A 109,061-nucleotide genomic window follows, 5' to 3' on the forward strand; every position below is an offset into this window, starting at 1 on the left:
AACAAATTCTTTCGATGATGTTAATAATAGTTTGTTTTTCTTTTTATTATTTGACTACTCTAGATTTCTTACAAATTAAACTTAAATTTAATTTTAAATTTAGACTTCAAGTTGAGTTTATTTGATTTATTTTGATTATTATTTATTTGATTTTATTTAAGAATAAATGAAAATATATAATATGTACAAGATTTTATGTATAAGTAATTTTGGTTTGTCCAAAATTGTACATTCGTTGCTTTTATAGTTGTACCAAGGCGGCACGAGCCAAGGTGAGATACAAATTTAAAAATGATTGCTATATATATGTACATTTCGTAATAAATATGCACGTTTTCATGCATAAAAGTAAACAAATAGACTACCTATAATTTTGTGCTTGGGTTTAAGAACTTCTTAACGAGTGTCGAGGTGTGAGTATATAATATTCGCAAAAGCGTTATGTAAAATGTATAAGTATACAAAATAAATTTTCTATGTGAATATAATAGATTTATGAAATTAAAAAAAAAATTACTCATATTAATTTATATAAACATGCTAGGATGTATCTAACAGAGTTTTATTATCAATTTTAAATCACCAGTTTGATTTTTTGTATTATATGAATTTATATACATAAATACATAGGTACCTACTTACTTCGATTTCTTGTCTGATTTTTTAATTCCATTTGTTTATGGTGCAAAGCAAAATTAAAAAGCAATCTATTTGGTGCTTTTCTTTTGCCTGAACTGATTTTAATCAGTTCCTTGGAAGGGTTTTTCTTTGGTACGAATATTCTTATTTTCTGAGTATATTTTAACTGAGAACACTTGGTTTTTTTTTTAATTAAAGTAATTCTTTCTGAAATCTCATTTGTTGAAATAATGTGGTGTAAAATTTGAAAAGGTGTCATTTACTTAGGAATTTATATTATGTACACATGGTGATTTCGCAATTAAGTTCGAGTTGTGAATCAACTATTACTGAATAAGTGTGCCCCATTGATATTCTTGTTTTTAACACTATAAGTTGTTTGATTTTAATTTAGTATTTATGTGTACATCCTTAAAATATATATCTTCACTTTTAGTAATATTTAAGTTTTTTTTTTATTTTTTGTTTGAGCGAGGTGAAAATTATTCCATATAAATTTTTATTTGATAAAATTTACTTTTTAGAAAACATTTATTTTCATTCCATTGTTATTGGAGTCCAGAAAGTGATATTCTGGAGCTCCCTAAATCCTAGGACGATTTCAACAATAATATCGGCCAATACAATAAAACGAAAACAAAAAATAGAATTGGAAATACTGCCCGCGAAACTTTGTCTATTTCCCGCCACATTATCTTTTCCACGCCAGTGTCTATGTCCGTCCATGCCACTGACAATAAGCTTTGCCGTCGCGCAGTTTTCGGTGGTCCACCGTTCCCTTGCAATGAAGTCTGTTTAAGAAAAAATTATAATTGTTTTAGGAAAAAAAAAATCAATAGGGATAAAGAGTTTACCTGTCCCGGGGTTGTTGGAGTTTGTGTAGCCTTTCGGGATCGAACTGCTCCGCTCTCCCAGTTGGCGACCGTTGCACATTGACCTTTTTCCATTGCGCTTATTCGCTGAAATCGATACATATATGATTCATCTATATAAAACATTTATTTATAAAATAAATTTTAATTTAAATATGCAACCGTATATAATTTATATATGCAACCGTTGCAGAACCTACATCTTACACCCCAAATATCAATCAATCAATCAATATATGCAACCGTGTTGCGATTGCCAACTATCAATTTATAGTTGATAAATACTGAAATTTTGTGTTTTCAAACCTATTTTATGGGAAAATTGGTCAATTTTTTAATGGAATTTTTCAAATACATTTCAATTCAATTTCAACGGAAGTCAACATTATCTGTTTTTAAAACATTTTTGAATTAAGTATGAGTACAGGAAAGATAGATTTTTTCGTGGAACGAAATACAGGACGGCTGAATTTTTCAAATCTGAAAGAGGGGTAATAGAAAAGCTTAAGTCCTGGTTTTCGGGACGCTACCCCTCTGGCGAAATCCGCCATTTTGAAAAACGCGAATCGCTTTATATCTCCAAAACTATGGGTCCTATAGAAATGGTTGTCAGACCAAAGTTCTTGAAAATTTAATTATCTTTTCCTTTGTAATACATTATTTTTCTCAGCGGGCAAAAGTTTTGAGGTTATGTTGTTTTAATTTTTTTTTTCCGTTTTTTTTTTAAAGATTATATCATTCCCAGTATTAGTTACATAGTTTTTTAAACATTTAAAGTTATAAACCATCAAATTTCCAATAATTTGGTTATTGATCCGAAAACTATAGTCTAAGTACAGGAAAATTAGTAAAAAAAAAACAGGCATTTTGTGGAACGAAATATTGGGAGACTGATTTTTTTCAAATCTGAAAGAAGGGTATTAGAAAAGCTTAAGTCCTGGTTTTCGGGACGCCAACCACATGGCGAAATCCACCATTTTGAAAAATGTGAATTGGTGTATATGTACCTGTACCTACTAAACTATTTTCTTGGCCGAATAGGTAACTGAACCAAAGTTGTAGGTAATATAAATAGCTTTTCTTGTGCATTCACTGTTTTTCAGCGAGGACAACACTTTTGAGGTTATGTTATTTTATTTTTATTTTTTCGGTATTTTTAATTTTTCTCAGTCTCTATGATAGAAACATAATTTTGTAGCATACATATTTAAAGAGTTATAGACATTCGAAAAAAATAGAATAGGAAAAGTAACATAATGGCTTTTAAGGAATCAATTGAAGCAGTTCATATTCGGCCCTAGCGAAGCATCCGTCCGTCGCACAGTGTGAGAATTCGCTCATCTAGCGGAATTTAATTAAAAAAATGAGTAGCACAAATTGATGCGAAAACAGGTTTTACTTGCAGCCTAAACCTTCTAATAAGCGAATAAGAAAAAATTTTTATGTGGGAAGCATGTAAAATAAAAATAATTAGTCTTGAAGTTGCAGTTGGTGATAATTTCACTATTAATTGGCTTGCAAAAGTAGTTTTGGTATTTTTTTTCTTGTGAGTCCTGTGTATGTTTTTTATAAAAACTTTTGATTTGTGTTATTAAATACGATATCAGTGAACTGAAAAGTAAGTAAAATTTTTGGTTTATAGGGTGTTTACATTTTTATTTGGTGATTGGGATAAAAAAAATAGGCATTTTTAGTAAATTTTTGTATTCATGAGAGAAAAACTTTATGTATTTCGGGTTATTCGGTTTAGTTACTATATGTATTTGAAAGCCTGATATATTATCTATCATTTAAAGCTCTAAAGTGCTGCAGAAGAGGTGCGAAAATATTTTTTTTTCACATTTGAAGTGGTGTCAAAAAAAAAAAAAAAATTGGCTAAGTTGTGTTCTGACTTTAATATTAGTTTTGTTGTGTCCAATGTCGTCTTTTGTGGTACGTACAAGTCAATGTTTCACTTTTATGGTGCGTTTAGGCTTTTCACATATGGTTTTGTTTTTTGAAATTTTCAGAATGTCTATCGAAATCACAAAAACACAAATTTTTGGGGTTTGGATTTCCAAAACCAAAATAAAGCGTGTTGAAGCGGTGTTTTCATTTATTATGAGCTATTTTGATGGAATTCAATTTTCAGAGGATGCAATCAAAGCACTTAAGGCGACTGTTAGTCAGATGCATGTGCGACCAGGACTAGGACCTTATATCTTGAGAAGTATGGATGGTATTACATGCCAGTAAGCGTCCATAAAGTATTATTTCATGGCAGACAAGTGATTGCTTCTTGCATTCTTCCAATTGGCCAACTTTCGGAGGAAGCGCAAGAGGCAAGAAACAAAGAGAATAGGAAATATCGGGAATTATTCACCAGAAAAACATCGCGGTTGCACACGATGACAGATCTTTTCAATCGACTGTTGATAACTTCTGATCCTTTCATCGCAAGTCTCAGGTGCATTCCAAAAAGAAAGAAAAATGTGATCGAGCATGAAGTCCTAGATCTTCTAAATGTCACAACTTAAGCTATCTTAAACTCTTTTAAAATATTTTTTTTCTTCTAAAGTGTGAATGATTGTGGTTTTAATTTATATTTTGTTTAAAGTCCCCTTAATAAAAAGTTAGTTGCTGTATAAATTATTTAGTCTAATTTCATTTTTGTGTATATTCATTACAAATTGGAATTAACAAATTGCTTTTTTGCGAAACTTAGAAAAGTCTACCAAAGTGCAAAAAACGTGCACCTTCACAACTCCGTAAATCACAAAATTTTCTTAATATGTAAGAAATAGTAGTTTTATTCTTTGTTGTATATATTCATCATGATTCTCGAACGAAAATATAACAAAAGACTTTTTTTTGTAACCGTAATTAATTTTTTTGAAATGGGTCTGCAAAAGACAAGAAACTTGTACTTTTGGAGCTCTGTACATCAAAAATTTTATGAAATATAGTAATGATTGTAGTTAAATTTAGTTTTTCACATGCTTAAGATCAATTTTGCAAAAAAAAAATAACAAAAAACATAAACTTGTAAGCGCTATTAATTTAATTCCGCTAGATTAGCGAATTCCCACACTGTGCGTCGGAGCGGAAAATTCTCCGATTTCATACGAAACTTGCTTCGAGGTGTGCTTCCGACAGGTAAAAACTGTCCAATTCGGATGAAATCGGACAAAATTCCGAAGATTTTCGAACAAGTTGTTTGTGAGAGTGTAGCATTTTTCAGCAAGAATCTAGTATGTGAGCAACAGCATGGTTTTATGAGGAAAAAATCAACTATTACTAATCTCCTTACCTTTTTACATAAATGTTCAAATGCTTTAGAAAAAGGAAGTGAAGTTGATTGCATATACACTGATTTTTCTAAAGCATTTGATCAATTAAATCATAAAATTATTTCTTTCAAGCTAAAAGCTTTTGGTTTTCCGCCTTTTTTTATAGCCTGGATAGAATCATACCTTGAGAAAAGATCCTATCAAGTTAAATTCAGGAACTGTCTTTCTGACCCCTTTATTGCTCGCTCAGGTGTACCCCAGGGAAGCCATCTGGGTCTATTTCTTTTTATACTTGCTATAAATGATGTAACTTCATGCATTAATTCAAGTGAAATTCTTATATTCGCCGATGATATGAAGATTTTTAAGACAATAAAAAACAACCATGACCGGATCCTTCTACAAGCTGACATTGACAGTTTTAGTGTTTGGTGTGGGAAAAACGGTCTCTATCTCAACCCAGTCAAATGCCAAACAATTACTTTCTCTCGAAAACGAGTCCCGAATGCCTTCGATTATTGTATATCGCAACACAAGCTCTGTCGAGTATTTAGTTTTAAAGACTTGTAGTGGAGTCAAATTAGCTTTATACCTCGGAATCCAGGGAAAGTCGATGCATCTGAAAAACGAGTATAGGGCTGCATTATAAAAGGGTCAAATAAGAAAGTTAAAAAAAAAATTCCACCGCTCTCGATTACAACAGTTTTTATGGACCGTTAACTGTCATTCCGTATGCAAGCGTCAATCGGAATTGTTGTCTTATTTTAGATTTTGATCAAACTTTGTAGGGATGTTCTCTAGGACTGTAAGGAAGCAAATCCATGATGATTTAATTTTAAGTTGCGTGGTTTCCCCGCTACCCGCATTCGAACTTTTTCAGAAGGTCATTTTTATGTTATTATAGCTTTGCGTCTACTAAAGATATCTTTTTGTTTGAAACGCCATTTTAAAGCTTAAGAGTAGTAATTTTTGAATATATATTAAAAAATTACGTAATAATTATCCCTGAATTAAAAATAATTTTTGAAAAACTGGTAATTTTGCTGATTTTTCATGGTTTTGACTGGCTCCAGAACCTTGGCTATTATATGTATGTAGGAAGCTTATACTTACCAAATATTAAATATAGATATTTTTCAACAAAATAAATCTAAAATGAACTCGATGGCTGTACTCCTTATGCAAAAATTTTAAGTTCAAAGTTTTGAGTTTTTTGAAAAAATATTTTTTTATACTATGATTTTTTACGATTTGACTAAAGACAGAAACATGAAACTAACAGTGTGTTGAGTTGAAACTTTTAACTTTAAGTCCTCTAAATAAAATTGTGTTATTTTCATATCTTCTTAGTGTACCGCTTGTTTGAAAATTCGCAAAAATGCTAAAAAGCCAAAAAAACCCCTACTTAAGGCTATGATTGCACTATGTTTGACATAAGATAGAAGCATGAAATCAATAGTATATTTAGTTCGTACTCTTAGCTTAACACACTGTAAGTTTCACATTTCTTCGTTTAGTCAAATCGGAGAAAATGACAGTATAAAAATTAGCTTTTTTAAAATACTCAATACTTTGAACTTAAAATTTTTACGTAAGGAGTACAGCCATCGAGTTCATTTTAGATTTATTTTGTTGAAAAATATCTATATTTAATATTTGGTAAGTATAAGCTTCCTACATATAATAGCCAAGATTCTGGAGCCAGTCAAAAACCATGAAAAAACAGCAAAATTACCAGTTTTTCAAAAATTATTTTTAATTCAGGGATAATTATTACGTAATTTTTTTAATATATATTCAAAAATTACTATTCTTAAGCTTTAAAATGGCGTTTCAAACAAAAAGATATCTTTAGTAGACGCAAAGCTATAACAACATATAAATGACTTTCTGAAAAAGTTCGAATGCGGGTAGCGGGGAAACCACGCAACTTAAAATTAAATCATCATGGATTTGCTTCCTTACAGTCCTAGAGAACATCCCTACAAAGTTTGATCAAAATCTAAAATGAGACAGCAATTCCGATTGACGCTTGCATACGGAATGACAGTTAACGGTCCATAAAAACTTTTGTAATCGAGAGCGGTGAAATTTTTTTTTTAACTTTCTTATTTGACCCTTCTATAATGCAGCCCTATACTCGTTTTTCAGATGCATCGACTTTCCCTGGATTCCGAGATTTTACAAATTTTATGTCTAATTTGACTCGACTATTGGGTGTCCAATTCAGTTCAAACTTAGAATTCACCGAACACATTAATTTCATAGTAAACAAAGCGAGCTCAATGCTTGGATTTGTAAAACACTGGGCAAAGGAGTTTGACGATCCATTTGTCACACTTTCTTTATACAACTGCTACGTTCGACCCCACCTTGAGTACACTTCCCAAGTATGGAGTCCTTTTTATGAGGTTCATAAGAATCGTATAGAATCAATCCAACATAATTTCATACGCTTTGCTCTGAAGGGTCTACCTTGGACAGATCCTTACAACTTACCACCTTACGATCAGCGGATTCAACTTTTAAACATGCAAACTTTGCAACAAAGGCGTGTCAATAACGATATTATATTCTTTCATCAACTAATTAATGGCCAACTTGACGCTCCTGACTTATTAGGTTGCCTTGTCCTTAACTATCCGGGAGGATCTCACCACCTACGAAGATTTGAACTCTTACATATTAACTTTCATAGAACAAACTATGGTATAAACGAGCCTCTTAACCGAATGAGCAAACTTTATAATTTAAACGATATTGACTTTAATATGAGCAAGATGAAATTAAAAACTTTATTTCGAACCAGTGCTCCACAGACGTGATTGTCAGTTAATGTTTTAATTAGATTTTTAAATTGTAAATATGTTAGTATATCATTTTTAGCTAATATTAATTGTATATTGTGCATGTGCAGTGGATAGTATTTAATTGTTTTTGTCCTACTAACTACTAACATATGCACTAATGATGAACCCTCTGATAGTAGTATACAGCTTGCTCTAAGCTGACTACATCAAAGAATCTGAAGTGAAAAAAAAAAAAAAAAATCCGCTCCGTTTAGTCAGAGGTCATAGCTGTCCCTCCCAGCTCAACGGAAGGTTCTATCTCCCTCCCTTCCGTAGTACAAAATTATTGTATGAAACCCCTGTACAAAAAACCATTACCAATTCTGGGCGCCAAAGTTATCGTACTCTCTGTCCTTTAATATACAAAATATACGTTACATTTGTATGTAGGGGAAAGGGGGCGGTTTAGGAAAGGCGTGACTTTGGACAAAGCCAAAAAAAGTATCAAAACGAATATACATATGTAGTTTTTAAAACTTCAGTTCAATGATAGTGAAAAATCTCTCTTTAACTCTCATGTTATGTGGCATTTGGGACGATAACAACAAATATATATAAAAATAGAAGACGGTTTTAGGGTACCCTTTTTATTAATTTTTTATCTCAGACATGCGTTTACATATATACAGGGTGTCCCACAGTCACCGCCCCAAATGAAAACCATGGATTCCTGAGGTCATTTTAAGTCGAAAAACTTAAGAGGTAATTTTCTCGTTTTCGTCCCGTTTTCGCGTTACCACGGATTTTATGATTTTTGTTCTCTTTTCCCTTAAATGGCTTTATCTTTGCACAACTACGTTTTATTCGAAAGATTTTTTTTACAACCAATCAAGAATTTATTACAGTTTTAGTTTGTCTTAAAACTTTTTTTTCTGCGGACAACCGTTTCTCCACAATTTTGCATCAAACACAATTTTCTTCGTTTTTAAAGTTATTTTTTACACTTTCATATCATTTAAGTCAAAAAAACACGTTAATGAGTATTAATTTTTTGTGCTTTTTATTAAAGCCCAGTTTATTTTCATAAAAAAAATAAGTTTTATTTCATAAAAAAGGCTACTGAAAGTAATTAAAAAAAATAAACAAACTGAGTGATTAAAAAAAATGGTTTTTAAATACAAAATTAATTTAAATGAATTTAAACTTTTCCTGAGCTTTATCTATTGTTTTTTTTCTTAACCACAATAGCTCAGAAAAAGTTTTTAATTAATTTCAATTAATTTTTTATTTAAAAATTATTTTTTTTTTAATTCACTCAGTTTGTTTATTTTTTTTAATTACTTTCAGTAGCCTTTTTTATGAAATAAAACTTATTTTTTTTATGAAAATAAACTGGGCTTTAATAAAAAGCTCATTAACGTGTTTTTTTGACTTAAATGATATGAAAGTGTAAAAAACAACTTAAAAAACGAAGAAAATTGTGTTTGATGCAAAATTGTGGAGAAACGGTTGTCCGCAGAAAAAAAAGTTTTAAGACAAACTAAAACTGTAATAAATTCTTGATTGGTTGTAAAAAAAATCTTTCGAATAAAACGTAGTTTGGCAAAGATAAAGCCATTTAAGCGAAAAGAGAACAAAAATCATAAAAACCGTGGTAACTCGAAAACGGGACGAAAACGAGAAAATTACCTCTTAAGTTTTTCGACGTAAAATGACCTCAGGAATCCATGGTGTTCGTTTGGGGCGGTGACTGTGGGACACCCTGTATATTTACATAATAAAGGAGGAAAAAAGTATTTTGTTGTTGAATTTAGTTTAAATGCGATTTGATTGTACAATATAATCTAAATGTACATTATTCAATGTTATTTTTTTTTTAATTTATAGGTCCTCTTGGGGCACTTTTGGCAGAAAGCAAATGGCACATTTGGATGTGTTAAATCTACGTTCTTAAATTTAATTTAAAATTCTGCCGCCATCTTGGATTTTAGTTTTTATTAAATGTCTCAATTTCTATTTATGCTACCTAAAAATTGTGCATACAAAAAACGTAGTGCCAATGCTCTATCGAATGAGCAAAACAAAATTGGGGGTGGTACAAACTGCTGGGTCGCCCATATATGAACATCATAAACGCACTGGACTATTAAACAATTTATTTGTACACGTCAAACTTAAATTTAAGAAATTTTCTTACAAATAGATGCGCCACTTAACTTGAAGTATTTGCCTATTCAAACAGAGTGAAAATCAGAAAATTAACTTAAAAAGCTTGTTAAAATAGTTTAGTAAGAAATTAAATACGCTGTGCGAATTTTAATGCAGTCTAAAACTGTCCCAGGAATGTGTTAAGCCAAATGTGCAAAGCAGATTTGGACAGTTTTGGAACCATTTTAAGATTTGGACAGTTGACACCATTTACTATAAAAAAAATACAATTTAGTAACCAAGATCACACAAGAAAAAAAACCAAGGAACAGAGAGCTTTATGTATCAAAAAAGTTATAACGAATAAAACTATTTAATATTTTAATCAAGTTAGAGTAAAGTACTTACCATTGGAAGAACTTTAGGCACTTTATTGATTTGATATTGATACTGAACCTCTAAAACTTTAACAACAACAAATTCTGCTAGTGCAGCAAAAACAGACACCATACAACCAGCCATCCATAAGTCAAGTGCCTGAAAGAAAGATTATATCAACAAATATAATATACATAATGTACTTATTTTCTCAATATTGTTTTTGAAATTGATTTTTTCATATTTGTTTGTGTGTGTGTAAATTCGATTTTCATTCCACCTAATTAGATCAGTCAATTGGGAGTCATAAATTTAGCTAACTGAAAAATTTAAATTTTTCAGATTGTCGCGGCTTTTATTTTTAATAGAACGAATCGATTAAAATTTTCTAAAAGTAATCTATTTATCTAATAACTTTAAACGAGCTAAAATTGTTTATTTTATACCCAAAGTCCCCATTAAAAATTAGAAATCTGTCAAATCGACCTTAAATTTATGGAGTGTGAATAAATTGGGCCTTCAAGCTATAACATTTATGTCGTTTTCGATTGGACGTCCAGAAGCGTCCGGAAGAAGTCTTCTGAAACTGTTTTATTGACATGAAAATGCAAGCCAAAACGCTTCTCCGAAAAGAAATTCTCTTCTCGAGTCGATTTTTGCCGTGCGGTGAAGCTTTTCGACTCGTGTGAACGTAAGTCGCAGGCGACTAAAGTGACATTCCCCATAGAAAAATCATAGTCGACCGACATATCGCGCGGCTAAAATCGACTCGTGAAAAGTCGGCATTAGGCAGCCCTTAGGATTATAAAAACTGAAAAGACATATCGACGGCTATGTGGAGTTGGCATCCCCAAATGCTATTTTTTGTTTCATACCTGCCTGGTTCGATTGGCCACCATAGTTTTCACCTCAAAAATCACAAAAAATAATTTTTTTTATTCAGTGTAATAATTGTTGGTTTTGCAGTGTGGATCGTTTGGCCACCGTTTGCCTAGGATTGTCCAACTTTTGTTTTCTTTAATCCATTTATCTTTTCAAAAGAAACAACAAAAAAATTTTTTTTCATATCAGACACTGAAAAAATTGTGATATTTTTTTCCTGTGAAAAAATCGCGTCACTCATGAAATGTGACGTGCGTCAGTTTTTTGAAATTTGAAAAGTGAAAAAATTATTTTTACGCTTGAACAAATATTTGTATTTTGTGGTTTTTAGGGTGAAATGAAATAAATTAACTTCACACGAATGTTATATGGACTACATTCAATCAAGTAAGAATTCTAAGTGAAATAAATAACACACGTGGCTACACACGTGGATTTACTTTTTCTTAATTATAAATTAAAAAGGTCATTGTGGTGTATGCGTACCTACTATTTTTTTTTCTGTGAGGAATAAAAAATAATGGATCTATCTATATTTTTTAAACTAAGCATAGGATAGGGAAAATAAAAGTTGGGTTATTCTGGGCTAACCTTGGACAAATAAAGCACAGTGCAAAACCAACAATTTTTACACTAAATAACAAAAATTTTTTTTTGTGATTTTTGAGGTGAAAAAAATAATTCTGTTATAATTTTAGAACTAAGGGTGGAGCTAACGAAAAACAAAAATCTTGGACTATCCCGGGCTAACCTTGAACAATCGAAACAGGCAGGTTTGAAAAAAAAGCATTTTAGGGCTGCCAATTTCACATAGCCCATATCGACCCTTTTCCGACAGATTTTTTATCGTAAGCGACCAAAACTGCATCTAAATTTTGCTGATGTCACAATTTTTTTTTAGATTTCACCCTACGTTACCCTTTTTTGTTGTTTGTCCTACAAAAAAAAGTTACTTACCTTAACATAGGCAACTGGTGGTATATCCGCCCTCAGTCCCGTAAACATTGTTACCAATGTCAACATACATGTTACCAGCAATGTTACTCTTCCCGGTATTGCATCCAATCCAAGCCAAAAACTGAACCATGAAAGCATTACAACCAATGATGAAGGAGCAAATGTTTGTATTAAATGATGTCCTATTTGTCGCTCAAATCGAAAATACACAGTTAGCCGGGAAAAATTTCCCACCTTTTCAGGCATATAACCATCGCTCTCTTCCGTTTCCAATGGTTGTCCTAAGTTGTATTGCAGAAGCTTTAATTCAGGATTTAAAGTAACACCAGAATCTGACCATCGGAGTTTAACTTTTTGATTGCTGTAAGAAACTAAAACAATAACAAGTTGTATGAAATTTTGAATTTGTACTTTAGGATCGTAAAAGTAAAAATATGATTGGAAGCCTTAGTTTTTTAATTATGTAAATGTAACAATATTTCAGTTCTTGGCGTTCGATTTTGTTTTTTTTGTATATGCCGTGTTTTTTTGAGAATTGTGCAAAGTAAAGGAAAATATTTTCAAGCCAACGACGCACGCTCAAAAGCAAATATAGTTTTTGATGGATGTGTCCCATAGTTTTTAACTGTTCAAAAGCATTTAAGCCAACTTACTTTTGTTTTTTGTTAAACCCTGTGTTAAATTTTTACTGACGGATATAGTCTTGGAAAATACGAATATAATCTGATTTGACATGTACCTGGACCTATCACGCAAGACTTTATTCGAAGTTTTCTTCGAAACTAAGTAGGTTTAATTTATAAATTTAATATTTATTCTTTAAAATCAAGGCAGGCAAATAGACGGAGAGATGGTTGCAAGTTTTCAACCTCACTCCGGAAATAAAAATTTTTTTCGGGAAATTGTTGGATGGGGCAAGTGCCACATTGGCAGAAAACAGACTGGACAGAATAAGCGTGGGTGGGGGTCAAACTTGCATTTTTTTTAAACTCTCTCGGAAATGGGTGCAAAATGGTAGAGGTTGTTTAAGAAGGTGTAAAAGAGACAAAATGGCAGAAAGCTAAGTGGATTGAACAGGGGTCCAAATTGGTATTTTTTTTTTTAATTAACCTGACTCGGAAGTTTCTGCCTTTTTGCAAGTGTTTCCCTATTGGTATGTGGTGACAAAATTCGAAATGGCAGAAAGCAGACTGGATGGGTTCTATTTTTATTTTATTTTTAAAATGCAACGACAACACCTACAATCTCAATTATTTTCAATTATTTTTTCAAACAACATTGTATGAAAAAATATTTTTTAAATTCAAAATTTTAATTTTTTTTTACTTTATTTTTTTATTTTTAATTTTTCACTATTCATCTTTTTTTATCAATTTTAAACCTGATGCTAAAATTTCGTACAGTTTTAAAAAAAAATTAATTTTTAAACTCAAAATTGTTTTTAAGTTTCGTATGTTTCCATACTTGCAGTTTGGCTGCTATTTTATACCGTCAATTTCATTATAATTTTTGAACAACAACAACATCTTGAAGGTGCTACCACCAAGTGTTTATGGCTAGAGTTACAGTACTGTTTCACGGATGTCAATCCGATCATCAGACTCCTTTTATTCCATTTTGTTTAACTTTTTTCAATTTTTTTTACTTTACTTTTTTTTAAATTTTACTATATCAAGCACTACTTTTGGTTATTAAATTCAATTTCCTAATCAATTTTAAATCAAATACTGAAAAGCATATGCTAAAATGTCGTACATTTAAAAAAAATGAATTTTTAAACTCAAAATTGTTAACCTTTTTTTATTTTTTTTTTGAATTTTACGATATCAAGCACTCCTTTTGGTAACTAAATTCTAACTTTCAATCAAGTGTTTAAAACCAGATGTTAAAATGTTTTACAGTTTTTGAAAAAAAACAAGTACAGTTTTTGAAAAAATAATTTTTAGACTAAAATAAAAGACTAAACAAAAATTTAACTTTTTTTATTTTTTTTTTTATTTTGGTGATTTATTTGAATTTCCTAATCATTTTAAAATCAAATACTGAAAACCAGAAAAGATAATTAAATTAAATGGATTTCAGGCTGGCTTAGAAAATGTTAAAAAAAATAGTGGTGTTGAAAACATATTTTTTTTCTTCTTTAAGTAATTTGTACACATCTTTATCTTTTAGGTATGTACTTGTACATTAGAGTGACCGCAACTGCCATAGAAAAAATTTTTTGTCGAATTTTTTTCGGGGGAACCCCATAAAATGTTCCGCCTTTGCAGATTTTTAGATAGCCAAAATTTCAGCTCGATTGGATAACTCTAAATGGTGCCGACACTCGCTCAAAGTATCAAAAATCTCTGTTTTTTCACTGTTTTTCGAAGAAAATTAGCTCTAGCTCCCAAACAGATCGGGTTATTTTCACTTTTTATATATTTAATTAAAGGTAGTGTTGTTACACATAATTCAGATGCTTAATTTGTTTAGTTTTACTAAAAAAGAAAAATATTGTCATCAATTTAAATTTTCAGTACTTACCACAAAAAGAGCTGAAGTGCAAACTCGATTTAAAATTAAACTTTTTTTTAACTGTTTTATTCTGCGGATAGGGATAGAATGGATGTTTCTCTATCTCTGGGCCCTCGGGTAGCAAAAGTATGAGGTATAGTCGTGGGGTGAAAGAGCTATTAACAATGAAACTTTCTTTGTTATTGGATCGATGTAAGGCATCTGATAGAAATGCTTCTCGCATAATTATAGCTACAATAGAAGCACTAGGGCAAAATCCAATTGACTTTGTAGTTTCAAAATCAAACTTACATTCAACAAGAAAAAACTTTTGCTTGGTTTAATGCCCCAAGAGCTTATCTGGCTCCTAAACAAGATCTTGATCTTTTGCGTAATTGCATTGAATACCGCAAGATAGACAAAGATATTTCAGAGAAGGCTCTTGCTAAATTCTCAAACCATTTATGGTATTTGAGTTCAGAGCAGGCAGGTCTGGCGTTCTTTGACCTAACTTTACCAGATGGCGAACAAAATTAGAAACGGCCAACATAATTTTGAAAACCAGTGAAACTTAAACCAACAGAATAGTAAATCCAAAGCTACAGACACATGAAGATGAACAATTTGTCACAGCAGGGTTAAAAAATATTGTGAACAAAGAAACATTGAACTTTTTCAGCCGATTGAAAATAGACACAAGTTTTCTCAAAGAACCTCCAAATCTTTGGCCCGAAAACCCGCATTTTAAAGAAGGCTTTAAAAAAGTGCAATCACTTAAAGTCGTAAATGACATGACAGAAAGAGGAGTCAAATTAATAACGGATTTTAATAACATTTTAACTAAAGATGAGGAACAAAAACAATATGTACTTCAAGTAGTCAGTGAGTGCCGAAAATTGTATCCTGATGCTTCCAAAACTACTTTGTAAATCTGTTGATTAAATTTTTTTAGTATTTACTTCATTAATTATGTATAAGAAATGTAACACGATGTTATTTTTTTTGTTTTTCAGGCCGTGTGTGAATTGCGTAAAATAGTTCACATAGTGTAAAATACTTGACACTGTTGAGGTGAATAAAAAATTTTCAGTTGTTAAAAATTTATTGGGCTCTGGGACCTGGTTAAATTTGAGTTAAATTTTTTTTGCAGATGGTTTTGTTTTGTTTTTTTTTTATTAAAAAGGAGTTTCATAGCAGAAAAGAGGCAGAGAAAAATATTAAACAATAAGCCATACAGCTGAAATTTTTTTGTTCACCTCAATTGTGTCAAAATTTTACACAGTGTTAACTATTTAACGCAATTCACACACAGCCTTAGAATTCTGTTAAATGTTTCGTTTTTTTTAAATAAAACAGTTTAAAAAAAAAGTTTCATTTTTAATCGAGTTTGCACTTCAGCTCTTTTTGAGGTAAGTACTGAAAATTTAAATTGATGACAAAATTTTTCTTTTTTGGTAAAACTAAACAAATTTAGCATCTGAATTATGTGTAGCAACACTACCTTTAATTAAATATATAAAAATTGAAAATAACCCGATCTGTTTGGGAGCTAGAGCTAATTTTCTTCGAAAAACAGTGAAAAAACAGAGATTTTTGATACTTTGAGCGAGTGTCGGCACCATTTAGAGTTATCCAATCGAGCTGAAATTTTGGCTATCTAAAAATCTGCAAAGGCGGAACATTTTATGGGGTTCCCCCGACCAAATTTCGAAAATCGATTTCTTGCGGTCACTCTATTGTACATGTACAATGTCCATATTACAGGCTTGTAAAAGAATGCAATCTTTTGTGAATGCAGTCATTGCCATTCAGTAACACAATTCCAACAAAAGATTGCATTCATTGACTTACACTTGAGACTTAGACTTCAAATTTTGCAATCACCAATCATTTTCCATGAAATGATTGCAATCTTTTTTTTTTCCCAATCAATTGACTGCATTCAAATGATTGCAGTCTTTTGGGACTGCATGCAGTCTTTGCATTCTTTTTGCAATCTTTCCATTCCTTGGCAGTCTTTGCATTCCTTGGCAGTCTTTTGCATTCATTTGCATTTAATAATAATAATAATAATAATAATTTAACTATATGCCTGTAAGACCTAAGGTCTTGGCAGTCTTTTGCATTCATTTGCAGTCTTTTGCATTCATTTGCATTCTTTTGAATTCTTTTGCATTCTTTTGCATTCTTTTTGCATTCTTTTGAATTCTTTTGCATTCTTTTGCATTCTTTTGCATTCTTTTGAATTCTTTTGCATTCTTTTGCATTCTTTTGAATTCTTTTGCATTCTTTTGCATTCTTTTGAATTCTTTTGCATTCTTTTGCATTCTTTTTGCATTCTTTTGCCACACCCACACCAAACGTATGGATTTCACAAAAATTTTAACATTTTTTTAGTTCAAGGATGAATTTGATAGTTTTAAGAATTAAGTTCAACTATAGTATCATTGTCTGTGCAGGAGTAATAGTACAGTCAAATACAGTGAAAAAGGGGTATGCCTCGGAATGAATTCTAATAATAATATTTTTTTTGCTTAATATCTTCGTTTTGGCATTCTATAACTTACCTCAAAAATCTCATGTTCGGAGGTCGTGATTTTTAAGGCCAAACCACAAAATTAAGATTTTGGAAATAAGCAATAATAGACAATGGTATTATTCAATGATGAAAACAAAACTAAAATCCAGGAAATCTGACGTCTCTAAAAAAAAGTTTTAACTCTTTTTCATCTTTCAACCTATATTATCAAAACACTTGCAAACTTACTACCAAAAAACCTTTAAAAATTATGGTAGAGTAACCAAATTTTGCATGAAGGCTTTTATATCCATTAATCATTAACAATCATAACAAAAACATATCTCTGAAATCATGTATCATATGTTTATATAATACCATTGTGGTTTGGCCTTAAAAATCACGACCTCCGAACATGAGATTTTTGAGGTAAGTTATAGAATGCCAAAACGAAGATATTAAGCAAAAAAAATATTATTATTAGAATTCATTCCGAGGCATACCCCTTTTTCACTGTATTTGACTGTACTATTACTCCTGCACAGACAATGATACTATAGTTGAACTTAATTCTTAAAACTATCAAATTCATCCTTGAACTAAAAAAATGTTAAAATTTTTGTGAAATCCATACGTTTGGTGTGGGTGTGGCAAAAGAATGCAAAAAGAATGCAAAAGAATGCAAAAGAATTCAAAAGAATGCAAAAGAATGCAAAAGAATGCAAAAGAATGCAAAAGAATTCAAAAGAATGCAAAAGAATGCAAAAGAATGCAAAAGAATTCAAAAGAATGCAAAAGAATGCAAAAGAATTCAAAAGAATGCAAAAAGAATGCAAAAGAATGCAAAAGAATTCAAAAGAATTCAAAAGAATGCAAATGAATACAAAAGACTGCAAATGAATGCAAAAGACTGCCAAGGAATGCAAATGAATGCAAAAGACTGCCAAGGAATGCAAAGACTGCCAAGGAATGGAAAGATTGCAAAAAGAATGCAAAGACTGCATGCAGTCCCAAAAGACTGCAATCATTTGAATGCAGTCAATTGATTGGGAAAAAAAAAAGATTGCAATCATTTCATGGAAAATGATTGGTGATTGCAAAATTTGAAGTCTAAGTCTTAAATGTAAGTCAATGAATGCAATCTTTTGATTGAAGTCATTAAAGATTGCATTCAAAAAAGATTGCAATCTTTTACAACTCTGCCATATTACTTTGTATAAAACTTGTCAACTGTTAATAAAGGTATGTACATTGTTCAGGTACATGTAACATAATAATGTCATTCTATAACGTTAGAGAGTAACAGAGTCAGCCAATGATGAACTTTAAACATATACATTTATTTTTTAAATTAAATAGGGCTCAAGGTTTAAGAAAATAAAATATACTTACAGCTCTCAATGTAAATGGGACAAACTTGTATATCCATTGGATAAAGCTGAAATTCCATTTGACACGCGATAATTGCATGCATACGAGCTGCATATCGAATTGTTTTATTTTTGTAGAGAGTAACAGATGTAAATTTATGTGTTAGGGTCGCGATTTCTGAAAAAAAAAAAAAATCAAATAATATTTTTCAGTTTATAAGCGTCATCGTACTTTGAATAATTTTATGTTGAAATTTTACAAAGTTAAACTTAAAATGTTGTGCTACAAGATGCAATCAAGCAAAAAGTTGTGAATAATTTTTGTGATTTAATTTTTATCAATGTTGTGCTGTTATTGGCATTTCCGCTTCCTGTTGTAGTACAAAATTATATTCATAGAAAAGTGCAACATTATATTAATATTATTGAGTATTCAGCAAAAAAAAATATACAAATAAAATTAGAATACTTTACCTTTGTTTATTCTTTTTTTGTGAAGAAATATCCTTGGAATACTTACATATGTGAATTCTGTTTCATACAAAAGTCAGGTTCGATTTGTACGTTACGTAGTTTTACATTGCATTGAATTATGCAATCAAAGAATTTTTTTCTTGGGAACGCTTCAAAACCAATCTGATTGAAAGGCTCTTTTTGTATGGGTGTTCCAAAGTTTCAAATTGTTCCAAAGCACTTATCCCAACTCATTTTAACTGGAAAATTCTGATTCTGTGTTAAACTTTTACTGACTGTTCCTACTTTGAAGTTTCACGAAAACACCGCTACCTTTGTGTCTACAGTGTTTTTCAAATATTTTCAAGGCACAATAGAGATATCTTTGATGATCCTTGAGTACATAAGGCTACTATTATCCTTGATAAATATATGTATACTTTAGGCATCTCTTTAAACTTCACAGCACAAAACGCGTTTCAAGGCCGCGTTCCACCACTGCTTTGCATTGCTTTCCCGGGATTATAACTCTTCAATCCCGGGATTTCCGGGATTAGTAACTAAAAAATTCGCATGATTTTAATCATGGACCGAGATTAAATTACCCACTTTTGGTAAAAACTATACATTTTTTTTTGAATTAATAGTTAAGTGCCCATTCCAGATCTGAAAAAGTATCGCGATAAACGAAATTATAAAGAAGGTACTTAAAACCATTTTGTAATTTTAAAGGTCGCCTCTACAAACGATACCAGGGGCCCAAAGAATTGCAGAAGCAAGAGCGAGTATTTACGTGTACACCACCTATCCCATAATTTTAAATGCAGTTTTATTGGTTTTTAATTCAAATATTGCAATAAAAAATGTGTGTATAAATCAAAAATGTTAATTTTTTTTAATTTTTATTTGAAATTTTTCCGTTTTAAAACGTTTAAATTTATTTTTCTCGAACTACAAAAGATTTATTTACAATATTTTTATTGAATTTTGTCTAACAACTATCCACCTAAAAAATGACACAAAAAAAATTGCAAATTTTTTAATGACCTCTAAAATTTGTTTTGCTAAATGTCCCTTATTAAGATCCTTAACTTTCGATCTGGGGGGTGTTTTTTATAAATTTCATTCAAATACATGCTTTCTTTAAACGTTACAAAATTACCATAACGAAGAAAAAAATAACATAAATAATAAAAAAATATTAAAATTATTTTTATTTTAAGTGGAGTGAACTTATATTGGGTTACAAAATTACCTTTTATATCCACTCGAAAATCAACAATATGTCTTCTAAAAACCACCAAAGCATACTGAATCGATTTTCTAACGTCACACCCGTTACATCTAATCTTAAGAGTTTGTGACGTTGAATAGTACAAAAACTGAGAACAAAAAATAAAGTAACTGTGTCACACCCGTTACTATGGAAATACCCTTAATTGACTGAGCTATATTGATAGTAAACAAAAATTATCGAAGTACTCTTCTTATTTTTTTTTTCGAATCTTTTCTTTAGAGCTGAAGTGAACCAAGTCACAAAAAGTGAATTCGGAGATATAACGAGTTAAAGTAAATACGCTCCCATTGAATCTTATGGGGAATATATTTCTTGAACAAATAACAATTTTAAACGAAGCACTTTTTTACCAAACTAATTACAGATCTCAATAGAATTAAACCATGCGCAAGTTTTGGTACCAGATTTGATTTTTTTTTTTACTTGGTCCGTTACAGCTGTGAGACCTTCATTTGAATCATTTGCCGCATGCTAATAAAAAGAGTTTTAGTAGTTTTTCTTTATTTTTGTTAACCTCACAGTTAAAACTTGAAAAGGGCAACTCGCGTTGTTGTTGAATTTTACTGTGGCTTAAGATAGGTAGAAGTTAATACAGTTAATTTTAAAAGGAGCATACTTTTTTTGTATAAATATTTTATTTTTGGTGATGATTAGTAGTAAAGCTGAATACAAATATAAAGTTACCTACTAATCCTAGCTTATTATTTTACTTATAGAATTCCATACACTTCCAAAAATGTCCCTCTGGCAAAATAAAAGGTTAGGCACTAGGCGTCACCATACAGAAAATTAAAACTTTTTTTTTTTAAATACCCTTATCCATAGAATTGTTGTGGCATGATTTGCATACATTTCTTGTCACGGCCAAACATAAGCTGTAAAATAATCGAACGAATATAGGTCACGGTTAGGCGATTAAACTTGAAATTTATAAAACTTCCAAGCAATCAAGGTTAAATGTATTGGTAAGGCGATTTAAATTGGAAAACCCCTTGAATCTTTAACCCTGCATATTAAAAATCGTCCATTCGCCAAGGCGGCAGCCATTGGTACTATATAAACGTATCGAAGTATTATACATATACTAAGTTAAAAGAATATAAATCAGTTTGGTGTCGTGACTAAAAACAATTTATAACCGAAGCATTGATTTTACTTCAACTTAACTGAAAAGCTCAGGTGCGGATCCTCATATAATAGGAACAGGATCTAATGAAACCAATTGTCTCTTCTTAGCAAGATTAACTTCAAAAAAACTCACACAACAAAGCCAATGTTTAAAAATGTGTTGAAAATCTTGATTATGGTTTCATTGTGTTGATACGATATCTCTTAAACCAGGCATTCGATTTTATTTGACATTCATGAAATGGCGTTTTTAAGCGAATAAAATATTAAATGTCCAAAACAAAATTTTGTTCAGTTCAAATCGTGTTGGCGGTCGTGACAGAGAAAACAATTTTACCTCCTGAAAAGTCGCTATTATATTGTCATTATTGATACTGATTAGGCAAATGAGGCGTTCAGAATAATAAATGGGTCAAGTCCATTAGAAATTTCTGCATTGAACTTTGAGACGATCTTTCTCAGGAACTAACGGAACTAAATGTAAATGTTTCACCGATCAATAGATCTATACCTCACAAATTTCTTTCTTTCATATTTATTTTTTATACTAAATGTTGCCGCATCTGGCAATGCCCCACGTTAAATTCGAACTTTAAAAGAAAGAGTCAAACATATATTATACTTCTCATGCTATCGCTATGTATAAAGTAAATTCATTGCTCATTGATTAAACCTAACCATAAAATATTTCTTTTCAAAATTTGCGCTCTAAGCAAAAGGACTTAAACGTAACTTAAATATAAAAAAATTTAATTTCATTGATTATACCTAATTAAGATATTTTTTCAGAAATTTAAAGCCTACCACTTTTGTAAATTCTTTTAATAAAGAAAAGTCAAGCTAAAAAATTTGGAATTTTATTGCTTAGCCGCAACATTTCTTTAAATTTGTTTAAAGATAACCTTGATTTTGAGTACGCACGAGGTCTGGAAGATTCTGGAATCTGTATTGTAGCTGCACTTCTGAAATCAGCGTAGCAAACATCGTTACACCTCTAGAAGCATTTAAGCAGCATATTTTCAACATATTACTGCACTCGATAAATTAAAACGCACCGCACCACCTGTTGATTGCTGCAACTGCTGAGGACGACACGCATACTTCGCTGTTCTTCGTGTTAAGTATTACAAATCCTACATCATCAATTCACGACTACTCAAGGTAAGGTTTTCTGAAGACTATTTTATTCATATACGATTTATTGTATACATATACATCACTATATACCCACTGCTACGTAAAATCCCTTACTGCTACTAATTTAAATCCTAAATATATAATATTGATTCGCGCCAAATGCCTGGGTCACATTCATCTAAGACTGATGATCCAAAAAAACGAAAAGGTCGCCCTGCAACTCCATCTCCAAATAAAAATACAGGTCTCCAACTCCACATACCCTCATCGTCATCTCAGCACAATAATGCACCTCTCGGCGGCGGTATAGGTGAGTTCAGCTGCAAATCATGCAACAAGGTCGATGACTCGTACATGGTTATGTGCGACAAATGCGACGACTGGCATCACTTTAGCTGTGTTAAAGTTACCTCATCTATCGCTGAAAAAGATTGGTTATGTCCAAAGTGTTCCAAGGTCGCGATCGATTTATCGAAAGAGCCATCTGTGTCAGGTGTGACCTTTGCGCAAAAGGGTGACAAGACACTTACCTACGAAAAGAAAAATAAAAAAGCTTTGTCAAGTAGTCACGTGCAGGTTAGGTTACATCAGGTACAACAAAAATCTTTTTCTCACGATGGAAAAATTTCTGTGGGGAATAAGTCAAGATCGGTGGATTCAACGAACTCGGTTAAGTTGAGTTTAAAGAGACTAGAAGAGGAAAGACTTTTAAAGAAGCAGCGTGACCAGGAGTACCTCGATGCTAAATATGCACTTCTCGAGCAACTATCAGATGATGGAAATGACGACATCGACCAAGGCAATTCACGTATTCACGATTGGGTAAGCGAGCAATCGGTACACAAAGCAGTTGTTACAGAGCAGGTTATTTTATCTGCTCCGACACACATCCCTCAGAGTACAACTATTTTTCAGAACGATAATATTCCTCCAAATGACAACTGGATTGGAACTAATCAGCACGCATTGCCAGAAAATCGAGGTCAATGGGCTGAAAGACAGAATATGCAGTTTCCACCTTCTAATACGTTACCTCCAGCAAACATCACAAATTCAACTGGAAATGCTCTAGGTCCTGACCATTACTTTGATCGATTTCTTCCCACCAATGCTCCAAATCTCAACAGTCAACAAATTGCATCAAGGCATATAATGCATAAAGAACTTCCAAGCTTCTCTGGTCGACCTGAGGAATGGCCGTTGTTCATAAGCTGTTTTGAAAACTCAACTCGCGTATGCGGACTTTCCAATGACGAAAATCTTATTCGTTTGCAGAAGAGTTTGAAGGGTAAGGCATTAGAATCTGTTCGAGCTCAGTTACTGTATCCTCACCAGCTATCTAACATCATTTCGACTTTGCGCATGCTATTTGGCCGCCCAGAAGCAATTATAAATTCATTGATATCAAAGATAAGATCTGAACCTTCACCAAAAAATGAACAACTGGATTCTCTAATTAACTTTGCATTGTCCGTCCGTAATATTGTGGCTACTATGGAAACCAGTGGTCTACACTCACATCTTAATAGCCCATACTTACTTCAAGAGCTAATTCAGAAGTTGCCTTATCAAACAAAGTTAAGCTGGGGAATGTACAAAGTAGGAACAGACTCGCCGGTAAATCTTTCCACTTTTAGTAACTGGTTGTACAGGGTTGCTGAAGGTGCATGTCAGGTGACAGAGATAAGCCTTTCAAAAACATTTGAGCCCAGAAACGAAAGAAAGAAAGCACATAACATCCCGATACTAAATGTGCATCAACACCCAGTTACTTCAGATATAAATAAACCAGATAAAAGGTGCGTCGTCTGTAATGGAACCTGCCAGCTTGTTGAACAATGCAGCAAATTCAAGGCACTCGTATTGAAAGAAAAGTGGAACGTAGTTAATCGAAACTTCCTTTGTCGCACATGTCTGGTAAACCATAATAGACGCAGATGCACATCTGAAAAAACTTGTGGGGTAAATGGTTGTACATACAAGCACCACCACATGTTGCATAAGTACACTGATTCAGCTGCTCCACATGTTGAAGACAAAAAATGCAACGCTCATGCTGCGAAAGAGAACCCAATACTTTTCAAGATTTTACCTGTTACCTTGTACAACAATGAGAACCAAGTACATACTTACGCGTTTTTAGATGATGGTTCATCAGTCTCTCTTATTGAATCGAAAATAGCAGAAGAGCTGGGATTAGATGGTGAAAGAAATCCATTATGTCTTAATTGGACATCAGGTATTCAGCGATCAGAAGAAGATTCTAAAGTCGTTAATCTACAGATATCTGGATATAAATCTACAAAAATCTTCCCGCTTCTTCAAGTTAGAACTATAGAATCACTTGAATTACCAGTTCAAACCATGGACTTTGATGACATCCAGAAACGCTTCAAGTACTTGCAAGGTATTCCTGCTAGGTCGTATCATGATATTCAACCGCGAATACTAATCGGACTTGATCATTGCAATTTAGTTAACTACCAAAAAATCCGAGAATCAAATGTCGATGAGCCTGTAGCTGTCAAAACACGTTTAGGGTGGGCAGTTTTCGGACCACACAGAAGTAATAAAAACGGAAAAGTTATGCACATTGAGCATATAAGTTGTTTTATATGTGATTGTCAGACTAAAATTGATGAACGACTCAACGAGCTTGTTAAGGAATACTTCCAAATCGAAAATATTGGTTCAGTACAAAATAAATTTCAAATGAATGCAGATGATAAAAAGGCCCAAGCTATTTTGGATGGAAGTACAATCAACAATGGGAAAAGATACGCCGTTGGTTTACTTTGGAAGGATGAGAATACTATTCTACCCAACAACAGGTCACTAGCTGAACGTAGGCTCATATGTCTTGAAAAGCAACTTAAAAGAAACCCTTCACTCGAAGACAAACTGAATAAACAAATCGCCTATTATGTAGAGAAGGGATATTCCCGAAAGCTTACAAAGAACGAACTGCTTGACACAAGCTTATCTAGAATTTGGTACCTGCCAATATTTCCGGTAGTCAATCCTAATAAACCAGCTAAAGTTCGTCTAGTGTGGGATGCAGCCGCAACTTATTCTGGAATATCTCTCAACTCAAAGCTCCTTACCGGTCCCGATACGTTACCCACCCTTTCCGATGTTCTCTTCCGTTTTCGCCAACGCAAGTTTGCCATTTGTGGCGATATTAAAGAGATGTTTCACCAAATTGAAATTCTGGAATCCGATCAAAACGCTCAACGCTTTCTCTGGAGAAACAAAGACACCGGTCAAATCGAAGATTATCTGATGCGAGTAATGACTTTTGGTTCTACGTGCTCGCCATACTGCGCTCAGTACATTAAAAATAAGAATGCTTCGATATACCTTTCACAACATCCTAGAGCAGTGGAAGCGATTATGAAAAATCATTATGTGGATGATTATCTAGATAGTTTAGACACGGAAGAAGAGGCAGTGTTGTTGGCTAAAGAGGTGATTCGCATACACGAAAGCGGCGGATTTCAAATCCGGAACTTTATAAGCAATTCAAATAACATCGTTGAGAAGCTTGGTGATAGGTCCGCAAAATTCGATAAAATTTTCGAAAACCGAAAAGGACTTAACGAGTCTGAGAAAATTTTAGGAATGTGGTGGTCCCCATCCGAAGATTTGTTCTCATTTAGCTGCACCCTACATAAATTAAGTGATGAAATCTGGAAAGCTGAACAAGCACCCACGAAGAGACAAGTTTTAAGGACGCTCATGAGTATCTTCGATCCCCTGGGGCTGATTTCAAATTTCCTGGTACTTCTGAAAATCTTGCTTCAAGAAATATGGCGTAGTAATGTAGAATGGGACGAACAAATAAAATCTGAGCATTTCCAAAGCTGGTGTCAGTGGCTTCAACTCTTACCGAAAATAGGCATGCTACAAATCAGGAGGCCCTATCTATTCGAAATAAGTACCTACGACAACTGCCAAGTCGAGCTTCACACCTTTGTAGATGCAAGCATGTCTGCGTATGCTGCAGTCGCCTATTTGCGTGTCGTAAACGGGGAACAAATCGAATGTAGCTTAGTAGCCTCCAGAACAAAAGTCTCTCCCTTGAAACTTATATCAGTTCCACGTCTAGAACTAGAAGCTGCCGTGCTTGGAGTGAGGTTGGCCAAATCGATCAAAAGAGGACACACCGTGGAAATACATAAAAGTTATTTTTGGTCGGATTCGAAAACAGCACTTTGCTGGATTAAGAACGACTGTAGGCGATTCAAACAATTCGTAGCTTTTAGAGTTGGTGAGATCCTAGAAGAATCTAATCCAAAAGAATGGCAATGGATCCCAACCGGTGAAAATGTTGCCGACGAGGCCACAAAGTGGAATACCAAACTTGACCTTCAGTCCGATAGTCGTTGGTACAAGGGACCTCTATTTCTATACCTACCAGAAGATAATTGGCCAAGAGCAATTGATAAATTCTAAACAAACGAAGAGGTAAGGGTACTTATTCATCAAATCGCCGATCCATCACCCATCATTGACTGTGAGAGATTTTCCAAATGGAAGCGACTTAAGAGATCAATGGCTTATGCGCTCCGTTTTATCAACCTCGCAAGATGGGGCAAAGAACTATTGGAGGATGTCTCTTTAACCCCAACGGAAATCGTTGCTGCGGAAAACTTCCTATACGGACTCTGTCAATCTCAATCGTTTTCAAAAGAGTGGTCTGTGCTCAAGAAAAACAAATATGGTAACGCAAAAAACATAACGCTGGAAAAATCAAGTTCGCTATTTAAGACCAGTCCATACATGGACTCAAACAATGTAATTAGAATTAAAGGTCGTATAGACGCAGCAGAACACGTCAACAATGCTTGCAAAAGACCTATCATTCTGCCTAATAATCACCGGATTACTCTTCTCATAATTCAAGACTACCACGAAAGATTTCAGCATAGATTTTCTGAAACTGTTGTTAACGAAATCCGTCAAATCTTCTTCATACCATCATTAAGAGCAACTGTGAAAAAAGTCGAACTCGCCTGTCAAATATGCCAAATTCGTAAAGCAAAACCTGAACCTCCATTGATGGCCGACCTACCTCCTGCAAGACTCAAGTCATTTACGAATCCATTTTCCTATGTTGGCGTCGATTACTTCGGTCCTATGTTTGTCTCCGTGGGGAGACGTCTGGAGAAACGTTGGGGGGTTCTATTTACCTGTTTGACTATCAGAGCCATCCATATAGAAGTCGCACACAGCCTGTCTAGCGATTCCTGTATCCTCGCCCTCAAACGCTTTTGTTCCAGAAGAGGCAAACCTGTTGAGCTATGGAGTGACAACGGCACTAATTTTAAAGGGGCAAACCAAGAACTTAAGAATGCAGTTGCTAGCCTATCGAATGGTAACGATTTATCGGAGAAAGTCATGAATCAGGGCATTAATTGGAAATTCATTCCACCAGCTTCCCCTCATATGGGAGGGAGCTGGGAGCGCCTGGTTCGCTCAGTTAAAGAAGCCTTGGGGCAAATAACAACTACTCGAAACCCAAAAGATGAGCTACTCCTAAGTATGATGGCCGAAGTCGAACACATTATCAATTCTAGGCCCTTGACCTATGTCCCAGTAGATACCGAAACTGAAGAGGCTTTAACACCAAATCATTTCCTTCTTGGCTCGTCTAATGGAATTAAACATTTTTGTGAAATGGACGACAGCGCTGGAGCTTTGAGGAAAAACTGGATTGCATGTGAAAACTTCGGAAACCACTTCTGGAAACGATGGGTAAAGGAGTACCTTCCTACGTTGACTTTGAGGTCCAAGTGGTTCGTTGAGACAAAACCTTTAGCAGTGGGGGATATAGTGATTATTGTAGATGAAAATAGTCCCAGAAATACCTGGCCGAAAGGAAAAGTAATAAAAACTTTACCAAGCGTAGATGGCCAAGTACGGTCGGCTGTTATTAAGACAAAAGATGGTGTCTACACCCGCCCGGCCACCAAGTTAGCAGTTCTCGAAGTGGGTCAGATAGAAATTGGTAATCCGAACGAGACGTCCGTCTTACCAGGGGGGAGTGTTGCCGCATCTGGCAATGCCCCACGTTAAATTCGAACTTTAAAAGAAAGAGTCAAACATATATTATACTTCTCATGCTATCGCTATGTATAAAGTAAATTCATTGCTCATTGATTAAACCTAACCATAAAATATTTCTTTTCAAAATTTGCGCTCTAAGCAAAAGGACTTAAACGTAACTTAAATATAAAAAAATTTAATTTCATTGATTATACCTAATTAAGATATTTTTTCAGAAATTTAAAGCCTACCACTTTTGTAAATTCTTTTAATAAAGAAAAGTCAAGCTAAAAAATTTGGAATTTTATTGCTTAGCCGCAACACTAAACGAAACCCTGAATTTTTAATACCTTAAAACATCAAACCTATAAAGAAGTGGACTTGACCCATTTTTATTCTGAACGCCTAAAATATGGCCAAAAAAAATTTTTCCAAAAGTGATTTCGAAATCGTCTTTTGTTAAGTCATGCCATTCTATAGGCCTTATCTGAAAAAAAAAAAACATTTTTATCATTTATCATATTTCAATATCACTTTTGGAACGCTTTTTTTTGTTGCCATATTTGCTTCATAAGTAATTATGACAAAGTTATACCTAAAATCTTTTGGATGCTCACGAAAAAAATTGTATTTTCAGCATTCAGCATTTTTTTCTTCTTCCGACAGAAATATGAGTTTTGACCAAATTCTTTTGTCTTTGGAAATGTTTTAGTGAAAAAAATAATTTTAATTTAACAGAAAACAATAAAAATGATATTAAAATAAAAAGTGGCAGACATTTTTGTTCAACTCGTTCTATTCTACAATCCCAGCTAACAATTTTACTTCCACAAGGTTAGGATCTTTAATTTCTTGCAGCTAATATCTCTACAGGGCTTGTATTTAGTTTGTGAATCGAAAATTCAAACTTCCGAGGCTTAACTTTCGTTAACCGTTTCGTTTCTTCAAGCATTAATGAAAACATTTCGTTTAAATTTCAATATGGCCACATGAAATTCCATTGTAGAAGCACAAGAAATAAAAGCCAATAACTGACTTCTTTTAAATGGCTTTGCAAAAGAAATTGTATTAGAACTGCTTACAAAATCTTTATGAATGCTATGTATTTTTTTTTTATCCAATTCGAAAATTATTAGACTCAAAAATTACTTAGGTAGGTTTTTTAGTATGGTAGAAGTACCTACAACTTATACAATTGCCTTAAATGCATTTATTATTGTAGTTCTATATTACCAAAATTATGTCAATAGTATATGAGTCGTGATATTCATTTAAAAAAAAAAATTACGTTGAATTTTAAATAAACCGCAGTTAAACGGTTTTGCCATTTTAAAAAAATATTCCACAAAATAAATGTGTTATAGTTACTCCATTCTAATATTTGAATTAAAAAATTGTTGAATCATTGTTTTTGATTGAAAATTATGTTTAATATCACTTTCAAATATAACGACTTACATAATTGTACGTTTTGCATCTCTGTGTGAGAAAAAAAGAAGTTCAATTTCCGGCGCATGCTCGAAAAGCTTTTAGTTTTATATGTTTGCCTTAGCGAAGTTAGGGGATATTTATTTATATTTGTAGAAGTCCTTTAAGTACAAGCAAAACATTGTAAAAAGCATTTAATTTTATAAGTTTGCCTAAGCGAAGTTAGGCTGCCTAATTTTATTTCTAGAAGCCCTGTGAAAGTGATTACAAGCTTAATTTTTTAAACTGTCAGTCAAACTCATGAGAATAAGAAATATTTGGATAAGTGCCATTATGGTGACCATTTTTGGTTTTTTTTATTCATTGTTATAAAGAAATAAATGAAAAAGTGAATCTTTTCATATCGGTAATTGGTTTAAAATAGTGATATTAAAAATGGTTTACTGACCAATTCGGAGTTCATATTCAAGTAAGTGGAGAAGAAAGGAAAACAAGATTTTAATCTTCTCCACTTATTTAAATATAAAATAGTGATCTAAGTTCAAAACAAAGTTAATTCTCTAATTTTTAAGAAAAAGCCAAAAGCCCAAAAAAATTAAAAGATTTTTTTTCTGCTTCGGAAAAATGGGGCTTGACGGCATCCGGGTGAAACCTCTAAAGTCTAAAAAACCCGAATTTTTCAGATATTCCAGAAAAAATTGTTCTTGAGTAACAAGTTATTCTCTTTCATCTTCTCAATAATGACATGGTTTGACAATCAGTATATAATATTATTTAGTCTTTATTAAATAATTTTTTACAAGATAAAAAAAAAAAACAGAAAATAACCAAAAATAATAACTTTGAAAAAAAAACACAAATGGTCACCATATTCTTTAAGATAGTGCAACTCATCAGGAAGTTAAATCGAAGCCCTTAGGAAGCTCTGGTTTCAACTAGTCCAAATTTGAAACTCTTTTATTATATACCTGAGTAGCTCGATGGGTAAGGTACAGGACTATCAATCAGGATGTACGTGGTTCAAATCCAGCAAAATGCGTCAAGTAAGTAAGAAGTTTTTTTCTCAATATAATTGTGTTTGGAAATTTAATTTCAGAAGCAAAACTTGTCTGGATCGAAAAGAAAGAAGAAAATGAAAAAATAAAATGTAATAGGTACAAAAAAAAAAAAAAAAAAAAAATGAAAAAAAAATATTTTTTTTTTCTTTATTCTGTTTGGTATATACCTCGTTTAGACTTTCACAATCCTTCGACAAGTCTACTCAGAGCTTCTAAATAAAAATAAAAGCCTGCAACAATAATACACATTTTCAAATTTCAAATGTTGGTTGTTTCTATAAGGCATTAAAGACATGTTATGAGTCTCTCCAATCAACTTGCATATGACTCTTCTAAGTCCTATCAAGCTTCTCGGGTGGGCCAGATGGGCTTCTCTATGGTCGTATACAAGCAATATTTCTAAAATCGAAACAGCTTCGTTAGACCCTTGTGGAAGTAAAATTGTTAGTTGGGATATCAGTACAAAAATATTGAAAGGGATCAATTTTTAATCCTTTCATTTGATTTTGTTTTTAATCCTTTCACTTTTTTTTGATTACATGTATTACATATTATCTTTCTGTATTATGTAGGTATGTAAAAATGAGTTTTGCATTTTGAAAAATTCTGATTGAATTCAAAACACTTCAAAATAGCCTGCGTTAGTATAATAATTGGTTGCATAAACTTAAAAATTATTGTAATATATCATTTGACTGCAAAGTCGAAATAAAAAACTTATATCAGATTTATGGCTAGTTATAATTATGTACTTATAAAAAACAATTGAAAACAGAATATTAAACAAAGGGCTTTTAACAAAGCGTTTGGGCCTTGGTGCAGCCGAGGTTGGTTAAAAAAAAAAGCTAAAGTACAATTTGGTGCAGCTGGACATAATAGTGATTTGCACTAAAAACAATGTTGAATAAAAGTGCGGCTAGGGGAGACTGAAAGAATTTGCGCTAAGCATTTTATTTCTTAGAAAACAAAATGAAATACCTTTTTTTAAAAATCATTAAAATAAAAACCTTTTAAAATTTCAAGTTCTATTTGGGGAAAGTAGATAGATAAATTGATTTTAAGCCTTGAAGACATCCTGATTTTATTTTGTTTTTACTTTGTCAGTTTCATGGTGTAAATTTATACTCGTAAATGCACGTACACTATCAAACCAGAAATGACTTAGGTTATATGGGCTAACAGTTGATTTTGTTACCGTCACACTTAGATCAATGTAGATCCCTTGTGATACCCTGAAGTATTGTAACTTCATGAAAAAGTGTTAACCTATAAATGCTATGGTTGGTCGAGCCATTTGGAGGACTTGACAAAGTTTAGTGGGCTGTTGCCTGAGAGTTCTGATATAGTTCTTCTAATTCATTAAAGAAGTAGTTTCCTTAAAAAAATTTCCTAGTGCGGCAGAGTGCTGGACAGTGACAGAGGAAGTGACAGAGGAAGTGTTCGTCCTCATTGCCGCAGCCTCTAAAAAGATCATCCGTACTAAGCCCCATTTTCTTTTTGTAGTATCCTAGTAGGTTATGTCCCGTTAAGACGCCTATTAGGGATCTTAAGAAAGGTTTACTAAGTAGTATGATCTTATTGGATTTTTTCTCGTCGTAATTAGGCCATAGTTTCCTGGTGTGACCTCAGGTGTCTAGGAGGTTCCATCTTTCATTGGTTTTTTTTTTAATATTGTGGACGACATTTCGTTTTATTTCACATTTTGGGATTCTGATATTATGGTCTATGAGAGAGGGATCAAGTACTGAGGGACTTGCAAGCTGTACTGTACTTGCAAGCTCATCCGCTTTTTCGTTGCCGAACACATCACTGTGGCCGGGAACCCAGCAGAGTCTTACATTATGCTGCATACCAAGAACCCTAAGCTCTTCGCGACAGCAAGAAATAAGCTTTGACTTGTGACTTTTTGCTTTTGGATAACCTTTTTATGCTACCAAAAACCAGTTACCATCATCAACAACAACTAAATCCTTTTGAAGAACCGGACCTAAAAAAAAAATCAAGCACTTCTTTATATCGGGTCTCGCGTCAGATTTTGAAGAGAACGAATTGCAGTGCTGTCAAACTGAGCGAAGAGGATAGGTCGGATATCCTAGCTGTTTTCTTTATTAAAACTTTTTTCAAGTTAACTACAAGTCAGCTCGTAACTGATCGCTCGTGTGGAAAAAGGTGTAGGTAGGTACCTACCTACCTAAGCATTTTTTTGTTTTTGCGACCTCAACATTTTTGAACCAAACTTGTCTAACTCGTTTGTCCACCTTTTCTCCATATTTGTCCACCCAAAATTTTCGCTTGTCCACCCTTCAAAAATATTTTATAGCAAAATAATTTTTTTTATAGGAAGTCTGAAAAGTGAAAAATCCTCAGTAAACATTTTTTTTTTAAATATCTCCTAAACGTAGGGTGGAAAAACAATGATTTTTGGTTTGTATTCATTTCTCGTGGTGGAAAACGATTGCCGTTTGAATTTTTGAAAAAAAAGTACTTTTTGGGTATTTTGAAATTTTCATTAGGTACATATACATACCTACACTGTGGTGTATGCGTAACTGTTGTTGGGAGTTTTCAGTACAAAATTTTGTTTTGTAAAATCTTCAAACCTATGGTGGACGAATTTTGGTATAATTAAAGAACTCGAGGTGGACAAACGACAGCAGTTTGAATTTTTGAAAAAAAAAATGGGGATTTAAGGGCAATTTCAATTTTTCAGTGCAAAATTTGTTTCTTGAATATCTCCTATACGGATGGTGTAAAAACAAAATTAATTGGTAGATATGTATAATGTATTATAGAACTCAAGGTGGACAAACAAAACGAAAGTTTTATAAGTCTATCTCAGAATTTAAGCCTTTAAGAAGACTTTTCTTTTTTCAGATTTCCTATAAAAAAAATTAATTTGCTCTTAAATATTTTTGAAGGGTGAACAAACGAAAATTTTGGGTGGAAAAACATGGACAAAAGTTGGAGAAACGAATTAGCTGTTTTGTCGACATTTTCAAAAACAGAACCTTTGCAATTAATGGTCACTGGTACCAACCGTTATTAAAAAAAAACTTGAAACATTTACTCAGGAAGACGGCTCCTTTCAACTCTGAAATTCAATTGAAAGTTTTCCGTGCGTATGACTGTTGCGTCGGAGTTTTTTGCAAGGAATAAATAAAGCTTCCAAGAGTATTACTGCCGTGGAGAAGTGAATCGAACCATAACTTATAGGTTCACTTCAATATACTTGCAAATTTACAACCAACAGGAATAATTGCGGGTTGTGAGCTCTTCGCACCACAAATATGTTTATCTTCTTTCTCTACACTAAATGATAGGTTTAAAAATCAAAACCACTAAGTTTAAATTCAAAAGAAATTGTTTTATTTGTGCGGCGACTTTCAAAAGTTCTTTTGTACCTATTTAAAGTTGTAAGAAATTTGGGAATAAATAAACAAATACAAAAAACCTTAAACTATGTCTTACTAAAACTACACATCATCGTCTATTATTTTCCTAAGTTATTTTGTTTTGAATCTACAATATATTGAATTTAAATATAGAGGAAGATCTCAAATACATTTTCATAAATTTAAAGCAAATATTTCTCTTAAGTTTAATATTAACCTAAAGAAAGAAAGATTTTAAAAAAAAAACAAAAAATAATATAAGGAATTATAGTGTAAGAAAAATATCTGCAAAATCCAATTGCGCTTCTTCTATATAAAATCGGTCTCCCCTCTGTAACTCGTATAACAATATAGAAAAAAACATTTCGGTATACTGCTAATTGCTTAAACGAATTTGTGAATCTTTAAATTCTTATAATTAACTAAGCTATTTTCGTATAGAAGTTAAAATCATACTTAAATCTTTATTCAGATGAAAGTTTTTCGTTTCTCTGTCTTTCTTGTAACGAAGCAAAGACGTAGATGCAATGTAGGGACTTCCATATCCTAAAGTATTGGAAATAAATCAATTGTAACAAACAAAAGAACATATCAAAAAAATATGAATATAAAAATATATTTTATTGGCATAATGATTGTAATGAGAACATGCACAAAATTAAAAAAATATAAAACAATACAGATCATAAAACTACATTATCTACCACTGCAAAGACAACAGCAACATATATGAACACAAAGGTATTTTTTTGAACACAAATTATGCATGTTTTAAATTTTGTTTAACATCATATTTACATACCTGCTATTTTCGAATTTAAAAAATAAGGATCTGGTTGCCAAAGATTATCAAAAAACTCCGGAAGAAGTGTCACATAGTCATCACCTTCTTCAAAAATATCATCTGATATGTCTAGGCGAGATTCCATCCATCTCTGGTGTACAAACATATCTACTCTGAAAACAAAAATAATAAATAAATAAAGGCAATTATGCACATACACAAGTAGAACTTTTTTTAATGCTGCAATAAATTGTCCCCCAAAATAAAATAGGTAAATATGTACTAGATAAGTACTAATATGAATGTTTAAAATTCATTCTGAGATTTCCGAACTTAGTCAGATTAGGTTAATTTTGGTCGAAGTTTGTTCCCAACATCAAAAATTCTGCTTTATTTTTCTTAGAAAAGGGCGTTCACTAGGAGAATGCAAAAAAAATAACCAGACCGATACGAATTAGACCTATGTACATTAGGGCGTTCGTTTTTCGGGAATCAAGTTCCTAAGTGGAAAAACTGTTTCTAAATAATAAAAAAAATCCCCTAATTTTTTCAGATTTTTATTTTGACGCTAGATGGCGGCGCCCCAAGAAGGTTTAAGTTTTCTCTCATTTTAAAAAGGTATATGTTGACTTAAGAGGCCATCGTATTCTCCAAATAAACTATTAAATAGTCTATTTACTAGCTGCGTTCCTTTGGAAATATTTATCTACTTTTTAGTACTTAAAACTACTTTGAACTACTTTTGCTATACTGAAAAAGTAGCTCAAAGCAGCTTTAAGTACTAAAAAGTAGATAAATATTTCCAAAGGAACGCAGCTACTATTAAAATAGTTATATGTGACTATTTAAATAGTCAATACTGAGTATTTAAAATAGTTATCCCGGTTTTAACTTTTTCTCTGTGTACTATTGATGCCCTTTCAAGCCATATATGTCTTATTCGAATATGTCTCATATATTGGTGCTAGGTTTTTTCTCCCTATTATATTTTTGGGCATTCTCCTTTGGGCAGACAAATGAATTAGAGTCTAAACATTTTTTTTTCTATTTTGCTTTATGACCAGTTTTAGTTAGTTTTAAACCCTAGTTTTGCATGTTTACAATTATTTTTTATATAATAGGTAACAGTAGAAACTGTAGGTTGCTCCTTACGCGTGATTTCACGATTTTAATTCTCTTTTTGAGTCCTCTGTCCTACTCACGCTACTTCGTTGCTCCACTTGGGGTATATTCAGTCGCTAGACAGGAGCCGTTCACAAAATTCCAAACCTAGAGTTGGTTGTTTTTTTTTTTTCAAAGAAGCTTGTTTTTGGTCTTTACTCAATGTTTAATAAAAAAAAAACATATATTTTTGAAATGCGTCTTACTTTTATGCAATGTAAAGTGACCTACTAAACAATTAGCCAGTTTTTCTTTGCTGATAAAAAGCATTACAACAGAAGATCGGGCACCCTTGCAATGACCAATGATATATGGATGGATAATCTACATATCAAAATATGCATATTCAAAATTCTATATGCATATTTTGTATTTACTCAAAAAAGTCATCTTTGAGGTAGTTATAAGCTGCCAAAAGTTGTAAGTAAAAAATCGAAAAACTAAGACATAGCACATTTAGAGTTTTTAAAAGTAAGTATACTGATTCAATTTCATTGAATAATGTCCATTCGTAAGCCCAGGATAGCTTGCCAAATTTTTATTTTTACTGTAAAATTTTACACATTACCGCATTTTTTTATAATTGACACATATTCAAAATCAAAATGACAACAAATCTCCATTTAAAGAAATCCATTTTTTGTTCTTGTTTCTAAGATATCCGCTGTCAAAGATTTTTTTGTTTATTGTCTGCTAATTTCAGGGTCATCCAACGCTAAAGGTGAAACGACAGCCCGGCTGCCCAATTGTCAATCTCGGATATGGCAATTGCGTCATAATCTCTTTGACATTTCTTGTCAAAAAGTAAATTTCTGCCATAACGCCGCAAAAGAAGTATAACTTCAAAAATGTAAAACACAAATCGTTGGATGACCACTAGTTGCGCTTTAACTGATCGCTTCTCACAAAACACTGATATGAAATTACCAAACATTGTAGTAAATTTCTCCATAAAAGTAAACATAGCCAGTAAAAGGCAAAATATTATAGAGAGGAAAAAACATACTTACCTAAAGTCCATGTCCTCTACATTGATTGAGTTAATATCTACAACAAATATGCTAAAATCCACTATCACTGGTGCGCCTTTTCTAGAAGGAGGACGAATTTCTGAAATTAAGTAAAATACAAAATTTTAGAATCTTAAAGATTTATTGTTTTTAAAATTGTTTGAACGGAATTGACTAAGAAATAGTGACTGCTTAAATAATTTTTAACGCTAAATAAATTCTTAACAGTCTCCAACTTATATAATTTTAGGCTGTAGCTGTATGCTTAAAAAAATATGCTACTAAGGGCCGATTTGTTCACAATCGATTATCTTTTAATCAAGGATTTTTCTATGGAATAAACCTTGGTTAAAAGATAATCGACTGTGAACAAACTGGCCCTAAGTATGCTTAAAAACAAATTCGTCTAAATTCTCTGACCCGTTTGTATAAAATATTTAAACAGGAAATGATATGGAAAACTTTTTGCCTTTTTTGTTTTATTTTCAAATAAATTGTTTTCGGGAAACTTAAAAACTTAAAAATAATCTATGTAGCTTTACATCCAAATTTTTACAAGATATCCTCAAAATTAGACCAAAACAAACAGAATAAGTTTGTTTCATAAATTGCTCTGCAATTGTAAACAAAATCCAATCCTGGATATTATGATGTCAAATTAGATATTCTGAAATACAAATTAAATATGCAGAAATACTGCTTATTGCCGATTATTGGTATATTATAATTTAAATTAATCAATAAATAATATTTGAGACCATTTGTATGAGGGTCTTAATAGATTCTTATCCAAAAATTGGTCAATAAGAGCTCCAAAGAATCAAAATTACTGCTTAGTGCTTATATATAGATATTTGTACGCTCATCTATTAAATAAGTCTATACTTTGAGTCAGGTGCCATGAAAAAAACAATAAAAGTCAATAAATTACAAAATTTGTGCGCGTGTCCCAGAAGTTCAAGGACTCGCATTTGTCATCAGAAAATCTTACTGTTGTTATTTTGGTTTGAATTTGATGGAATTCCTTCTTCGTATCTATGTTTTATTTTGCAGAATACAAACATTTCTATTGAATTCTATTATGTATATTTACTACATACAAAGATACATAAATACATACAGAAAAAAAAGAGATATTTATCTATCAACCTTTAGACTTTGCGTGTCTTGCTATAAATAATTAACATCTTAATGATTTTTCAGCTTAGTGATTTTTGAAGGAAATGTAATTAAATTTTGTTTTTGGTAAAACAAAACTTTTGTAATATTATCATGTTTAGATAGCATTATAGGTCATTTTCTTTTCTTTTGAGTTGCTTCCATAATCATTTTACTAGAATTTATTACATAAAGTTAGTTTCAATTTTTCGTTTAAAGCTGAAACACAATCACGCTTTGCCGTCGATTTTGACAACTGCGAAAAGTTCAACTATAGGAAATCTGTGTATCCTCACACAATGACGCTTTTCTTACGTACGCTTTTTTTGACAAACGTAAGGAAACGTAAGAAAGCGAGCAAAAGTTCAACCAGACTGAACTTTTGCTCGCTTTCTGACATTTAACAGACATAGTTACAGTCACCCACATTATTATTGCGCCAAATGTGAATAAAAAAAAATAAATTATTGCAAAACTATGTGTGTTTTTTAATTTCTCTATATAGATTTTGCACAAAAAAACGACATCGAGATATTTTAAATCAAAACAATTTACGTATTAAAAACAAAAAAAATTTAATGATGTTTTAGACTGAGTTTTATTGTTAAAAACAATATATTTTGATTGGTTTTGTTTTTATAAATATAGGATTAAAGAATAAACAAATTTCTATGCATTTTTTAAACACATTAATATCCTTTTTCATTTTTCCACAATTAAATCAAGATAAAGACTTGGCCCAATAATTTTGTGAGTGAGTGTGATTTTTTTATTTGACAGCAGATTTTATGTTGCAATCAGCTGTTCAAAGTCAAAGTGACAGAAGCGCGCTTTGAGGATTTCTCAACGTAACGCAACGAAGCGACGCACTGTGGGCTAGAACCCTTTTTTAGCTGGAATTAATTATAGAAATTCTCGAAATAATCTAAAGTTGCAGTTAAAGCCATTAAGATGATGTCGAATGATATAATAATGATAATTTTATGGTACAACAGACACTAAAGATAAGACCAACAACAAAAATAAACCAAATATGTTAAATAAGGTTTTCCAATTTACAACAGATATTATTGGTATAAAAAAACAAAAAAATGAGTTTTTTGAAGTTTGAACGCATCAAACTCGAAAATGGTGTCATTGAACGCTTACAAAAGTTGTTTTTACTAAATAGGGAAGGTAAAATGTTAATGCAAATAAAAAAAACCGTTATTTGAAAACATTCAACACGTTTAAGTGGTTTTTTTGAACATTTTTCTCACTATACTTTCAGAGTTACAGCGAAAAAAGTTTGTGCTTGTAGGACATAGTTTTATAAAAAACATAATGCCATATAGGCTAGCTACTTTTTAAAATTATTTCTAGAGTGTGCCTACGCGTGCCTTTTTTTTAAAGCTTAGGAACATTCGTTTTATATGAAATCGGTGCTAGTAACATAACATAAAATTTATAAACAAAAGTTCAATAAAATTACAATTTAATAGCAAATACTATATTAGGATATATCACTAATTGATAAACTAGCAAAATTTTCACAATCGATCCGTTAAAACAAACTCAGTAAACGAATATCTGTGCCTACGTTCTGTAACTTAGTCGAGAACTTCTCGCATCGAAAAATTTTGAATCAAAAATTCCGTACGTTTCTCTATTTGGAAAAATAACCTGTGTCTGTATCTCGATGTGAGAAGCAACCCTTAAAATTTTTTATTCCATTGGAATTATTGGAAACTGTCAAAAAAAGGGAAAATATTTGTACCTTTGGCCATCAAAGGTCATATAGACATAGTTTTACAATAAATGTCCCAAGGCTCGGTAGTCCGAAGATAGAGCAGTCGGTGAGCGAGTGGAGGGTACCGAGTTCAAGTCACAGTTAGGGCATGTAATTTTTTCTTTTTTTTTTCTTTAATATTCTTTTTTTTAATTTAAAAATTTAAGTGACACAAAAATAAATTACAGCGAACACTTTTTCAGAAGTAACATCTCACATTTAATGCAAGATTATCAAATTTTTTTCAAATATCTTACTTTCTCGCATCCTTTTTGCTTGTGAGTAATTTTGGCAGTTCAATCGAGAAATTATCTCGATAATTTTCTTACAGACACAGTTTTATTCACATTTTTCCAGTCTGTCAAGCATTTTGATTCAGAAATGTTTCAAGGCGAGAAAATTTTGTTTATAGAAACAATCGAATGTGAGAAAATGATTTTTGTGTCGATTCACATTATTTTTGTTCCGATTTGTGTGTTTCATGCGAGAAATTTCTCGATGCGAGAGTTATAGAACGTAGGCACTGGATAGAGGAAAAAGTGGACTTTTTTGTTTTTTTTTCCAAAATTTGCTTTTCGATTGTGTTTTTATGTATCCAATGAATGCTTTGACCTTAATTTTGAATGAACAATTATAGCTAGTCCATTTATCTATCGAATAAGACTAAAATGAGCAATATTTGAAGAAGTTGACTTTTTAATTAATTCCTGCTAAAATAGCGTTCTAGCCCACAGTGCGACGCCCTGAAGCGTGATTGTGTTTCAGCTTTTAGTTATTTTCCAAATGAAACCTTAAAAGCCATTCCATTATTTTAATGTCGTTTTCGATTGGTTTCACTCAAGGATTAACTCATTCTAAAATCCAATGAAACAGTTTGAATTGCTTCCACTCAATTTTGAAATTTTATATCTGTATTGGTGAATAAATAATCAAATACAAATTTTTTTCTTTTCTCCTGTAAAATTTCAAATGTCAAATATAAATTAATTTTTTTTTCTTTCAAACGAAATATTATAAAATAATTTTCAAAAACGGTAATATTAAACAAATTAATGGGATAGTTGGTCTGCAAAATATTTTAAATAAGTATATAATGCGTTTATTTGTTTGAAAATAAATAAAAAAACTAATTTCAGAAAAAAATTTCTAAAATTTTGAATTAAAAACAAAAAAAAAAACTGATTGAGTGATTGTGTTGACTTTTAAATATCCATGTGTTAGTGCTTCTTAAGTGGATTCTGAATTTGAATCGAGAAGAGAATTTCTCTCCTGAGAAGTGTTCTAGCTGTCATTTTCGTGCGAATAAAACACTTTCAGAAGACTTCTGAACGCTTCCGGACGATTCCGGACGTCCAATCGAAAACACCATAAGTAATCTTTTTTTTGGAAATTATTATTTTTGAAGTTTATTAAACAACTTTGATCTAGTATTATATATTTTGAGTACAGTTAAATAGTACAAAATATTAACAAATAAATTAAAAATGATAAAAACAAAAAATGTAAACATCGACCAAAATAAGGCGTCTTAGTAAGGGTACGACAGATCCAACTGATGAGCCCACTGTCGTACCTGGGCGAAACGCTTTATAAATTTGGAGTTGAGGTCACTTGAACTTCAAAATTAAATAATCATTTTTATCAAAAAAACAAAACCGACTTCCATGATTCAAAACGGGGTTTTTGGTTTTTCTAATAGTTCCTATGGCTTAAACTGAACGAAATTAAAATGGGACCACATTGCAGCCACTAGCTTTCCAATACAAAATTATCAAAACTAGCCGACCCCGCACTCAAAATTCGAGTCGAGTGCCAATTGTAACTTTTATTTATGCTCAAATAAGCACACTATATAAATCACTTTATTTACTACTAAGAATATGCAACACTTAATTTTATTCGAAATTCGAGAATGTCCTCGAAGGTTCTCGTCTTTGCTTTTAGAAGTTTTCACTTCCAGAAAGGAGAGGGCGTGGTTCAGCACATTTGTTTTTGTTTTTTTCCTCAATTTTAATTTATTGTTTTTATCTATTTCGGTAAAAAAAAATAAATAAAGTATACATTCTGCACATCTAGATAAAATTTCCTATCGTTCCGTATATAATTTATGCCCCTTCGGTTTTTTGTGGTCCACGTATTTTGTACCACAAAATAAGTGTTTGCCGTTTTATTATATGATGATGATTGATTCACTCTGTCCAAAGTTATGCGGTAACAAACATAAAAAAAAAAAAAAAAAAATACAGACGAATTGAATACCTCCTCCTTTATGGAAGTCGGTAATTAGGTAATTAAAAATGGTTACCTTCATGAAACTTGGCAAAAAGTTTTCTTGTGCAATAAAGCCTAGTACGCTCCCATTAAAAATTGTAAAAAACATGATGCACTGGTGAAATTCTAAATGAAATGTTGGTGGAATAGTTTCGCTTGTTATTAGAATTAAAAGTTTGAAAAGTTAACAAAATTATCTTATGTGAAAGGGGGTGTTTTTTTTTTAAGATAAGATGAATTTCAGAATTAGTATAAAATAAAAACAATGACACAAATTGTACCCAGTGCAAATTGGTAAAAATGTTTCATTTACTACAGGCACCATTTTTTACTTCGCTTTCTGTTATTTCACCTCAAGTAGAATGATGTATATAAGAGCTTTAACAAAGTTGTAAATCCTGCAAATAAATTTCATTCCAGTTAACTCAAGAAGCGGTCTTTCAGCAGAGAATGAACTCATAAAAAATCCATCAAACTCATATCAATCAATTAATAATAATTTGTATTGTTAATCTAAAAATAACTCATCAAAATTGATGATTTAACTCGGGTTAACTTTAACCTCACACTGAAAAACTGGGCCAAAGTAGGTACAATGTACCTGGTACATACCACTTAATCATACATATCATTTTATTTTGACAGAGTACATGACTTACCCTTAACATAGTTGTGAGGAAGTACTACTCGAGGCTTAGCTGTGTAGTTCATATATGCATCCGTAGCGTTTATTAGCCTGAAAAACAAAAAATAATTAAAAATGAAATCAAAATGTTTGTTTATCCTTAAAAAAAAGAAAAGAACAACAGAATAATTGAGGCCCTTGCCTAAAAATGGGATGAAGCTTCATCTTTGAAATCTAGGCAGATCGAAATAGCAATAATTAGGTAGTAATATTTTTTATTTCCTTAACCCAAATCTTGATTACAAAAAATATGAAAAAATATTAGTTATAACTGCAGTTTTTTGAAGTTTGGATCTGCCTGAATTTAAAAAACGGAGCTGCATCCCTTTTGATGGCAGATGTCTTACAATTTTTTAGTTGGTAAGCCAATTTATTACTGAAAAACATTTATTGCATGCCAATCTTAACCACCATCCACCACTACGCTATAAAAATAGTCCATAAGTTCTATTTTTGAGTCCATATTTTGAGCTAGGATCTCGCTAAAAGAACATGCGAAATTGTCTTCGAAAACTTCGGCGGCGCACACTAAGGCAAACCGACCATTTTTGTGGCATTAAATCAGCCGTTAGAGTTATAAGCCTGAAACTCTCTGAAAAATATCTTTTGACCATTAACTATATTTTAACCTAAAGTTGACTACGCCCCCAAAATACGACCACTTTTTTTTATTGGAAAAAACTATTTTTTAATTATGAAAATAATGAAAAAAATATTTTTGTAATGAGAAAAAATAACACTGTGCTACAAAATAAAAAAAAAAAAATACACCCGAGAAATAACATAGTGTAGGCCAGGCATGTCAAATTCAATGGTAACGAAGGGCCAAAACAGCGAAATCAAAATTTGTATGGGCCGCAGAAAAAAGGAGAACTAAAATTTTTATAAAACAAATTTATGAAAAAACAGGAAAAATGATAACATTAATGTATTCCTTTTACCATGTTTTTTCTAAGACCAAGAATAGTTAGGATGTATCTTATAGGTAACTCATTCCTCTTAATGACTTAAATAACAACTCGCATCAACAGGTACATTTAACAGGAAAAAAGCGAAGAAAATCAAGAGAACTTGTCTTTCAAAGACATAAATCTGCAAGCCTTTTTTCATATTCAGTATTAAAGTTTATACTTTTTTGTGGATTATTTTTGATACGACCGATAAGGATAGATACGGATTAACTTAAAAAAAAAAAGAATTCATAAATTTCGATAAATAATAACGTGTAAAAGAGATTAAGCTCTTAAAGACATTTTCGTTTTGATACTACGATTTCGGAATAGGCTTGACGCTTGAGGCTCAAAGATTCTTTATTTGTGCATAATGGGGTCCTTGCCATAAAATTAAGAATGTCACGTTATACTTCAATACAAAAATTAAAGTATTGGATCGGTCTGGAAACTCTCCGGTCATGAAATCCATAGATAACGTCGTTTAGAGCTTATTCCCTTTTGTAAGATATTTTTTATCAAAATTTAAAATCGACAAAAACTTTAAAAATTGAGCAACATGAAACAAAAATACCTAGCATTTTTTTCGCTTGGCCCTAATAATATGGCAAGGTACTGTAAATTATAAACTTAAACTCAAAATTATTAAAAATGTGGACTGGGCCGCAGAGTTATGCGTTGTGGGCCGCATGCGGCCCGCGGGCCGCAAGTTTGACATGCCTGGTGTAGGCTGTTCGTATGGTCGAATAATGCAAAAAAAATATTTTTGTTATATTTTTGGAACCCTCCATTTTTTTTATTTACAAAAAACCATTTTTATAGACTTTACGATGTAATCTACCAATATCTCAGTCATTTTTTTAACAATTCTCAATATGTTATATGTTTTTGGAAAGAGGATTTCCAGACCTTTTGAATGATGTACAGTAGCGAGCAAAAAAAATGCAAACGAAAAAGGTTAAAAGAGTTTTACATGATAACTAAGTCATTTTACATCGTTATGCTACCAAATTTGGCACACAATATTGAAAATGTTTTATTTTCACGAAACAGAGTCGATTTGTGGAATATCTTACTTCAAGACAATTATTTGGTCAAAAGTCTGCCTAAATATGCGTTTTTAGCCGAGCAAAAAAAATGCAAATGTGTAAAAAACAATAAAGTATAATGATTTATTCATATTTTTTGTTTATGTTTTTGGTTTTTTAGGTTCATATTTTATTAATATTTTGTTGGGAACCCTTTATTTGAAACAAAGGCGCGGATTTTTTTGGTATTGAGTCTATTAAAGACTATCATACATTTTATGGTATTTGTTCACATTCTGATCAAATTTGCTCCATCAGAACTTTGCAATTTGAATGCTTTCGCTTTCTAATCACCCGATCTACAAGATCCTACAAATTTTCTGTGGTATTGGGGTCTGAAGATCGCGTTAGACACTTCAGAACAGCGAAATTGGTCATTTTCAAAAAGCTTTTTTCTAACCGGCTGGTGTTTTTGCGGTCATTATCTTGTGTAAACAAGCTGTTTTCGGGGATATTGGACTAAAAATGTGGAACATATGGGTTTCCACAATGTCCTTGCACATTTCTGCATTCATCCGATTTATTCTTTTCATTTGGCACAAGTGACACACTTCTCGAGAAAACAAACCCTAAACAAAAACTTACTATTAATTTCTTTTCATGAGTATTTTATACTTAACCCACACCTCCTCCGTGTTTAATAGCAGGAACTTGATAAATAGGGTTATATCGTATCCTAGAGGCCTTCACAGACAGTGAAAGCCATCTGACAAGAACAAGTTGAACTTGCTCTCATTGCTCAAAAAAATCCTACCTCACTTTTTCACTTGTCCAATGCATATGGCACTTCGCGAAATCAAACCGCTTTCTGCTATTAATTGAAACTTTGTAAGGTTTTTTTTTCCGGTCGTCTTGCGCAAAGTTTGGCCTCAAAAATAGCTTGTTTACACAAGATAATGACCGCAAAAACACCAGCCGGTTAGAAAAAAGCTTTTTGAAAATGACCAATTTCGCTGTTCTGAAGTGTCTAACGCGATCTTCAGACCCCAATACCACAGAAAATTTGTAGGATCTTGTAGATCGGGTGATTAGAAAGCGAAAGCATTCAAATTGCAAAGTTCTGATGGAGCAAATTTGATCAGAATGTGAACAAATACCATAAAATGTATGATAGTCTTTAATAGACTCAATACCAAAAAAATCCGCGCCTTTGTTTCAAATAAAGGGTTCCCAACAAAATATTAATAAAATATGAACCTAAAAAACCAAAAACATAAACAAAAAATATGAATAAATCATTATACTTTATTGTTTTTTACACATTTGCATTTTTTTTGCTCGGCTAAAAACGCATATTTAGGCAGACTTTTGACCAAATAATTGTCTTGAAGTAAGATATTCCACAAATCGACTCTGTTTCGTGAAAATAAAACATTTTCAATATTGTGTGCCAAATTTGGTAGCATAACGATGTAAAATGACTTAGTTATCATGTAAAACTCTTTTAACCTTTTTCGTTTGCATTTTTTTTGCTCGCTACTGTATATAAGTCTATTGGTTAAACAAATTAAGTGTAGGTTTTTATCCCATAAATCTTGAAAAAGTGATTTTTTTCTAAATTTTTTCAACTTTACCCAATTTTTTTTGCACAATAAAACAAACAAAAAAATAAAGTAAGGTTATATTCTAAAAGAATATTTATTTAGGCACAAATTGGTGTATTGTTTTATTGAATTTGACCAAAACTGAGGAATATAGGCTACTTTTTCGTAACTAGAAAATATAACAAATCATGATGTGAATTGAAAGGTGCATAATAGGGTGCTCGATATTTTAAAATAATTGGCATTTGTATGCTCCTAAGATCTTATATGGTTGGAAATAAACTAAAAAAAATATTCCCCAAGTTTCAAGTCTCTAACTTCATTCTAACCCGTGCCGCGAAGCGGTTGAAGTTTTTTATGGGAATAACATGGGGTTTCTTGGATTTAGTTCGATCAATTTTATATTCCAGCCAAACCATTTGTTCAAAAAATTTAAAACTTTAAAGACTTAAACTTCATAAGTGTAGCTATCGTGTGAACATTTTTCAGATTTTAAATTGTTATATTTTTAGAGATTTAGCTTGGTAAAGAAAACCATTTTTTCAGCCTTTTTTAAAAATCTCTTTTAACACGTTTAATACCAAAAAATTAAAAAACATACATTTTATAAATAAATAAATTAATAAATAAAAAAAAAATGGAGGGTTCCAAAAATATAACAAAAATATTTTTATGCATTATTCGACCATATGAAATTCGTCGGATGTATTTTCAGTGTCGCACCGTGTAATTAATTTATATTCATAAATAAATAAATAAAGTTCAAAAATCGTCGGTCTCATAAGAAAACCTCGTAGCTCCACTTTTTTTCAAAAATGACTTTTGAATGCCATTCTTTAGAAAATATGTCAGCGGATCAACCCAGAAAATTTGGGGTCATTCCGAAAACTCTAAATAGACTTAAATTCAAATTTTGCACAGCGCGTTTCTTCCCAACTACTCTATTGTTTGTTTACTCTTGCGTCTCTCCTGTAAAATTTTGATTTTGGGAGTTACGAGGTTTTCTCATGAGACCGACGAAATGTCTTTTAGTTAAAACAAAATCGTCAAATTTCATGGAATCGTTTTCTAAATCGTCATCACTCGTCACACTATCATAGTTTTCGAAATGTGTTTGCTCTACAATGGTTGCTTTTAGCAAGGTCTCTCCTTCGGGAGCAAGTGGTGATCCTTTTTTCAGGCGATTTTCTCAAAGTCGGTGTGGGTAGTATGGGATCAATAAATATAATACGCATTTCTTTTTTAAAATTCAACATCGATTTATGTTGCAACCCTTGAAGAGGTACATATTTGGACCAAGGTATCAGTCACTTTGATGTATTTGGGGGGAGGATGGCGCTCTTTTGACCTTATGTATTTATTTGCTCGGTCGTAAGATATTGTCGTCATATCTTTCAATACCTTTATTTGTCAACTGCCCTCAAACTCATTTGAGTTGCAAAACTCAGTTCAGATACCGAAGTAGAACGTTCGCTAATACTACGTTTCCACCTACCCTAAATCCGAGATTTAGCTTAGTAGATTTAGCATAAATCTTGAGTTTTATTCTAAATCTCGGATTGAAAGTATATGAAAATCATAGAATTAGAGTAGCTGAAGCCAAATATGAGATTTAGCGAAGTAGAATCTACTTAGCTAAATCTCAGATTTTGCGTAGGTGGAAACGTAGTTTAAAACCCATTTTTGACCTCAAATTTTTATATCCAGAACTTTGCATAATATTAACAACCCCTCTCCATGTAAAAAGAATGTATTCACTGTTTTTTTCCAAATATGTATTTAAAAAATTCTCGTTAAATTCAAATTTTTTTTTTGCAAAATAGATTAATTTTCAAAAAAAAAAAATTGATGAAAACACATTGAATACTAAATTTGTCCAAAATACGTTAATTTAATGAACTAAATACACTGATAGGTACAGAAAACTGCCTCAATTGATTTTCAGTCAAAAAACGAAAACAATGTGTTTTTATGCCTTCTTAGTGGAGTCAAATTAGCTTTATACCTCGGAATCCAGGGAAAGTCGATGCATCTGAAAAACGAGTATAGGGCTGCATTATAAAAGGGTCAAATAAGAAAGTTAAAAAAAAAAATTTCACCGCTCTCGATTACAACAGTTTTTATGGACCGTTTACTGTCATTCCGTATGCAAGCGTCAATCGGAATTGCTGTCTCATTTTAGATTTTGATCAAACTTTGTAGGGATGTTCTCTAGGACTGTAAGGAAGCAAATCCATGATGATTTAATTTTAAGTTGCGTGGTTTCCCCGCTACCCGCATTCGAACTTTTTCAGAAGGTCATTTTTATGTTATTATAACTTTGCGTCTACTAAAGATATCTTTTTGTTTGAAACGCCATTTTAAAGCTTAAGAGTAGTAATTTTTGAATATATATTAAAAAATTACGTAATAATTATCCCTGAATTAAAAATAATTTTTTAAAAACTGGTAATTTTGCTGATTTCTCATGGTTTTTGACTGGCTCCGGGACCTTGGGTATTATATGTAGGAAGCTTATACTTACCAAATAATAAATATAGATATTTTTCAACAAAATAAATCTAAAATGAACTCGATGGCTGTACTCCTTATGCAAAAATTTTAAGTTCAAAGTTTTGAGTTTCTTGAAAAAATATTTTTTTATACTATGATTTTTTACAATTTGACTAAAGATAGAAACATGAAACTAACAGTGTGTTAAGTTGAAACTTTTAACTTAAAGTCCTCTAAATAAAATTGTGTTATTTTCATATCTTCTTAGTGTACCGCTTGTTTGAAAATTCGCAAAAATGCTAAAAAGCCAAAAAAACCCCTACTTAAGGCTATGATTGCACTATGTTTGACATAAGATAGAAGCATGAAATTAATAGCATATTTAGTTCGTACTCTTAGCTTAACACACTGTAAGTTTCACATTTCTTCGTTTAGTCAAATCGTATAAAATGACAGTATAAAAATTAGCTTTTTTAAAATACTCAATACTTTGAACTTAAATTTTTGCATAAGGAGTACAGCCATCGAACTCATTTAAGATGTATTTTGTTGAAAAATATCTATATTTATTATTTGGTAAGTATAAGCTTCCTACATATAATATCCAAGGTTCTGGAGCCAGTCAAAAACCATGAAAAATCAGCAAAATTACAAGTTTTTAAAAAATTATTTTTAATTCAGGGTTAATTATTACGTAATTTTTTAATATATTTTCAAAAATTACTATTCTTAAGCCTTAAAATTCCGTTTCAAACAAAAAGATATCTTTAGTAGAGGCAAAGCTATAATAAGATAAAAATGACCTTCTGAAAAAGTTCGAATGCGGGTAGCGGGGAAACCACGCAACTTAAAATTAAATCATCACGGATTTGCTTCCTTACAGTCCTAGAGAACATCCCTACAAAGTTTGAGCAAAATCTAAAATGAGACAGCAATTCCGATTGAACGCTTGCATACGGACTGACAGTAAACGGTCCATACAAATTGTTGTAATCGAGAGCGGTGAAATTTTTTTTTTTAACTTTCTTATTTGACCTTTTAGTAATGCAGCCCTATACTCGTTTTTCAGATGCATCGACTTTCCCTGGATTCCGAGATTTTACAAATTTTATGTCTAATTTGACTCGACTATCTAGTTCTTGAGAATATTGAAAAATAAGAAAACTACTATTTTATCAGATTTTATTTTTTTTTTGCATAGACAGGCACCAATATCAACAGTTTTTTAATTAAAAAGTTCCTTGCCAAAGATTTTGTTGGTGCTGTTATTGCCAAAGTTATCGAAAACAACCAAAAAAAAAAACAATCTGAAAAAAGGTAGTTTTCTTATTTTTTAATTTTCTCAAAAACCAGAAGGCATAGAAAGGCTATGTGAAGTTGACACCCCCGAATGCTATTTTTTGTTTTCAAACCTTCCTCGTTCGATTGCCCAAGGTTAGCCCAGGATACCCCAAGATTTGTTTTCGTTAGCCAGTGTTATCAAAAAAGTAATCCGATTACTGATTACTGATTACAGTAATCAGTTATCAAATTACATTTATTTGATTACATTTGTTTTTTTTTTAATACACTGAAAAAAGTATTATTCTTAAAAACTATGAATCTCGTTCATAAACCAAAATTCATACATTTTTAAGAAAAATTCATTAAATTTAAGCACAAATTCTTAAAAAAAATGTTTAGTTTTAAGAAAGATTCATAAAATTTAAGAATCAGTTTTCATAAAAATTTTCCTATGGAAAAAATTTTTATGAATTTTTTTTAAGAACAAATACGAAGGTTTATGAATAAATTCATAAACTTCTAGCTCCAATTTGAAGGATATTTTGCTGAATCTTAGAATCTGGACATACTTTTATGAATGAAATTCACTATTATTTTCCATTCAGTTGTATTTTGAGTTAAAATAATTTTTAAAATTGACTTTTTTCCCTTCTAAAATTAAAAAAATCTATGTTTAAAATTACATTTGTAAGGAGTTCATAAATTTTTTGTGTTTTAAGTATTTTTTCTTAAAATGAATGTATTTTTTCTTAAAATGAATGTATTTTTTCATTAATTGAAAAATAACGAACATTTTACCGTTATCCTGCATTCGGTATTAAGAACTTATTCTTAAAATCTAAGAATCTGTTCATACTTTTTAAGTTCAAGATTCATATTTTTCCAAAATTTAAGAATTAATTCATTAAATTCTATGAAAGTATGCATATAATTTATGAAAAAATTCTTACCTTTTGAGTTTTTAAGTATATTTTCTTAAAGTCTATGTATTTTTTCATCAATCTAGAAAATAATAACTGTTGTTTTGAATCTATGCCTTAGAAAGTTTTCTCTGCAGATTTAGTTTAAAATCTGATATTCAAAGTGAACAGTCGTTGCCGAAACAAGTTTGTGAATAAAAAACAATACAGTGTTAAGCATTTAAAACCACGTATACAATTTTGAAGAGTATAAGACTCTTGTTGGTTCCCGTTGCCTCTTTCCCATATACTCAGATAAGTATAAAAACATAATTAATTTGTTAAAAATTTCTTTCTTTTATATATATATTAAATATATTTAAAAATTTTTTTGTTATAGGTACATAATTTAGATACTTTTGTGAAACGAGTAGGCACGTGAATAATCTTCAATTTTAGACAATGTTATTTTCGCAAAAAAGCGAAATATAATAGAACCGCCAAAAGGGCACTTAATACTGCACCGTAAAAACCATCCTAAAGTCTATTTGCAACAGATCCAGTACACCCAAAGTTGTCATTGCAAAATAAAGCAAACACATCATGTTTGGAAAACATAGAATTTAGTAAGTGTTGCATGTTATTTAATCCCTTTAAATATTTAAATTTTGTTTTAAAGTAATATTATCAACATTCCTCAAATTATTCTATTTAATTCTGTATCTACCTAAATTTTTTATATTATGATTTTTCCCCAACTTATTCAATTTTGTATTGTTTTTTCTTTCAGCTGCTGAACATAATGCTGCCGATTACAATAAGGTAAAAGATAATTCTACCTTCTATTTTGATTTTTTGAACCAAATAGTACATAGTCATTTTACTAATACAAACTTTTTTTTATCTTTCCAGATGATGCATCAATTAAAAAAGAAAAATTAAATTAAAAAATAAATTTATAGTGATATTTATATTTATATTTTTAATTTAATTTATAGTGAAAGTGACCAATAAAACATTTCTTTTATTTTTAAAAACTGTTTCATTTCTTTGTCTTAGATTTTGGGTTGTTTTCTTTTGCTGTTTGTTTGATTGGAACACAATTTTTTTCAGGAACAAATTAAATGCTTTGAATGGTAATGTATATTATATGCATCTATATAAATAAATGCATACATTTTAATGAAAAGTGTACTACATTTTATGAAAACAATCATAGAAAAATTCATAGTTTTTATGATTTTTTTCATAAAATTTAAGCAACATTTCATTCAAATTTTTACGGAATTTATGAAAAAAATCATAAAATATAAGAAATAATCTTAAAATGTAAGAAACTTTTCTTAAACTTTGTTCTTAAATTATAAGAAATAATTCTTAGATTGTATGAATTTTTCTTAAAATCTAAGAAACTTTTCTTAAACATGTTCAAAAATTTTCGAATTCGTGTATGAACAGAATTCATAAAATTTAAGAACTTATTCTTAATTTTTAAGAAAGATTCATTCCCTTATGAATTTGTTCTTAAAAAGATTCTTAAATTTAATGAATTTTTACATTGGCTCATTTGCCATGAATTTTTACATTAATTTAATGTACAAATTCATTAATTTTATGTACCTTTTTGGTTCAGTGTACTTTGTGGAACCAACAGAAACATAGAAATTTGTTTAAAAAATTATTATAAAACTCACAAAATTAATATTAAAAGAATTTTAAGAACATACAAGAGTAATTCATAAATTAAAAAAAAAACACAAAACAAACTACATATTTAAAAGTAACATGAAATCAAAAGCAAAATAATATTATTTTTTAGAATAATTTAAATTAGATTTCTTAACGACCCGGTCTTCAAATAGCTCATCTGACTGTCTATGTGACTTTGGTGAGTTATGCATGGTTGCATATGAAAACATTCTCTCGACAGACCCTGAGGATAGCATCGGTGTGTTATATTACATGAAAACACTTTTTAGCTCAGGATAACGATGCAAAAGGGATATGTCACGGCTTTTTTCGGTGAAATAGTTCTTTATTATCAGGTCTGCCTTTCTTTTGAAGTTGATTGGTTGGTTCTCGCTCCCTGACTCGGAGTTAAAATCAAAATAGTCATCATCCTTCTCCTCAGGGTTCTCTTTGTCGTTTTGCTGGTCTTCTTGGTTTTCTTGATTTTCAGATAGCTCCTTGCTCAAAGCTGATTTGATCCAAGTAAGGCACTTTTTTTCCGTAGCCGAATCAATGCACGAAAACCATTTGTTTTTAAATCGTGGATAGGAAAGTGATGCAATTGCGGCATACTTCGCTGTCTCATTTGAAAAGTTTAAAAACTCTTCAAATCTGAACTCAAGTCTTTCTAAATATTTGTTAGCCGAGAGCTTACAATATTTAAAGCTTTGTTTAGAAAGTTTTTGTAGTTTTTGTCTCAAAGCCTCATTTCATACCTGAACCCAAAAACAATTAAAATTAATTATTCTAAGTTTCGTTACCTTCAAAATATTATGTTCTAATTTATTAATTTATGAATTACTTTTATGTTAATTTTATGTGTTTTTAAATAATTTTTTAAAAATATTTCAATTTTTTTATGGTTCTGCACAATATTATAAAAAAAAATTTAATAAGAAAATGTAATTTGATTACTGATTACAAAAAATGTAATCAGGATTACCGATTTCAAATGTAATCTGATTACTCTTGTAATCGATTACGTAATCGATTACTTGAAGTAATCGATTACTGCCAACACTGTCGTTAGCCCACCGTTAGTTCTAAAATTATAACGGAATTATTTTTTTTTTCACTTCAAAAATCACAAAAAATAATTTCTTTTTATTCAGTGAAAAAATAGTTGGTTTTGCACTGTGGTTCGTTTGCCCAACGTTAGCCCAGGATAGCCAAACTTTTATTTTCGAACAGGTTTGAAAAAAAAAAAATAGTATTTGGGGGTCAATTTCGCATAGCCCTTTTTCTTTCCATCACCCTACTGTCCATTTTTTTATGAGCTTATCAGCTTTAATTATATCCATCAAACATATATGTTCGACGCATACAAAAACAGTAACAATTTTTTAAAGCCAACCATGTTGAAATAAAAACTGAGATTACTTCCTTCGCTGCTGGTTGATCGCGGCAAACGATCTCTACAGGCATTTTGTGGTCAAACATTTTTGAAACATTCATATTTTACACCGAAAATGTTTAAAAAAAAAAAAAACCAGGTTCAAAAGACAAAATTTCAGTCAAAAGTCCAGTCCCATATAGTTTTTTACCTTAAATAACCTAGACAAGTTTTTGATAACATTAAATTTATGAAATAAAAAAAAAATGTGTTTCTTAATTTTAACTAAAAAACAAACAATAAAACAATACGGCAACATAAGCAATTTAAAACCTATAGAGGTTCAAGTATTTTTAACTATGGAGATCTGATAAAATAGATCATCAAAAGCGGAGTAGTAGGACCGGGTTCGCTTATAAATTTGCTTTAGTTACTCCACTGTTAATTTAAAAACATAATAAAAGAAAAGGTTGTTGACTTTACAATAAGGTGTAGTACGATATTGTAAGTATAACTGTTGGCTTTTCAAAGTTAAGAGAAGTTTTTATAAAATCGCCCAGAAAAAAGAAAGAAACCTACACGGAGAAAAAAGGGCACCTTAAAATAAGGTCATTTCACTCAAACTCAGTTAAATTTAAGGTGAAATTAATCTTATTTAAATGTGAATGTTAATCTTAAAAACCTACCAAAAAATAAAATTTTAGTCAAACTTTAGCTTTAATTGCAGTTTATCAATTCTATTTCTAACAGTGGATAGCACGATGGAAGGGACTTGCCAAGCCACCCAAAAGTTGTTCGATCCCAGTGGCTGCCAGTTCTTTTTTTTTATTGAAATCTCTCCACATAAAAATAAGATGATCTCCCGCATTAATTAAGTGGGAGATCATTTTATTTGCTCATTCAAGAAATTAAGCTGATTTGCCACCTTGATTGAAGACGAAAGTCGAAAAAAACATGCAGAAATCCGCTTAATTTTATGTGGTCTCCGTGTACGTTATTAGTCAAAATTCTATCCCCAGAAGGATTTAGCCTTTATTCTTTTTCTTGTCGGCACATGCGACATGTAAACTCAAATTGCCGATACAGATAGCAATGCCAAAAACACACAACTAATGTTTAGCTGTGTTTAGGATAAAAATGTTTTTCGGTAAAGTCTAGTTGGTACATAATGAGTCATGCTAAATTTTAGTTCCCATACGGAATCCTATCAAAAATCTTGAGTCAAGGCTTTATGCTAAAAAATCCTGTTTTCGTAAGAGTCAAAAACCAAACAACATTCACACAAAATGGAACGAATGACATTTTTTGAAAAACAATATATTCAAAATAAATACATATTTGGATCACAGAGATGGCTCCGATTATTCGAAATTTTATAAGATTTCGATGACACATCGTTTATTCCATACACGGTTAAAAAATTTGGTGTAGATTCTACGAAAATTTGGGGTACCTACATGTGAGGCAAGACCAAAAATATATTTAAATTTAATACTTTGATTGCATACATTTCTTAGCCTAATACAAATTTAACTGAAATTTAAACATTTTTGTATTAAAAATCAAGGACGTATTTATTCCTCAAATTAAAGTTTCAGTTTTTTGTAATGATATTCCTTTCTTTTTCTTGATTACTCATCTTAAAAATAATCACAAACTATGTGAAGTTAAATCTTATTGCCGATCAAATTTTTTCAGTAATTCATACATTTTACTTCGCTTTTAAAATAGTCCAAATTCAGATTTTTTATCATGATAGAAGCTTACCAAATCCATTTTTCCTAACACAAATTGTTTTATATAGATATTTTTTCAGGTATTTTTTTTTTTTTTTTAAATTGCTTCCATTTTCGTGTACGTTTTTAATACAGTTCGACTAAAAGATTTTCTTGTAGTAGTAGTAGTAGTATTTTTATTTTGCATAAATCAGTATAATAGGTTTTGTAACCGCACATTTTACAATACAGTGATTTGACAATTATGTCTTACATCTGAAATATTATTTAATAGTTTAAACAAAAAATATTAGGGCAACGAAATACTTGAAGGAAAAGCAAAGAAAAACCTTCAATTTAAATTATAAAAAAAGAAAAAATGACTAGAATTTGATTCAGTTGTGTTTAACAAACATTTTTAAATAGAATTGAATTCTTGTATAAAAAAGTATAATATAAATTAATATTATGTATAAATTAGTTAACAAATATATATATATATTTAACACAAAAGTGAATATACAAATGTATAAATAAATAAAAACAAATTAATGATTTAAAAACAAATTAATGATTAAATAAATAAAAAGAAAATAAATAAATTAATTAATTAATCAATCAATTAATAAATTAGTAAATTAATAAATCAATAAATTAATAAATTAATAAATTTATAAATAAATAAATAAATAAATAAATAAATAAATAAATAAATAAATAAATAAATAAATAAATAAATAAATAAATAAATAAATAAATAAACAAACATGTAAATAAATAATAAATAAATAAGTTAATGTAAATAGATAAAAAAGTAAATATAAATAGATAAATAAATAAGTACATAAATTAATGAATAAATAAATAGGTAGATAAATAAATACAAAAAATTAATAAATTAACAAAACAAGAGAAAAAATAGAGAAACAAAAGGAGAGATTAATAAATAAGAATTTATATGTACAGTGACAAAAAAAAAAAAAAAATAAAAAAAAATATAAATAGATAGGTAACTGAACAAATATTTATCACAGATTGATTTGGTTTATAAGAGGGTTATCAGATGAACTACATCTAAACGCAAAGTTTGCTTCTAGCTTTTGAATTCGTTCAGAGATTAATTCAACATTCGTTTCTTGATGAAGGTCACAAGTGGAGTAACGGAATGGTAGATTAAGCATCATTTTTAATAATTTATTTTGTGAAACTTGGAGTTTTTTAATGTGACATAGTGCAGCCCCTCCCCAAACAGGACTTCCATATAATAAAATTGACTGAAATATCACTTTCATTATGATCACTTTATTCTCAATTGTTAGAGCAGATCTTCGATTTATAAAAGGGTAAAGCAATTTGATAGCTATATTTACTTTCTTTATAGTACAATTAATATGGTGGTTGAATGTAAGTTTGGTGTCAAGATGTATACCTAGATATTTTACAGAATTTTCCCAAGCTATGTCTATTCCATTTATCTGAATAAATTGGTTGCTGGGGAGATAACAAGACTTTCTTTTCCTTGAGAAAAAGATAGGTAGCTTGAAATTTATCAGCATTTAACTTAATTTTCCATTTGTTATAATAATTGCTTAATATTTCAACAGCTTGAACTAAATTACTCTCAATGTTGAGAGCAAGTTCATCTGAAGAATATATTGCTGTGTCGTCTGCAAAAATGGCAAATTCACAGAGTGGAATGGTTGGGATGTCTGAAGTATATAAATTATATAACAGAGGGCCCAAAACAGAGCCTTGGGGGACACCAACATTGAACGTAAATAAGGACGAAATACCACTGTTGACATGAACACTAAAACATCGATAGGAAAGAAAACTTTGAACAATTTTACAAAGATATAATGGAACTTTAAATTTAATCATTTTATAAATTATTCCTTTATGCCATACTGAGTCAAAAGCCTTCTCAATATCTAAAAGTATCATACCCGTCGATTTACCTTGGGTTCGTTTACATTTGACATGCTGACAGATTCTTTTCACCTGATGAGACGTAGAGTGAAATCTCCGAAAACCAAATTGTTGATCGGGGAATATTTTTTCATCGGAAATATATTTTAGCATTTTTTCTTTAAGAATCTTCTCGTAAATTTTGCTTAAACTACTTAGAAGGCTAATTGGTCTATATCCGCTAGCTAAATCGGGAGGTTTTCCGGCCTTACAAATTGGAATGATTTTAGCTGTTTTCCATTTAATTGGAAAGTATTGCATTTTCAAACATCCATTTATTATGAATGTAAGGAACTGAATGCCTTCTTTCGAGAGATGTTTGATATAAGTGTTCTTGATGTTGTCTAGCCCATCTGTTTTTTTTAAGTTTTAAATCATTGATAATGATGTTGATATCTTTAGTTGAAACAAATGCATTTGAAGGTGTTAATAAATTTAAATTATTAAAATTGTCGATTTTTGAACCAACTAATGCGTTTGTTTCATTATCACCTAAATTTTCTGAGATCCTATGATTCTTTAAAAAGTGCTCAGCGAGTATTTAATTTGAATTCATAACCAGATAAAGTTATAATTTAAGTGCAATGGAATTAGTTTTAATTTCAAATTTTCTTATATTTCAATATTTTTATTACATTTTAATTTTTTGTATTTGAAACTAATATCTACATTTCATTTTGGTTGTGTACAGTTTAAAAGATCATGGACCAACGATTGATAATACAGGACACACAAAAATCGAATTAAAAATGTTCACTCTAAGTTTTTCACCCTAACCTACATACATACCTTACCTACTATTAGACTGATTAAAATTTTTGTTCATCGAAAATATTTTTAAAAATGATAAAAAAAAAATTAGTGATAATTTTAGTCTTTAATATTTATGATATGATTAACATGGGAAAGATTGTGTTTTTGTGTTGAGAATTTTATATTTTCTTATATTTTCTTGTTAATTGAACGCTTGATACATTTTTTGATAAGCCGACGCGTTTCGAAGTTATTCAACTTTAAAATAAAAAGTATAATTTTTACTCCTTTCTTCGGATTTTTTAACGAAATGTTTTTCAAACAAAATTTGACAAATTTTTCAATTTTTTTTTGTATTCTAAACTTGTTTTTGGTTTCACAGATCCTTTTATGTATTTTACGTTAAAATTCCTATTTTATCATACTAAAGACTCGATATAAAGAAATTGAATTTAGTGATACACCCGAATTTAGCAAAACTAGATTCCCGAGTAAAAATAGAAATTTAAGTTTTAAAGAAAAAAATAAAAAAAAGATTGACCGCCGCCGCCGCGGGGGTTTAATTTAAACATTTGCATAAGTAAGAGAATAGAACTTTTGATCATGATGCAAACGTGGTGTGGTGCACCGAATTTTTCATTCAAAATGAAATGGTGCGGATGTGGTGCACTCGTGATGCGGCGCGGCGGTGGTGCAGGGAATTTTTTTCATATTTTTTCATTTTTTCAAAATGAAATGGTGCGGACGTGGTGCAGCGGTTTAGAAATTTTTAAAATAGTGCGGACGTGTTGCAGCGGTGGTACGCGGAATTCCATTTTTACTCGGGTCTAAACAAAAAATAAATGGTAATAAAACATACATCTAACTTGTGACTAACTAAGTCGATTTTAAAATCATAGCACTTTTATAATTTGGAAGTTAGATGTATGTTTTATTTTTTTACTAAGGGCCAATTATTTAAGATTCCTTTTAATAAGGACTAAACAATTATGAGTTTTTGGATTTTTTTTTCTATTTAAAAGCTGTCTAACGAAAGTCCCTAATTTATTAGGTGAATAAAAATAATAATCAAACACATACTGCATTTTTGCTATCAAAAGAAAGAAAGAAAGAAAAAAAAACTTACCAAAGCAACGTAAATCCTAATCCAATTGATACTGGTGAGTTGATGTATTTCCTCAACATTATGCAGTTAAAATCATCTCACTTTATACATAATTATTTTATTCATCACTTCACGTTTATTTAATTTTCAAGATAATACAGTAAAATAAGGAGAAAAAAGGGGTAAATCTCGGAATGAATGTTAGTAGAAATTTTTTTTGCTCAATATCTTCCTTTTACCATTCTATAACATATCTCAAAAGTCTAGAAAAATCTCATGTCCGCTTGTCGCGATTTCAAGGTCAAATCGCGAAATGGAGATTTTCAAAATTAGCAAAAATAGGCTATGGTATTATATACACATATGATACATGATTTCAAGGTATTTTTTAATGCTAATTCCAAAAAATCTAAAATCAAGACAATCTGACGTCTCTGGAAAAAGTTATAACTGTTTTTCATCTGTCAACTCATATTATTATAACAGTTGCAAACTTACTGCCGAAAAACCCTTAAAAGTTATGGTAGATGAACCAAATTTTGCATGAAGATTTTAGAATCCATCATTATTAAAAATCAAAACAATCCATTACAAAAAATATATATACCTACGAAATAATGGTATTTTTTGATGGAGGGGCAAATTTTAGGATATGCACTAAATAAGATTCTTGTTCATCTTAGGAATAAGTGCTAATAGGCTAATTTTTCATTTTAATTTTCGTTTGGATATTCTTTAACTACCCTCAAAAATCTAAAAAAATCTCATGTCCGCAAGTCCTAATTTTCTTGGTTTGAAGATAAGGTGCAGATTTGAAAAAATTGAAAAACTACTCTTCAGATGTTTGTGTCAGATCAACATGAATAAGGTACATTACTTTTCAGGGATGGTCATATTGATTTGTTTGTGGGTTTTGTTGGAATCAGCGTTAAAAAATACCTTGAAATGATATGGGTTATGTTGGTATACATATAAGAATCTAAAATTTTCTTATTATTTTTTTTAAATCTGCACCTAACTTAGTTTAACCTGGAAAATAAGAACTTGCGGTCATGAGATTTTTTTAGATTTTTGACATAAGTTATAGAATATCCAAACAAAGATAGAAACAAAAAAAATTAGCCTATTAGCACTAATTCCAAGATTGTACCAGGATGTTTTTTAGTGCACATCCCAAAATTTCCCCTTTTCTCAAAAAATACCATTTTGTCATAGATATAAATGTTTTTTTGCATTGCATTGTTTTGATTCTTAATGATAATGGATATGAAAACCTTCATGCAAAATATGATTCCGCTACCATTACTTTTAAGGGTTTTTCGGTAGTAAGTTAGCAACTGTTATAATAATATGGGTTGAAAGATGAAAAACAGGTATAACTTTTTTCAGAGACGTCAGATTGCCTTGATTTTAGATTTTTTGGAATCAGCATTAAAAAATACCTTGAATTCATGTATCATATGTGTATATAATACCATAGCCTATTTTTGCTAATTTTGAAAATCTCCATTTCGCGATTTGACCTTGAAATCGCGACAAGCGGACATGAGATTTTTCTAGACTTTTGAGTTATGTTATAGAATGGCAAAAGGAAGATATTGAGCAAACAAAATTTCTACTAACATTCATTCCGAGGTTAAATCCTTATTTGACTGGATTAAGATACTTTTTATGATTTTCTTTAATATAATTTGTTTTCTAAATTCATAAAATTAAGGCACTTAATAAAAAACTCGACAGCATATTTTGAAGTAAAAAAAAAATCACTTCTACATCAACTCGCCGATATTGAGACGCAACAATTCGCTGAAAATAAATTTATCTTATCACAAATTACAGGACTTTACGTAGTTGAGTTTTCATCGTAGTAAAATTAAGTTGCCCGATATAAGCTGTATAGTATAAAGAATATAATAAATTTTAGTCACTTTAATTCTTCTTTTTTAATATTTAACCGTGCGCGTAATAAGTAAATTTTTAATTCTCTTCAATGGCAAAAATGTTCATTCAAATTACTTAAGTGGTGGTAAAAAAAAACGAATATCAACTTTTTGAATTAGGAATTAAAGTACGAATTTCTTTTCGATATTTTGCACAGCAGCAAAGTGCTTTTTGTTAAATCAAGTTGTGTATAATATTTATTAGAAATGTAATATTAAACTGCATTAAGGCTGGTTGTAGCAGCATTTGCAGCGTGTTTCTGGTAAATATTTTTGAGTGGTTGCAAGTTGTAGATTTTTCAGCCACAACAAGTGTGACAATTGAATCGCGTGCCTATCTCACTTGAAAGTATTTAGCCGAATGGGATTCATTTCTAATGGGCATACTTAAGTGACATCTATTCATGCGGTCATGATAGAGTCAAATTCAGTGTGGGGTTAGCTTTAGTTGAATGAATGTGTGTGGAAATTCAAAGTGTGCCTGAATGACTGCATGACAAACAACAACGAATATGTAGTACCGAACCGAACCGAACTTAAAACTTCCTCATTATTCCAAAATGTCGTGTGCGGATGATGACGAATAGACGACGACGGGCACACGGATAGACAGTATAGTTGTGAAACAAAAACTTGCCCGCTATTTGCGGTGATAGTATCGGAAGTATATCTATTGCAGCTGATAGGTATGACTTGTGGTAATTTTTAGTTGTGTCGTTCAATTTACGATTACACTGACTGAAGAAAGTTATGACCAGGACCAGAAAAAGCCAAGCCTTCGATGTGGGCATGTAACAACTAAATCCTATAAGTCAAATATCTAGAATCAAATTCACCATACATACACATACCCATTGTGAAGAAAGCTAACCTCGCTTTCAAACCGTCAACCGTTTTTCCACTGATACAAAAAGGGAACGGGATCAAACAACCAGAGAACTGAGCTGTTATTTTACAAGAAATAAATAAAGCCTGGAACACTGATGGGCACAAAAAAAAAATTGAAGCAAGAAGTACCTATGTTATGTAAATTTAATTGAATTTTGTGCAGGTACTTAATTCAAAACTCACTTCCTCCCAACAAACCTAGATCACCACCAATGGCAACCAAGACAGCAAGACCTCATGAACAACCCGAGAGCGAGACAAGAAGTTGACAGACTCATAAAACAAAACACTCATCGACATTTTCATAGAAAACTAGTACCTATAAAATTAGGACAATAGGACAATTTTTGGTAATAGGATGCTACTTATTCGTACCTACATTAGCCTCAACCCAAAAAAATTGTACCTACCTATACACTTTTTTGATCATTGATTGACAAATGCAAAGCCTGTGGCAAATCTTATAGCTATACAACTTTTAAGAAATTAGGTACATAAGTTTTGAATAAATACCAAGATCTTTTAGTTAGTTTATATTAGCCATATAGTTTAACGACCCGATTCACTCCCATAGTCAAAACTTGTTGGAGTCCCAAAAATAATCAAATAACCAAAATCACAACAATCTTGACACAGTACAAAAAGTGACAAAAAGTTGTGACTTATGATGCTCACTAGTGCTACTAGCCTCATCATATCTTATATTAAAAAAATATGGGGCAATTTTTCAATAGTCAGATAAACCCAATTTCAATAGTCCAATTTATTGACTCTCCATTAAATTTGAAATCGCCATTAAAAAAGGGAATTTTAAAATTAAAACCAAAATTCATTTATTCAGTCTCTTTTAAACATTTTTTTGAAGTTTGACATCATTAACTAATTGAGCATTAAATTTAAAAGTGCTTTTAGACAAAAAGCCAAATTCGAACTTTTAAAAGCGATTTTTAGAGCAAATGGAGGTTTTAAACACGATTTGTATTTTATTCACTCTCCGTTAGCATCAAATGTCATTTCATTTATTATTTAATTATTATTTTATTTGAAAAAATTTTGTTTGTCAAATGAGCTGAACAAAAACAAAATTATGAATAATAGTCCAGACTAGAATATTTTTGTAGGTAGAAATATTTTTTTTTTTTATAAAAAAGTTATAGTTAAAATGACAGCGGCTTACCAGAAATTTTATCATTGATATCTATGGGTATGAATGAGGGTTAAATAGACGACACTTAATTTAAGATTTCTAATATACACAAAATGCATATCTTATCCACTTTAAAAGAAACACAATAATAGCACTTATCAGGTTTGAGATGCTGCATAGTAAAATCATCTCAAAAAATTGCAATATTTTCAGTTTTTGGTAACACCGTTTATAGGTTTTCGTTTGGCGTTTTGGCTGCAAAATACTTATGGGCCATAGTTTTTATGTTTTTATATTTTTTATCCTTCAAATCTTCAAATTTAAATATATTTGATTTGAAAAAATCTTAGCTTTTTACAGTTTTATTTTTCAAAAAAATAAAAATCCCAAGGATACTTTTAATGGAGTTTTAAATTTAAAGTTTCCATTAAAAGTAAAGACTTTAACTACTAAAGAAGAGTGAATTAAATGAATATTTAAAGATGTATACTTAAAGGCGTCAATATTTTAACAACGCTTTTAACTAAAACGATAAATTTAAAAAAAATTAATGGAGGCTCAATAAATTATTCCTTAGAGTATGTATATTTTATATACAAGGGTTAGAGCTTATTCCTAGGAATATCTATTTTTTTATATAGACTTTATTCGTTTGATAGTCTAACCAATGATTGAAAAATCATTGACTTATACATTTATGGAACTTTAGAGTAAATGTTTTTATGAAGTTTTTGCAGGAATTAAAACAATCAAGAAAAAATTATCTAAGAAGACATCTGATTCGAATATTTACATATAATTTTCAAATTACCTCGGTGGGATTAAGATTTTACCAAACCTAGGTTTGGCCATTTATATTACGTGAATGGCCGTTTTTGGAGTTTGCTCCTGACATATAAATACTTATCTATAACTTTCCTTTAAAATTGAATACATACAAAATGGTTAATTTTAAAATATCTACATGAGTGTATTTTATATGTGTTGAAAAGGAATGGTTGGAAACCAAGTCTTATTATGAAATTTTAAAGTTTTTAACTATATGTAGGTATAGAAATATTTTAAGTACCAATTTTGTTGAATGTCTGAAAACTTTTTAACATCAGTGCTTGCAACTGATTGCACAGCTGCTATAATAATGATCTTGAACAACTAAACGAATATTTGATGCAAACTATTCTATCTTTTTTTTCTATTTTCTGCAATCTCAAGATCATGGCAAATGCGATTTCTTCAATGGCAGATGAATGTACGACGAGATATTTGTAGAATTCTAAAGTAAACTGTCTTGCTTTTTTTTATTTTTTCTCTACGAACGTATATGCTTTTTATACCGACAGATAAAGAGCAACAACAAATTATTTGAGAAGATTAAATTATTGAATATCACATAATGATGTATCAATTAAGAAGAAAGTTCGTTTGTTTCTAATCTAGTAAATTGATAAAAGTTGCTCGATGGATGTACTGATGGTTTGACAATGTTGTGCAATATAAAACACTAAAGCTTTGTTCATTGGAATTTTATCCATCGCAGTCATATCAATTCATTCAATTTGAAAAACAAACTTTATAGGTGGTAGGTACGAAGATCTGAGATGCGAAAATAAAAATATAGATTCGGCTAGTTGAGTTCATCTTATGTAAAGGAAACTATTCTAAATGAACTTAATTGTTTTTTTTTTTTCAAATAAACATAGGAACATAATATATTATACACTTGCGGGCTATGGAGGAAGGGACACAGGCCGATTTAAGTAGTGACCACCCCAAGATGTTGGGTTACATAACCGAGATATGAGATAGATTAGGCACTTCATTCATAAAATATTTGAGAAACATTCGTAGGTACATTATTATTTTCACAAATTTATATTGGTTCTTTCTTTAAAATATTCTCCTTATACCAGAATATTTTTAAGAAAGTTGGCCACCTAGGTTTCTATAGATTTATTTTATACCACAGGTGTTTAAAATTTTTCAAAAAATACTTTTTTTACATTTTGCATCAAAAAACAGATTTCAAAATTTTTTTTACGAAAATGTGCAATAGCTATGAAATTTTTAAAGCTTTTATGTACTCATCCAATTATTGTAGAAAATTATAAAAAAAAAGAAATAAATAAAATTCATTCATTCGTGGTTGTAGTGAACGAAAACATAAGATGATAAAATTTAAAATACACTGAACGAAAAAAAGTCCATATTTTATGAACTGGTTGCGATAGAACTTTTTTCTATCTGTTTTTAGAACAATCATAAGTGTAGCTATAAGCCGTTTTAGGGTTGTCCATTCTCTATTGCACACCCTGTATATTTTCAGACATATTCTAAACAAAAATTCCCAGGGAAATGGTTTCGGGAGAAGGGCCCCAATCGGAAAAATGGCGAAAATTTCCATTTTTTTTTGGTTTCCCCATATTCTTAACAGTTGAGGAACGAAATTCAAGCTAAAAAAATAATGAAATTTCAGGAACTTTTCAGTTAGGAGTTTTTTTTTCAGGAATACACTGAACCAAATCCTTACGTAAATACAACGAAAAAATTCGTTGAGCCAACGAAAATTTAATTAATTTTCAGCCGGTGAAAAATTTAACTGGCTCAACGAAATGGCTTTCATACGTTAATGAAGAACTTCATCAACTAACGAAAACTGTCGTATTTTAATGAAATTTTTCATTAAAATTTTCGATCGCGAATTAATGAATTTTTACATCACTTTACGAAAGTTTTTCATCAATTAACGTAAAATTTAATTAAACACGGTGATATTTTTATGTATTTTTTGATTAATTGATGAAAGAACTTTCGTTAGCTAACGAATTTTTTCGTAAATTTTATAAATATTTCAATTAAATTACGAAAAAATATTCGTTAGCTAACGAAACTTTTCGTTGTGTTAATAATTTTTTTTTTAAGATTATAGCAGGTATATATTTATTGGCCTTGTTATAATTATTAACAGTCCAAACAAAAAATTGGCGTTTCGACCCGGTAGAGCTCACTTGGACTCATCACTTGACTTATCCGTGAGACACCTTGTCAAAACGCAAATATTTTTTATATTCAGCTCAACTTACATAGATTTTTAAACAAAAACCTAATGTGAACTATATCCAGCAAGATTAAATTTTTAGTCCATAAAACAGAAATGCACCCGGCAACGATATTTTTTCGTTAACTGATGTATTTTTTCATAAGCCAATGTAATATTTCATTAGTATATGAAGAATTTTCATAAGCTTATGAAGATTTTCGTTAGTTAATGTTGAATTTCATAAGTTAATGAATTTTTTCGTTACTTAATTAAAACTTTGATAAAGTAACGAAAAAGTTCTTATTTTTGTTCTTCAAAATGAGTATGAAATTTTTCGTTAATTGATGAATCTTTTCATTGAATTGGATTTTTTGGCACTAAAAAGGGAGAAAAAGTGTATGAAACGTTTTCATTAATTGATGAAGGTTTTCATATTACGAAAAATTACATATTTTCGTTGAGCCAACGAAAGTTTCGTTGGGCCAACGAAAATGTAGTGTATGAAACAATTTTCGTAATTTTACGAAATTTATTATTTTCAGTGTAGGATTATGACGATTACAACTAAACTTCAACTTTTTGAATCGTTATACCTAAGAAACGGTGGGTCTTAGGAAAAAAAGTGTCATGACACTTTTTATATATAATAATCTGGTCTACAATTCTTGCATTGAAAATTTTTTGATAAGACTTACCGTTTTGCTGAAAATCGTGAAAAACCAGTTTTTGTGACCTTTTGACCCCTATAACTCTTAACGCGGACACGATATCAATGTCGATTTTTCACATCTTCATAACAAAGCCGTCATTAAGCTGTATACCAAAATTCAGCCCAGTAGGAATTTTTCCGCAGATTGGGCTTAAAAATGACTAAAATGACTGGGCTAATTAGAGTTTCTCCAGTTTCTAATTTTTTAAGCTCAAAACGTGTGAATTGAGTTTAAAAAAAAGGATTTAGAAGAACTTAAATGGTATTTATAAGAATAAGAACCAGTACCGGTCCTGGTTCTTGAAATTTTTCTTGGTACTTGTACTTAAAACTTTCCAGTACAAGGTAGTAGTATTTAAGTACTAAAATACTTTGCGAGTCTGTTTTGTTTAGGGCTTCAAGAAGTCCTGAATTTGGCAGGAGAGAACAATTTTCAACTGGTAGGAATTGTGCATTTAAGTACAACCAACTCCTACTCCCACCTTTCCGTGGTGAATGAGTGCCTAGTTCCTCAACCTAAGTTTGGATAAACCCCAAATGGGTGGTAGCAAACGAAAGATAGATGAGAATTGTTTCGACTTAGGCACTTCTCCTTTGATGCAGATGAAGAATCCCTAGATGAAGTGAAATTAGCGTTTATACAGTTCCAGTTGGGATGAACTACTTTGTAATTTTATATTTGCTACTTCAACATATTCAGTGATAAAGCCAATAAGGAGTGGCTTAACCAGCCTCCCGTTCTTGAACTTATTAAAGGACCTGATCCTCTAGGTCGAATGATCCCGCCATCGGGATAATTGACCAGCCAGCTGAAGAAAGAAGTTTCCCAAATAAGATTATCTCTGCTGTATTATTTGAACGTCTGAAGCCCTTTGTAAACAATGTGATTGGTTCGAAATGGTAACGGAGTTATGAATACCAGAGTTATGCGCGACAGAGTTACGCGCGTCAAAGTTAAGCAAAATCGAAGTTACGAATAACCGAAGTTATGAAAGACCGAGGCTACGAAAAACCGAAGTTACGAATAACCGAAGTTATGAAAGACCGAAGTTATGAAAGACCGAAGTTATGAAAGACCGAAGTTATGAAAGACCGAAGTTAGGAAAAACCAGAGTAGTTATGAACAACAAAGCTATGGAACGAGGTTTTTGGGTTGGCAACCATTGAGAGGAACGATAAACGATAGGAACGTACCAAAAAGCTAGAGCGTACCTATAGGTTGAGTCAAAGGCAAGAAAAAAATTGTATGGGACGATTGTATACAGACAGACCAGCACTACAGTCAAACGGAAAATTACTCTTGCCTACCGCTGCTACTTTAGTTTGCACAATAATGCTTTGGCGGAACAGTTGAGGAAGACCTCGTCTAAGCCGGCACAAGCAACGGGAGTGCAAAACTGGAAGCAGCTGGCTAAGGATAAAGCTGGCTGGAGAAGATTGGTTGCAAGATTGAAGCGCAGGCTGTGCACCCTAAGTACAGTAGGTGGCCACATGATTATGAACGATGAAAATTTTCAAAAAATTGTCATTAATTCTATAACTAGAACGCTAAAAACTAATTTAATTTTATTTTTTACAGTACAGTATTATTACGGTTGTATAAAACATTATGCCATTATTATTTGTTTTTTTTTTTAAGAGGCAAAGTCAAAAAAATTGATGACGATAGAGGAGACCACCATTTTTCAATATTTCGCGTGTTTTCCTTTTGTTGCAAAAATGCCTTTATTTTTTCGGGTTCTCTGTTTTTACATGAATGAGTTGTTGTTCCGTGCTTGTAATGATTCAGCCACTCACCACTAAGCTTTTCCACCAGTTGGTGTAAGGTTTTTTGCAGCATTTCGCTAAGAATCCCCAAAGAGCGTTATTTTTGGAATTCATCCCCGGAAAATTACCAAGCCTGTTTATTTTTAAATTTTTCTTACTTAGGAAGGACGTGACACTCTTAGCGTTATAGTAGAAAGCCATAATAATAATAACTGTACAGAAAAAATAAAATAAAATTAGTTTTTAGCGTAACAAATTTGTGAAAATTTTCATCGGTCATAATCATGTGGCCTACTACTGTAACCTCATTCCCGACATTTGAACTATGTCTTGATATTTATCCTCATTCCAAATATCCTGTTTTTGCCTCGACATTCCTTTTCTAAGCTTTCTTTATTCGGAAGATTTCTTATTTTGTTGATTTTTGCGAACTGGTATAAAGGGAGTATAACGGTTGACTTTTTTTTAAAGAATTAGGTATAGCTTGTTTCGATAAGGGGAAATTAGATATTATATTATATATCCCCCTGCAATTTTTAAAAATTAAAATGAGCTAATTTCCACCTCATTTTCAACAAATTACTTTGGAAATAAGGTCACACTGCTGCCTTATTATTAGTTTTGAATAAGTTTATTGTATGGTTTATTTGAAAAACTGCTAAGTTAATCAAGAGCATCTATTTTAATTTTTTTTTAAATATATGGGTATTTGGAAATTGTACCGCAACACCCTGTACACAAAATACAAAACCTGTGAAAATCTGTGAAAGTGTTACAGTTTGTATGATAATGAAGAGAGTTCATTCAAATATTGGTAAATGGGTGTCTTTTGTTCGAGAGAAATATAAATCTAGGTTACTAGTAAGCTTTTAGAACTTCTTTATCACCAAGAAAAGTATTTCCCAAGTTATAAGTAGTCCTTGGTAGTAACCGGAACCTCAACCACTTAGACTTTTCATTAATAAACTGTTTCTATATGTAACTGAATTTGAACTTCAAGAGTCTTGGACTTATTATCTTGTTTTTTAACTGTCACAACTTACGCAAATCGTCTTGCAGAAATGTAATAAACAATATTTCTAAACATTGTTGTTTTAATTTGCAATTTGTAAAATTTCATTTAGAAAAAAATAATGATTCATATTTAATGATAATTTAGCTTTCTATAAAAATGTTCTCAAAACTAATTTTACAAGTCTATTACAATTTCTTTTAATTGAAAGAATCTCTTGTGTTTAATATAAATTATGTTTACGCACACCAACACAACACTAGTCTAATTTCATTCAACAAAGTATACCGAATGTCAATGTTAATTACCGCTTTGTTACTCTTATCACGTGTTGAAAGATTAATTTTAATTAAACTTTCATCAGAACTAGTGTTTTGTTTTTTATTTGATTGCAAAGTCAAGTTTAAAAGCGTGGTAGGCTGTATAATGCATAAAACGAAGTAAGGATTTAAGAGATTCTTTTAAATATTATGCAGGATATTATATATCTAAAAAAGCACGGCATTTAAAAACCTTTTGAGCATTTTTTAAATTACCGCTCAGGATTCGTGCACTCAGCCACGCACTGCGTGGAAAAAAGCAACAAACTAACAACAATAAAGGAATTAGTAGAGAAACTTAGAAGATTACCTAGAAACCTGACCGTGCAGCTTCGATTCCGATGATTTTTTTTTTTCAAATATCGGTAATCAAAAGTACTTTAACCTCTATAGTAAAGATTAAAAATTTCAAAATTTAAATTATGACTTTTTTGGAAAAAAAAAATTCATAATTAAAGTCATATCAAAAGATTCTCTAGATTAAAATTATGTACATATGATTAAGTGATAGAAGCAATTTTCTCACAAATTGATTTCAAACACAAACAAAAATATTTGCGCAGAAGTGCAATAACTTCGCTATTAGATAAATATTAAAAAAAAAATCCGAAATTTATTCAAATTTGTAAAATTAAAATCAAGTAAATTCAATGAATAGTTGTTGAAAAACTGGTCGTTAAAACTCCGTCAAGCCAGAACTTCGACCTCTGAAAATTCCCAAAAAAAAGTTACGCTTACACCACATAGTGTATGTACTAAAAATTTACGATTACCAAAAAAAAAACCCAAAAATCCCCCAAAAATGACTTTGTTCTAAACATTAACAGTCGTATTTATTAGATTTTTGTTTACTTATACGTTATACACTACATAACTTTTTTCAAATTGTTGGAAATATGCTTTATTTAATAGAAATAATAATCACATTATTCGCTGTTAAGACAATCTGCTCTTTTGTATAAGTTTGACAGCTATAAGACAACAATAAACAAGGTTTTTGATCACATTTTCCAAATTTAAACAGTTGTACAAAGTTATACAAAGTTTATTAATAAGGGGATAAAACTTCAGTTTATCAGAAAAAAGTAAGTTTTTGAAAAAAGTAATTTTTGAAGATTTTCAATAAAAAATTTGTTTTTTTTGAAAATCTGATTTTTGAGGATTTTAGTGTACTTTGAATATTCAGTAAATAATTTGATTTTGGAAAATCTCCTATAGTAGAGTAACTAAAGCAAATTATTAGGGAACCCGGCCGAACAGCTCTGATTTTGACGATTTTTTTTTCAAACGTAGGTAATTAAAAATACTTTAAAGTCTATAGAATAAAAATTGCCGGTGTTGCCGTATTGTTTTTTAAAATTAAAATTAATTTTTTTTTTAACAAAACCATTTTTTTTTGCTTAAATTTCATAAAACAAATGATAGCAAAAGATTCTCTAGGTAATTTAAATAAAATATATAAAAGGCAGTAAATGACAATCTTCCATCGTTTAAGCGATAAATGCAATTTTCTAACATTCTGACCTCAAACACAAAAAAATATTTTGAAAACAACGGCAACACCTACAATATTTTAAAATACATTTTTAAAAAGCCAGAAGTTCATTCTTATCTCTTAAATTCAAATCCACTAAATTTAATCAAGACTTTTTGAAAAAATGGTCCTCAAACCAGAATTAAAAAAAAATTTTAAATGACTTTTTTCCAAACTTTTTCTAATAATTTAAAAAAAATTTTTGACCAAAAATATTATCAGTTGAATTTCGAAGCAAAAAAGGTAAAATCACACTTTGAAAAAAAAAAAATGAAAAATTACTTCAATTTCAATGGTTTTTTTTTAATTAAAACTGAATGTTTGCATTGAAATAATTAATTTTCTAAAAGACTGTGGTAAAAAGGAACTTTAAATTTTTGATATTTAACTTTCAACAGTAAGGGTTATTAAATGAATAAAAAATAATTTTATGTTTAGATGTTGAACTTTAAAAAAAAAATAAGTTACATTTTTTTTCAAAACTTTTATTAAAAAAAGTTCTTCGAAAATGAAATTCTTTTTAATTTTTTTCATAAACCGTAATACATATTGACATCTCCTTTTATAATTTGAAATCATAATAAATGCGGCCAAACAAATTTGAAAATAAATGCATTTTATATTACGACCAAGTTTAAAAAACGATATGTTAAAATTTTTTCAATAATTTTTTTTTTCAAAAATCTGAGTTCAATTACCATTCTTTCAAAAGCCGTTCATTCAATTAACTTAATTTTAATTTTACATATATGACTAAGCTTCTAGCTTTTAAAAAATGTGTATTTGAATATTGTAGGTGTTGCCGTTGTGTTCAAATATTTTTTTTGTGTTTGAAGTCAATTAATAAGAAAATTGCATCTATTGCTTGAACTATGGAAGATTGTCGCTCACTCCCATTTATTTTTTTTTCCTTGAATTTCCTAGACAATCTTTTGGCGTCAGTTAATTTATGAAATTTAAGAAAAATTTTTGAAAAAAATTGTTTTTTGTTTACAAAAATCTTCAATTAAATTTAAAAAATCAAAACGGCAACACCGGCAATTTTTAATCTATAGACTTTAAAGTATTTTTAATTAACGACGTTTGAAAAAAAAGATCATCAAAATCTAAGCTGTTCGGCCGGGTTCCCTAATATTGCCAATTTTTGAGCTTTAATTACTCCACTACTAAACCTAGTGTTGGCAAACGACAATTTTGGTATATGTAAATAGCTCGAGGTGGACACACGACAGAAGTTTGAATTAAAAAAAAAAGTACCTACCTGTAGGTACCTAATTTTTGGGAATTATAGGGGGCTTCGAATTTTTCAGTACAAAATTTGTTTTTTGAATATCTTCTTAACACATAGGGTGGATTTTGAAATTTTCAGTACGTACACTGTGGTGTATGCGTAACTTTTGTTGGGAATTTTCAGTACGCAATTAGTTTTTTTTTTTTTTTTAATATCTCCTAAACGTAGAGTGGGGCACTGACGATTTTTGGTTTATGTAAATAACTCGAGACGGACAATCGACAGAAGTTTTAATTTGGGAAAAAGTTAGATACCTTATTTTTGGGAATTTTAGGAAACTGAATTTTTCATTACAAAATTTGTTTTTGAAGTTATACTTCTTTTGCGAGGGTGGGTATAAAAATTTTCTTTTTGACAAGAACTGTCAAAGGGATAATCTAACTAGGTGCGCCATCTAGATGCAAAAGTTGGAAACCCCATGGACTAATATGGAATATGGAACAAAGGGTGCGTGATAAGAACATCTGGATGTTTCAATGATTAAGCTGTAAACGCATTTGAAAAAATTTCTAGTGTTCATTACACACTGCGATTTAAGGCAGTGTGTGAATCGGGTTAAATATTTAGCCGAGGCTAAGTTTGTGACACTATTGTGGTTAATAAAAAAAATGCAGCTGTTAAAAAGTTACCCTGCTCTGGGACCCGGTTAAGTTTTTATGTTCAGAGGATAATTTTTTTGCAGAAGGATTTAAGGCTTGGCCACACCGGAGACCGGAGGGTACATGCGGTAGCGGTACGGGTAGGTGTATGAAAAAAATTCCAAACTGACACATCAACGTTCAGATGTGGAATTTTTTCATATAAATACCCGTACCGCTACCGTATGTACCCTCCGGTGTGGCCAAGCCTTTATGTTTTTTTTTTTTGATAAAAATAATAATCAAAAACTGAAAATAAAGAAATAAAATTAGGAAAGTAAATACAACAGTATAGCCTTAACTACATTGGCCACTTTTTGAAAAAGTACAAAAGTGAAAAGATAATTTGTTTGTAAAAAAGAGTATGCAAATTGTTTTTCAGACAAAAAAAAAAAGCTTTCTGCATCATTTGTTTTAATTTTCGAGTCGGAAAAACTATACAAAATTGCATTTGAAAATTTTCACTTTTGTACTTTTTCACTTTTTGAGCCAATGTAGTTATAACTTATGAATGTGTATTAGGGAAACTCAATATTTTTGACTATTTATTGATGATGATGAAAAAAAATTGTTAGTGAATGTAAACATAAAAATATAATTCACACTTGGTGTTGGTGGAAGTTTGTAAATTGTATAAATATTTATAGAATAGGCGCGTCCCACCAAGAAAAAATCTCTGAGGGCTAAATGTCATTTTGAAACAAAATAATTTTGTGAGACAAGTTTCTAGAATGAATCCAATATTTTTCTAATCCAACACTTCAACTCAAACTTCACAAAAATGCAAAGTTTGTTTAAACACTCATTTGTGATAAAAATTATTTCAAAATAAAGTATTTCGTGAATCATGCGCAAAATAATAACATTTTCTTCAATTTTTTCATGTTTTTAACACTTTTATAACTGCACACCACCTAAAAAGAAACGTCAAAACAATAAGGAAACAATTTAAAGAAAGGGAAAGAAAACTGAGAAATGAATCCAAAAAATGTTCGTCTCAGAAATCTCCGAAGAAAAGTGAGAAAAGTGAGTTTTTCAGGATTTATGTATGTGCTTGTGCATTTGTATGTACAAGCCGACCCAGCCTTCGAAATTCGAGTGCCAATTTCTTTTTTTTGTTTTTATTTGCAACAATTTTGAACACAATTATACCAAAATAGTTTCTTTATTTTTTATTGTATTTGTTGTTGTTTTCTTTCGATTAACTACACTTTTTGAAGACAAAATACACAGGAATATATAATATTCCTACTTTTTGATATATTTCAAACCTGATTTATATATTTGTTGAACTACGTTTAAACTAAGCTCAACTACGTAAAAAAAGTATCGAAAAAGAAAATGCAAAGTGTAATCGCCTCAAGGGCATTGTGTTTGCACCTTGCATTTTGGGATTCAATTCAACCTGTTTCATGTATTTAAAGTGTTAAAATGTTTTTTTTTTTGTGTGTGAACATTGTTAAATGTTGTGTTCCATTGGCTTTTTTATTTTGTTTTTCATTATTTGTTTTCAGAACCATTCAGGCTTGCCATGGGAATCAGTGCTGATTTAATTGTTGTTGTGTGAATATTGAACAAAAAATACAAACTCTGTCTTGAAATGGAATACCTACGAATTTTTAAATTTTACAAATAAAGTATAAAGCCCGAATTTTGTTCAAGATTCACACAAACGCAATTTAATCAGCACTAATTCACATGGCAAGCCTGAATAATTCTGAAAACAAATAATGAAAAACAACAAAATAGCCAATGGAACACAACATTTAACAATGTTCACACACAAAAAAAAAAAAAAACATTTTAACACTTTAAATACATAATATTTTTCACTTCAACACTTGTGCCCTTAATTATGAAAGTGGACTAAGTCACTTTCAAAAATGGTCTCAAATCTAGCCTTAAAATAATTATTGTTTAAGGGGTAAAGTTTATTTGAAAGCAAAATTGCAGTAAATAAACTTCTTTATTGCTCCTCTAGTGATTTTATAAAAGAAACATAATTAAATCGTTATAAGAAAATTATTATGTAAGTTTTTCTTTAAACAATGCAAAAAGTGACTTAGTCCACTTTCATAATCATGGGCACACTTATCGATCACATTTATTATTCAATTTTTATAATTTAATAATTAATTTTCCACAAAACGAAAAACCACCGACATTTGCTTCTTTAGAAATTATGTAATAAGACATTTTTTTTACATCATCCTTATTTTATTTCCTACCATTAAGCGAAGGGTGATATAACATTGCCATATTTGATAGTGCAGGGATATGATCTTGTGGATTTTGCCTTTTTGAAGTTATATTTCTTTTACGACGCGTCGCGACCAAACATTTACTTTTTAACAAGAAATATCAAAGTAAATCAGTAAATCAATTATGGTCTGAACCTTAGTGAATTTCTGTGAGACAGAAGTATAACTTCAATCGCGTGTACATGTGTACACACACGCTTTTTTTGAATATCATCGAAACGTAGGGTGGACAAACGAGATTTCTTGTTTATATCCATTTTTCGAGGTGGACAAACGATTTTTGAAAAAAGTCATTTTTGGAGATTTTAGAAAAAAAAATATTTTTTATGCAAGTTCCTATAAAAAATTGTTGTTTTTTTTAATGTTTCCTAAACGGAGAGTGCACAAGCGATGATTTTTTATGGTATGTATATATCAAGAACTCGAGTTGGACAAACGATTGCAATTTAAAATTTTGAAGAAAAAAATAATAATTTTTGGCGATTTTTGGTATCTTTTTCAGTGCAAAATTTCTCCTATATGATGTTTGAACAAATGATAATTGTAAATATGTATAAAGAACTCGAGGTGGACAAACGATTGCAATTGGTTTAATACGTCTATCGCAAAATTTTCGTAATAAAATGTAAGATTATCTTTTAACAACATCTTCCGGCAACGCGCGGAAAAAGTCTGTATGGTTTATTAAAAGAAACTGGATCCGGTATTGCAGTTTTCAAAAAAGTATAAAAGTTTCCAAAGTTGAAGTTAGATCGAAAAATATTACAATTTGAATAAAAAACAGGGGTTTTCAGAGCAAAACAAAAATTAACACATTTTCTCGAAATGTTGTTTGTTTATTTCTTTTTGAAAGGAAGCCTCTATTTTTGTTTGTTTTGTTTTTTGTCGTTGCAAAGTAGGGATTTTCCGAAATTTCACAAGAACTGCATTTAATCGAAAACCGTAAGGATTTGGGATTAACAAAGATACCAAATTCTGAGAGCCCTTAAGTTGGCCTACCAGCATATTTCGTTTGATCCATTACTTAATTACAGAAATTAAGCTTTGGTTCACATATAAATGTAGAAACAAATTTCAGTTCAATTTAAATGTAAAAAAATGTAATTTAAAAAAATTTCTTATGTCCACATAAGCTACTCTGTCATATTGTCACAGATTTAAATGTTGAATTTTGAAAAACAAAGTTAATTAGTTAATTTTTTTTCTAACACTTCTATAAAAAAAAGTTCTTTGAAAATTAAATGCTTTTTGAATTATTTTATAAACTGGAATAGTGGAATGCATATTATCTATCTCTCTTCAAGTAATTTTTATTTGATTATTCAGAATTGAGTGGAAACAATTCAAGTGAAACCAATTGAATAATAAATAATAAATGTATCTAAAAAATAACTATGCCGGATTCGCATGCTTTTATCTCTTTCTTCTTTTTCTGAATTGCGTACAGTTTTATTTATCTAAAAAACCTTCCAACCTCTATCGGGCGTTATGATTATGATTATTTCCATGTTTACATCTGCCAATATTTAAAAAAGATTTATTTGTAACTGAGTCAAATTAAGGAAAACGCAGAATATTTCTTTCTAGATTTAAGCGGTTATTGGTTGTGGACACAGATTTTTTGTTTTTGTTGTTTTTTCTCGGTGTAGGTGCAGATTGAAAATATAAGTAGTGACAAAATTGGTCTTGCGAAGTGGGGGAAAAATTTGAGATTTAAATTTAAGAAAACAGCTTGCTTTCTATCACTCAGAAAGGAGGAAAAAAGTTTGATATCGTCTGAAGATATGTTGAAGCAGTTTATTCCAAAATGCAGAAGCATTCACGAGTGAATCAATTCATATTTCGATACGACCGCGAACTAAGAACGAACAGGAAGTCAGGCCTAAGAAATCCATTCGGTTAGCCTCAGAAATGAAACAATACAAAAACTGGGAGGTTAGCTACCGCTTTCTTAGGTCAACCCGGCGAACCCCACAGGCAGATCACTAGTGTGGATAAAGAAAAAAATTTTAATTGTATCGGTCATTATTATTAAAATCAGGGATATGAACAATAACAAAACACGAAAAATACGAGACCGCTAGCATTATTACAAAATATTTTTAGACGATAAATTAAAGATTAAATTAGAGAATTTTCATAATTTAACGATATTAATCACATTCGCAAAGGTTTTGATACTTGAAATGAACTTTAATTTTGTAAGCCGTTATGCTTAATACAAAATTATCGAAATTTCTAAATTTAAAGTTCGATTTCCTATTCATAATGAGGCATAAATATATACCAACGACTATAAAGCGACAAACCTTTTTAATTGGCCAAGCAATTCAATTCAATAAAAAACTAAAATCTATTTATCGCTCTACTTATAATATTTACCTATTTGGTAAATATATTTTCTAACGAAAACTTCAAGGACACTTCGGCACAATGAAGGACAGAAAATACATTAGTCAGCTTTTCTCCAATACAAATTTTAAATAAAACATAAGCAAATCGAAATTGTTTATAAATTTAGTTTGCCTCTTTGTACTTATGAAACTGAATCCAAAAAAAATATAAAACCAAATACAGACAAAAATAAAAAAAATTAGCAATCACGATAAGGTGTAATCCATATCCAATCCATACAGAAAAATTAACTTAATCCACCACTTATGTAGTTTACTTGGCTCATTGATTCAAATAATATCGAATTTCTCGCTGACAAAGTGTTACAATTCCCAATAGACTGTCCGCATAGAATAAAACAGACACTTTATCCTGCAACGCACGGTATAATATGGGTTTCTATGCGATACAATGTTTCATATTTTATTGGTATTTTAATAATTCACTGCGCGAGACCATATGTTTGCGAAGCAATATCACAAATACTCTTGAGCTCAGCTCTATAATTAGCACAATACAATTATTTTTAATCCAAGATAACAATCAAAGAACACTTCTGACGATGTAGGTATATTACATCGAACGAACGAACGAAAGTTTTAGCATAGGAAGACGAAACATCGAAACACGTTTCACACTGCAGTACCTGTCAGGCGGTACACATCGATTTGTGCTACTGCTGAATCGTAAGGACAACAACAAGGAAAATGAGAATCAACGACTACGATGGCGGTGGCGGCAACGATGATGATTATTATTAAAAGCAAACTATCACAGCGCAGCTAATTTTGTAAGCTATAAATATTGGTAAAAGGACAACGTGACAGGGTGTGTTGCGTGAAAATCCTTCCGCCGTTCGAAAAGAACTAACTGAGTGTGGAAATTTGATTTTTTACTTTGCCGTTGAATATACAATTTCAAAAATATAAGCAAGCACCGCCAGCGCCGCCAACTGACGACGACGACACGACACGATACTGGTACACGAAGCAGCAAGGAGAGTCTTCACTTTTCATGCCTTCCTTCATTGAACTGGCATTCTATTTCTGCTTTAGCCATGTCGGGCGCGGGCCTGGCCTTTATATTCGTTATGACTATAACTATGAAAAGTGGGGGAATTCCTGGTTTTGTATATTTAAATTTTTGTTGCAAACACATCTAAAGTTATGATTGTGTATGTAGTGGATATAATAGTGGAGCAAGCAACCATAAACTATACTTATCCTTTTAGGTCTTTAAGGTCGAGAAGGCAAAAGTTCTATTATTTAGAATGGTGTGCTTCTAGCGCTACTTACCTTTTTTGTCTCTATGTTTCGTCAATTGTCAAACGCCTTGAAAAGCGTACCATACCAACGCAGAGTTCCTATACTTAAAAAATTTGTTCAAAGCCCCTCATAACGGGTTGGATCTAGCTGGGTGACCTGTTATGGTCACCTTGACGTCAATGAAGCATGAAGCTAGCGTAAATTAGGGACGATAGTAGGGAGGCGTAATTTCCACTGATATCAATAGATTGTGGCTTGTAGATTTGTTTGCCTTTTATACCTTCATGAGTCGTGTGTCTCTGCATTAGCAATTTTATATCTATCAAGTCTAGATGATTATTGTTTGATGCTTTTGCATTATATTGTTGTTATTTTGGATTAAGTAAATGGAATGAGACCTTTATGGGGAATATAAGGAAAACAAATTTAGCCACATACAGCCAGTAACATGCAATCCTTCCAGTCGCAATGGCTTAATCAATAGTTTGTAAGGAAAATTCGTTATGGAGTGGACTGTTTCTTTTTTTTTTTATTTCGCGTGAATGTGTGAATTAAGTTTTGATTTTACGTACTTACATATATTGCTGATCTGGGGTACTTTAATGTTTATTTGCGTCATGAAATTTATTAATGTTTATAGCTCCATATGGAGTTATGTGTTTTTTAACAGATTTCACTACACAGTTTTTTAATAGTTGTAGGTTGGTATTTGTAATATATCACAAAATCAAGAGAAAATATCTTTATTACAGTTTAAATAAAATGCACGAATAGACCTCACGTCCTTGTTGTTGAAGCTCAGAATACCTTTGTATGATTGGCTATTATTGTGAATTCAATCTTTTTGATAATTTTTATTTTTGAAGTTATACTTCTTATGGGAGGGTGGGTATGAAAATTTACTTTTTGACAAGAATGTCAAAGGGATTATGACGCGATCACCCTGGGTAGCAGGGCTGTCGTTTCACCTTTAGAGTAGGCAGTACTTTAGTATTTAAAAATGTAGTACGCCGCAGTACGGCAAACATAAAACACACAACACGTTGCAAGTTACATGTTTCATGTGGCAAGTTGCATGTGGCAAGTCGTACGTGGCAAGTTGTATGTGGCAAGTTGCGTGTGGCAAGTTGCATGTGGCAAGTTGCGTGTGGCAAGTTGCGAGTGGCAAGTTACATGTGGCAAGTTGCATGTGGCAAGTTGCATGTGGTAATTTAAATGTGGCAAGTTGCCAGGGTTGCAAAAAGCTCACATTTCAGCTCAGCTCACAGCTCAGTTCAAATTTGAGCTAGGTACCATAGCTTAGCTCATTTGAGCTGAGCTGAAAGTGAGCTGAACTGAAAGTGAGCGCCCCAACTTCCAACGCCTATATCTCGGAATTTTGAAAAAATGAAAAAAAAATTTTTGATGCCAAAAGGTAGCGGGGACTCTAACCTACATTTGGGTACAACTCTCATTCCTGTAGGTCTACGCGTTCTCAAACCGGGAGAACTTAAAAGTAAAAAAAAAATAGGCACGATTCTGAAAAAATAGGCATGCTGTGGCGGTTTAACATGGAAGGCGATTTTTTAAAAATCTGATAATGTGCAAAGCGTAGGCCCATGACACAAGCTATCATTTGGCATCACTCCCAAAAATTGATCTCAAACGGTTTAATTTCCAGGAGCGTTCAAAGATTCGGGGATTTTTCGAAAAAAAAATTTACCCCAACTTTCAAACGCGATTTTCTCGGAATTTTGAAAAAAATCGAAAAACCGGATTATACCACAATCGGCTAGCTGAGAATATAAGCTTTCATATGGCACCACTCCCCTGTCTCTAGATCAAAGCGTTCCAACGACTATATCGCGGAATTTTGAAGAAAATGAAAATAAAATTTTTTGATGCCAAAAGGTAGCGGGGACTTTAATTTACATTTGGGTACAATTCCCATCCCTGTAGGTCCAGGCGTTCTCAAACCGGGAGAACTTAAAAGTAAAACAAAAATAGGCACGATTCTGAAAAAATAGGCATGATGTGGCGGTTTAACATGGAAGGCGATTTTTTAAAAATCTGACAATGTGCAAAGAGTAGGCCCATGACACAAGCTATCATTTGGCATCACTCCCAAAAATTGCTCTCAAGCGGTTTAGCTTCCAGGAGCGTTCAAAGATTCGGGGATTTTTCGAAAAAAGATTTTACCCCAACTTTCAAACGCGATTTTCTCGGAATTTTGAAAAAAATCGAAAAACCGGATTATACCACAATCGGGTAGCTGAGAATATAAGCTTTCATATGGCACCACTCCACTGTCTCTAGATCAAAGCGTTCAGCTCCCAGAAGTTTTTTCGCGCCCCCAACTTCCAACGCCTATATCGTGGAATTTTGAAGAAAATGAATAAAATTTTTGATGCCAAAAGATAGCGGCGACTCTAACCTACATTTGGGTACAACTCACATTCCTGTAGGTCCACGCGTTCTCAAACCGGGAGAACTTAAAAGTAAAAAAAATAGGCGCGATTCTGAAAAAAAAGGCATGATGTGGTGGTTTAACATGGAAGGCGATTTTTTAAAAATCTGACAATGTGCAAAGAGTAGGCCCATGACACAAGCTATCATTTGGCATCACTCCCAAAAATTGCTCTCAAGCGGTTTAGCTTCCAGGAGCGTTCAAAGATTCGGGGATTTTTCGAAAAAAGATTTTACCCCAACTTTCAAACGCGATTTTCTCGGAATTTTGAAAAAAATCGAAAAACCGGATTATACCACAATCGGGTAGCTGAGAATATAAGCTTTCATATGGCACCACTCCACTGTCTCTAGATCAAAGCGTTCAACTCCCAGAAGTTTTTTCGCGCCCCCAACTTCTAACGCCTATATCGTGGAATTTTGAAGAAAATGAATAAAATTTTTGATGCCAAAAGATAGCGGGGACTCTAACCTACATTTGGGTACAACTCTCATTCCTGTAGGTCCACGCGTTCTCAAACCGGGAGAACTTAAAAGTAAAAAAAATAGGCGCGATTCTGAAAAAAAATTCATGATGTGGTGGTTTAACATGGAAGGCGATTTTTTAAAAATCTGATAATGTGCAAAGCGTAGGCCCATGACACAAGCTATCATTTGGCATCACTCCCAAAAATTGCTCTAAAGCGGTTTAGCTTCCAGGAGCGTTTAAAGATTCGGGGATTTTTCGAAAAAAAATGTACCCCAACTTTCAAAACCGATTTTCTCGGAATTTTGAAAAAAGTCGTTAAGCGTATACCGTACGTTCTGAGCCGCACAACATGTGTAAATTTCACAGAATAAATTGAAAACTACATGGACGCAAGGAGGATGAAAGAATTAATTTATTGTTCACTTGATAAAAATGTAAAAAAAATAAGTGGGGATTAATTACTTAATAATAGAAAATAAAAATATCAAATGAAATTCATTTACATAAAACTGAATGAGAAGTATAACTTCAGTCGCGTGTACATGTGTACACACACTCTTTTTTAATTTTAATTCATTTTTATTTTAAATTATTCGAATACACATAATTTTTTAAAAATAATAAGAAATGCCTTTCTCTCAGTGACGAGATACACTAAACACGAATACTCTAAAAATGCAGGTCAATTTAAAAAAAAAAAACGGCAGCGCATAATTTCGTTATTTGATTTTTTTTTTTTGAGAAAATTTTAAAATGCAGTTTTGGATCAGTGCCGAGGAATACGTACACAAAATAAATCGAAATCGTAAGATTCATTTTTGACAAAAGTGCAATAATTGTTATATGGGAAGAATTTGTTCTAAAAACAAAAGTTAAAAAAAAATATCTTTTTCAAGCTGCAATAAAATCCGTTGACCTGTTTGATCTAGGAATTGATTTACTGATGGAATCGATTTTTGTCTTTATTTCAGAGTCAGAACTGTCATTTAGTAATTTAACCATGGGCAAGCGAGGAGACCTTATGTTAGTGCTGCAGTTTTTTTCAAATGGCAAGATATCACGAAGATTGGATGTAACTGAGGCGAGCGGATCAAGTGGAAAGTGGTATCAGCGGTCGGATCAAGACCGAAAACAAAAAAAAAAATGCCAAAGAAAACCCATTTTTACTCCACGATCAAATCGCATGTTTAGCTTGGATTTGTCTGGAAAACCGAGCTGTTATTTTTAACAGGTCTACCTCAGCGATGTTAGCACTTTTGAGATCTTAGCAAATAAGTCTCAGTTTTTACTTCGTCGCTGTGGTGAAAAATTTAATCCCGACTGCATTGTCTAGACAGTGAAACGCCTTACAAAGCCTACAAAGGTAATGATCTAGTCAGTCATCAGTGGAAGGGGCACAGGTATGTGGTAAATGGGATCATGAAACAGGACCAGTACAAAGAAGGTCTAAGAACACGGTTGTTGCCCCAGGTCAGGGAATGGTTTCCGAATGGTGACCATGCAAGAAAGAGCTCCTTGCCACAAAGCCCAAACTGTAAACACTTATTTGCAAGAAATTAATATCCCTCTCTTGGACTGGCCAGGTAATAGCCTAGACATGAACGCAATCAAAAATGTGTGGGAGTTGATAAAGAGAGAAGTGGCTAAGGAAATGATAACAACATAAACTCAACTATTGGAAAAAATTATTCATGTGTGGAATCATCATCCACAGCATACCGCACAGAATTGAAGCTTTAATAGTGGCAAGAAAATGGTAAATATTAAAATTTTGTTGAATAATTTTAATTTTGCTCAAAATACCAATAAATATAATTTTTGTCAATAAATACGATATTTTTTAATTTATAAATATTAGGAAATTGCAGTAAATTATACAAAAAGATTCAATTATCTAGGTACAATAAAATTTTTAAATCTTCGTGTCGATGGTCATGAAAATGTACGGGCAAGTAAAAACAAAGGTAAGATGTTCCTAATCAAAGTCGGTGTGCCTTTTTCGACTAATTACTTTAATGGAACTGTGCTTCTCAAGCGCGATAATTTCAAATATTTTGGATCTATGATCAACAGTGAAGAATTTTTTAATGACGATATCAACCATCGCATAAATTTAGGGTGGATGAATTGGCGAGATAACTCTGCCATCTTCTGTAACCAAAAAATGCTCCTGTACTTAATATTGCAGTTGTTCGCATAGCACTTACATACGGTTCAAAACGGTATGCAATGTACAAAACGTATGAGAGTAAATTGACAGCAGTTGAGAAGATGATGCGTTGCATAACAGCAAAAAGCAAGAAACCCCGAAGAAGACTTCTCGTCAAAAATACCGTCTTGAATCAAAAAACCTGCGAAATAGTAAGGGAAGGAAAAAAAATCGTTTTTTTTTCATTTAAAATCGTTTTTTTCTTAACAACTTCAACCGATTTGAGCGAGCCAAAAACGAACGATATTATAATCTTTTTTTACATATTATTAAACCTTAGACCCTAATAATACTTCTGACCACTATTACATTGCAAAATTAGAGTACTTTTTTTCGGCCTTACAAAAGTGACACACCCTAATGTGTATACACATGTACAAGCGATACTTTTCACTCACATAAATTGGCTTAGCAGGTTCACACCATAACAAAAAAAAAACCTGTTTTAATAACAATGAGAACAAGATGGTTCCATGATCATAATGTTAAGTTTGATATTCTTGTGAAAAAGTAATTTTTCATTCTGTACAAACGCCGCACAGTGGTTCCCAGATGGAAAAAACTCAAAAAAGTGAAACAATTTTTTCAATTTTTTTGATTTGGTTTTTTGATTAAAAATATATTTAAATACAGAATGCAATCAATTTTAATTTTTTGCATAGCCTGGGTCCCGAGTATACTTAGCTCAAACTAGATTCTTTAAAATTTTGGAAATTTCGTTCTTTTTTTCTGCAACTTTTGACGAATTTTTTTTTTAAGAATAGAGCTTTTTTTAAAAAAAAAAAAGTATGTAGTGTTGTTAATGGTATATTTGTCCTTAAGTCTACATTTACCGTTTGTTGAATTTGCTTTTGAATCAGAAAAACCAGAATATTATATGAAGAAACCTGTAGAGCGAATAGTTTTTACTCTTTGTCGGCCTATAAAAAAAAAGCTCCACGATGCTCCACGTTCATTTTAGTATTAATTTAAAGCTTATGATATATACTATTTATGGTGTTAAAACAAATGACCCATATTGACCCATTCTCCTGTAAGAGCTTCTTGAGTGTAGCAATGCGTTTCACTCAAACAGCACTTGAAATTGGCTTCTGGTATTACCGTTTCTAATTTAACGGCTTTTTTTTTTTGTAAAATAAAGTGGTTTACATTATAAAAGGTATATGTAGTCATCACTGATAAACCAAAAAATAAAGAAAAATCAAAAATTTTCAAAAAAAAGGGAAAATATCAAAAAACGGTATAAATTTAACTTTTTTTTTTGAAAACTTTTAATTTTCTTTGGCTTATCTAAAATTTAAACGGTATGTTTTAATAAAATGTTGAAATAAACTCAAACGAATTTAATTTTGCTCATAATCAACCATAGTTATAAAATAGCGGCACATTTTCTAAGAAACCGTAAAAAGGCCTATTTTGATAGCTTTTCTAAAATGTTCTCAAATGTAAGAAAACATTTTTTTTAACAAAGTAAACTTAATTTATTTGTAGAGAATTAAATGAAGTTTTCAAATGTATTCTTAAATTCTCTGTAAGGTGATCCGTTGTTGAGATATTGATAGTCAAAGTCAAAACTATGGTTTTTGTTTTGCAGTCTAAAAAAAATCATAAAAGTTTGAAACAAAAAGAATTTTAAAGCCAAATAAATAGCCTTTCTAAAAATGATAATCATTTTTTCGCAAAAAATGTTCCCACTTTTTTTTAGAGAAAAGTAAAAACAAAACAAATTTGGAAAATTTTGATATTTGAATAGTTCCAGATCTAGTTATTTTACCATTAGAAATAAAATATTTAGTTATTAAATCCTAAAACAAGACGAATGTAGCTTTCACATGCTTTTTGTTTTGTCATGATACGATCATTTTTTTACTGAGATACAGCCTATCGAAAATCACTAAAAAAAATCACAATTTTTTGGGCTAGTAAGTAAGTAGTAAGGTGCTATAATAATTCTGAAACTTTTTAGTTATTTGCTTTCTCAAAACCTTCTTTGTATTCAGTTTTAATTAAGTTTTAAAAGTATAAGAGAAATTCACATCACAAAAAAAAAAGGAAACAAAAATAATAAATATACCTACTCGTATTAATCAATACAACTTTTGAAAAAAATGAGTAATTTTAAAGTACGACGCACAATTTTTAGATCACGATGAGAATTCGTTTTATTTAATTTATATACCAAATTTCAATCAAATCGGTCCACCCGTTCAGTTTTTATAGGTTTTTTCCACTTCCTCCAAAGAAGGGAACCACTGTGCGCCGGAAAAGAAGTACCTACCTAATGATTTCAAAAATTATGCAGAAAGCTTAGATTTGGGTTAAAAAACAATTTGTGTACCTACTATTTTTTTCTCGAAAATTGCGCTAGTGATAAATATATTAACTAATGTACTTTGGAAAAAAGTGGCCAATTTAGTTATGGCTTAACCGCTTGTAGCCCAATATGACATTATCTGTTACAAACCAACAAAAATCCCACAAAAGCTGTAGGTACAAACTATATTTTTCTTCTTTTCAAGCTTATAACATAATTTTTAAATATTGCTTAATCGAAATAGTCCCTACACCATATTTCTAATAAATAATACCAATAGTTTTTAATTTGAAGTTAATGTTGAAAGTTCGGCTTTTTTTGAAAATAAGAAAATTTGTGTTAAAACTACGAAATTCAGCAAAAATAATTTTCTCGCATAAACAAACGGGGCTTTATTTTTTGGATTTTAGGAAAGTGTCTAAAAATAAATATTAGATTGTTTTTTGTTTGAATTTTTGCATTTACATATATACAAAAATAAATTATTTAAACTTATTGTTTTGCCTCGTAAATTTCGATTTAAAGTAATTTAAAAAGTACGTGATGATGTCGATTGACATTATTTATTTAGAAATTTGTGATCTTGGGTTAAGTTTTATTAAAATAAAAGAACTAAGTCTATAGGTAATAAACATGATATACCTATTTTAAATTTTAACTAATTTTGATAAAAAGATAAAATTTTAAAATAAGTATATAATTATGTTTTAGTCTTTTATTACTTTGAACAACATCAATCTTTACAAAAATATTTTTGTTTTAGAATTTTTTTTTAAATAAGACTTGTTAAATACAATTTAAATTAAAGCTAACTTAAAGGTAGGATGGTAAGATTATAGTTAAAGAACTTAAATCATTGTCATACATAATTAGTTTACATATTTCCATATTTATTCTCAATATCTTATAACAAGTAATATAAACATTATTTAATTAACATGTACGGCAATAGTTTTTGTTGCACATTTTTCTTAATTGGACCAAAAATATTTATATCACACCATTATAATTCCTGCAAAATGTGTTACGTCTTAAACTTAAATGACACAACCGTTATTAACTGGGCACAACCGTATTGCTTTCATCCGTATAACAAATTACAGAATAGGTAACATTTTTAAAATGTAAAGATTAACTTAAAGCTTAAAAATTATAAATTCATCGTTCAATAAAAAAAAAACATAAAATAAGGATAACCAAAGTAGACAGTATAAATCTTATAATAAAAATATTACCTACTTATTTACTATACATTTTAATAATATCTTTAACACTAACAAATGAACCAGCAATTAACGCACACAAGGCAAGAATCGAAAGAATTATATTTTTTACGTAAATCCAATTCCATTTACCAAGGTTATCGGGATACAGAAAGACTGTTTGCACCACACTTGGAACCATTATTCCTAAAAAATAGAAATGTGAATAAAGCCTTATACATCTTCTTCTAAAAGCTCTTACCCAGCAACGAGAAGAAAACTGCACCAACAAGGCTGATAAATGGCTCCAGGTCTGGTATTGCAGCCGATACACCCCCGCTTATTAATATAATTCCAGTCCTTAGCAAGATCTGTGCCATATTATGCTTGTCTTCTGGGAATTTGTGACTGATTTTTCTCCACAAAATTTCATTTGGAACATAAAATTGCAAACCAAATGTAAAAAGGATAGAAATAGCCATTAAAATTTTAGCAGTATCCGCAAGCCTTTTAACAGAAAATATACATCAGATAAGAAACAAAATTTAGTTCAACAAATATCTTTTTAACATACCATGCTCCTTCCTGAAGGTTCAGTGTAATACTGCCCAAAATAGCATCACCGTATTTAACATAACCAAAAAATCCAATAACAGCATAAAGTGATACAACAGTGGTCATGGCTGTATTCAGTACACCAGGACATCCCAGAAAGTGTTGAGGGCTCTTCATTGAGTTTTCAACTGGCATTACTACACCAATTCCTTCCATTGCAAAAATCACAGTTGCAAAGAACAAGGGCAGTTGACCCCAGCTTGAGAAGAGTGGTTTGTCCGCGAACTTTAACGGTTCACGGAACATATAATACAAGGTTATACCAAATACAATTACAATGAAAATGTTTGCCATTGCGGAGAATGGTACCAAATATTTGAGATTTCTAATTTGTCCGATTAGAAGACATGGTATTATGGTTAATGCAATGTAAACGCGTATGTTTATTTTAACATTACATTCGTAGTTGATTACGTTTTGGAATGATGTTGCAATAAATACAATATAAACACATGCAGCTGCATAGTATGTTGCCATAAGAGCCCCATCGACAAATTGCCTAGAAAAAAAAAAAAACATTCGGTCAATCAACTAATTAAAAATAAAGATTTATTGTTCTTATTTCAAAAAGCCCCTATAGTTAAGGAAAGAAAAAAGAGTTCCCAATATATCAATGTACTGTCTTTTTTTAAAGTTAGATACCTTGTAGTCCAGTAATTTTAGGTTTTATCGGTATATCGCGGCGGCTTAAAAAGTAATAAGGGTCAAAAGGTAACAAAAATCGTAAATATCTCGCAACCTATTGATCGGAGGTCATTTACTCGGGGCTCTGTTCAATTCTATTTTAACTAACTTATTTTTTATTTTCTAGACAAATTTCACGTTCTCATAGGTTAAATCGAGGTATTTTTTTTAATTAAAAGAAAAGAACCCAAAGCTATAGGGGCCAAAAAAACCATTCATACAAATTTTAAATGTTAACATTTGAATTTTTAATAAAACTTACTTTGCAAAGTTCGCCCAAGGTCGTAACTTCTTAGGTCCATTTTCAAACACCTTTTCCGCAGTTTCAGCAAAACCTAAATATGGTACTTTGGCCTTTTGGCATATATCATGCGAAGTTTTTACCTGTAAAAATTAAAATTGATTAAAATAAAATTAATTAACTGATTAAAATAAATTTAACATTAACTCTTAGTATTTTATAAAATAAATTCGAACTTGAGACAGATCTCGAAAAATTTATTTTACGCTCTATCGGGCTTTCGAAACATTTTTTTTTTTTCGTAAAATAGTCAAACATCGAGAGATAGCTTGTTATCTCTCGATGTTCGAAAAATGCAGACATCATTAGAATCAATATAAAAACAGCATGTAGGTACAAAAATTGGAACGAAATCACAGGTACTAATAAGAACAGTATTGAAAACATTTATTGATTTCGACGAAGCTGACAAATTTTGAAAAGCATTATCTAGGAAACCATTTGTCTCACACCGATTATTTACCAGAATTGGAAATTCTATGAGCTTGGTAAACAATTTTTCCTTAAATAAATCCTAAGGATCCTAAATCAACAGAGACAGAAAAATTCGGGTATTTAAACTTAAAACAATCATTAGGCAATTGTTATAAATGATTGTGCTATATATCAGAGATATGACACACAGTCTTCTTCTAAACTAAGGTTCATTCTTTAAAGAAGGAACCCACTAAAATTCAATGGCTATTAATGGACCCGAATTTATCAAAACTAAATTTTAACAAAAAAAATAAAAAAATAATAATGTTAATAAAACACACATCTAACTTCTATGCTTAGAATTGGTTTACCTAGAAGTGAGATGTATGTTTTATTTTGTGTTTAAATCGAGCTTTTGCTAAATTCAGGTCTATTACTAAGGGCCAATGTTGTTTCCACGTTGGTTTTAAAATCTTTTTTCGCAACCGGTTCATAGAACCTTACCTTTTTTTCGTTCAGTGTATTCTTAATTTCATCATCGTGCACCGGAACCACGAATGAATACATTTTATAAATGTCTTTGTTTTCATAACTGTTGCACGAACTGTTCATTCGGTGCACGAAAACGTAAGATGATGAAAAAAAGTATACACTGAACGAAAAAAGGTGATATTTTATGAACTGGCTGCGATAAAACTTGTTTCTTTTGTTTTTTAGAACAGCCATTACAACTTGGCGTGTATCTGAAAGTAGCTGGTTAAGGATATATCTGTCTGGAGATGGAGATGCTTGTTGGTTGATGCTCAAATCCACAATGGATTGTTTATTCCATTTATTAACAGTATATATGGCAGATAGGAACGATATAAATGTTGATGTTAACTAAATACATTGTTTCAAAAATCACTTGTTTGCCAAAAACTAAGAACTCAAAATTTTCAAAGATTCTAATAAAATTCTCAACAAAATTAAATCCTAGATCGCCAATCGCAAGTAGATACTGCACCAGCACCATATAATGTATATGTGCTTGAGGTTTTTTTTTCGATTAGCAATTCTTCTGAACAATGCAAATTAAAATCTTTTATTTATCAACAATGCAAATTAAAATCTTTTATTTATCAACTCCCAATAATAGAACAACAAAAACTACTAAACCTTGCAGTAGAACAATTTTATTCACTTTATTCTGAAATCAAGAGGAAAAATAATTAAAAAAAAAGATTAAATGAATAAAAATCTTACTAAAGCTGCAAGATAAGTGATAAAATGTTGTTGTTTAAATTTCCCACCATTTAATTGAACTAAAGATAGTGTTACATAGCAAACGTGGAATATAATGATCGAAAATAGGATAATAGTATGTTGTTTATAAAAAAATAATATGTATTTTAATTGATCATCAATATTTGCACAATTTAAGTGCCTTCTAATTGTTGCAACGTTATTTATAAAATAAATTTGGAAGCCACGCTATTTGTCTCATCTGAAACAATTTGCACTGATTTAAATCTCAACAATCAAGTGTTATGTATAAAACAAAGTTTTTCAATTAGCATTAATTTATTAAACATTGTTTGTATATACATTATGTATATGAGTAAGGGAAAAATTTGTCATAACTTCCACAATACAACTCATTTTATTTTCTCTTTTTATTTGCACCAACCTGTTATGGGAACATAGTTTTTGGCTTACATTAAAATTTAGACATTAAATTAGAAGCTCTAACAAAGTTGATCCATAATAAATTAACTTGGGATTTTTTGTTGATAAAGTGATAAATTAAGTGCAAAGAATACAATCGAAAAACGGGAATTAATTTTGTATTTATAAGAGAACTGTGGGAACTAAGTACCTACTTAAAAATAACTTTTTAAACGCCATGTAATCTTATAAGAGACGTGGAAACCTGCTTTTAATTTTGCGAAGTTAAATTAAGAATCCGGAATATCCACAAGAAAATAAGCTTAAACTTCAATAAAAATAATCAGACTATCCGTTCACTATCGCTAATGTATTAATGGCGATAACGATAAAACAACTACTGTGTCATTTGTTGTTGTTATAGGTACCTAGCCCCCTTTATCAAATTTTTCACTAGTTTAGTGAAAACCCAAGAATCTGCTTTGATAAATATACAGGATGTCCTAAAAGTAATTGCGCAAAATTTTAAAAGATTAAGGCCGATTTTCTTCACTATTACTCAACTTGAAGCAAACTCGAGAGTTGGCGAACTTGAGAGTTGACATCAACTCGAAAGTTGAGACACAAGTTGAGAATTTGTTTTCTTCACTATTTTTTTCTCAACTCTCGAGTTTTAAAAACAGAAGTTGGCCAACATCAAGTTTGAAAAATATCCCTGGGATATTTGTGACAGTTAATAGAAATCTGTCAGTTTTAAATATGAAAAGCAATCGTGTATGTCATTTAAAACGAAGTTGTGCATTTTTTGTTAGTTCAAAAAGTAAAATTCGTTTTTAAATTAGAAATAAAATTATATCGTTGTTTAGAATGCATTTTTCTTTGTTTTTTTTTGCTATAAATTAATTTTAAACATATCTCTCTTTTTGTGTAAGTTTGTGCTTTGTGTGTGTGCCTCTCAATAATTTTGAAATAATGTTAAAGGAAATCGGTGGAAAAGGTGTGTCATAGTTTTTTATCTTATCATAACTGTTTGCCTTAGAAAAATATGTTTTCATAAATTTGATTTAAAGTGCATCAATGAGCGATTTAAATGAACGTGGAAGTAAACCCTTTGATACGTGCATTGCATAATGTACGTAATGTGTAAATTTTTCTTTAAAAAAAATTCCTAAGAGCCATTTCATGTATTATTTTTCAGGCATACAAAATATTTTTTTTTTGTTTTTATCGCGATATTCAGCATAAAAAAACGTTTGAAACAAAAAATTGAAAGAAAAAACATGACATTTCATAAAAAATCTCAAGTTTGCTCTCTCAACTTCTACTAATTTCGGAAGTTGAGAAAACCAGAAGTTGATCAACTCGAGAGTTGAGAAACGAAAGTTGAAACTGTCAACTTTTAGTGAAGAAAAACAAAATCACAAGTTGAGAATAAAAATCCTCAAGTTGAGTTCAACTTGTAGTGAAGAAAATGGCTCTAAGTAAATTGCTTAAGTAGTTTTAGTAAGTTACTAAGCTAAAAAGCATACGGATTTTTAACTTAGTAACTTACTAAATGGCTTTAGCAATTTATTAAATCGTTTAATATTTTGCGCTAATGGTTTTAACGAAATAGAGACGAAAAGACCAACTTAAGGGCTGTCAGAATTTGGTAACTTGCTATTTTTTTGTAAAATATTTAAAAACATTGGGAGTAACCAATAATCAAATTAATAATCAAATAAAGCTCACTTAAATATTTAACTGAATCCTACATATTTCACCAACCAAAAACCCATTCAATAGTCGCTCGGTTAGGTAAATTTTATAGTTGAGTTTCCCAACTATTAAATTTAAACGACCGTCAGCCTTTTGGTATGGTGAAGTATGTAGTTAAATATTTAAAGGAGCTTAAAATTTGATTATTGACAACCCCCTTTTACTCTGAACTTGTATTTAGCTTCAGCAGTCCTAAATTAATTTTTGTTTTTTTAAATTATTTAATTTTAATACTGGTTATAGTTGAACACATTTTTTATCTCGTACGTCATTCTGCTACAACTGTTCGAAGTTCTAATAAAACTCAATTTTAAACTCTTATTTAAGAATAGCACCCTGAAAAAATTCGTATGGCTGCGTGTACAGTAGATATACACTTATTTTATTGTTTTAAAAAATTGCCCTGTTGTTATAGTTTTCAAAAAAGTATACATTTTTTTGTAGAACGAAAGATATTGCAATTTGAATTAAAAAACAGAGGGTTTATCAGAGCAAAAACAAAAAAAAACTCATTAAGCATAAAATCTTCTAATATATTTTTCGTTCTAAGTTCAACTTTTACACTTTTAAACTGAGGTTGGAAATTAGAATTAATATAATTATGATAAGTTAGTACTGATAATAAAGAAATAGGATATTATCATTTAAACCTACACTTAAGTTTTAGATTTGTGATATCGAGCTAATTCAAAAAAGAAGTCTTAAGTTTTCAAACGGTTGACGGTAGGCAATCATTTATATTTTATTTGTTTTTGGTAAGTAAGTTAAATCATTTTTATAAGAGACCGAAGTATTTAAATAGAAAAAAAATCTAAATTTTACTTGCAGAAGTTTTCTGAAAGTAATAATTCCTTTTATTTTTCAATAAATAACTTTGCGTTAGAATAAACTGCAATAAAATCAGACTACATTTAAACACAAAAACATTTAATTATGAACATTTTTTTTTTTGTTAATAGGTCTCTGAGATTCTAGTACCTATCTTTCAAACAAATTCAAGGAATTCTTTAAGTGTTTGACTAAAGATAATAATAATTCGCGAATGCTTCTAGTAAGTAGATATCTCCAGAACTCTTACCAAAAATGACGCCAAGAGATAATAACTATATAAAAAAAAACTCATAAATTCCGTAAACAAACTCGAAACATTTATTTATTAATCATTTGTTTGGTCATACGGTGCTCTTGAAATCGTTTGAACTTCGTATCAAGCTTTGCGTCATTAAAATTGTTAAAATTGAATTGTTAATTTCCCTAACAAGAGTAATACACAAATCCTTTTATTTATTACAAAAGTTGGCAGCAAATCGCTAACTGATTAAAACCACATTCGGTTTATTGAGATCCAAATACGTACATTGATATTTTTACTCGGAATTTGTAATCTACTCGTATTTATCTACTACAATAAATAATTTTGTGATAACGGCCTTCGATATTATTTTGATTGATTTGGTGTGAATGATTTGATATCTATAAAAAAAAAAAATGCTATATAATCTAAGTCACATGCGTCCAGACTTTAATGTGAAAATTGAACAATTTTAGTGACAGAATTGGTTTTATCTTAAAATTATAAAACTCTTTTCATTAAATCGAGATTAATATAATCTATTTGTTTGAATTTTATTGCCTTTAAACGTGTTGATAAATATCAGCAAATTCCGGAAAATCAAATATGCCAACCGCAACTCTATGTTTCTACAGGTAAATGCTATGTTACCGGATACAATGATAGCACAAAAAATTACGCATAAATCAGTTAAGTACATCTGGAGCCATTAAAAATGAACAAAACTCTTGTTTTCAAATGGATTTTAGGTATAACAATATTTATCTAATATTATAATCTTTAATGTACATAAATCAAACATTCTTATAATATGTCACTAATCCTGTCGGCTTAATATTGTTTCTTTCAAATTTTTTTTTTGATTGATATGAAAATCACCTGGTGGTGGGTATCGCGAATTTTTGGATTTGACAGCGGCCTAAGTGACATTTGGTATTTGTACTTGCTCCATAGGGTAACTATTGGTTTCGTGTGGAAGAAATCGTGGTTTTAATCAAATCTGAATAGACAATACTTTGATGAAGTACAATAATGTCGCGAATTTTGTTATATCGACACACGAACGTCTTGTGTCGTTCTGCACATTGGTGCTTTTTAATGAATTTCTGTTGATTTGCTTACTACCTATGAAAAATAAAATATACGACTGGGTTGCACGTACTTGCACTTGGAGTTCAAAGTTCTTATTAATTGGCTAATTTTTACAAATTTTAGGTTTTGGTTAAATTATAAGAAGAAAAATCGATAAAAAAAAACTTTTTTTTTGAATTTTTTCAAAAACTTTTTTTTTTTTTTTAATTTTAAAATTTTAAAAATGATATAAGATTTGAATGTCTGAATACGAATCGAATCAGAAACTATAAAAAAAAAATCATCTGTACCAAATTTGAACCAAGTCTTTGAATAGAATAAAAGAAAATACTTGAATTAATTAAAAAGAAAATCACTTACCAATATGTGAACGCAATGCGTGCACAAGAATCCAACAACCAAAGTTCCGATTAATCCAAATAACAAACCAGCATTTTTGAAAGCCATAGGCATTGCTAAAATTCCAGAGCCTAGGGAACTTTTAAGCAAATGAGCCAAAGATCCACCCGTTGATGCACCATTTATTTGATCTCGATGTTCAAATGGGTCATAATCAAGTTGTGCCTTTTCGGTCAGGACAGTTCTAAAATTTCAACAAAGAATAAGGTTAACATTGATCTTAAAGTTATTATTTTAATTGCTATTTAATGATATTATTATACTTACTTTGAGCTGAAATCAGTAAGTGTAAACACTGATTTCGACTTTTCCTTTGATGTTGAGTTAATCTCTGCCATCTGAAAGTAGTCCAAAACCGCTTATTAATTGATAAACATCCTCAACTCAAATAAATTATTATTGGCTTTTTAAGAGTGTTTGATCTTATTGATAACTGAATTTGTGGTATCTCTTTTTAAGCGTTCAAGGAGATAATAATAATGAATAAAATACGATTTAATTTGAAAACCCTCCCATATAAGTTCTTGAACTGAATCAAAATTGCGCGTAATTTGTGTACAAAGACTCAATAATATTTTAGTAAGTTAATAATTTAATAAGTCTTCATTAAAAATGGTAAACGAAATATGACTTAACTACAGTGAGTCCAAAAGTTTAGTAACTTATTTAAAAAGCTAAAGAGTAATCAATGGTCAATTCCCGAACTTGGTTTCCCATCAAAATTGTTAACTTATTAAAGTATAATTGTTCGTATTCTCAGAAAAAAAATTTGTATAAGTTTTTGTTTACCATTAAACTATTGTTCAAATACCAGGTATTTACGTTCTTTATATTGCTTTTGATTGTTTACTTTAAAATGGATAGGTACCTATTTATCTTTAACACATGTTATTGATAGAATTTTTAATTATTTTTTTTCCTTTATCAAAAAATGGAACTAAATTAAACATATGTAGGACTAAAGTATCATTCACATGAAAGCGATCGAAGAATGAGCGAACAAACTTAGAAATGAGATTTCATATATTTTTTAGTAATAGTAAAAAATCTTAGGAAAAAACTTGGTCGGAACCAGATTTCACTGTTGATATCTTAACACCAACCTGAATAAATTTTTACCATTTTGTCTACTTTCCCGTAAAAATAGTTTTATTAATGTATTATGTCGCTTTTATATGTGAATGGTACTTTAGTTCTATGTTCAATTTAAGTTTAATTGTATGATAAAGGAAAAAAAATAATTAAAATGTCTATCAAAGCTGAGTACGACTACTGAATACTCAAGTTGCTCATTTCTGGAGTTGAATACTCAGAATAACACTTTTATTTTAATTTGTTTACTTATATGTAATATACATAGTAACCAAATAGAAATGATAGTTTTTCCAGTTGTAACCAATTGGAATTGAAAAGTTTAAGCATGGTTAGGTTAGTCTAGGTTAAAGTGGCTGTCGGGCAAAGACCCGAAACACTTAGACTCTTATGGGTCCATTGTGATAACACAAAGGACTAGCAAGTTAGGAACTCACTAGTCGAACCACTCGGAGCTTCTAATTATTTGGGATAGATCACTTGTGTCTTCATTGAAGAATTCTCCTAGATGGAGTTTTCTTCTGGCTCTCGGTGTGTCGTAGCGGCCATTATGAAAGAATGGATCACCATAAAAAACATGATCTTGACTCACATGCGTTTAGGATTCTGCTGAGGGTGACGCACCAATGTATCGATAAAAATGTATTGTGCTGTTTTTTTTTTTGTTTGATACTTTGTGGCCAGAGCTCGACAACATCGTTTTACTCGTATTGCCATCTAGGCCAAACGAGCTTTCATCAATTCGTCCTCGTGGCGGCGATTATGCGATTTGAAGCGACTTTTTTATTTTCTTTTAGCCTACTTTAAGTCCTCAGTCTACGCTAAAATGTCATGCATTTTGCACGAGTTCAAGGTAATAATTCGGTTGCAGCATTTCCAGAATCAATCTCTACCTCTTTTTCCTATAAAATGACACGAATGTATCTCCAAAATAAATATATTCAATTTTTATATCTAAAACCGTCATTGTTTCATTTAAATTTCTTTTCCTTTCAATTTTAATTGGATACATTATGTATATATCAATAAGAAAAACAAACAATCGACATACACGGCTGTTCTGATATCCGGTCGAATCTGAAAACGGAAACGAAAATTGAATCCGTCAGATTGAAAACGGCTGTTCTGACTTCCGTTGGGATTAAATTTCTAGCAACTTGAGAACAGCAAAACAATTTCGAAATCAACGATGCATCTGTGAAAGTTATATCAAAACTTAAACCTCGTGTATTTTATGAGCGCATATAATATTAATTCTTTTTTAAAATTAAATTTAATATGTTAAATAATGTTAAACGGTATATTAAATAAGGAACAGAGTTCTTTGCTATTTTATAATTGTACTTGTAGATGTACTTGTTTCCGCGTACCCCGCCGCGCCAGTCGTTTCTTGGTTCGCTTTTTAGAATATAATAATCATTTTTATCAAAAAAACAAAACCGTCTTCCATGGATAAAACTGGGTTTTATGATTTTTCTAATAGTTCCTATGGCGAGAACTGCACGAAATTGAAATGGGACCACATTGCAGCCACCAGCTTTCCAATACAAAAAGAATTATCAAAATTGCTTCACTCAGTCCAAAGTTATATATTCACACGAATACCTCCTCCTTTTTGGAAGTCGGTAAAAATAAGTATTTAATATGTTTAGTTCAACATACTCGAGAAAACCAAGGAATTTCCCTGCTTCACGAAGATATTTATTTAAACAAAAATTTTGAGGCACATGTTATCCAACCTGTTGGTAGAATTCATCCATAATTTGGTTGAAAGTTTTTTCCTGAAGTTAATAAGGTAACAATGCGAAATTGTTTCTGTTGATGTAGATATGCTTTCCTCTTTGATTTCAACAGATTAATATATTTTTAATAAATAACTAATAAATAATTAAATTACTCCCATTTTTGTTTAAGCAAAATTGTTTTCCGGTAGCAAAGTGCTACCCGAATTAAACACGGACAAAATTTGGTGGACTGTAAATGCGTTCATTTTTCAGAAAATCCGCAGAATACATTCGAATTCAGAATTCGGAACTCATTATAGAAACTAATGTTAATATTAAAAAAAAAAAAAACAGTTACAAACTATTTTGCAATTTTCAATTAAGTTAATGATTAAAACAATGACTAATATAATGATTTAAATCTAACTCCTTAATCTTATCCAACAGGTCAGAATTAAGTTATAAAAATCCACATTTTTATTAATGAAAAAATAGTTTGTCTAATAAGTTTTTTGTATAGGCAATATGGGAAATTACGAAGTCATGCTTTTAAGGAATATCCAATAATACTATTGTCATTGTGCGATTAGACTTATTTTCTTTTTTATTGAAAGCAATAGAGTACTTAGTATTTTGGGAAAAATAAATTGATAAAAATTAACCGGAAATAATAACCAGTTATAATTTTCTCAGAGCTCGTCACGTACAGTTAGCTTTAACTTTTCAAAATTACTTAATTACTTGAAAAAAATTTCATCAACATTTAATAATAACTGAGTAGGTATAAGCACACAAATCTTAAATTAAATTTAAAATTGAATAAAATATTAAATTCATCATCATAATAATCATTAAATTTTCTTCAAATTATATTGTTGTAGGTTAGTAATAAAATCATACGAATTGAAGATCAGTGGAACAAACACGGCGGATTTTATATTTTTGCATATTAATATAAATATTTGACTAAATTAAAATTTGAAACGGAGATTTCGATTATTTTATTTGGCTTAACATTTACGCGTTAAATATTTAACCAGTTTTACTTCGCCATGTTTTTTGTTTTAATACCTCGTTAACAATAATCAACATACACAATAAAGTGCAAAACATTAACAAACAAAAAAAAAAAGACAAAAGATAGCAAAAAAGGAAAATTACTACTAACTATAGATTAGATATAATCTCAACCTCTTAAAATATACCTTTGTGTAAATTCCTAAACCAAGAGAAGTAGTTCCGAACCAAATAACCGACGACAGAAGACTGAATTGTATTTTTAACAATATAATCCATATTTATAAAATAAAACAAAAAAAAAGTATTTTAACCATTGTGACAAATAATACGAGCTCTGATTATGTTAGTAATAAATCTTTCATATCTACCGATAACTGTTTAATATTAGTATATAATTCTTTCCTTCGTTAAAAGACTTGTAAAAGCTAAGTAATTTTGATAATTCGATTAAGATTAGAATAAGTTATTGCACAACTACTTACAAATATTTGAAATTTTTTATTTTTAAATCTGTTCATTGAGAATTCTGAATCTTTAGTTAATATCTATTAATATATATTATGCTCGTCCGGTGTAGACCGACTAGTTGATTTTTGGGAAATTTTTAGTAATCACGATCGCTAAGTAACACTTCAGAATCGAATTCAGATTTCCGGCTGATTGATAAAAGAACTACTTTAGTCCCCATTTTCATGACAATAATATTTATAAATTTATTTGTTTTTTCCGGAATGATGGATTTTAAAAAGGTTAATGGTAGTGTCCCGAAAACTTAAGCTTGAGATTTTCTAATACCTCTTTTCGAATATACAGGGTGTCCCAAAAGTTAACGTCGAAACAAAAACGGTAGATAGGGTAGGTGGTTACAGTTATCAGAAAAATAATAAAAAAAATCGCAGCCATATATTTTGGGAGTTATGGGCATTTGAAAAAAATTCGAAAAAATGGTCACCCTGTGACGGTTTTTCATATGCCGTGACTACAAATCTTAATTTTTCTCATTTTTTTCTTTTGTTACGGAACCTTGAATAACCCTGCTATCAAATGCATTCAAAAATTTTAACTCAGCTGCATCAGTTTTAAAGAAAATATGACTTTTTTACCCAAATTAGTACTAAAAAAATTTACATGACTCTAATTCAATGAGCCGTAGTGTAAAAAAAAAATGCACTACGATATTTCGGCAAGTTGCCTTAAAAGTTGGTGTGTTCAATTCTCTTTTCAAAATGGTACAACATTGTTGGGAATATTTCATAAATAACCGAGATAAAATTTTTTTTTCATAAGAAATCCGACTTTTTTTTAGGTAATTTTTCCATATTATTTAAGTTTTTGTATTCTGAAAGGTTCTGAAAGGGTACAAAACTTGAATAATATGGAAAAATTACCTCATAAAAAAGTCGGGTTTCTTAAGAAAAAAAATTTATCTCTGCATTTGATAGCAGGGTTATTCAAGGTTCCGTAACAAAAGAAAAAAAATGAGAAAAATTAAGATTTGTAGTCACGGCACATGAAAAACCGTCACAGGGTGACCATATTTTCGAATTTTTTTCAAATGCCCATAACTCCCAAAATATATGGCTGCGATTTTTTTTATTATTTTTCTGATAACTGTCACCACCTACCCTATCTACCGTTTTCGTTTCGACGTTAACTTTTGGGACACCCTGTATAAACAAATCTATCATTTAAGACTCAAGATTTGTGTTTCCCAGCGAACGTGGAGTGGGGCAACGTGATTGATTTGATAGAGGACAGTTTGTAATTTGTTGCAATACTTACACTTTTCGTGTAAAATACTTTTCCTTGACCAAGAAATGAAAACGATTTTTTTTGTAGAGGAATTTAAAACAATAATTTTATATCATGAGACAGGGAGTTTTTCTCCCTCCATTTAGGCGGGAAGACAAATTTCTAAATAATGACTTTAAATAAAAGATTATTACTAAAAAACAAAATGTGAATTACACGTTTTTAAAAGAGCCAAAATTTCATTAGGTATTAAATGAAGTTATTGCAATTATTTTTGAAATAATTGTTTTTAAAGTCCAAATTTGGGACACCTGGAGTACAATTTTTTTCGTGACTGCTAAATTTATTTCCCTGAATTGATTATTCTAAGTTTTGTATTCTAGTTTTTGAGAAAATTGAATAAATAGAAAAACCCTTGTGAATACGACAGAATATTTAGCCACATTTCGGAAGGAAATAAAATAAGATGGGAGAAAAAGAACATGGAGAAAATTAAAAATTAAATGAAGATTTTTAACTATTTTGTCGGTACTTTTTGTCGAGAGTTGTTAAGTCAATCACGAAAATAAGAAGCATCTCTAAGTTCGTGATATCATTTCATGAAATAAATAAATAAAACACACATTAAAATGAGGTACCTAAAACTATTTATTGGCGATTATAAAACATATATTTTATTTTTGGAACCTATCAGTTAAATTTAAAGAATAATATATGACTACCTGGTAAATTCGGGTGTTCTTAATTTAGTGGTGCCAACCATTTTTAAAACTTAGGTCAGGTTTTCGAAATATTTCGAAAATAAAATCTTGGATAGGGGCTATCAAAATACTGATAATTTTGTATAATTTAGTTGTTTCTAGCATGCATATTTAGACCTATATTATTATGATTAGAATGCTTACGAAGCATTTTTTTAAACAAAAATTTCACTTTTTCATGGTTTTTTTTTTTTTTTTCTGTACCTACTTTATTTTTGACTTTTAAAACCCTTCATATGGATGCAATTTAAATTAAGCATTGACGGGGTTAAACCCCTCCCCCCCGAAATTTTTTTTTTGAAAATCAAAAGACATATTATAAAGAAGTACAAGTCTAATATGTGCAGCACTAAATGGTTTGTTTATATATTTTAGTGATTTGATTACCTATCTAAAATCTCCCTTAGAGTCTCTACCAATTTTGTATTGTTAAAGAAGCTGTCGATGAAGTTTTTATAAGGAAGAAAAAAAGTTTTTGGTCCATTACAACGTTTGGTAAGGGATTTTTCACCACTGTGTAACTTTTGTTTTTATATTCGGTACATTTTTAAACTCGTTTACGGGAAGCAGAGCTATTTTAAAATTTTAACCACGAATTGCTCTCCTTAAAAATGCTTTAAAAGGACATTGGCAAGTTTTTCGTTTCGTGACAGCGGAATTAAGAATTGACTGCAGTTATTGTAAGAATATACTAAGTCAAGTTAGTACGGTTTTGAGTTATTTATGTCATGAAAACCGCATTGACTTTTATTTTTCGTATTTTGTTCATGCAAATTCAACAAAAAACCTTGAAATTTAAACTAGAAAAAGACTTAGTATACAACCCTTTATTAAAACTTCTTCCAATCATAATCATTCTTACTGCTCTTAGTATTTTAACCAATGAGATTTTCATTTGTAACATGTAGACTATGTTGAAAGTATTGTTTGCCTGGAATTTTTAAAGTTAAATGCACTTAAATGCCTTGTAGTATTCTCTTGTGTGTACAAAAGAGATCGAAGATGACACCTAAGCAAGTGTTGGAATGTTTTATACTGTAGTTGATATCAAATATTGTGATTCCTAAACAAATTTTTTTCCGTCTGAGAACATTCAGTTTCATGTAGCACCCGAAACGGTTTTTTTTTTCAACTAAAGAAAATGGAAAAAATATCTTACCCTACTGACTACGGGCCTTGTTTAATCGCATAAAGTTTCTTAAAAAAAAGAAAAAACAAACTAAACGTCATCTTGTGAATGATTCACAACTGCCTAACCCATAACATTAAATAAAAATTCGCAACCATGAAAACAAAACAAGTTTTTTTCACAGGTAATGTTAAAACTTATACCTATCTACCTAACTAACGAATATGAATTTGATTTAATTATTTTATTCAACCTAAAGAGCTTCTGAATATGAATAAGGAATATATATTCGTGTCCTATTCGTGAATTGAATAAAAAAAAAGTATGGTGTGTCGTTTTCATATTCGTATAAACGAAACCTTCTCATTTTCTTCCGGATTTAGCTTTTTTCTCTTAAAAATAAAGCTACGATCGATTAACCGGTTAAACCAATGTTCTTGCCACGTTTTGTATGTAAACATTTATCATTTGCATTCAATGCGTCTCTTATTTGTTTTATAAATGGTTGCAAGGTGAGGTTGTGGGATCAATGGCTCAGTAAGTGATTACGAAATGTTTAATGATAAGTGCAATTAATTAACAAAGCCTTTATATAGATATATTTATTTCCGACTTTGGAGTAATCAAATCATAGAGTGAGATATTGAGTTTCTGCTCTTTCCGGATCTGTACGATGTGCTTTATTCTTCGTCACCGATTTTATTGTGTGAATCATATAATCGAGAGCGGAAGATCAGAATTTCTTTTATTATTGGCATTTTATGTAGATGTACCTACATTATGTAAATTTACAACTAAATATATGCGATAACTGCTGAAATAAGTATTTTTCATTTAATGCTGTAAAATTTTGTAAAACAGTAGTCATGGTTTAACAGTAGCCATGGTTTAACATATTTGAAAATATTGGTTAAAATTTTTTGAACGGAGTTATGATGTTTATTAATATTAATAATATTATTATACTTTGTCAAGACTTTTAGTAGGTAGAATTTCTTACTAAAAAATATCACAAGAAAATTACGTTTCTAAATAATTTTATCTTTATTACATTCTATATCTTCTTATTACATGCTCTTATTTTTTTTTTTTAAACTCCCATTTATGAAATACTAATTAATTCATTAGTTTATGGTTTTTTATAACTCATAAAGTTCATATCGACCGGTTAAGTTTTGTTTTGCGTTGATATGCATATCATTTATCCAAATTTTGGATTCTTTGTTTATCAATTTAAATTTCGGTGTGACGGGTGAAACACCGGTTCTATCGGTTATTTTTTTATTTTTTTGTTTTCTTGAAAACAAGTTTGCAAACAAAAAAGTTTATATTAACTAAAATGCTTCTTTACTAAAGGCATAGACGTCAGCAGTTTTTTTTTTCGGGCAGAGACTAAAAAGATTGAAGCATCAATATGCCCTTAAGGAGTTAATGAAGGGATATGAGATCATTATTTACACGACTTTGATATAAAGTTTGGATCTGAAGAAGTTGGCTCCTTTGTTCATATGGCGGCAGGTTATAAAGATGGTTTTGTAAAAAAAAAGTACCTACCGCAGAAAAAGACCGTTTTTTTCACCAAAATATAAAACTATTAATGTCATCCTCTAAAGGAATGTGATCATGGTAAGATATTGTTATTTTACTCCACTCAAACGTTACGTATGCATGATGTTACATCACTTAAAGCTAGAACAAAGTGAAAAGGACTTAAACGGATTCCCTGAGGAACGACGATGAATGAGTCTGAAAGAAAGTTTCTTAATTTTACCTGATACGATAAGGATATATAATAAAGGTATGATTTAACCCAGGCTATGAACAATGGCGGAAAACAAAAAAATTTAAGTTTGAAAATGATAAATTAATGACATAGTTGACTAAATGCTTTAGAAAAGTCTGTGTACTCAGTATCTAATAAAAAGATATTATATGAGCATAATAAAAAATTGAAAGTAGTTGCATCCTCTCATGCCGACATCCTCCCCTTATCCCTTGTAGGTGGGCTATGTGAAGTTGGCACCCCCAAATGCTAATTTTTTTCAAACCTGCCTTGTTCGATTGCCCAAAGTTAGCCCAGGATAGCCCAAGATTTTTTTCGTTAGCTCACCCTTAGTTCTAAAATTATACCGGAATTATTATTTTTTTTCACTTCAAAAATCACAAAAAATATTTTAGGTATTTTTTATCAGTGTAAAAATTGTTGGTTTTGCACTGTCTGTGGTTCGTTTGCCCAGAGTTAGCCCAGGATAGCCCAACTTTAATTTTCGCTACCTTACGCTCAGTTTAAAAATTGTATAAGCATTAGTTTTTATTCACCACACCACAGTGACCTTTTTAATTTATAATTTAGAAAAATTAAATCCACTGGTGTAGGCATACATGCTTATAGTAAAACATGTTTAGTTAAATCTATCCAAACCTTTTTCAAAAGTATAACGTATATAAATTGGTGTGAAGTGATTTCTTTTTCAGTACACGAACAGAACTTTTAAGACCTTTCTGAACTAATCTTGGTTATTTCAGTGTAAAAATTGTCAATTTTACACTTTTTCTCAATTAATCATGGTTAATTGACAATTGCACAGTTTTTACATTGAAAAAAAAAACAAATTTTGAATTTTAAGAGGTTGGTAATTTGAAAAAAAAAGTTTTTGTCATAATTTTTGAACTAAGGGTGGACCAACGAAAAAAAGTGATATACCTACCTATGTAATTTGTTGGAATTACCAAGGTTAGTTCAGAAAGGTCTAAAAAGTTCTATTCGTACACCATTTTATATTTGTTGTTATTTTTGAAAAATGTTTGGATAGATTTTACTAAGCATGTAGCTTTTCATGGCGCTTATATGGCAAACCAAAAAAATAATGACTTTTACACTTAAAAAAATATTTGTATGTTGTAGTTTTTGAGGTGAAATGAAACAAATAAACTTAAGCTTCTTAACAGGATTGTTATATGGACTTCATTCAATCACGTAAAAATTCTAAGTCAAATAAATAACATTTGAGGAGCAATGCTCACACCAGTGGATCTAATTTTACTAAATTATAAATTAAAACGGTCACTGTGGTGTATGCGTACTTTTTTCGTGTGGTGAATAAAAAATAATGCTTCTATAATATTATAAAAGCGTAGAATAGCAATAATAAATGTTTTAAGGTAAAAAAAAGAAATATTCCCTTATAATTTTAGAACTAAGGGTGGGCTAGCGAAAAAAATCTTGGGCTAACTTTAACCAATCGAACCAGGCAGGTTTGGAAAAAAAATTAGAATTTAGGGGTGCCGACTTCACATAGTCTTATATGTGCATGTGCATCTGCATATGGACTGGACAATTTTAAGGTTCTTTTAATAGTTCCCTCAACTAAATTATGATGTTTTCATAAATAGGATAATAATTTGTATGAGGTTTTTTTTAATGATATTTTTATTGAAGTTACGAGGTTTGCTTCGCAACAGAGTTTAGAGTTTCCGGAATAATTTAAAATTTTATGGGTTGCTCCTCCGACAAATTTTCTAAAAAATGGCATTCAAATACGAGGTTTCCTTATTAGAATGATGATGTATGTGGACCTTGAACCAGTGCTAAACCTCATATTTACCACCAATTTAAGAAGATAAAAATTGCTGAACCACGGATCAGATTTTAGTAGGTAGAACTGGCCCTTAAAGTCTCACATCAACTCCTTGAATTTAGTAATAAAGCTTTTGTGAAAGTTAAGTTCAGTATAAAGTTTGAATGCAGTACTAAAGATGGACTTGTTCTGGTTATAAATCCTTGTTTGGGTCATATTTGGTGCTTTGATGCGTCCACCATTTCAAAACGCGTTACTCTCGAAAACGACTTTGGTCTTTTTGTATGAAAAAGAAAGAAATTTAGAAAAAAGGTCTAAAACTAACGTCTTAACTAATCACACTAGAACTAGATGACCTTTATCCGCTGGAAAAAAATATAAAAAATTCAAAAAATGTCAACTAACCCCTTCTCATTTTCAATACTTCAATTATATTTTCAATCAGAAAGCGACGTTAAGCTTAAACAAATCTAAGTTTTTTTTTAGAAATAGCAATCAATACTGCGTTTACTTACTTTTATGTATTTTTTTGTATTTTTTTTTATAAATGTATTTTATTTTGTTAGATATAGTAAAAACAACTTTTCTGTTGTAAAACAGTTAGTTTTAAGCAGTAAGCACTTCTTTTAAACCTTTTAGCATTGTTAGGCTGTTTATGAAATTATACATAATTATATTATGAATATCTTTTATATTTTTAGGAAATAATTGGTCGTTATTATCATTATTTTTTTTTTTTTTTTTTTGTATAAAAATAATTTTAAGCCATCTATATTTTTTGTGCACTGACCTGTTCTTTTATTTAACCAAAAAAAAAAAAAAACAAAAATTGTTTTATATTGTCCGATTTTCAGTGGTGGAAGCTTTGATCGTCTTTTCGCGGCGGTCGATTGATGACTGCCTGAAGTTATGAATTAAAAACCTGAACCCAGCACAATCGACTATTTTAATTGTATTAAAGTTAAAGTTGTGAATAGTTGCGATTTTTTGAGAATGTTTTATGCTGTTAGGCACACAGGTACTTGCATCACCTGGCTGGTTTTGTTGGCCCCATTATCAAGCTTACTTGAGATAATTTATAAAAAAAAAAATCATCAAGCTCTACAATGGCGAACGATTTCATTGATGTCAATGAATCGGGAGTGGAATCATTTATACCCTGAGTAGACTAGACTAGATTGCTTTTATGACACTATGACTCTCGTGATCAAGTTTTTTTTAG

General features: G+C 30.8%; 2 protein-coding genes across 8 annotated transcripts; both read right to left on the reverse strand.

The window, feature by feature from the left end:
- Window positions 1-992: 992 nt before the first annotated feature.
- Window positions 993-79,750, reverse strand: LOC129907838 (glycine receptor subunit alpha-2). Of its 3 annotated transcripts, none has more exons than XM_055984235.1 (11): window positions 79,541-79,750; window positions 61,616-61,762; window positions 59,978-60,105; window positions 43,071-43,147; window positions 37,215-37,314; window positions 35,062-35,216; window positions 18,341-18,496; window positions 11,935-12,305; window positions 10,126-10,254; window positions 1,494-1,598; window positions 993-1,430 (listed from the first exon to the last, which is right to left on the reverse strand). In XM_055984235.1, exons 3-11 carry the CDS (start codon window positions 60,034-60,036, stop codon window positions 1,230-1,232), a joined length of 1,353 nt encoding a protein of 450 aa, XP_055840210.1. In that variant the 5' UTR covers window positions 60,037-60,105; window positions 61,616-61,762; window positions 79,541-79,750; the 3' UTR covers window positions 993-1,229. The 3 variants fall into 3 exon arrangements, with proteins under 3 accessions (XP_055840210.1, XP_055840209.1, XP_055840208.1); XM_055984234.1 differs by having other exon boundaries at window positions 61,616-61,848; XM_055984233.1 differs by lacking the exon at window positions 79,541-79,750 and adding an exon at window positions 79,212-79,515 and having other exon boundaries at window positions 61,616-61,848.
- Window positions 79,751-88,303: 8,553 nt separating this feature from the next.
- On the reverse strand, window positions 88,304-108,720 carry LOC129921163 (proton-coupled amino acid transporter-like protein pathetic). Of its 5 annotated transcripts, none has more exons than XM_056002865.1 (7): window positions 108,630-108,720; window positions 97,051-97,121; window positions 96,745-96,967; window positions 90,360-90,481; window positions 89,373-89,912; window positions 89,061-89,305; window positions 88,308-89,005 (listed from the first exon to the last, which is right to left on the reverse strand). In XM_056002865.1, the coding sequence occupies exons 2-7, from the start codon at window positions 97,119-97,121 to the stop codon at window positions 88,836-88,838; spliced, it is 1,371 nt and encodes a 456-aa protein (XP_055858840.1). In that variant the 5' UTR covers window positions 108,630-108,720; the 3' UTR covers window positions 88,308-88,835. The 5 variants fall into 5 exon arrangements, with proteins under 5 accessions (XP_055858843.1, XP_055858840.1, XP_055858842.1 ...); XM_056002867.1 differs by lacking the exon at window positions 108,630-108,720 and adding an exon at window positions 108,355-108,379; XM_056002866.1 differs by lacking the exon at window positions 108,630-108,720 and adding an exon at window positions 97,415-97,439.
- Between the last annotated feature and the right edge of the window lie 341 nt (window positions 108,721-109,061).

This window comes from Episyrphus balteatus, chromosome 1, assembly GCF_945859705.1.
Source record: "Episyrphus balteatus chromosome 1, idEpiBalt1.1, whole genome shotgun sequence".
Lineage (NCBI taxonomy): Eukaryota > Metazoa > Arthropoda > Insecta > Diptera > Syrphidae > Episyrphus > Episyrphus balteatus.

Coding starts and splice junctions, on each gene's coding strand:
- LOC129907838 (XM_055984235.1), bottom strand. CDS start 60,036: ATGTTGAGGAAATACATCAACTCACCAGTATCAATTGGATTAGGATTT. Junction 37,315..43,070: donor TCCTCACAACTATGTTAAGG/GTAAGTCATGTA, acceptor ACTTAATTTCAG/AAATTCGTCCTCCTTCTAGA. Junction 18,497..35,061: donor TTTAAATTCGAAAATAGCAG/GTATGTAAATAT, acceptor TTTTTTTTTCAG/AAATCGCGACCCTAACACAT.
- LOC129921163 (XM_056002865.1), bottom strand. CDS start 97,121: ATGGCAGAGATTAACTCAACATCAAAGGAAAAGTCGAAATCAGTGTTT. Junction 96,968..97,050: donor CTTACTGATTTCAGCTCAAA/GTAAGTATAATA, acceptor TTGAAATTTTAG/AACTGTCCTGACCGAAAAGG. Junction 90,482..96,744: donor CGCATTGCGTTCACATATTG/GTAAGTGATTTT, acceptor TAATTTTTACAG/GTAAAAACTTCGCATGATAT.